The 136,919-nt window shown below is 53.2% G+C and overlaps 9 protein-coding genes and 1 long non-coding RNA gene across 24 annotated transcripts; 2 read left to right on the forward strand and 8 right to left on the reverse strand.

The window, feature by feature from the left end:
• Positions 1–533: 533 nt before the first annotated feature.
• On the reverse strand, positions 534–54,747 carry LOC311633912 (leukocyte immunoglobulin-like receptor subfamily A member 6). Its single transcript, XM_084906918.1, has 14 exons — positions 54,408–54,747; positions 22,043–22,345; positions 21,665–21,715; positions 18,915–19,031; positions 17,261–17,303; positions 17,130–17,182; positions 16,864–16,916; positions 16,456–16,601; positions 5,577–5,671; positions 5,422–5,457; positions 4,975–5,259; positions 4,528–4,830; positions 1,484–1,534; positions 534–1,337 (listed from the first exon to the last, which is right to left on the reverse strand). The coding sequence occupies exons 1-14, from the start codon at positions 54,724–54,726 to the stop codon at positions 1,201–1,203; spliced, it is 1,992 nt and encodes a 663-aa protein (XP_084763044.1). The 5' UTR covers positions 54,727–54,747; the 3' UTR covers positions 534–1,200.
• Positions 32,424–32,908, reverse strand: LOC311633679. Its single transcript, XR_014796996.1, has 3 exons — positions 32,834–32,908; positions 32,680–32,715; positions 32,424–32,495 (listed from the first exon to the last, which is right to left on the reverse strand). It is a non-coding gene; the product is annotated as an uncharacterized lncRNA (long non-coding RNA).
• Positions 41,123–43,424, reverse strand: LOC311633622 (leukocyte immunoglobulin-like receptor subfamily A member 5). The gene is made up of 5 exons (XM_084906565.1): positions 43,297–43,424; positions 43,143–43,178; positions 42,668–42,958; positions 42,219–42,521; positions 41,123–41,601 (listed from the first exon to the last, which is right to left on the reverse strand). The coding sequence occupies exons 1-5, from the start codon at positions 43,328–43,330 to the stop codon at positions 41,285–41,287; spliced, it is 981 nt and encodes a 326-aa protein (XP_084762691.1). The 5' UTR covers positions 43,331–43,424; the 3' UTR covers positions 41,123–41,284.
• Positions 47,292–50,113, reverse strand: LOC311633637 (leukocyte immunoglobulin-like receptor subfamily A member 5). Of its 3 annotated transcripts, XM_084906601.1 has the most exons (6): positions 49,995–50,113; positions 49,841–49,876; positions 49,315–49,656; positions 48,917–49,219; positions 48,202–48,299; positions 47,292–47,396 (listed from the first exon to the last, which is right to left on the reverse strand). In XM_084906601.1, the coding sequence occupies exons 1-5, from the start codon at positions 50,026–50,028 to the stop codon at positions 48,208–48,210; spliced, it is 807 nt and encodes a 268-aa protein (XP_084762727.1). In that variant the 5' UTR covers positions 50,029–50,113; the 3' UTR covers positions 47,292–47,396; positions 48,202–48,207. The 3 variants fall into 3 exon arrangements, with proteins under 3 accessions (XP_084762727.1, XP_084762726.1, XP_084762728.1); XM_084906600.1 differs by lacking the exon at positions 47,292–47,396 and having other exon boundaries at positions 48,164–48,299; positions 49,995–50,099; XM_084906602.1 differs by lacking the exon at positions 47,292–47,396 and having other exon boundaries at positions 48,164–48,299; positions 49,366–49,656; positions 49,995–50,098.
• Positions 54,748–58,376: 3,629 nt separating the features above from the next.
• On the reverse strand, positions 58,377–69,327 carry LOC311633913 (leukocyte immunoglobulin-like receptor subfamily A member 6). Its single transcript, XM_084906919.1, has 10 exons — positions 67,728–69,327; positions 67,573–67,608; positions 67,117–67,404; positions 66,671–66,973; positions 66,035–66,392; positions 65,041–65,146; positions 60,804–61,146; positions 60,356–60,658; positions 59,975–60,025; positions 58,377–59,767 (listed from the first exon to the last, which is right to left on the reverse strand). The coding sequence occupies exons 1-10, from the start codon at positions 67,759–67,761 to the stop codon at positions 59,631–59,633; spliced, it is 1,959 nt and encodes a 652-aa protein (XP_084763045.1). The 5' UTR covers positions 67,762–69,327; the 3' UTR covers positions 58,377–59,630.
• Positions 69,328–70,279: 952 nt separating this feature from the next.
• Positions 70,280–93,652, reverse strand: LOC311633610 (leukocyte-associated immunoglobulin-like receptor 2). 8 transcript variants are annotated; one of them, XM_084906508.1, is made up of 7 exons: positions 93,511–93,643; positions 93,082–93,117; positions 91,420–91,706; positions 75,690–75,723; positions 73,841–74,161; positions 71,961–72,281; positions 70,280–70,929 (listed from the first exon to the last, which is right to left on the reverse strand). In XM_084906508.1, the coding sequence occupies exons 1-7, from the start codon at positions 93,542–93,544 to the stop codon at positions 70,793–70,795; spliced, it is 1,170 nt and encodes a 389-aa protein (XP_084762634.1). In that variant the 5' UTR covers positions 93,545–93,643; the 3' UTR covers positions 70,280–70,792. The 8 variants fall into 8 exon arrangements, with proteins under 8 accessions (XP_084762634.1, XP_084762636.1, XP_084762633.1 ...); XM_084906510.1 differs by lacking the exon at positions 93,082–93,117 and having other exon boundaries at positions 93,511–93,546; XM_084906507.1 differs by lacking the exons at positions 91,420–91,706; positions 93,082–93,117; positions 93,511–93,643 and adding exons at positions 77,354–77,389; positions 77,800–77,930 and having other exon boundaries at positions 75,690–76,010.
• LOC311633822 (leukocyte-associated immunoglobulin-like receptor 2) lies at positions 80,028–86,019 on the reverse strand (the record flags this gene model as incomplete). Its single annotated transcript, XM_084906843.1, has 6 exons — positions 80,028–80,770; positions 82,284–82,361; positions 83,331–83,654; positions 85,072–85,107; positions 85,517–85,605; positions 85,991–86,019. 6 exons carry the CDS (start codon positions 86,017–86,019, stop codon positions 80,634–80,636), a joined length of 693 nt encoding a protein of 230 aa, XP_084762969.1. The 3' UTR covers positions 80,028–80,633.
• Positions 93,653–97,980: 4,328 nt separating the features above from the next.
• LOC311633914 (leukocyte-associated immunoglobulin-like receptor 2) lies at positions 97,981–100,513 on the forward strand (the record flags this gene model as incomplete). The annotated part of the gene is made up of 3 exons (XM_084906920.1): positions 97,981–98,014; positions 98,232–98,555; positions 99,779–100,513. 3 exons carry the CDS (start codon positions 97,981–97,983, stop codon positions 99,913–99,915), a joined length of 495 nt encoding a protein of 164 aa, XP_084763046.1. The 3' UTR covers positions 99,916–100,513.
• A 4,297-nt stretch (positions 100,514–104,810) lies between these two features.
• LOC311633598 (leukocyte immunoglobulin-like receptor subfamily A member 6) lies at positions 104,811–115,153 on the forward strand. Of its 2 annotated transcripts, XR_014796987.1 has the most exons (11): positions 104,811–104,912; positions 105,323–105,358; positions 106,825–107,145; positions 108,668–108,988; positions 110,530–110,850; positions 112,485–112,530; positions 113,472–113,582; positions 113,678–113,720; positions 113,830–113,867; positions 114,061–114,113; positions 114,923–115,153. XR_014796987.1 is itself a non-coding variant. In XM_084906460.1 (10 exons), exons 1-10 carry the CDS (start codon positions 104,879–104,881, stop codon positions 115,067–115,069), a joined length of 1,425 nt encoding a protein of 474 aa, XP_084762586.1. In that variant the 5' UTR covers positions 104,811–104,878; the 3' UTR covers positions 115,070–115,114. The 2 variants fall into 2 exon arrangements, 1 of the variants encoding a protein (XP_084762586.1); XM_084906460.1 differs by lacking the exon at positions 112,485–112,530 and having other exon boundaries at positions 114,923–115,114.
• Positions 115,154–120,159: 5,006 nt separating this feature from the next.
• LOC311633631 (leukocyte-associated immunoglobulin-like receptor 1) lies at positions 120,160–132,852 on the reverse strand. Of its 5 annotated transcripts, XM_084906577.1 has the most exons (10): positions 132,499–132,817; positions 129,409–129,598; positions 128,977–129,012; positions 127,294–127,614; positions 126,479–126,562; positions 123,938–124,048; positions 123,800–123,842; positions 123,654–123,691; positions 123,423–123,475; positions 120,160–122,631 (listed from the first exon to the last, which is right to left on the reverse strand). In XM_084906577.1, the coding sequence occupies exons 2-10, from the start codon at positions 129,440–129,442 to the stop codon at positions 122,485–122,487; spliced, it is 867 nt and encodes a 288-aa protein (XP_084762703.1). In that variant the 5' UTR covers positions 129,443–129,598; positions 132,499–132,817; the 3' UTR covers positions 120,160–122,484. The 5 variants fall into 5 exon arrangements, with proteins under 5 accessions (XP_084762703.1, XP_084762704.1, XP_084762705.1 ...); XM_084906578.1 differs by lacking the exon at positions 128,977–129,012; XM_084906579.1 differs by lacking the exon at positions 126,479–126,562.
• Positions 132,853–136,919: the final 4,067 nt, after the last annotated feature.

A 136,919-nucleotide genomic window follows, 5' to 3' on the forward strand; every position in this document is an offset into this window, starting at 1 on the left:
GAGCATACAATCTTATAGTACTTTTGAGGGGGAGTGGTTAATAAGAATAACTCTTGTCAATGTCCTTGTGCGTGATGCACATGTGCACATTTTCTCCAAGCATGTACTTAAAGACGTAGCTGTGCGTCTCTAACTAGATGAGTGTCATGTAATCTCTGAATTGATGATACAATTGGCACTCCTACAAGTAATTCAGTAGAATTCTATGGACTCACGATTCTCTCCCACAACTGATATTAAAACATTTTTTTGCGCATCTCATCTGGATGGGTGGGGAGTATGGTCTTGTGTTTTCATGGAAACTGTGCCCCAATCTTGAAGTAGAAACCATTGTGACACATCAACTGGAAGGGGCATAGATGCACTGTGGGGCTATCAGTGTGGTATTAACGGTGTCCCACATCAGCTTGTACTCTTTTGTGAAAGTCAGTTTGTGTATTGCTTCCCAAGTCTGCATGAGGATTTTACATTGGCACTTGACCTTGACCATGAAGGGGGCATATACACAGAAAAAAGTAAACTATGCCAAGAATCAGTGTTTTTATATTAAATTTATTGAGGTGTCATCGATGAATGACATGGCATAGGTTTCAAGGGTAACACGCCTTCTGTGTGTTGCACTGCGTTTTGGACGACGGGATTTTCAGAGGCAGCACAGATCAAGCAACCCTTTCAAAGAACTAGGTCTCGATCCCAAAGGGTGAGGTTTCTGCAGAAAGCACACAGGTGGCCTCAGAGGCCAGGTGAGGGGCGAGCGGAGTCCAGAACCGGCGTTAGGACTTCTTGTGGGGTTCTCTCTTACAGGATGGATTGTGTACTCTGTAGATTGATGACAATAGACGGCATGCTCTGGACTCAGGTGATGGGGACTCTGTACAGACATGAAAATCTTTGTAAATAGAAATACAGGAAAACATATTCCATGAAAGCATTGGGATTTGTGGGCCTCTACCCATCCTGTGGGATGAATGCAAATTTCACCAAAATGGGGAAGTCAGCAAGCAGTCACAGGCCTCAGTGGTCAGGAGGGGAAGGACCACAGTTCAAGGGCAGAAGGTCCAGACCTTTTCCCTGCGTATAAGCGATGACTCCTCCACCTGCAAGGAGCAGCAGACATGTCCCTCAGCATATGTCTCACATGATCTTCCAGAACTTTCTCAAGATCCCCCTCTCTGAACCATGCATTGTTCTCCTCCATGTTCACATTCTGGCTGCATCCTGGGTCTGATTCTGGCTGTTTCGAGACCAAAATAGCAGCACCCCGAGTGCCATCAGGACCAATCCAGCCACGCCCATCCGGATGGAATTCTCCACGGTGTAGTCTTGTGAGTGGGAGGCTGTGAATTGTGGGGGAAAAGGTCATAGAGGTCAGGGCAGGACGAGCTCACCCCAGGACCCTGGATGTCCACCCAGGGCACCACCACCCCTTGTCAGGACATGACCCTCTGTGCTGAGCCCATAACCGAGAGTGTCTCCTACTCACCACAAGTGGGGTCTGAGTTATTCTGTGAGGGGCTGATGGTGTCGGCTGCTCCTGAGAACCAGACAGGAGTGGGGCTGTATGAGGAGTTGATGCCACTCAAGCCCAGAATCCACATCATTCTCCCCTTTCTCATGACCTAACTGCTACCAGTCCCTCCATGAACCCTTTCTCTGCTGGAGAAGGGTCCTGTCTGCATTCGTGGATTCTTTCCAGCTCCCTGGAAATTTTGAGTTTAGACTTGGCTTCTGAGTCACTTTGGAGCACCTTGGCTTTACCCAGAGAATTCAGGATGGGAGAAAAATATGCTTTCTTATTAGAGACATTATCTACTGTTTGTTTGTTTGTTTGTTTGTTTTAAATCCTCAATGGAGGATATTTTTTCCATTGATGTTCAGAGAGATTGGGGAGGATAGAGAGAGAGAGAGAGAGAGAGAGAGAGAGAGAGAGAGAGAGAGAGAGAGAGATGTGGGAGAAATGTATCGATTGGTTGCCTCCTGCACAGGCCACGACAGGGGCTGAGGATCAAGGCTGTGACCCTTGACTGGCAATCACACTCATAGCCCCATAATGCCTGGGCTGGTGCTCTAACCACTAGAAGACCACAGCCAGGGCCATAATTAGTTATTCTCATCTCTGCTCATTGTGAAATTCTGTACCAGGGAAGCTAACTCATCTGGGTATAAGAGCTTATATTACGCAACCCAGAATTCATGGGTTGGTTTCAAATATACATGCATGGATGTATGTAGACCTTGAGCAATTCTTGAGCTATGAATGAGAACAATTTTACAAATGAAACTGAAAAATGCATCTGAAGTCAAAAATTAACATTTTGAACCCAGATGGTATAGGTCAGTCTTTGAGCGTCCACCTATGAACTTGGAGGTTATGGTTAGATTCCTGGTCAGGGCACGTGCTGAGGTTGTGGGCTCCATTCCTTGCGTAGGGCATGCAAGAAACAGCAAATCAATGATTCTCTCATCACTCATGTTTTTTGTGTTGTTTTTTTTTTTAATGATTTTTAAAATATATTTTATTGATTTTGTATAGAGAGGAAGGGAGAGAGATAGAGAGTTAGAAACATCGATGAGATAGAGTCATGGATCAGCTGCCTCTTGCACACCCCCTACTGGGGATATGCCCACAACCAAGGTACATGCCCTTGACCGGAATCGAACCCGGGACCTTTCAGTTCCCAAGCCAACGCTCTATCCATTGAGCCAAACCGGTTTTGGCTCATCACTCATGTTTTTATATCTCCCTCCCATCCCATTCCCTTCCTCTCTGAAATCAATAAAAATATATTTTAAAAAATTAATTTTTTGAACCATCTATTATAAGAAACTTCCTGTTGACAAAGTTATTCTTCTCATAAATACAAATATATGTTTTAAATGTATGTTTATTTATTTCGGAGAAGAAGGGAGAGGGAGAGAGAGAGAGAGATAGAATCATAAATGATAAGAGAGACTCATTGATTGATTGCTTCCTGCACACCCCCTACTGGGGATTGAGCCCGCAACCTAGGCATGTGCCCTTGACCGGAATCGAACCCGGGAATCTTTTAGTCCCCTGGCCGATGCTCTATCCACTATATATGTATGCCCTAGCCAAGCCAGCTAGGGCATACATATATATTTTTTTTAATACATAGAAATATAATCCCAATTAAGATAAGAATAAATCCATGTTTTTGAAGTCATAAATGTTTGCAGGTTAAACTTATATATGCAACTGTTGCCTACAAGTTCCCAGCAAAAGAGCATTAACAAAAGAGCATTAACAGAGAGATAGGCACAGAAAACGCAAAGAGCAAATGTGAATTTCACACAGTGTCTAGGCAGGAGCCCCTAGTTCCTCATGAGTCCTCCATGGCTCCCCCTGAATCTCAGGTGAGCACTGAGGGCCTGGAGGCCGCCAGGGGGGCACAGGGTCTTGCAGAGTGGCGCCCACAGGTGGGGACACTTTTCACTGCAGCAGGGTGTCCAGTGGGAATGACACCATCACCCACAGCAGGTCCCACCTTGGCCAGAGCAGCCACCTATCCTGCTCTGAGAAGGCTCAGGAACCCACCTGTGTGGTGAGGTATTCCATCCAAAGGGGCTCTGGAAATGACCAGCAGAGGGAGTGTCCCCTGTCCTCTCTCCATCTCTCCACCTCTCCTGATCTCTCCTCCCCCATTGGCCCAGCCATTGTGCTTATGCTACAAGCCAGGCCTGGGCACCAAATGCTGCCCCCGCTCCATCTCCTAGCCCACAGACTCTCCATTCTGCTTAGAGACTGAACACCAGGCGAACTATGGCTTTTGGTGGAAAACCCCCACAGATTCTGTGTGGAACCAGGAGGAGCTGACATGCTAAGTGGGAGTTTCCAAATCTTTGGTGTCTCCATAACATTGTGTGGCCCCTCTTGCTGAGCTGAGCCTCTGGCCTGGTGGATACTCAGTGCACCTTCCCCTTGTCTCCCTCAGCTTTTCAGTCCCTACAAGGTCGCAGTGACTGGGAGCAGCAGGACAGGCCCAGAGAGGGCTGACCTGGAGTAGGTCTAGGACAAGCCAGGTGTCAGGTGCCCCAGGAAATCAGGAATGAAAGCGCCCCTGCAGGTCATGGCAGGCAGCCCCCCGGTTCCGAGGGAAAAGTTCTCAGACTTCACCTCCCCGGAGAGCTGAGCCCACACACACTCAGCCCCATTTCCCAGGGTCCCGCCTGTGGGATGTCCCTCTGGGAGCAGTGATGCTTTGGTCTGAGGTGGAGCCACCAGAAGTCGGGGGGCGGAGCCTCTGTCTGGTCACTTCAGTCAAATCTCACTTCCTCTTAGCTGAACTGAAGTAGTGCCACCTCCTCCCTTCCTCAGGCCTGGCTGACATTGCAGGGCAAGGCTGTCCCAGCGGAGGGAGGTCCCTGTCAGTGTCCACACTTTCACTGATGGCCCTCCTCTGTGGAACCACGCAGTCCTCCCACTACTGCCATCACATCTCAGACATTGCTGGGGACAGAGACAGAGATGACCTGGGGGCCCAGAAAAGACAGGACAGAGCTGCTCACCTGAGACCTGGAGCTCCAGGGAATCACTGGGGAGTGACCACACCATGGGGCTGTTCCTGTAATAGCCATAGCATCTGAACATCCCCCTGTGGCTGGCGGTCACAGGTCCCACAAGGAACAGGGCCTGGGACTGCCCACTTGGCTGTCGCTGTGAGACCAGGGCCCAGGAGAGCCTTTGATCTCCTTCCTTAGTCAGAAGGAACCTGCCAAATCCCTGCCTTGAGCCACACTGGAGGGTCACGTTCTCTCCTGAGGTCACGACAGGGCTGGGCAGGGCTGAGAGGCTGGGTTTGTTGTAGAATCCTAGGAGAGGAGGAGGCAGCATGTTACGTGAGGCTCACACCTCCCTCATGGCCCCCAGGGCTGGGCGTAAGAGGGAGACACCCTGAGAGCAGACCCCTTCCTGAGGGCAGAGCCTGAGGCTGGGACCCCTGAGTGCCGTCTCACCTGTCACCACCAGCTCCAGGGAGTCACTGGGCTCTGACAAGCCAGTGAGGTTGCGATAGTAACAGCGATATCTCCCTGCATTATACTCTGTCATGTGTGAGATGGAGAAATTGACCCTGTCTCCGGGCTGCTGTGGCTTCTGACTATTCCATGATGGTTGGCTTCCCTCTTTCTCCAGATGGTACTCCTCAGCCCCTGGGGTCCCCTGACACCAGATGGTCAGGGGGCTCTTCCGGGGGACCACAGGGCCTGGCTCAGCCCAGAGGGTGGGCTTGGGGAGGGGCCCTGAAAGGAATCAGAGGCTGGGTCACAGGACATTCCCATGTCTGGTCCCAGGTCTCAGTCCTGGATGCCCCCCATCTGTCAGAGAGATCCTGCTTCTGCTGCCTTGGGAGAGGTCCTTTGTCCCCAGGGAGGAGCGGGACCTGGGACACCTGGGAGACTCACCTGCCTGCACTGGGGTCCTGAGGCCCACACTCAGCCCTGGAAGAGAGTCTCTGTGAGAGATTTGCCCTGAACCCTGAGCAGCACCCTCCTCCCCATGAGCCTCCTGAGTCCTGGGGTCCTGACGGACCAGGACTCCATTCACCCTCCCATCTCACCGAGGCAGAGCAGGGCCCTGAGGGTGTGAGTCATGACGTCTTCTCCCTGTGGCCTTAGCTGAGCAGATGGAGGAGATGGCGGGGCCAGCAGGATGGATAGATGCACGGGTGGTGGTCACTTGGAGGCTGGTCCTGTCTATCACGGGGTTCTCATGTCAGCAGCCTGCAGGCAAGGGCACAGCCTCTCTAGCAGCATGACTCTCATTTTCATGGTGAAGCAGGAAACAGACCTGGACCCTCCTGAGTCGCCCCTTGCAGGTGAGGTGGCCCAGGGCAAGTCCTTCCCTGTCAGAGCCTCCTGGAAGGGGCCTTCTTCCTCCTTAGTTTATCCATCAGCACCTCCCTGGGGTCCTCACCAGGGACAGTGCCACCCGGGCCCTGGAGACTCTTCAGGAAGACCTGGGTCCCTGTGGCCTGCAGAGCTCAGATCAGCAGGGACACACTCACCCTCTCCCTGTGAGCTCAGCGCGATGTCTGTGACAGCGAGCACAGAGGGAAATGAAGCGAAATAAGGGAAGGACACTTCTATGACCTCAGATTGCAGTTCCTTTTTCTAGCACGTTTTTTCATGAATTTTCCTTTTTTTCTCAGAAACAGCCTCCAGCTCCTCCTTCCTGAAAATAAGCCTCAGGGTCCTTTTGCCCCTCAAGGCTCCTAGATCCTCTAGGGCAGAGCTGTCCTCCTGAGACCATGGTTTGCCCTAGACATTAAAGGACTGTAATTTGGGCTAGAACTTTGATTTGACGAAGAAAATTAATCTTTTGTGTTTTTGTTAATCCTCACTTGAAGATATTTTTTCCCATTGCTTTTAGATAGAGTGGAAAGGAAAGAGGGATGGTAAGTGAGATAGATAGAGATAGAGATAGAGATAGAGATAGAGATAGAGATAGAGATAGAGAGCATCTGCCCCCTAGTGATCAGTGCTCATCATAGCAACTGGTTGTCCCTTGTTCAGTAGATTTGCATATTAGCCTTTTATTATATAGGATTTTTATTTATTTCAGAGATGGAAAGGGAGAGAGAGATAGAAACATTAGTGATGAGAGAATCATTGATGGGCTGCCTCCTGCATACCCCCCACTGGGGATGGACCTGCAACCCAGGCATGTGCTTGACTGGGAATGGAACTGTGACTTCCTGGTTCATAGGTCAACACTCAACCACTGAGCCATGCCAGCCAGGCAAACTTCAGTTCTTAATTTGCTGTGAAGGGCTGTTTGAGAAGTGATTTGTTCGAAAACAGGATCTCTCCTCCTCCTCCACCACCACCACCACCATTATAAACAATATAAATTGAATTAATCTGTTCCAAACCCCCAAATGATTCCATTTTAACCTTTCTTAAAAACAGAACATATCTAATGTACTGTTTAATCTATAAACAAACACTTGTCTTCTTAAAGTCATTAAACCACCCCTTACTGGCCTTAAATGAATCACTTTTGATAGATCCTCCCTTCCTCCAATTGATGGATGGATGTAAACTCCACCTGCAGCCAGATATTACTGAGCACTGAACCACCCATTAGCACCTGCCAAATACCCTAAGCCCCCGATTCCTAAGTCCTTAGGTCCCTAATCATGTGCCTTACATGAAACCACCAATCAGCGTGTGCTGAGTGCCCTAAGTCCCATCCCCTCTCTTTCCTCCCCTTAAAAGATGCATGAACCCCAGCCCTTGCTCTCTTTCTCTGGAAGGCAGCTGGCAGTGATACTCTTCTCTTCAATAAAGCCTGTGTCCTGGCACCCTGGCCTCCAGCCCCCCTCTCTGTTTCATCTTTCAACTTTCAGCACACGTTCTAGGGTTGTCTTTTATTTTATTTATTATTTATTTTTTTAAAATATATTTTATTGATTTTTACAGAGAGGAAGGGAGAGAGATAGAGAGCTACAAACGTCAATGAGAGAGAAACATCGACCAGCTGCCTCTTGCACACCCCCTACTGGGGATGTGCCCGCAACCAACGTACACGCCCCTGACCGGAATCGAACCCGGGACCTTTCAGTCCGCAGACAGACGCTCTACCACTGAGCCAAACCGGTTTCGGCTAGGGTTGTCTTTTAGATGTTCACTTATCACTGCCTCCAAAATGCTGTCAGTGGCTAATTGCTTTTCCTTTATCCAAACCAACACCAGTTTTGTTTTGTTTTGTTTTTTTGTTTTTTTTAATCTCTTCCATTGCCTGTGTTCATTATCTGTTTCACCCCATAGCAACATTAGCACTCTTGATGGCCTCTTCAAGTTTTAAAATTGTGCTCATGGCTGATGTTTTCCCCCCAGGAACAAAAACATTCTCTCCTCTGTTTGCTGTCTGAGAGATGTCTTTTGTCATGCTGAGGTATCAGCATGAAAGGGTTGTCAGGTCGAAAACAGAAACTTGGTTCCACAGTTGAGGCATTTTCCCCCTTGAACAACTTGGTGGAGAACTGAATTGTTTGAGATGGCAGATCTTGGAGAACTGAGGTTTGACTATATTGTGAAAAGATTTCATTCAAAAATAGAACTGGAGGGTATGAAATGGAGAGTCTCACATATGGGTTCTGAGGTAAACTCACTTTAAGGACTGAAGGAGTAATTCCCCATAAATATCTGATCCACAGAAAAAGTAATCAAAGCATGAGATTAAGAGATTAAATCATTTTCATCTTTCAAAACTGAAACAAAAGGCTAATAATCACACAGGCCATAAACTAGTTCAAAGAGTACAACTAAATTAATTTCCAAAAAACCTCACTTTCAATTCCCCTAAGTTCTTCCTAAAATGTTGAGCAGTTATTTTTTAAAATTTATATATTTGTAAAGACTTTCTTATTAACATTTAACAAAAACAAATCAAGCATAAAAAGCTGTAATCATTTATGGAAATTCAGAGCTCTCTAAATAAATTTTAGTTTAAGTTGACCTTTTATACTTCCTTTTAAGTACTACACATACAAACATTTACTTATAATCAATGAGGCAAATACAGGTCTAATAGATAGCCAAGAAAGACTTGGTAAATGTTTCTAGATTCCTAAAACATTTTAGAGGCTTTCATATTAATAATTCTACACTTTCCATTCTTAAAATGTTTAACCAAATAAAACAAACTGATACCGTTGGGTAACATTTAAAACGGAAACTTTTTGTATATTAATGTAAATTGATTTGTTTATTTAAATTTTTATTTTAATATTTTTTCTTACAGATTTTACATATTTTGTGTCACAATGTGCAATCTTACATTTTTCAGTGTTTATTTTATGAAAATTATAAGCTATTTTTTTCTAGAATGACTATGTAATATTTGTATTATGTGATCATTTGAAAACAAATAAATATTTTCTCCTTGGGGAAAAAAAAAAGTAAACACTTTCGACCAATGGGCATCCACCACGAGCTTCTCCACATCCTCAACAATGGAGTTTCCCCTTGGACTGTAGTTTCCCACCACCTCCTTGAATTTCTTGCATACAGCCTGCCTCAAATCCTTAGAGAACTCCCCTATAGTGTGTACAGTTTTCATGTTCCGAATTGCAATTCCTCTGCTGTTAACCAAATCACTTCAATGTTTTTGTTACAGAGTTCCCGAACAATCAAACAATGCAGAAGGAGAGTTTGGAGAGACCTAGTTTATTCATCGCGCGATGGGCTTATGATTTCAAATTCTAAGCAAAGCTATAAGCAGAACTTCCCTTTTTATTAAAGAGCCAGCCCTATGTGCATTTAGTGGTTATCTTGATGCTGGCTTTGAAAACAATACAATTCTATCTAATTAAAAAATGCACCTGGCATGGCATTAAGATTATGGGCATATCTAGTCTCTGGCCTACAAAGTCATACAGCTAAATTTATTATCATCATTCTTCAAACAGGCTAAAGCAGACTAGAAAGCAACATTTTATCTAAGAATAACGGCAGAAAATTCCAAACAGCAGTTTGTTACAAATAGGGGTTTCCTTTTCATTTTGGTCATTGGAGATTGTATTTAAGTTGACACTAGAGAAGTCTGTGAGATCTGTAGTGATGTCTCATTTCATTACTTACGCAGGTTCTTGGTGCCATATCTTTGTTTCTTTTTCAGTGCTGCTGGATTTTATACATTTTAAGCATATTCCATAATAAATGTTTTGGGCATTATCAATGCTATGGACTGAATGCTTGTATCCCCTCAAATTCATATGCTGAAGCCCTAACCCCACAGCATAAACAAACAAACTTCTGTTGCTTAAACCTCTCCGTCTATGATATTTTGTTAGAGGAGCCTGAGAAGAATAATATAAAATTTGCTACCAAGACCTGGGAGCAGATTTGGAGCTGGTAATGAGAAGAGGCTGAAGGAGTCTTGAGGTGCGTGTGAGAAAAAGTCTAGGTACTGTGACTGGGCTGCTGGTGGGTATTGTTAGAGTCGCCAAAGGAGGAGCGCACCAGGCCAAAAGGGATAAGGAATTGTGAATTTAGTAGGCCATCTGGAAAACCAAATGGGCTGAGCCCCCAAATGGGCTGAGCACCAGCACCCAGAGACAGAAAGTCAGAGATTTTAAAGGCTCTAGGTGGGCTTTTCCTGGGCAGAGGATTCTCTGGGCAGATCTGGAGGGGGAAAGAGAACGGTCTTAGCACATGGAATGTGGTCTTAGCAAGTGATATGTGGTTTAAGCAAAAGGGAATGCCGATTGTGAAGTGGTCTAAAGGCCAGTTTCTGGGGGAAAGGGGTATGGATTCAATTATTTGATCAGACCTTTACAGATACATGGACCTTCATGGTCATTCCAGTGAAGGCTCAGAGACGTGCAGAGAGAGCCCTGACCTTCTCAGAGGATGCATGATGAATGGTGAACGGAACGTTGGTATGACTATGGATGGTAACACCCATTTCGGCGAGTCCTCAGACGGAAATGGTAAAGACAGTCTTAGACAATGGAGAAGAGTTTCTCGTTGTTATAAAGGGGGAAATAACTTGGGTGAACTGCGTTCTAATGCTTCTAGAAGGTAGAATGTGGGAGCCATAAAACTGTATATTTAGCTGAAGAGATTCCTAAACAAAATGGTGGTGTGTGGCCTGAGTCTTTCCGAATGCTCATGGTCACATTTGAGAGGAGAGAGACACATTGAAGAATGAACTGGGAAGCCAAAGGACCCACAATATAATGACTCAGAAAGTTCTTGGCTGTTCCAATCACAAATGAGAGTGGTTTTGGGGGAGAACCGAACAGGCAGTGATGGACTGTCGGTCGGTAAAGAGATGATGTGATTGTAGGAGCAGAAACACTGTTTAGATACTACAGGCTGAGATGATACAGTTATCTGTCTGCAAACCTGAGCTATGGTGGCAGGATAGTGAGAAGCAAGGGAGATTCCTTGACAAGTGGAATGAGGGAAACTGACACAAAATATTAGACAAGGCCAAAGGATTTGAGCAATTTCCAGCCAGCTAATGAATCACAAGGTTTTATCTTCTCTAACCAAGGACACTTAGGAGAAAATGCTTTACACATTCCAGACCATCCTAGGGCAGAGTGGCCTCAGTCCCTCTCCCCTTTCAATGATGTTCTTGAGGACTGTTAGGTCTGATCAAATAACAGAATCGATACCCCCACCCCTGGGAAATGACCTTTAGACCACTTCACATCCGACATTCTCTTTGACTTACATCACATTCCATTTGCTAAGACCAGTAGTATCCTTTCCCTCTGGACTTGGCTGGGATCCAGACCCGCCCAGAGAATTCCCCACTGAAAAAGCCCACCTAGAGTCCTTTAAAAATCTATGACTCTCGCCGAAACTGGTTTGGCTCAGTGGTAGAGCGTCGGTCTGCAGACTGAAAGGTCCCAGGTTCGATTCCGGTCAAGGTCATGTACATTGGTTGTGGGCACCTCTCCGGTAGGGGGTGTGCAGGAGGCAGCTGGTTGATGTTTCTCTCTCATCGATGTTTCTAGCTCTCTATCCTTCTCTCCTCCTCTCTGTAAAAAATCAATGAAAAATATATTTAAAAAAAAAATCTATGACTCTCTGTCCCTGGGTGCTGGTACCATTTTTGAGGCTCAGCCCATCTGGTTTACAGATGACCTAAACAATTCATAGTTCTTTACCTGTTTTGGCTTCCTGTGTTCCTCCTTCAGCGACCCTAACATTTGGTGCTGAAACCCAGGAGGATTCCACAGGTCATCCCAAGTTTGCTACTCAGAGACCAGTAGCTGGCAGCTTGCCTTGGGCTTACCTCTGAGTCCTATGCTGCTGGAGGGACTCCGCTCACTCCACAGATGCCTTCCAAACAGCAGTGCACCCCGTCTCCAGGTGCGGCTGGCTAAGGAGGGACTGAGAGAGGTTGGCTCCAGGGCATGTCTGGCCTATCTCACCCAGTCCCGCCCCAATGGTCACCTTCTAATTAATTTCCTTTCCATGTGCATGAATCTGTGCACCAGGCCACTAGTTATAAAAAATAAAGTTCTACAGGCCCAGTGATAAGGAGCCATGGGTCATACTGTTGAACCTCAGAGGGAGGGTGGGGATAAAAGGGAGAGATCAACCAAAGGACTTATGTGCACACATATGAGCCTAGCCAGTGGTCAAGGACAATAAGGGGGGTGGGGGCATGAGTGGGGGTGGTGTGGGGAATTGGTATTGGGGGGGTGGTTGAGGACAAATATGTGATACCTTAATCAATAAAGAAATTAATAAAAATAATAATAATGTTCTAGAAATTTCCATCTGTTCTAGGAAGGAACTTGCAAAGATTCAGAGCCCAGTTCAAACAGGAAATTCTCAGGAGTAACAGTGACACTGGGCAAGCCTAGAGTAATTTTCCCTATGGAAGACATCTGGCAGTAGTACTCCAGATGTTTGTGATCCACACATTGGGGTGTTTATGAATTGCTTCCAGTGCTCAATGCACACTTCAACGAGCCATGTGTGATGTTTTTAAAATTGTTTGCTCTTTATTTTTAAAAATTTTAAATGGAATCTAAGACCAAACTAAGCCCAAAATTTATTTAGTTTTCTTAAATAGTTGCCTACAGCCCCCAAAAAACTAATGTCCCTTTCCTTCATCAGACCATTTGTCATAATTATTATTGTTCTAGCTTTGCCTCCAACAATACTAACATTTATAAAACAGATGGTCTCCACCAGATTACAAGTCCTACTTGTCCTAGGAAATATCACCTCTACACACCATCACAACCTCCTTTTGTGCCTGGGACTCATTGTCCCTCTGACAGACAGCAAGGATTTTTGGCTCTGAAGGAAAACATCGCCCCCTTTTAGCAGGAAGCCGTTATGGAAGAGACCCTGTGCACTGCCACCACTCACCCTCGCCCCCCTTTTCCCCTGAGAGAATTCAGTGCCAAAAATCCTTGAGGAAGAAAATGTGAGACAGACCTCCAGAATTTAACCCCTCAGAGCAAGGATGGATGATGGGCCAGGTACAGAAACTCATCGGGGAAGAAAGCTCTGGATGTTTAGCAAGGGGCAAAACTAGGAAAACAAGAAACTTACCTCCAGGGTAACCTACCTTTCCCTTCCATATTACTAATCAGGCAGTTTAGACACCCTGACTAACATCCCTAGATGTTATCTTTTCTTCCCTGAAAATAACAACTAGGCCTCAGTTGTATTTCAGCTCCAGGCCCAGAAAAGCAGCAAAACCAGACAAGTGACACTGTGGCTGCCTCAGGACCACCTTTTACCTCCCAAGTCACTCATCAGGACTGCTTTCCGGTCTTCACCAACCAGTCTCTCAGGAAAACCATGCTGCTTCAACCCCCCACTCGACCCATGATGAATCTATACAGTGTTCTAGCTGACTTAAGTCAAAGGCCATCCCTCTACGATCTTGTTGTCCCCTCAGCAGGAAGTAACTATGAAGGGGATGACCTCCTTCCTTATTCCATAAAACAGAAAGGCTGGAATGTTAGATCTGGTTAAATAATTGAATCAATACCTCCTCCCCTGGGAACTGACCATTAAGACCACACTCCATTTGCAAATAGACCATTATCTTTCCCCTTCAGGCTTTCCCAGAATCGGGACCTGTCCAGAGAATTTCCCACTGAAAAAGGCCACCTAGAGTTCTTTAAAATCTCTGACTCCCCATCCCTGGGTGTTGGTGCCATTTGGGGGGTCAGCCCATCTGGTTTACAGATTACCTAATCTATAATAATAAAAGCATAATATGCAAATTAGACTAGACAGCTGAACGAATGTCCTTCCGGATGACCTTCTGGATGAAGCTGGGCTGTGAGGGCCGTGGCAAGCCACCGAAGCTGTGTTGGACAAGCCCCTTGCACAAAAGTTGTGTATTGGGCCTCTAGTAAATTTCTAACTCTTTACCTCTTTGACCTTGTGCATTCCTCCTTCAGTGACCTTAACAACGATGTTCTTCAAAAATGAAACTAACCTGAAAATAACCCCTGATCCTCCTCTCTATGCACATTTTGCTGAATCAACATATTGAAGGACACACCTGAAAAAAACGAATGAATATTCTGTTGAGACCTTCCCCTGAGACCTCCCCTTGGAGCCCAGCCTGCCAAAGAGAGACAAAAATCCTCAAGGCAAAGGACCCAGCTCACATGCTCTTGTTGATCACACCCACCCCTTGTTATCTCTGCTGTTTTCCTCCTAAATTCTAAGGGACCCCAGAAAACGTGCAACCAGGGGAGCAGTGGGCAGTGGCAGCTCATCCTGGGCTCACCTCCCGAAACTGTCTCCAAGACCCCTTTGTCCTCTAATGTCTTCTCTCCTGTTGCTTCTTCTACCTTAAGTCCTGTCTGTATTTCACTGTGCCCAGCTTTAATAAACTTACTCTCAAAAACACCTAGACCTGCGTTGTGAAATTTTTCCTACACGTAGTCAAGAACCCACACACTACCCGTTGGCCCAAGGTAGCTTGGCTCTGGGACCAGATCCCGTCCTGTAACACTGTCCTATAACTTGTTATTTAAGAAACGGAAAGAATGACCCCAAAGGCAATCCAGAGGTGATTGGGGCTGCCCCATTGATGTCAAAGTTAGAATCACTTTCTTGGTTTCAACAGGGCAGAGGGTTCCCACAGGGAGATGAAGGTACTGTGTTACCCAGCTGAGCCATGGAGGTGACGCTGCCACCCCATGTTCTAGAGGGCAAAACATCTCATCTGACCACTATGCTGAAACTAATACAAAATAATGCTGCATGTGAACTGTAACTGAAAAATAAAATTTGTAAAAATTGAACCCAAAATAGACAAAAATTATATAACGAAGGGTTGCTTTGCTGGCTGTTGAACATGCTTGGAACCCGTCATGCTTGTCTTTCCGATGTTTCCCTTTTGGAATAGAGAACATCTTTCTTACATCTGCGGCAGCGGTGCATTTTTGGAACTTGTTGGTCATAGGTTCGTGCCTGCAGAGAGATTGTTCCTTAAAAGGAGTCCTATCCTGAGTCTCACCTACGCCTGACGTAGACAATAGGTAGATGAGACTTTGATTGTTGATGCTGGAATGAGTGAAGCTTTGGATCACTGTAGAACTGGAATGAATATATTTTGCATGGAAGAAGGATACAAAATTGGGGGGGGGGGGGCGGGGACCTCCGAATGTTGTGGACTGAATGTTGATGTCCTCCCCTCTCAAAATTCATGGGAAAGCCCTTAATCCCCCCTGTGGCTGTATGTGGAGATAAGGCTTATGAGAAAGTAATTAGGGTTCAATGAGATCTTAAGGGTGGGACCCTGATCAGATATGCTAGTGTCTTTAAAAGAAGATACACACCAATGATATTTCAGTTCTTGATTCTTATAAGTATATTTCCAGTAGGACACGGTCTCACTCATCTAGGGGAAATGGTGAACAACATAGACTGATGAACAAGAGATAAGGAGCCATGGGTCAGACTGTTGGACCTCAAAGGGAGGGTGGGGATAAAAGGGAGAGATGAACCAAAAAACTTATGTGCATACATATGAGCCTAACCAGTGGTCAAGAACAATAAGGGAGGGTGGGGGCATGAGTGGGGGTGGCTTGGGGGATTGGAATGGGGGGTTGAGGACAATTATGTGATACCTTAATCAATAAAGAATTAAAGAAGAAGAAGAAGAAGAAGAAGAAGAAGAAGAAGAAGAAGAAGAAGAAGAAGAAGAAGAAGATACACACCAGGGCTTGCTTTTTCTCCCTCTCCCCTTCACACATACACACCAAGGAAAGACCATGTAAGCAGAAGCAAGAAGGCAGCCATTCATACCCAAGGAGAGAAGCCATAAAGGATACCAACCCTCCTTGCACCTTGATCTCAGACTTTCAACCTCCAGAACAATGGGAGAATGGATTTCCATTGTTTTCTGCTCTGCCCAGACTATGGTCCTTTGCTATGGCAGCCCGGGAAAGATGAACACAATTGATTTTTTTTCTTTTTTTTTATATTTTATTTTATTCTTTTCCATATAAATATATGTTCTTATAATTTTTATATCCTTTCATCCACTGTGGTGGGATGCATTTGTTGTTGACTTCTTTAAATGCTCACCCCAGTGGCTAAATGTCAGGCCTTCTTCTCTTTCTAGTAACTCCATTTAGGCACTTCATTTTCCCAGTTGATGTGTAACATGTGCATTACCTTTCAAGGAAGAATATGAGTCACAGTGTCCTTTACATAAAAAAAAAAAGTTTTATCTTCATTTGTTATTTTCTTCTCTCGAACCCTGGTTATGTAGACGTGTATTGCTCTGTTTCTAAAGATATAGATCTCCTCTTTATCTTCTTCTGCAGAATTAGGTGCCTTCGAAGGTCTCATGACATCCTGCTTGCTTATCTAATGTTCTCAGGCTCCATTCAGTAGCTGAGTGTCCATGGGGGCAGCGCCTATGCCTTCTGGGGTCCCTGCATTTCCTCTCTCTGGAGTGTGAGGTCTGAGTCCCTCCTGGGCTAGTGGAAGGACAGAGAAGCATACACACTGGGCTCCACTTGGGGCTGGTCTGACGGGGAGGAAGGGGCTGCTGTTGTCTCTCCTTTGAGGGTCAAGTGACTCAGCTGGGCATAGGTCACATTTTGGGCATCTTCAGACGGAGTATCCTGGAGGGGATAGAATGAGAGGCAGGTGAGTCATTGGGGGTAGGGGGGAGAGAAGCCAGGGCACTGGGAGCAGAAAGGACCCACATGACTGGCCCATCTGCCTATCCTCTCCCATGTGTCTGTCCTCTATGTTCAGCATTTCCTCTGACAAGACAGAAGGCAGAGTGGCCACCCCCTACCTGAGCCTGGAGTGGCTCCCCTGGGGGTATTAACAAGTCTTTGCTGGGTGTCCTGGGTGTCCTGGACAGGCCAGGGATCTTACCTGACTGTTCATCTTTTTGTCCTCCTCAGATTGGGATTCTCTTCGGGAAGCATCTAAAGAATGAAAAGATCCAATCTCATGCAAAATTCCTGAAATTCCCAATCCGCACACACTCCTTGTCAGTTAGGTGGGCAGACTGAGGTTCGTTGAGGGGCAGGGATGTGCCTGGGGTCACACATATTTGGGACTTTCATGCTTCCTCACCCTCTAAGCCCAGAAGCCTTCCCAAGCACTCAGCCTGCCCCTATGTCCCACCAAGACCTCACCTCCTCCACTATTACACCGGTTCTGCTCCTGGTCATCAGCCATGGAGCTGGAGCTGAGGAAGGAGGACAGGTGCATAAGACATGTTGAAGGAGCTACAGGTGGAGGTGGGAGGGGTTGGGGAAGAAATTACCTTTTCTGCAGTGCTCTGGTCTTCGCCTCAAGGGTTAAAGCACCTGTACAGAGTTGGAAATTAGCTTCCAAACTAGCCCAGAACCCGGCCCCCTGGGGCTCCATTAAGATCTCAGAGGCTGTGACCCCCCACCTTGGTCCATTTGGGATTCAAGGTAAACAAAGTTAAAAGTTAGCGCCCCAAACTAGCGTGGTTGATTTAAGTAAATTTCCATGAACCTGAAAGAACATGTTTATAGTCTAAGTCTGTTCTTATTACATCTCCGCTCTCTCATAGAGGATGGTATTTAGAAGCTAAGACCTGGATGATGATAGGTGTGCTTACTCCTAGCCTGCACCCTCTCCAATCTGGGACCTCCCTCTCACAATCCAGGACTGCTGGCTCCCAACCACTCACCTGCCTGTCTGCCTGATTGCCCCTAACTGCTTCTGCCTGCCAGCCTGATCACCCCCTAATCACTCCTCTGCCAGCCTGATCAATGCCTAGCTGCTCCCCTGCCAGCCCAATTTCCCTAAATGCCCTCCCCTTCCAGCCTGGTCACCCTTAACTGACCTCTCCTGTGATCCTGGTCACCCCTAACTGTCCTCCCCTGCTGGCCTGGTCACCTCTAACTGCCCTCCCTTGCCAGCCTGGTTGCCCCTAACTGCCTTCCCCTGCTGGCCATGATGTGGCAGCCACCTTGTGTCCACATGGGGGCAGCCATATTTGAAGACATAGGGGCAGCCATCTTGTGTGTTGGAGTGATGATCAATTTGCATATTACTCTTTTATTAGATAGGATATTAGATAGGACATATAATTTGTAATTAGGTCATACTGCAACAGAATGAAAAGCATATAATCTTTATGCAATATTGTGCTTTCCAGAATCACTGTACTAACCAGTAAACAAACAAGCCTGTTGGAACAGAAACAGGAACAACTTTTTTTCCCCCTAACAACCACTATTTTATCTTCTATATTAGGACATTGCATCAGTTCCAGTTCCTGTTGAGAAAGGAGCAGACCAACGGATACCGAAAGAGTCAGCATGCTGCTTCCAAGATCTTTGTCGGAACTAGCGAGAACATGGCCTACATGTCCCCACTTGTCTTCCCTCTTCTTTAAAAAGTCACCAACTAGACCAGAGTCGTTAAGATGGTTGTTTTTAGGGTAGGAGTCCACCACCTTCTCGGATCCTCTGCACATGAACAAAATATCTAACCTTTTCACCAGCACCTGTCTGCCTGCCTCAGCCTCTGTCACAGCAGGCAACCAAACTTGCATTCGGTAATGATACTGACATTTTTCATTCCAATGGAATGCCTTAGCTTTTGTGTGTTTGTTTGTTTGTTTGTTTGTTTTCTAGCCACCAGTTCTGCACATTTTTAAATTCTTCACAGGCATTTCACCCCATATATTTACGTATTTCCTCAAAGCAATGGAACTCCCAACCACTTCCACTCCATCCCCATTCCTCACCACCACGCCCACGCCCCACTGCTCTCCACGGCAGGCTGGCAACGACACCTTCTCATGGCTCCCCCATCACCAGCACGGTCCCTCAGGTTCTGGGTGCACCCCTGCTACCTCCAAGGCAGGACCCCTCCTGTCACAACTGTACTTACATTGGGAATCCTCTCAGGCAGGCAAAGACTCCCCATCTTCTACTCACCTGACTTTCTGCATTTTTTCCGATGCTTGAGGAGGAAGAAGAGGAAGAGGAGGAGGAAGAGCAGTAGGATGAAGGTCACTGAGACCCCGATCAGAACCTCATGGTAACTTTGAAGACCTTGGGCACAATGACAACGTGAATGAGCCAATGATGCCATGTAATTGAGCACCTACTGTGTGTGAGGCACGTGTAGGGGGTTTGCGAGTGAATCGCTCTGACCCTCATAACAATCAAGCGACAGGTGGATGCCATTCCCACATCCATTCATTTCACAAATGAGGAAACTGAGGCTCAGAGAGATAAATCAGATGCACCAGGATACCCAGCCTGGATAATGGCAGAGCTGGGATTTGAACCCAGGACTGTGGGTTCCCTTTTGTTCTGCTCATGTTACCTCCCCCCCCCCCCCACACACACACACAGACAGACCCCAGCTTTGGGCTCTGGGGGCTGCTTCTCTGATTGGAATGGCCTGCCCCTTGGTCCCCACATGCGCCAGCCCTCTGAGTTGAATGCATCTCCCTATTCATTCCCACTTACTAGCCCATCCGAGGCTATGGGGGACCTATATGGGACTGTGTGGGATGGAGTCTGATCTTCCCAGTCCCCACGTCCAGCTAGGATCTGTCCTTTATCCTGCAGACCCAGCACTCCCACGCAGAACCTGCCCGACCTTTTCCAATCATGGATCTGGGAGGGGACATGAGGATGGATCTGCCTTGTCTTGGGCACTGGGTGGGCTGAGAGCTTCTACTTCTGGGGTCTCACCTAAATGCCAAGAATCAATTCCAGCATAATAATTATAAGAGTTCCGTCAAAAGGTTGATGGGACTTGGGGAGCTCAACAAGGGTGAGCCACATACTTATAGTTTACCTGTTGGAAACCCTGAATAGGATTATTGTTAGCTGCCAGACAGCTCAGGGCATTTTATTGCCCCCTGTTGTCAATGAAGGAGTATCCTGGCCAGCTGTAGGCTGAACAGCTGTAGGCTATCTCCCAAACTGACAATGTTTCTTTGATTCCATACCCTTTGAAGTGCATATTTCCACCTTGCCTTGGGATAAATCATGTTGAATAAAAGTAAGGGTCCTTGGTCAAGGGAGAGTCTGCAGTTCCTTTTAGCTGAAGCTCCACTGACCCCCAATGCCTTTCAAAAATATCTTTCGTCCTTGGACTCTTTAATCATCCATGCCCAGCCCCTTTCTCCAGAATGCTGAACCCTTTGTAAGGCTGGGAAAGGAACCCTGGCATTATGGTGCCCTGACGAGGGACACCAACACCTAAATCTCTTAGCAAACCTGCATGGGAGATGGTAGGAGACACAGCTCCCAGAGAGTGAAACTGGGCCTTGGCTGAGCTCCCCCAGACGGGGAGGAGCAGAGCTGGGATCTACGTTTCATAGAGCACAGTCTCCAAGCCCTGGCCCACGTGTTAAAGAGTTTGATGTCTTTCCTTCAATATCACAGGCTACACACTGCAGGCTGGTAGGAGAGCGCTCAGAATGGCAGCCCTATCATTGCCCTGTTGGTCCCTAACACCCCAAACACCCTACATTGCCCGTCCTGCCCTTCTGCAGACAAAGGCCACGCCTGCAGGTCAGAGCTGAGAGGTCCTTTGAGGTCTGAGCCAGGGTTCTCCTCTGTCTCCTGGGGAGGCACTGAGGCTCAGAGGGAAAGGGACTCTTTGAAAATTGCCATCCTGACCATTTCATCCACAGGCCAATGCTCATTCTACTGAGCTAAACCAGCGAGGGCCATACCCACCTTCCTGTCTGTGTCTTCGCCCAGCCACCCGAGATATTTTCTATAGAGTGTGTGCAACTTGTGCCTGCATGTCTATTAGTGTTTTTTTGTTTCTTTGTTTATTTTAAATTCTCAGCTGAGATATTTTCCCAATGATTTCTAGAGAGAGTGGAAGAGAAAGGGCAAGACAGAAACATCGATGTGTTGATTGATTGCCTATTGCATGTGCCCCTACCAGGGCCCGGGCCAGGTAGGAGCCTGCAACTGAGGTAGAATTGAACTCAAGACCCTTCCGTATGCAGGCTGAGACTCTTATCCACCGAGTCAATCCAACTAAAGGTGAGCATGTCTTTTAAAAAAAGACAGAAAAAGGTTGAAACCTGTTTGGCTCAGTGGATAGAGCGTCGGCCTGCAGACTGAAGGATCCCAGGTTCAATTCCAGTCAAGGGCATGTACCTTGGTTGTGGGCACGTCCCCAGTGGGGGGTGTGCAGGAGGCAGCTGATCAATCTTTCTCTCTCATCGATGTTTCTAGCTCTCTATCTCTCACCCTTTCTCTCTGTAAAAAATCAATAAAATATATTTAAAAATAAATAAATAAATAAATAAATAAATAAATAAATAAATAGAAAAAGGAAAGGTCCTAAAATTAAATAGTGGTGATTATTAGATTGTACAACTCTGAATGCAATAAAAACTATTGAATTTCACATTTTGAAAAATAATATTTTTTTTTAAAAAAAATCATCATCCTAGGGACACTAAGACCCCCACCACCAATAGTGGATGCCACCTATTTGTGCATCATAAGCCTCGTTGAAACCCAGCCCCTGCTCCCCTAATCTGGGCCTCACATTTCCCTCTGCTTTGACTGCCCCACCAGCCTCAGTCCCCAGAAAACAAGCCCATCCCTGAGTATGTGCTGGGCTGCTACATCCTCTGAGAGGCTCTCAGAGCTGCCTGGGCTGGTCTGGGCTCCCCCAGAGCAAAGAGTCCCCAGTGACTCACCATCCATGGAGGTGAGCTCTGGGTGTTGGGTGCTGGGGTCTACAGAGGGGCCTGGGGAAAAAGAGAAGGAGGAAGGGTAGAGTGCCCCCACAACCGGCCACAGATGCTGTATTTGTTAACACTTGTCTCCTCATCTTCCCTGTGGCCCTGGCAATTCATCCCTTCTAGCTCCTGGGGCCCCTGGAGAATCTGGTGATGGGCATGAGGAAGGGGCAGGGGCAGAAGGCCCACTGTGCTCCATCCATCCCTTAGAGGAGTGGATTGCCCTGTGGATGACCCTCCCCTGAAGCCCTCACTATGGTCCTAAATTGGGGACCTCCTGGGAAGGATCCTTAACCAAACATACAAACAAGGAGGGGATAGGACTGGGCTCCTCACCTGAGACCTGGAGCTCCAGGGGGTCACTGGGGTGTGACCACACCTGGGGACTGTTCCTGTAATAGCCATAGCATCTGAACGTCCCCCTGTGGCTGGTGGTCACAGGGCCCACAGGGAACAGGGCCTGGGACTGCCCACTGGGCTGTTGCTGTGAGTCCAGGGTCCTGGAGAAACTATGATCTCCTTCCTTAGTCAGAATGAACCTGCCAAATCCCATCCATGAGCCACACTGGAGGGTCACCTTCCCTCCTGAGGGCACGACAGAGCTGGGCAGGGCTGAGAGGCTGGGTTTGCTGTAGGATCCTAGGAGAGGAGGAGGCAGCATGTTAAATGTGCTCATACCTCCCTCATATCCTCCAGGGCTGGGCTGTGAGAGGGAGACACCCTGAGAGCAGACCCTCTTCCTAAGTGCAGAGCCTGAGGGGGTACCCCTGAGTGTCCTCTCACCTGTGGTCATCACCAGCTCCAAGAGGTCACTGTGCCCTGACCAGCCAGTGGGGCTGTGATAGTAACAGAGATATCTCCCTGCATCATGCTCTGTCATGTATGGGATGGAGAACTTGGCTCTGTCCCCGGATTCCAATGGCTTCTGTATTTTCTTTGATGCTGGGTTTTCCAATTTATCCAGACGGTACTCCTTAGCCCCTAGGGTCCCCTGACACCAGATGGTCACGGGGTTCCCCTCAGGGATCACAGAGCCTGGCTCAGCCCAGAGGGTGGGCTTGGGGAGGGGCTCTGGAAGGAAATCAGGGGCTTGATCAAAAGACATTCCCACCCTCAGTTCCCAGCTCTCAGCCCCGAACATTTGAGATGTCCATCATCCATCAGCCTGGAACTGCTGTTCACCACCCAAATTTCCCAGGGGGTGGCCCTTATCCCCAGAGAGGAGTGGGACTTGGGACACCTGGGGAGACTCACCTGCCTGCACTTGTGTCCTGAGGCCCACACTCAGCCCTGGAAGAGAGTCCCTGTGAGAGATTTGCCCTGAACCCTGAGCAGCTCACTCCTCCCTATGAGTCTCCAGGGTCTTGGGGTCCTGACAGAGCAGGGCTCCCCTCCCCCTCCCATCTCACCTAGGCAGAACAGGGCCCTGAGCATGCGGGTCATGGTGTCTTCCCGATCTGGTCCGAAGTGTGCAGATGGAGCCCATGGCGCTTTCAGTACAGGCACACAGGGTGGGGCCACCGGGAAGCTGCCCCTGCTGGTCTCGTGTTTGTCACAGAGGCCACGTCAACAGCCCCAAAAAGGGAACAAGGTCTTCCTGACAGCCTGGCTGTGGTTTCCATGACCAACCAGGAAGCAGACCAGAAGCCTCCTGAGCCACCCCTTGCAGGCAAGGTGGCCTAGGGCACTTCCTTCCCTCTCAGAGACTCTCTCACTGGGTCTCCTTCCTCCTTAGCTTGTCCATCAGCACCTCCCTGGGGTCCTCACCATGGACAGTGCCACGGAGCCCTGGAGATGCTTCAGGAAGACGTGGGTCCCTGTGGCCTACAGAGCTCAGATCAGCAGGGACCTCCTCACCATCTCCCTGTACTGCTCAGGGTAATGTCCCAGTGACAGAGAGCACATAGAGAAATAAGAAAGGAAATCTGATTCTTCTCCTGAGTCCATTTATCTATTTTGTGGGTGGCCATTGGAATAGCCTTGTTTGTTGGTTTGTTTGGTTGGTTGTTTGCTTGCTTGGTTGGTTATTGTTTTTTTTCTTCAACAGCATCTACCCGCCTTCCTGGGGAACAAGCCTGACTCAGTGGTGCTGCTCCTCATGCCTCGGACAGCATTCTCTTCCTCGTTCTGGGGTCCTGCATGTAACTTTTAGGGGCTTTTTTGATAGGTTAGAGGTGTATTTTTTTAAAGAAATAGATGGCCTTTATGTCTGATGCACGAAGATTTGTGCAAGAATGGGCCCCCTTTGCTGGGGCCAGAGCTGCCTTTCCACCTTCCCACGCTGCCCAGAGGCCCAGAGTGGCTGCGGTGGTTGGGAATGCCTAACCATCACCTTGGCGAGGACACAAGCATCCCGCCCCGCCACTCAGTGCCATCTTTCTTGGCTGGTGGGCATGGCGAAGGTGCGGCCAATTAGCATGATACCTTTTATTAGTGTAGATTCACCTCCGATCCCTTGTCCTGGACAATAGCATCTTATCTTTAGGTGCCCCCTCAAATGTATACACACCCTTATGATAATTATAAAGACCACATTTATTAAAACTCCTGCTTTTGTTTTCAGGATTGAGCCATCTGCTGTTACAGTGTGAGTGCTTTTAAGGGAAACCTGTGTTTATGTCCTAGTTGGGGTCAGAGGGGTGGCAGGTGGCCTGGTTGCTGTTTTATGGGAGGAAACCAGTCCCTGTTCACGTTCAGGCCAGGTGACGATGTGAGAGGGCCGAGGTGTCAAGCCCTGTGGTAAAGACAAATGCTCATTGCAGCCCTGCCAGTGCCATTGTCAGCTTTCACAGACCAATAAATGTTACTGATAAAGTTGTTTTTTTAAAAATATGTTTTTATTGATTTTAAAGAGGAAGGGAGAGGGAGAGAGAAAAACATCCCTGATGAGAGAGAATCATGGATTGGCTGCCTCCTGTTGGCCCCCCACTGGAGCAGAGCCTGCAACCCAGGCATGTGCCCTGACCAGGAATTGAACCTTAGCCTACTGGTTCATAGGTGGACACTCAACCACTGAGCCATGCTGACTGGCCTCTGATAAAATTTCTGAAATGCAGGGTGTCTCTCCAAAATGCATACACACTGTACCAGCTGAAAGCTCCCTTTTGAAAATGAGATGTGTTTTAGCCCTAGCCAGTTTGGCTCAGTGGATAGAGCCTGAGCATTGGCCTGCAGATAGAAGGTTCCCGGGTTTGATTTTGGTCAAGGTTACATGCTCAGGTTGGGGGCATGCAGAAGGCAGCTGGTCAATGATTCTCTGTCATCATGGATGTCTCTCTCTCGCTGTCCCTCTCCCATCCTCTCTGAAATCAATGAAAAGTATTTCTTAAAAATGTATTTTAATGAAACTCTGCCTTGATATGACTCACAGTGTGTGGATACATGACTGGGGCCACCCTACATGTAGACATAGTCCTTGGCAGGAAAAGAGAAATGAACGTTCCCCAAGCAGCATGGAAACCACAAGAAAGAACAGACAGGACAGCAACGCCAAGCAGCACTGGTGCCCGGGATCAGCAGGGGGTTTTGCCAGAGGTTCCCACTCACATAGCCATGGAGAGAAGGCCCTGTTCTCACAGGGAGGGAGGGTTGGGGCTTTGGGACAGGTTGGCAGCTATGGGGCCCCCCACCTTGTGTTTGTGAAAAGGCTTCGGGCTAGCTCTGCTCACTGACACCCCCTCCACGGTCAGCCCTGAGTCACGTGTGTGTGTGTGTGTGTCTGTGTGTGTGTGTAAGAGAGAAACAGACTGATTGCCATTTTCGTGTGACAGGAGTGTGTGTCCCACAGGGGAGCAGGAGGCCAGAGCGCCCCATCCTCGCCTTGCCTGCCCCGAGCAGATGCTAAGTCTGAAAGGGTGGGTACCAAGGAGCCAGGGAGGCCACAATGATCCCCAACCACACTCTGTCAGCCTGACTCCCAAGTGAGTCCCAGAAGGTCTGCGAAGAAAGAGCCTTCCAACAAGAATGGATGGGTAGGGGGAGAGAGATCTGGGAGGGAGTGTGTGTGTGGCGGGGAGCATGAGTAAGAGAGACACATCCATGTGGGAAAGACTCATTGATCAGTTGCCTCCTGCACTTGGTTGTCTCCTGACCGAGCCCTGACTGACCGGGAATGGGGATCAAACTAAAAATCCAGGTTCATGACCTTTCAGGAATCAAAACCGAGGGCCTTCAATCCACAGGCCGATGCTCTACCCACTGAGCAAAATCAGCTAGGGCCGTGGTCGGTAAACTCATTAGTCAACAGAGCCAAATATCCACAGGACAAGGATTGAAATTTCTTTGGAGAGCCAAATTCTTTAAACTTGAACATCTTCTAACACCACTTCTACAACATAGACTTGCCCAGGCCGTGGTATTTTGTGGAAGAGCCGCCCTCACGGGTCCAGAGAGCCACATGTGGCTTGTGAGCCACAGTTTGCAGACCTCCGAGCTAGGGCATCATTGACGTGTCTGACTCCCTCCACCTCCCTTTCTCTTTCTGAAGTCAATATAAACATATAAAAATATTTTTTTAAAAGAGGAAAGATAAAATAACATTATGTGTGTGTTCACTTATTTCCACCTGTTCCTCTTTCAAGGTGAAAACCAGAAACCCACAGAAACAGTCACCTCCGATGTGTGGGGGGACAGGGTGAAGAGGCTAGAAGGGATCATCCAATCTCAACGTGCCATCCTATGCTGCTGTCACTTCTGAAACCTAAAAATAGTTTACATAGCCCAAGACCCAGCCACATCATAGACCCAGCGACATCATGCGAAAAACACACACTGATATGACTATGAACAAGACATGGGGGGAAAAAAAGAAAGATAAAATATTGATAAAAGAAAAGAAAAGAAGAGGCACCTATAGGAATTAGATAGGAGTTGGCTTTTCACAGGAGAAGTGCAGGTATAACATAAATGACCCTGTGATGTCACACCGGGTGGGAACTCCCCGACAATAAGTGGTCCCCATGGAAGGAAAGTCTGGTAGCCCTGGCCTTGCTTCCTAAGTATGATTCCCACTAAAAGGAACCCAAAATGTAGGTGACAAGGTGGCCTCCTGGTCCAGGGCAGGAGGGAGAGAGAGAGAGAGAGAAAGAGAGAGAGAGAGAGAGAGAGAGAGAGAGAGAGAGAGAGAGAGAGAGATTGGTTGCCTCCCACATGCACCCCAAATTGGAGATGGAGCCTGCAACTCAGGAACGTGCCCTGGATGGACTGAGGGTGTGAGGGTAGGTGCAGAGGGAGGGACCCTGATTGAGGGACTTATAACCTGATAGACAGAGCGCCTGGATTCATCTGAAAAAACAATACATTGTTTTCTATCTTAGAGCCCATATACTCATGTGGACAGGGGGTTCCGTTTCTCTTGAGTTTCCTTCCCAAGGCCTGTGCTAAGTGATGCGGGAGGTGACTCAGCGGTGAATCCAGCCAGCAGACCTGATAAGCAGGGTTCCGCCTGCCCACCCTACCAGGAGTCCAAACATCATCTCATCTGCGTTATCTCATCAGCATCCTCTCATCAGCATCATCTCCTCGCCTGGGGACCAAGGACAGTAGCTGAGGTCTGTGTACCCCCAGGGCTGCATGTAGCTAGATTAGGTTCCCAACCCCACCACAGCCCTTTCCCCTCTAGAACCCTCCCCCTGTGCCTGGCTGGAAGGCAGGACTTGAAGCTCTAAGCGCCCAGTCTTCTTGGCTGGCTGGCCTCCTCAGTAAACATCTGTATCAGTCAACCCTGCCTTCGGGATTGGACACAGCTGCAGGCGTCCCGAGCCAAACCGGGGGTTTCCTGGTAACTGGTAACAGCCCTTCAGTGCACAGGCCAGCGCTCTGACCACAGAGCCACAGGGGCCAGGGCCGCCTGGTCTCCCTTTTCCTCTAGAAGCTCCATGAGGCACTGCCAGTCAGTGGGGACATCTCAGCGGGCGCAGCGGGAAGCTGAAAGGACCTCCTGTGGCCAAGCTTGGGGAGCTGTGCACCAGAACTCACAGGGTGTGTGTGTGGGGGGCGCCCCGCCCCCCCTGAGCTCTGGGCAGGATGTGGGCACCGCTCAGGCAGCCGGGTGCTGGAAGCGCCCTCCTCCCAGGACTGACTTGGAGTCTGCAGCAGGGAGGGGGCAGCTCCTGAGATGGAGCAAAAGAGCTTCCCCTCTGTCTCCCTTCTGTGCTGGTGACAGTGCAGGGCCAGGGGAGGGGCCAGAGGAATGGACAGGGGAGGAGCCTGGGATAGGGGAGGGGCCAGATGATAGTGGGTTGTCAGAGAAGGGGCAAGGGGAGGGACAAGGGAGGGCACTGGGAATGGGACAGAGGAGGGACAGGAGAGGAAATAGGGGAGGGGCCATGGGGTGTGGACAGGGGAGGGGAAAAGGGAGGGACAGGGGGGAGGACATAGGGAAGGGGCCATGGGGTGTGGACAGGGGAGGGGAAAGAGGAGGGACATAGGGGAGGGCATAGGGGAGGGGCCATGGGGTGTGGAAAGGGGAGGGGAAAGGGGAGGGACGAAGGGGAAGACATAGGGGAGGGGCCATGGTGTGGGGACAGAGAGTCACCCTGCCCACCCCTGTCCATCTAGGGATGAGGTGAGAGAGGACTACTGGTCAGTCCTCTGTCTGCATCCCAGCCCAGCTTGGTCCCAGCATAGGTACCGCCCATCCACGTGGCTGTGTCCTGCGTCCTGCAGATCCTGGGACCCAGGCCACCGCTGGCCTCTGGCTCTGGAGGTGGGTTGGGGTTTGGAGGAAATGTCAGGGGGGGAGGGAAGGAGGTCAGAGGCCATAAGGAACACGCAGGCAGCCCTGGTTTGCAGAAGCTTGGGAGCGTCCTGAGACCTCCGTGTGTCCGGGGCCAGCCTGGCACCAGCCTGTGGCTCACAGCAACAAGGTTCTGGGGCCCCAAGTTCCCACCTGCCCAGGCTGGTGTGGGTCAGTTCCTAGCATCCTCCTGCAGACTGAAGGGTCCTGGGTTCGATTCTGGTCAAGGGCACATGCCCCAGTTGCAAGCTGGATCCTCAATAGGGGAAATGTAGGAGGCAGCTGATCAGTGATTCTCTCTCATCATTGATGTTTCTATTTCTCTCCCCCTCTCCATTCCTCTCTGAAATAAATATACATATAAAGAAGGAGAAGAAGAAGAAGAAGAAGAAGAAGAAGAAGGAGGAGGGGGAAGAGGAGGAGGAGGAGGAGGAGGAGGAGGAGGAGGAGGAGGAGGAGGAGGAGGAAGAGGAGAAGGAGGAGGAGGAGGAGGAGGAAGAGGAGGAGGAAGGAGGAAGAAGAGGAGGAGGAGGAGGAGAAGGAGGAGGAGGAGGAGGAAGAGGAGAAGGAGGAGGAGAAGGAGGCGGAGGAGAAGTAGGAGCCAGGCCTCCCTGCGCTGACAGCAGGCTGCATGCCTTCCTAAGGCTGCAGGACAGAACCCAATCCGTGTCTGTCCGGCCCCTGGAGACACCGCGCTCTGTGCCTGAGCCTCTTCCTCCATCTGCGAAGCCAGACTCCAGGTGAGCGCTTCTGCCAGCTCCACGGGACTCCACGGGACTCTGTGGGGGCGGCCTCCCTCCTCCACACTGCAGGGGCTTGCACTGACCTGGGCACTGGGATCCCTGCAGGTGGATGAAGGGTCCAGGGAGGAAACCCCGCCCACGCTCCCCTCCCCGCCCCCACGCATGCGCACCCTAGTAGTATGTCAGGTCCAAAGGGTCCTCCCTTAAATTGAAGACCAGCCTTGCACATCCCCACAGCGGCTGCTCCGTTTGGCATCCCTACCCAGGGGCCCAAGGACTCCCAAACCCTCCACATCCTTCTGATTAAAAAAAAAAAATTTTTTTTTTTTTTTTTTTTTTTTTTTTGTTAATTGATTTCAGGGAGAAAAAGGGAGAGGAGAGAAAGAGAGGAAGAAATATCAACGATGACAGGTAAACATTGACTGGCCTGTGCCCTGACCAGGAATCAAACCCTGACCTCCTCCTGGTTCCCATAGGCCAACACTCAACTAATGAACCACACCGGCTGAACATCCATAAAAAAAAAAATATATATATATATATATATATATATATATATATATATATATATATATATATATATATATAGTATTGAGTTTTTACAGAGATAAAAACCAAGTGGGGGAGCAGAGGTTCCAAGGGGAGTTAGAAATATCAATGAGAGAAAAACATCAATTAGCTGACTCCTGCACATCTCCTACTGGGGATGTGCCCACAACCAAGGTGCATGCCCTTGACCGGAATCAAACCTGGGACCCTTCAGTCCGCAGGCCGACACTCTATCCGCTGAGTCTAACCGGTTTTGGCAGATTTCCCTATTTTTTATTGTTTTAAAATATATGTTTTTTAGTTTTTACAGAGAGGAAGACACAGGGATAGAGTTAAAAACATCAATGAGAGAGAATCATCCTTTTTTTTTTTTTAAGGTTTATTTAAAATTTATTTCTTTTCCATGACCACTGCCGCACAATATATTGAGTCAAGTGGGTGGCATAGGGATTAGACATGGCTATGCGTTAAGGAGTGATTCCCCGACTCCTTTAGACCAGCTCTATGTAAAAAAACAACAACAACAACAACAACAACAAAACTCTTTTAACTGCCCTGATGGGTGTGTGGTGGCATCCCCCGAGGTATGGGGTTGCATGAGCTTCCCTGGACTTGGGGTGCAGTCAGCTGGGCCCCAGGAGGCAGACCCGGGAGGCAGGGCAGTGGGGTGGGCCAGGCCCAGAGCAGGTGACAGGGGCGTCTGAGATCCTTCCCTCGGGATCCCAGAAAGCAGCTGGGAAGGTGGGGTCCAGGGGGCAAAATGGGGAGGGGGTAGGGGACCCCAGTATGTGTGCGTGGGGGTGGGAGGCGGCATCAGACCTGAGAATAAACCTGGATGCAGAGAACACCAGAGGGAGGGGCGTGAACTCTGGGAAAATGGCCTGAGCTGAGCACCTGCAGCCTCTGTGAAGGGGTGTGGGAGGAGGGCTGTGGAGAACCTGCAGAGAAGGGAGAGCAGGGAAGGAGTGGGGCGGGGCCCGGAGCCAGGGGAGGGTCAGACCTGGAGCCAACCCCTGTGACCTGAGACAGAGATAAGAGGAGAGGCCCCTCACCACTGAGAGACCCATCACCACTGAGAATCCTGCGATTTCAGGGGGAAGAGGGAGAACAGCCCTGAAGGACTATCTCAGGGGGGCGGGGAGGGAGAAGGGGGACAGGGCTGGTGCAGGGGGGGGAACTGGTGTCCTGGGCTCCAGCTTGAGCCTCCAGGTACTCAGGGAGCTCCCTGCTTGCTCCCTGGGGTGCCCTCTCTCCAGGGGGATCACTTGTGTCTATTCCTGTGGTCCCCGTGAAGCCCTGCTGGCTGACCCAGGCTTCAACCAGAATCACCACCAGGATCAGCAGGACCACGCACGCCAGGCCCAGGCAGATGCTGTTCTCCACACTGTAGTCCTGGGAGGCGGGGCCTGGAAGCAGAGGGCAGGGGTCACTGACAGGTGGACTCCCTCAGGCCAGGCCAGGCCCTAGGAGGCAGGAGCCCATGCCCAGCAGAGCCCTGAAGAGGGGACGCCCCAGGCTGAGGTCCCCCATCCCCAGCCCAGCCTCCAAGTGGGGGAGCAGAGGTTCCAAGGGGCTCTGTGAAGGGGGCGGAGCAAGCACTGAGCACTGGGTTGGTCTGCTCTCCCCCAAACAAAGAGGCCCCAGTGACTCACCCGCCCTGGAGGTGAGCTCCAGGGGGATGTGCTGGGGTGCAGAGAGGGGACTGGGAAAAAGGCAAGAGAAGGGGGAAGCGCAGAGTGCCCCCATTCTGCAGCCAGAGATGTTGTATTTGTTAACACTTGTCTCCTGATCTTCCCTGTGTCCCTGGCAAGGTGCTCCCTGCCAGCCCCTGGGGTCCCCTGGAGAATCTGGTGATGGGCATGAGGAAGGGGCAGGGGCAGAAGGCCCGCTGTGCTCCATCCATCCCTTTGAGGGTGATGACTCTCCCTGAATCCTTGATTGTGGTCCTGCATTGGGGTCATCATGGGAAGGATCCTTAACTAAACACAGGGACAAGGAGGGGACAGGACTGGGCTCCTCACCTGAGATCTGGAGATCCAGGGCGTTACTGGGGTATGACCACACCTGGGGTCTGTCCCTGTAATAGCCATAGCATCTGAATTTCCCCTTGTGGCTGGCAGTCACGGGGCCTACATCAAACAGGGCCAGGAACTTCCCATTGGGCTGTCCCTGTGATTCCACGGTCCAGGAGATCCTGTGATCTTCTTCCTTAGTCAGAATGAACTTGTCAAACCCCTCCACTGAATCACACTGAAATCTCACACTCCCTCCTGAGGTCACGACAGGGCCGGGCAGGGCTGAGAGGCTGGGTTTCCTGTAGGATCCTAGGAGAGGAGGAGGCAGTGTGTAAAATGGGGCTCACAACACCCTCATGGCCCCCAGGGCTGGACTGTGTGAGGGAGACTCCCTGAGAGCAGACCCCATTCCTGAGGGCAGAGCCTGAGGCTAGGACCCCTGAGTGCCCCCTCACCTTTCGTCACCACCAGCTTCAGGGCTCCACTGCGCACTGACCAGCCAACAGGAGTAACAGTATAGTAACAGCGATATATCCCTGCATGGTCCGGTTGTATGTGTTCGATGGAGAAATTGGCCTCGTTCCCGGGCTTCAGTGGAATCTGTCTGTCCCAAGGCACTGGACTTCCCTCTTTATCCAGACGGTACTCCTCAGCCCCTGGAGTCCCCTGGCACCAGAAGGTCACGGGGCTCCCCCAGGGGACCACAGGGCCTGGGTCAGCCCAGAGTGTGGGTTTGGGGAGGGTCGCTGGAAGGAAATCAGAGGCTGGGTCACAAGACATTCCTATCGCCCCGCTTCCAGCTCTCAGCCACGAGCATTTCAGATGTCCTTAATTCATCAGCCCAGAACTGCTGTTCACCACCCCAACTTCCCAGGGGGTGGCCCTTGTCCCCAGGGAGGAGTGATACCCGGAACACCTGGGGAGACTCACCTGCCTGCACTGGGGTCCAGATTCCCACACTCAGCCCTGGAAGAGAGTCCCTGTGAGAGATTTGCCCTGAACCCAAGCAGCGCCCTCCTCCCCATGAGCCTCCTGAGTCCTGGGGTCCTGACAGAGCAGGGCTCCCCTCCCACCCCCATCTCACCGAGGCAGAGCAGGGCCCTGAGGGTGCGGGTCATGGTGTCTTCTCCATCTGGTCCTGAGTGTGCAGATGGAGCCCATGGCGCTATCAGTACAAACGCACAGGATGTGGCCACTGGGAGGCTGGCCCTACTGGTCTCGTGTTTGTCACCCTGGCCATGTCAGCAGCCCCAAGAAAGGGGAACAAGGTTTCCCTAATGGTGAGGCTGTGGTTTGCGTGACCAATCAAAAAGCAGACTCACAACCTGGTAAGCCGCCCCTTGTAGGCAAGGTGGTCCAGGGCACATCCTTCCCTGTCAGAGCCTCCCCGACGGAGTCTCCTTTCTCCTCAGCCCGTCCATCAGCACCGCCCTGGGGTCCTCACCATGGACAGTGCCACCTGGGCCCTGGAGACGCTTCAGGAAGACCTGGGCCCCTGTGGCCTGCAGAGCTCAGATCAGCAGGGACACACTCACCCTCTCCCTGTGCAGCTCAGGGCGATGTCCCTGTGACAGTGAGCACAGAGGGGAATAAGAAAGGAAATCTGATTCTTCTCCTGAGTCCACTTATCTATTTTGTGGGTGGGCATTGGAATAGCCTGGTTTGTTTTTGTTTGTTTTTGCAACAGCATCTACCCGCCTTCCTGGGGAACAAGCCCCACTCAGTGCTGCTCCTCATGCCTCGGACAGCATTCTCTTCCTCATTCTGGGGTCCTGCATGTAACTTTTAGGGTATTTTTTTTTTTATAGGTTAGATTTGTATTTTTTTAAATATATTTTATTGATTTTCTTACAGAGAGGAAGGGAGAGAGATAGAGAGCTAGAAACATCGATGAGAGAGAAACATCGACCAGCCGCCTCCTGTACATCCCCTACAAGGGATGTGCCCACAACCAATGTACATGCCCTTGACAGGAATCGAACCCGGGATCTTTTAGACTGCAGACCAACGCTCTACCACTGAGCCAAACTGGTTTCGGCTTGAGGTGTATTTTTTAAAGAAATAGATGGCCTTTATGTCTGATGCACGAAGATTTGTGCAAGAATGGGCCCCCTTTGCTCTGGCCAGAGCTGCCTTTCCACCTTCCCAGGCTGCCCAGAGGCCCAGAGTGGCTGGGGTGGTTGAGAATGACTAACCATCACCTTGGCAAGGACACAAGCATCCCGCCTCTCCACTCAGTGCCATCTTTCTTGGCTGGTGGGCATGGCAAAGGTACAGCCAATTAGCATGTTACCCTTTTATTAGTGTAGAGTCGCCTCTGATCCCTTGTCCTGGACAATAGCATCTTATCTATAGGTGCCCCTCCCCCTAAATGTATACATACACTTAGGATAATTATAAAGGCCACGTTTATTAAAATTCCTGCTTTCGTTTTCACCATTGAGCCATCCGCTGTAACAGTGTGAATGCATTTAAGGGAGACCTTGTTTGTGTCCTTGCTGGGGTCAGAGGGGTTACAGGTGGCCTGGTTCCTGTTCCTGGTTTGTGGGAGAAAACTAGTTGCTGTTCACCTTCAGCCAGGTGACGATGTGAGAGGGCCGCCCTGTCAGGCCCTGTGGTAAAGACAAATGCTCATCCCAGCCATGCCAGCACCCTTGTCTGCTTTGCAGACCAATCAATACCACTGACAATGTTGATGTTTTTAAATATGTTTTTATTGATTTCAGAGAGGGAGAGAGCAAGTGAGAGAGAAACATCAATGAGAGAGAATCATGGATTGGCTGCCTCCTGCAGGCCCCACACTGGGGAACAGCCCAAAACCCAGGCATGTGTCTGACCAGGAATTAAACCACGACCTCCTGGCTGATAGGTCAATGCTCAACCACTCAGCTATGCTGGCTGGCCACTGATAATATTTCTGAAATGCAGGGTGTCTCCACAAAATGCATACACACTGTACCAGCTGAGAGCTCCCTTTTGAAAATGAGTTGTGTTTTAGCCCTAGCCAGTTTGGCTCTGTGGATAGAGCGTGAGCATTGGCCTGCAGATGGAAGGGCCCCGTGTTCCATTTTGGTCAAGGGCACATGCCCGTGTTGCGGGCATCAAGAAGGCAGCTGATCAATGATTCTCTATCATCATGGATGTTTCTCTCTCGCTGTCCCTCCCCTTCCTCTCTGAAATCAGTAAAAAGAAATATTTTTTAAAAATGTATTTTAATGAACTCTGCCTTGATATGACTCACAGTGTGTGGATACATGGCTGGGGTCATCCTCCACGTAGACATAGTCCTTTGCAGGAAAACACAAATGAAAGTTCCCCAAGCAGACTGGAAACCACAAGAAAGAACAGACAGGACAGCAACGCCAAGCAGCACTGGTGCCCGGGGTCAGCAGGGGTGTTGCTGGAGGTTCCCACTCACATAGCCATGGTGAGGGGCCCCCGGTTCTCACAGGGAGGGAGGGTTGGGGCTTTGGTGCAGATTGGCAGCTATGGGGTCCCCCACCTTGTGTTTGTGAAAAGTCTTTGGGCTAGCTCTGCTCACTGACACCCCCTCCACGGTCAGCCCTGAGTCACGTGTGTGTGTGTGTGTGTGTGTGTGTCTCTGTGTGTGTGTGTGTGTGTGTGTGTGTGTGTAAGAGAGAAACAGACTGATTGCCATTTTCGTGTGACAGGAGTGTGTGTCCTACAGGGGAGCAGGAGGCCAAAGCGCCCCATCCTCGCCTTGCCCTGCCCCGAGCAGATGCTAGGTCTGAAAGGTTGGGTACCAAGAAGCCAGGGAGGCCACAAGTATCCCCAACCACACACTGTCAGCCTGACTCCCAAGTGAGTCCCAGAAGGTCTGCGAAGGAAGAGTCTTCCAACAAGAATGGATGCCCTGCCCTAACAGGTTTGGCTGAGTGAATAGAGCGTCAGCCTCTGGACTGAAGGATCCCAGGTTCCCCTCCAATCAAGGGCATGTACCTTGGTTGCAGGCACATCTCCAGTAAGGAGTGTGCAGGAGGCAACTGATCAATGTTTCTCTCTCATTGATGTTTCTAAGTCCCTCTCCCTCTCCCTTCCTCTCTGTAAAAAAATCAATAAAATATATTAAAATTTTTTTCAAAAGAATGGATGCCACATGAAGTAAGCCAGTCATAGGAAGACAAGTGTCACGTGATCTCCAGGGATCTCTTGAGCAAAATAAACAGACAGACAAACTAGGTCCAGAGACATGGAAGCACGGGACAGGGTCACAGATCTAGGGGGGAAGAGATTAACCCAGGAGCTTACATGCACATATGCATAACCCATGAACACAGACAACTGCAGTGAAGGCCTAGGCTGGGGGTTGGTGGTGGAGACATGTGTTGGGTGGAGAGGGTCAATGGGGAGGAAAGAAACACATCTATAATACTTTCAACAGTAAAGCAAAATTTAAAAAAAATTAATTCTCACCTGAGGATATTTTTTCCATTGATCTCTAGAGTGGAAGGGAGGGAGGGTCGGTAGAGAGATCTGAGAGGGAGTGTGTGGGTGGCGGGGAGCATGAGTAAGAGAGAAAAGTCGAAGTGGGAAAGACACATTGATCAGTTGCCTCCCGCACTTGGTTGTCTCCTGACTGAGCCCTGACCGACCCGGGCTGGGGATCAAACTAACAACCCAGATTCATGCCCTTGATCAGGAATCAAAACCGAAGGCCTTTAGTCCACAGGCTGATGCTCTACCTACTGAACAACATCAGCTAGGGCTGTGGTCGGCAAACTCATTAGTCAACAGAGCCAAATATCCACAGGACAACGATTGAAATTTCTTTGGAGAGCCAAATTCTTTAAACTTGAACATCTTCTAACACCACTTCTACAACATAGACTTGCCCAGGCCGTGGTATTTTGTGGAAGAGCCGCCCTCAAGGGGTAAAAGAGCCGCATGTGTCTTGTGAGCCTCAGTTTGCAGACCGCCGAGCTAGGGCATTATTGACGTGTCTATTTCTCTCCGCCTCCCTTTCTCTTTCTGAAGCCAATATAAACATATAAAATTTTTTTTTAAAGAGGAAAGATAAAATAACATTATGTGTGTGTTCACTTATTTCCACCTGTTCCTCTTTCACGGTGAAAACCAGAAACCCACAGAAACAGTCACCTCCGATGTGTGGGGGGACAGGGTGAAGAGGACAGAAGGGATCATCCAATCTCAACGTGCCATCCCATGCTGCTGTCACTTCTGAAACCTAAAAATAGTTTACATAGCCCAAGACCCAGCCACATCATAGACCCAGCGACATCCTGGGAAAATCACACACTGACATGACTATGAACAAGACATGGAGCGGGGTGGGGGGGGGGGAAGAGAGAGAAAATAAAAGAGAAGTAAAGAAGAGGGACCTATAGGAATTAGTTAGGAGTTAGCTTTTCACAGGAGAAGTGCAGGTATAACATAAATGACCCTGTGATGTCACAACTGGTGGGAACTCCCTGATACCAAGTGGTCCCCATGGAAGGAAAGCCCTGTAGCCCTGGCCTTGCTTCCTAAGTATGATTCCCACTAAAAGGAACCCAAAATGTAGGGGACAAGATGGCCCCTGGTCCAGGGCAAGAGGAGAGAGAGAGAGAGAGAGAGAGAGAGAGAGAGAGAGAGAGAGAGAGAGAGAGAGAGAGAGAGAGAAACAGAGAGATTGGTTGCCTCCCACATTCACCCCAAATTGGAGATGGAGCCTGCAACTCAGGAACGTGCCCTGTATGGACTGAGGGTGTGAGGGTATGTGCAGAGGGACCTTGATTGGGGACTTATAACCTAATAGACAGAGAGCCTGGGTTCATCTGTAAAGTAATCCCGGTGTTTAAAATCTTAGAACACATATACTCATGTGGACAGGAGGTTCCGTTTCTCTTGAGTTTCCTTCCCAAGGCCTGTGCTAAGTGATGCGGGAGGTGACTCAGCGGTGAATCCAGCCAGCAGACCTGATAAGCAGGGTTCCGCCAGCCCACCCCACCAGGAGTCCAAACATCATCTCATCCTTGTTATCTCATCCTCATTATCTCATCAGCATCCTCTCATCAGCATCATCTCCTCGCCTGGGGACCAAGGACAGTAGCTGAGGTCTGCGGACCCCCAGCCTGCATGTAGCTAGATTAGGTTCCCAGCCCCACCACAGCCCTGTCCCCTCTAGAACCCTCCCCCTGTGCCTGGCTGGAAGGCAGGACTTGAAGCTGTAAGCGCCCAGTCTTCTTGGCTGGCTGGCCTCCTCAGTAAACATCTGTATCAGTCAACCCTGCCTTCGGGATTGGACACAGCTGCAGGCGGCCCGAGCCAAACCCGGGGTTTCCTGGTAACAGGTAACAGCCCTTCAGTGCACAGGCCTGCGCTCTGACCACAGAGCCACAGGGGCCAGGGCCGCCTGGTCTCCCTTCTCCTCTAGAAGCTCCATGAGGCACTGCCAGTCAGTGGGGACATCTCAGCGGGCGCAGCGGGAAGCTGAAAGGACCTCCTGTGGCCAAGCTTGGGGAGCTGTGCACCAGAACTCACAGGGTGTGTGTGTGGGGTGGGGGGGAGCCCGCCCCCCCTGAGCTCTGGGCAGGATGTGGGCACCGCTCAGGCAGCCGGGTGCTGGAAGCGCCCTCCTCCCAGGACTGACTTGGAGTCTGCAGCAGGGAGGGGGCAGCTCCTGAGATGGAGCAAAAGAGCTTCCCCTCTGTCTCCCTTCTGTGCTGGTGACAGTGCAGGGCCAGGGGAGGGGCCAGAGGAATGGACAGGGGAGGAGCCTGGGATAGGGGAGGGGCCAGAAGATAGTGGGTTGTCAGAGGAGGGGCAAGGGGAGGGACAAGGGAGGGCACTGGGAATGGGACAGAGGAGGGACAGGAGAGGAAATAGGGGAGGGGCCATGGGGTGTGGACAGGGGAGGGGAAAAGGGAGGGACAGGGGGGAGGACATAGGGAAGGGGCCATGGGGTGTGGACAGGGGAGGGGAAAGAGGAGGGACATAGGGGAGGGCATAGGGGAGGGGCCATGGGGTGTGGAAAGGGGAGGGGAAAGGGGAGGGACGAAGGGGAAGACATAGGGGAGGGGCCATGGTGTGGGGACAGAGAGTCACCCTGCCCACCCCTGTCCATCTAGGGATGAGGTGAGAGAGGACTACTGGTCAGTCCTCTGTCTGCATCCCAGCCCAGCTTGGTCCCAGCGTAGGTACCGCCCATCCACGTGGCTGTGTCCTGCGTCCTGCAGATCCTGGGACCCAGGCCACCGCTGGCCTCTGGCTCTGGAGGTGGGTTGGGGTTTGGAGGAAATGTCAGGGGGGGAGGGAAGGAGGTCAGAGGCCATAAGGAACACGCAGGCAGCCCTGGTTTGCAGAAGCTTGGGAGCGTCCTGAGACCTCCGTGTGTCCGGGGCCAGCCTGGCACCAGCCTGTGGCTCACAGCAACAAGGTTCTGGGGCCCCAAGTTCCCACCTGCCCAGGCTGGTGTGGGTCAGTTCCTAGCATCCTCCTGCGGAGTGAAGGGTCCCGGGTTGGATTCTGGGCAAGGGCACATGCCCCAGTTGCAAGCTGGATCCTCAGTGGGGGAAATGTAGGAGGCAGCTGATCAATGATTCTCTCTCATTGATGTTTCTATTTCTCTCCCCCTCTCCATTCCTCTCTGAAATAAATATACATATGAAGAAGAAGAAGAAGAAGAAGAAGAAGAAGAAGAAGAAGAAGAAGAAGAAGAAGAAGGAGGAGGAGGAGGAGGAGGAGGAGGAGGAAGAGGAGGAGGAGGAGGAGGAGGAGGAGGAGGAGGAGGAGGAGGAGGAGAAGGAGGAGAAGGAGGAGGAGGAGGAGGAGAAGGAGGAGGAGTAGGAGGGGGAGGAGGAGAAGGAGGCGGAGGAGAAGTCGGAGCCAGGCCTCCCTGCGCTGAGAGCAGGCTGCATGCCTACGGAAGATCCAAGACAGACCCCAATCCGTGTCTGTCCGGCCCCTGGAGATCCCGCGCTCTGTGCCTGAGCCTCTTCCTCCATCTGCGAAGCCAGCATCCAGGTGAGCTCTTCTGCCAGCTCCGTGGGACCCTGGGGCGCTGCCTCCCTCCTCCACGCAGGAAGGGCTCGCGCTGACCTGGGCACTGGGAGCCCTGCAGGTGGATGAAGGGTCCAGGGAGGAAGCCCCTCCCACGCTCCCCTCCCCGCCCCCACGCATGCGCACCCTAGTAGTATGTCAGGACCAATGGGTCCTCCCTTAACTTTGAAGACCAGCCTTGCACATCCCCACAGCCGGTGCTAGGTTTGGCATCCCTACCCAGGGGCTTAAGGACTCCCCAACCCTCCACATCCTTCTGATTAAAAAAAAAAAAAATTGTTAATTGATTTCAGAAAGAAGAAGGGAGAGGAGAGAGAGAAAGAGAAGAAGAAATGTCAATGATGACAGGTAAACATTGACTGGCCTGTGCCCTGATCAGGAATCAAACCCTGACCTCCTCCTGGTTCCCATAGGCCAACACGCAACTACTGAACCACACCGGCTAGACTTCCTTTAAAAATATATATATATTTTATTGCGTTTTTACAGAGATAAAAAGAGAGGGATAGAGAGTTTGAAATATCGATGAGAGAAAGACATCAATCAGCTGCCTCCTGCACATCTCCCACTGGGGATGGGCCCGCAACCAAGGTAGGTGCATGCCCTTGACCGGAATTGAACCTGGGACCCTTCAGTCCGCTGGCCGACGCTCTATCCGCTGAGCCTAAACGGTTTTGGCAGATTTCCCTTTTTTATTGTTTTAAAATATATGTTTTTTAGTTTTTACAGAGAGGAAGACACAGGGATAGAGTTATAAACATTGATGAGAGAGAATCATCCTTTTTTTTTTAAGGTTTATTTAAAATTTATTTCTTTTCCATGACCACTGCCGCACAATATATTGAGTCAAGTGGGTGGCATAGGGATTAGACATGGCTGTGCATTAAGAAGTGATTCCCCGACTGCTTTAGACCAGCTCTACGAAAAAAGCAAACAAACAAACAACAACAACAACAACAACAACAAAACTCTTTTAACTGCCCTGATGGGTGTGTGGTGGCATCCCCCGAGGTATGGGGTTGCATGAGCTTCCCTGGACTTGGGGTGCAGTCAGCTGGGCCCCAGGAGGCAGACCCGGGAGGCAGGGCAGTGGGGTGGGCCAGGCCCAGAGCAGGTGACAGGGGCGTCTGAGATCCTTCCCTCGGGATCCCAGAAAGCAGCTGGGAAGGTGGGGTCCAGGGGGCAAAATGGGGAGGGGGTAGGGGACCCCAGTATGTGTGCGTGGGGGTGGGAGGCGGCATCAGACCTGAGAATAAACCTGGATGCAGAGAACACCAGAGGGAGGGGCGTGAACTCTGGGAAAATGGCCTGAGCTGAGCACCTGCAGCCTCTGTGAAGGGGTGTGGGAGGAGGGCTGTGGAGAACCTGCAGAGAAGGGAGAGCAGGGAAGGAGTGGGGCGGGGCCTGGAGCCAGGGGAGGGTCAGACCTGGAGCCAACCCCTGTGACCTGAGACAGAGATAAGAGGAGAGGCCCCTCACCACTGACAGACCCATCACCACTGAGAATCGAGAGATTTCAGGGAGAAGAGGGAGAACAGCCCTGAAGGACAATCTCAGGGGGGCGGGGAGGGAGAAGGGGGACAGGGCTGGTGCAGGGGGGGGAACTGGTGTCCTGGGCTCCAGCTTGAGCCTCCAGGTACTCAGGGAGCTCCCTGCTTGCTCCCTGGGGTGCCCTCTCTCCAGGGGGATCACTTGTGTCTATTCCTGTGGTCCCCGTGAAGCCCTGCTGGCTGACCCAGGCTTCAACCAGAATCACCACCAGGATCAGCAGGACGACGCACGCCAGGCCCAGGCAGATGCTGTTCTCCACACTGTAGTCCTGGGAAGCGGGGCCTGGAAGCAGAGGGCAGGGGTCACTGACAGGTGGATTCCCTCAGGCCAGGCCAGACCCTAGGAGGCAGGAGCCCATGCCCAGCAGAGCCCTGAGGAGGGGACGCCCCAGGCTGAGGTCCCCCATCCCCAGCCCAGCCTCCAAGGGGGGGAGCAGAGGTCTCCAGGGGGCTCTGTGAAGGGGGCGGAGCAAGCCCTGAGCACTGGGTTGGTCTGCTCTCCCCCAAAGCAGAGAGGCCCCAGTGACTCACCTGTCCTGGAGGTGAGCTCCAGGGGGAGGGTGCTGGGGTGCATAGAGGGGACTGGGGAAAAGGCAAGAGAAGGGGGAAGCGCAGAGTGCCCCCATCCTGCAGCCAGAGATGTTGTATTTGTTAACACTTGTCTCCTGATCTTCCCTGTGTCCCTGGCAAGGTGCTCCCTGCCAGCCCCTGGGGTCCCCTGGAGAATCTGGTGATGGGCATGAGGAAGGGGCAGGGCAGAAGGCCCGCTGTGCTCCATCCATCCCTTTGAGGGTGATGACCCTCCCTGAATCCCTGATTGTGGTCCTGCATTGGGGTCATCATGGGAAGGATCCTTAACTAAACACAGGGACAAGGAGGGGACAGGACTGGGCTCCTCACCTGAGATCTGGAGCTCCAGGGCATTACTGGGGTGTGACCACACCAATGGGCTGTCCTTGTAATAGCCATAGCATCTGAATTTCCCCTTGTGGCTGGCAGTCACGGGGCCTACATCAAACAGGGCCAGGAACTTCCCATTGGGCTGTCCCTGTGATTCCATGGTCCAGGAGATCCTGTGATCTTCTTCCTTAGTCAGAATGAACCTGTCAAACCCCTCCACTGAATCACACTGAAATATCACACTCCCTCCTGAGGTCACGACAGGGCCGGGCAGGGCTGAGAGGCTGGGTTTCCTGTAGGATCCTAGGAGAGGAGGAGGCAGTGTGTAAAATGGGGCTCACAACACCCTCATGGCCCCCAGGGCTGGACTGTGTGAGGGAGACTCCCTGAGAGCAGACCCCATTCCTGAGGGCAGAGCCTGAGGCTAGGACCCCTGAGTTTCCTCTCACCTTTCGTCACCACCAGCTTCAGATGTCCACTGCGCACTGACCAGCCATCAGGAGTAACAGTATGGTAACAGCGATATATCCCTGCATGATCCAGTTGTATGTGTTTGATGGAGAAATTGGCCTCGTTCCCGGGCTCCAGTGGAATCTGTCTGGCCCAAGGCACTGGACTTCCCTCTTTATCCAGACGGTACTCCTCAGCCCCTGGAGTCCCCTGGCACCAGAAGGTCACGGGGCTCCCCCAGGGGACCACAGGGCCTGGGTCAGCCCAGAGTGTGGGTTTGGGGAGGGTCGCTGGAAGGAAATCAGAGGCTGGGTCACAAGACATTCCTATCACCCCGCTTCCAGCTCTCAGCCACGAGCATTTCAGATGTCCTTAATTCATCAGCCCAGAACTGCTGTTCACCACCCCAACTTCCCAGGGGGTGGCCCTTGTCCCCAGGGAGGAGTGATACCCGGAACACCTGGGGAGACTCACCTGCCTGCACTGGGGTCCAGAGGCCCACACTCAGCCCTGGAAGAGAGTCCCTGTGAGAGATTTGCCCTGAACCCAAGCAACACCCTCCTCCCCATGAGCCTCCTGAGTCCTGGGGTCCTGACAGACCAGGGCTCCCCTCCCCCTCCCATCTCACCGAGGCAGAGCAGGGCCCTGAGGGTGCGGGTCATGGTGTCTTCTCCATCTGGTCCTGAGTGTGCAGATGGAGCCCATGGCGCTATCAGTACAAACGCACAGGATGTGGCCACTGGGAGGCTGGCCCTACTGGTCTCGTGTTTGTCACCCTGGCCATGTCAGCAGCCCCAAGAAAGGGGAACAAGGTTTTCCTAATGGTTAGGCTGTGGTTTCCGTGACCAATCAAAAAGCAGACTCACAACCTGGTGAGCCGCCCCTTGTAGGCGAGGTGGTCCAGGGCACATCCTTCCCTGTCAGAGCCTCCCCGACGGAGTCTCCTTTCTCCTCAGCCCGTCCATCAGCACCGCCCTGGGGTCCTCACCATGGACAGTGCCACCCGGGCCCTGGAGACGCTTCAGGAAGACCTGGGTCCCTGTGGCCTGCAGAACTCAGATCAGCAGGGACACGCTCACCCTCTCCCTGTGCAGCTCAGGGCATTGTCCCTATGACAGTGAGCACAGAGGGGAATAAGAAAGGAAATCTGATTCTTCTCCTGAGTCCACTTATCAATTTTGTGGGTGAGCATTGGAATAGCCTGGTTTGTTTTTGTTTGTTTTTGCAACAGCATCTACCCGCCTTCCTGGGGAACAAGCCCCACTCAGTGCTGCTCTTCATGCCTCGGACAGCATTCTCTTCCTCATTCTGGGGTCCTGCATGTAACTTTTAGGGTATTTTTTTTTTTTTGATAGGTTAGATTTGTATTTTTTTAAATATATTTTATTGATTTTCTTACAGAGAGGAAGGGAGAGAGATAGAGAGCTAGAAACATCGATGAGAGAGAAACATCGACCAGCTGCCTCCTGTACATCCCCTACAAGGGATGTGCCCACAACCAATGTACATGCCCTTGACAGGAATCGAACCCAGGATCTTTTAGACTGCAGACCAACGCTCTACCACTGAGCCAAACTGGTTTCGGCTTGAGGTGTATTTTTTAAAGAAATAGATGGCCTTTATGTCTGATGCACGAAGATTTGTGCAAGAATGGGCCCCCTTTGCTCTGGCCAGAGCTGCCTTTCCACCTTCCCACGCTGCCCAGAGGCCCAGAGTGGCTGGGGTGGTTGGGAATGACTAACCATCACCTTGGCGAGGACACAAGCATCCCGCCTCTCCACTCAGTGCCATCTTTCTTGGCTGGTGGGCATGGCAAAGGTACAGCCAATTAGCATGTTACCCTTTTATTAGTGTAGAGTCGCCTCTGATCCCTTGTCCTGGACAATAGCATCTTATCTATAGGTGCCCCTCCCCCTAAATGTATACATACACTTAGGATAATTATAAAGGCCACGTTTATTAAAATTCCTGCTTTCGTTTTCACCATTGAGCCATCCGCTGTAACAGTGTGAATGCATTTAAGGGAGACCTTGTTTGTGTTCTTGCTGGGGTCAGAGGGGTTACAGGTGGCCTGGTTCCTGTTCCTGGTTTGTGGGAGAAAACTAGTTGCTGTTCACCTTCAGCCAGGTGACGATGTGAGAGGGCCGCCCTGTCAGGCCCTGTGGTAAAGACAAATGCTCATTGCAGCCATGACAGTGCCCTTGTCTGCTTAGCAGACCAATAAATGCTACTGATAAAGTTGTTTTTTTTAAATATGTTTTTATTCATTTTAAAGAGGAAGGGAGAGGGGGAGAGAAAAACATTCATGATGAGAGAGAATCATGGATTGGCTGCCTCCTGCAGGCCCCACACCAGGGAACAGCCCAAAACCCAGGCATGTGTCTGACCAGGAATTAAACCACGACCTCCTGGCTGATAGGTCAATGCTCAACCACTCAGCTACGCTGGCTGGCCACTGATAATATTTCTGAAATGTAGGGTGTCTCCACAAAATGCATACACACTGTACCAGCTGAGAGCTCCCTTTTGAAAATGAGTTGTGTTTTAGCCCTAGCCAGTTTGGCTCTGTGGATAGAGCGTGAGCATTGGCCTGCAGATGGAAGGGACCCGTGTTCCATTTTGGTCAAGGGCACATGCCCGTGTTGGGGGCATCAAGAAGGCAGCTGATCAATGATTCTCTGTCATCGTGTATGTTTCTCTCTCTCTGTCCCTCTCCCTTCCTCTCTGAAATCAGTGAAAAGAAATATTTTTTAAAAATTTATTTTAATGAACTCTGCCTTGATATGACTCACAGTGTCCGGCCCCCCTGAGCTCAGCGCAGGATGCTGGCACAGTGCAGGCAGCCGGGTGCTGGAAGCGCCCTCCTCCCAGGACTGACTTGGAGTCTGGAGCAGGGAGGGGTCAGCGCCTGAGATGGAGCAAAAGGAGCTTCCCCTCTGTCTCCCTTCTCAGCTGATCACAGGGCAGGGCCAGGGGAGGGGCCAGAGGAATGGACAGGGGAGGAGCCTGGGATAGGGGAGGGGCCAGATGATAGTGGGTTGTCAGAGGAGGGGCAAGGGGAGGGACAAGGAAGGGCACTGGGAATGGGACAGAGGAGGGACAGGAGAGGAAATAGGGGAAGGGCCATGGGGTGTGGATAGGGAGGGAACAGGGGAGGGACATAGGAGAAGGCATAGGGGAGGGGCCATGGGATGGGGACAGAGAGTCGACCTGCCCACCCCTGTCCAGCTGGAAGTGAGGTGAGAGAGGTCTAGTCAGTCCTCTGTCTGCATCCCAGCCCAGCTGGGTCCCTGTGCGAGTACTGCCCAGGCGCGCGGCTGGGTCCTGCAGATCCTGGGACCCATGCCCTGCCAGCTGGCCCCTGGCTCTGGAGGTGGGTTGGGGTTTGGAGGAAATGTCAGGGGGTGGGGGGAAGGAGGTCAGAGGCGATAAGGAACATGCAGGCGGCCCTGGTTTGGAGAAGCTTGGGGGCATCCGGAGACCTCCGGAGACCTCCATGTGTCCGGGGCCAGGCTGGCACCAGCCTGTGGCTCACAGCAACAAGGTTCTGGGGCCCCAAGTCCCCACCGACCCAGGCTGGTGTGGGTCAGTGCATAGAGCATCCTCCTGCGGACTGAAGGGTCCCGGGTTCGATTCTGGTCAAGGGCACATGCCCCAGTTGCAAGCTGGATCCTCAGTGGGGGAAATGTAGGAGGCAGCTGATCAGTGATTCTTTCTCATCATTGATGTTTGTATTTCTCTCCCCCTCTCCATTCCTCTCTGAAATAAATATACATATGAAGAAGAAGAAGAAGAAGAAGAAGGAGGAGGAGGAGGAGGAGGAGGAGGAGGAGGAGGAGGAGGAGGACCAAAGGGTCTGCCCTTAACTTTGTTGTTAATTGATTTCAGAAAGAAGAAGGGAGAGGAGAGAGAGAAAGAGAGGAAGAAATATCAATGATGACAGGTAAACATTGACTGGCCTGTGCCCTGACCAGGAATCAAACCCTGACCTCCTCTTGGTTCCCATAGGCCAACACTCAACTACTGAACCACACCAGCTGGACTTCCTTTTATATTTTATTGATTTTACACAGAGAGGAATTGAGAGGGACAGAGAGTTAGAAACGTCGATGAGAGAGAAACATCGACCAGCTGCCTCTTGCACATCCCCCACTGGGGATGTGCCCGCAACCAAGGTACATGCCCTTGACCGGAATCGAACCGGGGACCTTTCAGTCCGCAGGCCGACACTCTATCCACTGAGCCAAACCGGTCCCGGCTGGACTTCCTTTTAAAAAAAATATATTTTATTGAGTTTTTACAGAGATAAAAAGAGAGGGATAGAGAGTTAGAAATATCGATGAGAGAAAGACATCAATCAGCTGCCTCCTGCACATCTCCCACTGGGGATGTGCCCACAACCAAGGTGCATGCCCTTGACCGGAATTGAACCTGGGACCCTTCAGTCCGCAGACCGACGCTCTATTCGCTGAGCCTAAGCGGTTTGGGCAGATTTCCCTTTTTTTATTGTTTTAAAATATATGTTTTTTAGTTTTTACAGAGAGGAAGACACAGGGGTAGAGTTATAAACATCGATGAGAGAGAATCATCCTTTTTTTTTAAGGTTTATTTAAAATTTATTTCTTTTCCATGACCATTGCCGCACAATATATTGAGTCAAGTGGGTGGCATAGGGATTAGACATGGCTGTGCGTTAAGGAGTGATTCCCCGACTCCTTTAGACCAGCTCTACGAAAAAAAACAAACAAACAAACAACAACAACAAAACTCTTTTAACTGCCCTGATGGGTGTGTGGTGGCATCCCCCGAGGTATGGGGTTGCATGAGCTTCCCTGGACTTGGGGTGCAGTCAGCTGGGCCCCAGGAGGCAGACCCGGGAGGCAGGGCAGTGGGGTGGGCCAGGCCCAGAGCAGGTGACTGGGGCCTCTGAGATCCTTCCTGCAGGATCCCAGAAATCAGCTGGGAAGGTGGGGTCCAGGGGGCAAAATGGGGAGGGGGGAGGGGACCCCAGTATGTGTGCGTGGGGGTGGGAGGCGGCATCAGACCTGAGAATAAACCTGGATGCAGAGAACACCAGAGGGAGGGGCGTGAACTCTGGGAAAATGGCCTGAGCTGAGCACCTGCAGCCTCTGTGAAGGGGTGTGGGAGGAGGGCTGTGGAGAACCTGCTGAGAAGGGAGAGCAGGGAAGGAGTGGGCGGGGCCTGGAGCCAGGGGAGGGTCAGACCTGGAGCCAACCCCTGTGACCTGAGACAGAGATAAGAGGAGAGGCCCCTCACCACTGACAGACCCATCACCACTGAGAATCGCGAGATTTCAGGGGGAAGAGGGAGAACAGCCCTGAAGGACAATCTCAGGGGGGCGGGGAGGGAGAAGGGGGACAGGGCTGGTGCAGGGGGGGGAACTGGTGTCCTGGGCTCCAGCTTGAGCCTCCAGGCACTCAGGGAGCTCCCTGCTTGCTCCCTGGGGTGCCCTCTCTCCGGGGGGATCCCTTGTCTCTATTCCTGTGGTCCCTGTGAAGCCCTGCTGACTGACCCGAGCTTACACCAGAATTGCCACCAGGATCTGCAGGACCATGCCCGCCAGGCACAGGCTGATGCTGCTCTCCACCTTGTAGTCTCGGGAGGCAGGGCCTGGAAGCAGAGGGCAGAGGTCACTGACAGGAGACACCAACCTGCCAGGCCAGGCCCTAGGAGGCAGGAGCCCATGCCCAGCAGAGCCCTGAGGAGGGGATGCCCCAGTCTGAGGTCCCCCCTCCCCAGCCCAGCCTCCAAGTGGGGGAGCAGAGGTCTCCAGGGGGCTCCTGTGAAGGGGGCGGAGCAAGCACTGAGCACTGGGTTGGTCTGCTCTCCCCCAAACAAAGAGGCCCCAGTGACTCACCTGTCCTGGAGGTGAGCTCCAGGGGGAGGGTGCTGGGGTGCACAGAGGGGACTGGGAAAAAGGCAAGAGAATGGGGAAGCGCAGAGTGCCCCCATCCTGCAGCCAGAGATGTTGTATTTGTTAACACTTGTCTCCTGATCTTCCTTGTGTCCCTGGCAAGGTGCTCCCTGCCAGCCCCTGGGGTCCCCTGGAGAATCTGGTGATGGGCATGAGGAAGGGGCAGGGGCAGAAGGCCCGCTGTGCTCCATCCATCCCTTTGAGGGTGATGACCCTCCCTGAATCCCTCATTGTGGTCCTGCATTAGGGTCATCATGGGAAGGATCCTTAACCAAACACAGGGACAAGGAGGGGACAGGACTGGGCTCCTCACCTGAGATCTGGAGCTCCAGGGCATTACTCGGGTATGACCACACCTGGGGTCTGTCCCTGTAATAGCCATAGCATCTGAATGTCCCTCTGTGGCTGGCAGTCACGGGGCCTACATCAAACAGGGCCAGGAACTGCCCCCTGGGCTGTTCTTGTGAGTCCAGGGTCCAGGAGAAATTATAAGCTCCTTCCTTAGTCAGAATGAACCTGTCAAACTTCTCCACTGAATCACACTGAAATCTCACACTCCCTCCTGAGGTCACGACAGGGCCGGGCAGGGCTGAGAGGCTGGGTTTCCTGTAGGATCCTAGGAGAGGAGGAGGCAGTGTGTAAAATGGGGTTCACAACACCCTCATGGCCCCCAGGGCTGGACTGTGTGAGGGAGACTCCCTGAGAGCAGACCCCATTCCTGAGGGCAGAGCCTGAGGCTAGGACCCCTGAGTTTCCTCTCACCTTTCGTCACCACCAGCTTCAGAGGTCCACTGCGCAATGACCAGCCATCAGGAGTAACAGTATAGTAACAGCGATATATCCCTGCATGGTCCAGTTGTATGTGTTTGATGGAGAAATTGGCCTCGTTCCCGGGCTCCAGTGGAATCTGTCTGTCCCAAGGCACTGGACTTCCCTCTTTATCCAGACGGTACTCCTCAGCCCCTGGAGTCCCCTGGCACCAGAAGGTCACGGGGCTCCCCCAGGGGACCACAGGGCCTGGGTCAGCCCAGAGTGTGGGTTTGGGGAGGGTCGCTGGAAGGAAATCAGAGGCTGGGTCACAAGACATTCCTATCACCCCGCTTCCAGCTCTCAGCCACGAGCATTTCAGATGTCCTGAATTCATCAGCCCAGAACTGCTGTTCACCACCCCAACTTCCCAGGGGGTGGCCCTTGTCCCCAGGGAGGAGTGATACCCGGAACACCTGGGGAGACTCACCTGCCTGCACTGGGGTCCAGAGGCCCACACTCAGCCCTGGAAGAGAGTCCCTGTGAGAGATTTGCCCTGAACCCAAGCAGCACCCTCCTCCCCATGAGCCTCCTGAGTCCTGGGGTCCTGACAGAGCAGGGCTCCCCTCCCCATCCCATCTCACCGAGGCAGAGCAGGGCCCTGAGGGTGCGGGTCATGGTGTCTTCTCCATCTGGTCCTGAGTGTGCAGATGGAGCCCATGGCGCTATCAGTACAAACGCACAGGATGTGGCCACTGGGAGGCTGGCCCTACTGGTCTCGTGTTTGTCACCCTGGCCATGTCAGCAGCCCCAAGAAAGGGGAACAAGGTTTTCCTAATGGTTAGGCTGTGGTTTCCGTGACCAATCAAAAAGCAGACTCACAACCTGGTGAGCCGCCCCTTGTAGGCAAGGTGGTCCAGGGCACATCCTTCCCTGTCAGAGCCTCCCCGACGGAGTCTCCTTTCTCCTCAGCCCGTCCATCAGCACTGCCCTGGGGTCCTCACCATGGACAGTGCCACCTGGGCCCTGGAGACGCTTCAGGAAGACCTGGGTCCCTGTGGCCTGCAGAGCTCAGATCAGCAGGGACACGCTTACCCTCTCCCTGTGCAGCTCAGGGCATTGTCCCTGTGACAGTGAGCACAGAGGGGAATAAGAAAGGAAATCTGATTCTTCTCCTAAGTCCACTTATCTATTTTGTGGGTGGGCAATGGAATAGCCGTTTTTTGTTTTTTTTCTTCAACAGCATCTACCCGCCTTCCTGGGGAACAAGCCCCACTCAGTGCTGCTCCTCATGCCTGGGACAGCATTCTCTTCCTCGTTCTGGGGTCCTGCATGTAACTTTTAGGGGCTTTTTTGATAGGTTAGAGGTGTATTTTTTAAAGAAATAGATGGCCTTTATGTCTGGTGCACGAAGATTTGTGCAAGAATGGGCCACCTTTGCTCTGGCTAGAGCTGCCATTCCACCTTCCCATGCTGCCTGCAGGCCCAGTGTGGCTGGGATGGTTTGGAACACCTACATCGTCACCATGGTGAGGACACAAGCATCCCACCCACCCCCAGCCACTGCATAGTCACCCACCATCTTTGTTGTGTTAATTTGCATACTCACTCCTGATTGGCTGGTGGTCGTCATGGATGTATAGGTCAATTAGCATGTCACTCTTTTATTAGTGTAGGCAGTGAGTGCTTTTCGGGGGAGACCTGTGTTTGTGTCCTTGTTGGGGTCAGAGGGGTTGCAGGTGGCCTGGTTCCTGGTTGGTGGGAGAAAACCAGTCACTGTTCACAGTCAGGCCAGTTGATGTGAGGGGGCCACAGTGTCAGGCCCTGCACTGAAGACAAATGCTCGTCACAGCCATGCCAGCGCCCTTGTCTGCTTAGCAGACCAATAAATACTACAGATAAAGTTGTTTCTTAAAAATATGTTTTTATTGGTTTTAAAGAGGAAAAGCATCCATGAGGAGAAAGAATCATGGATTGGCTGCCTCCTGCAGGCCCCACACTGGGGCACAGCCCACAACCCAGGCATGTGCCCTGACCAGGAATTGAACCTTAGCCTATTGGTTCATAGGTCAACACTCAACCACTGAGCCACATTGGTTGGCCACTGATAATATTTCTGAAATGCAGGGTGTCTCCCCAAAATGCATACACACTGTACCAGCTGAGAGCTCCCTTTTGAAAATGAAATGTATTTTAGCCCTAGCCAGTTTGGCTCAGTGGATAGAGCATGAGCATTGGCCTGCAGATGGAAGGGCCTTGGGTTCGATTTTGGTCAAGGGCATATGCTCCGGTTGGGAATGTGCAGAAGGCAGCTGATCAATGATTCTCTGTCATCATGGATGTTTTTCTCTCTGTATCCCTCTCCCTTCCTCTCTGAAATCAATGAAAGAAATATTTTTAAAAAAATGTATTTTAATGAACTCTGCCTTGATATAACTCACAGTGTGTGGATACATGTCTGGGGCCACCCTCCACGTAGACATAGTCCTTTGCAGGAAAAGAGAAATGAAAGTTCCCCAAACAGACAGGAAAACACAAGAAAGAACAGACAGGACAGCAACACCAAGCAGCACTGGTGCCCGGGATCAGCAGGGGTGCTGCCGGAGGTTCCCACTCCCGTAGCCACGGAGAGGGGCCCCCAGTTCTCACAGGGAGGGAGGGTCAGGGCCTCGTGGTAGGTTGGAAGCTGTTTTGCCCCCAAACTTGCCGGTGCCGCTTCTCCTTCTCCTTGATGAGGAGTCCCCACAGCTGATGCAGGTTGGCCAGCCTCTGTGCAATGGTCTCAGTATTCAGGTTTCTGCTGTCAGTGACGTTGCTCTGACTCATCTCAGAGTTTTGAAGATGTTGTCCATGCAAGGCTGGTGCTGTTGGATTTCCTTCTGGAGGGTCTGATTTTTCTTTATACTCCCAAGCTTTGGAAGGTCTTAAATTCCCATGTTTTACTCCAAGCTGCTACTACACTTTGCTCTTTCCTTAATTTTTGCTTTCTGCATGTGCTTCACTGGAGCATCTTTTTACCTTGCAATTGTAGTTACCCGAACTCAGGCCCTGCATTGGGTGCCACATGTGCCACCTCAGTACAGCAAGGGTGAACCTGAGGAGGGACGGTGAAGGACTGAAGAAAAGACAGACAAGAAAATGCAGTGGGGATCCGTGGATCTCCCCTGCCTGGATGAGGACACAAAAGACCCGTGTGTGTGTGTGTGTGTGTGTGTGTGAAAGAGAGAGAGAGAGAGAGAGAGAGAGAGAGAGAGAGAGAGAGAGAGAGAGAGAGAGGGAGAGAGAGAGAGAGAGAGAGAGGGAGGGAGGGAGGGAGGGAGGGAGGGAGGGAGGGAGGGAGGGAGAGAGAGAGAGAGAGAGAGAGAGAGGGAGGGAGGGAGAGAGAGAGAGCATGAGGCCAACGAGCCCCATGTCTGCCTCCCCCAGCCCAGAGCAGATGCTAGGTCTGAAAGGAGCCAGGGAGGCCACAATGATATTTATTGATCAGCCGATCAATATTTCATAGTCTGGTTAAAACAAGGGTAGATTAAGATGTATACAATTGTTCTTGTTTTGGCAACACTTGCTGAACCTCCCACAGTCAATTAATAACTTAGAGAGGAATTAGGGAGGACTATCTGGTCAGGCTTAATTATGCTGGGAGAGCTCTGTCCTCCAGGCTGGGACTTATTTATGACCCTTCCATAGGTCAGTCCACGGTTTAACCATAGAGACACTCCCTACACCAAGCATCCTATGCACATGGATTCTCTTGTCCTTGAATCACAGTATGGGAGCGTCTGTCTTTCCTGGGCTACAGTGTGAGCCTGCTGGCCTTCTGGCAACCCCCTGCTGGCGCCCTGGGGTGCCCTCTCTCTGGGGTGTGGGGGGGGGCTCCCTTGTGTCTATTCCTGTGGTCCCTGTGGGGCCCTGCACTGGCTGAGCCCAGATTCCACCAGAATCGCCACCAGGATCAGCAGGACCACGCCTGCCAGGCCCAGGCGGATGCTGTTCTCCATCTTGTAGTCCCTGGAGACCGGGCCTGGAAGCAGAGGGCAGGGGTTACTGACAGGGAAACACGACCCAGCCAGGCCAGGCCCTAGGAGGCAGGAGCCCATGGCCAGCAGAGGTCATAGCTCCAAGTGGGGGGGCAGAGATCTCCAAGGGGCTTTTGTGAAGGGGGCGGAGCAAGCTCTGAGCACTGCGTTGGTCTGGGCTCCCCCAAAGCAAAGAGGCCCCAGTGACTCACCAGACGTGGAGGTGAGCTCCAGGGGTAGGGTGCTGCGGTCCACAGTGGGGCCTGAAAAAAAGGCAAGAGAAAGATGAATGGCAGAGTGCCCACATCTCCCAGCTAGAGATACTGTATTTGTTAACACTTGTCTCCTGATCTTCTCAATGACCCAGGAAAGGGGCTCCCTGCCAGTCCCTGGGGCCCCTGGAGAATCTGTTGATGGGCATGAGGAAGGGGCAGGGGCAGAAGGCCCGCTTGCTTCAACCATCCCTTTGAGGGGTGTATTGCCCTGTGGATGACCCTCCCTGAAGCCCTCATTGCAGTCCTACATTGGGGACCTCCTGGGAAGGATCCTTAACCAAACTCTGGGACAAGGAGGGACAGGACTGGGCTCCTCACCTGAGACCTGGAGCTCCAGGGCGTCACTGGGGTGTGAGCACACCTCGGGTCTGTCCCTGTAGCAGCCATAGCATCTGAACGTCCACCTGTGGCTGGGGGTCACAGGTCCCACAAGGAACAGGGCCTGGGACTGCCCACTCGGCTGTTGCTGTGAGTCCAGGGCCCAGGAAAGCCTTTGATCTCCTTCCTTAGTCAGAAGGAACCTGTGAAATCTTTGCCCTGAGCCACACCGGAGGGTCACGTTCCCTCCTGAGGTCAGAATAGGACTGGGCAAGGCTGAGAGGCTGGGTTTGGTGGAGACTCCTAGGAGAGGAGGAGGCAGCATGTTAAATGGGCTCACACCTCCTTCATGTCCCCCAGGGCTGGGCTGTGAGAGGGAGAGTCCCTGAGAGCAGACCCCCTTCTTGAGGGCAAAGCCTGAGGCTGGGACCCCTAAGTGTCCTCTCACCTGTCACCACCAGCTCCAGGGGGTCACTGTGATCTGACCAGTCAGTGTGGCTGTGATAGTAGCAGTGATATCTCCCCGCATCACGCTCTGTCATGTTTGTGATGTAGAACGTTGCTTTGTTCCCAGGCTCCAGTGGCTTCTGTCTTTCCCATGGTAATGGGATTCCCTCTTTATACAGAAGGTACTCCTCAGCCCCTTTGGTTGCCTGACACCAGATGGTCACGGGGTTCCCCAAGGGGATCACAGATCCTGGCTCGGCCCAGAGGGTAGGCTTGGGGAAAGGCCCTGGAAGAAAATTAGAGGCTGGGTCACAAAACATTCCCACCCCCCAGTTCCCAGCTGTCTGCCCCGAGCATCTGCGATGTCCATCATCCATCGGCCCGGAAGCTGTTCACCACCCCAATTGTGGCCCTTGTCCCTAGTGCGGAAGGGGACCTGGAACACCTGGGGAGACTCACCCGCCAGCACTGGGGTCCTCAGGCCCACACTCAGCCCTGGAAGAGAGTCCCTGTGAGAGATTTGCCCTGAACCCTGAGCAGCACCCTCCTCCCCATGAGTTTCCTGAGTCCTGGGGTCCTGACAGAGCAGGGCTCCCCTCCCCCTCCCATCTCACCGAGGCAGAGCAGGGCCCTGAGGGTGCGGGTCATGGCACCTTCCGGATCTGGTCCCGAGTGTGCAGATGGAGCCCATGGCGCTGTCAGTAAAGACACACAGGGTGGGGCCACCGGGAGGCTGGCCCTGCCAATCTCTTGGTTTTCATGGTAGCCACATTAGCAGCCCCAAGTAAGGGGAACAAAGTTTTCCCAGCAGTCTGGCTGTGGTTTCCATGACCAATCAGGAAGCAGACACGCAACCTGCTGAGTTGCCCCTTTAAGCTGTGGTGGTCCAGGGCACTTCCTTTCCTGTCAGAGCCTCTCCCACAGGGTCTCCTTCCTCCTCAGCCCATCCATCAGCACCTCCCTGTGGTGCCCTCCATGGACAGTGCCACCAGGGCCTGGAGATCCTTCAGGAAGACATGGGTCCCTGTGGCCTGCAAAGCTCAGATCAGCAGGGACACGCTCACCCTCTCCCTGTGCAGCTCAGGGCAATGTCCCTGTGACAGTGAGCACAGAGGGGAATAAGAAAGGAAATATGATTCTTCTCATGAGTCCACTTATCTTTCTTGAAATAGCCTTTTGTTTGTTTGTTTGGTTGGTTGGATGGTTGGTTGGTTGGTTGGTTTGTTGGTTGGTTTGTTTTTTGCAACAGCATTTACCCGCCTTCCTTGGGAGCAAGACTGACTCATTGCTACTCCTCATGCCTCAAACAGCATTCTCTTCCTTGTTCTGGGGTCCTGTATATAACTTTTAGGGGATTTTTTTTACAGAAGTATATTTTTTAAAGAAAAAGATGACCTTTATGTTAATACTAGAGGCCTGATGCAAGAAGATTTGTGCAAGAATTGGCCACCTTGGCTGGGGCCAGAGCTGCCTTTCCACCTTCCCATGCTGCCCAGGGGCCCAGAGTGGCTGGGGTGGTTGGGAATGACTAAATTGTCACCATGGTGAAGACATAAGCATCTCGCCCCACCCCAGCTCATTTGGTGCCATCTTTGTTGGGTTAATTTGCATACTCACTCCTGATTGGCTGGTCGGCATGGCGAAGGTATGACCAATTAGCATGTTACTCTTTGAGAGAGAGATGTTTTGAGAGAGAGATGCATGTTACTCTTTTATTAGTGTAGATTGACCTCCGAATCCCTGCCCTGGACAATAGCATCTTATCTATAGGTGCCCTCCCCCCCCCTCAAATGTATGCACACTCTTAGGATAATTATAAAGGCCACATTTAATAAAATGCGTGCTTTCGTTTTCAGGATTAAGCCATCCGCTGTTACAGTGTGAGTGCTTTTAAGGGAGACCTGCGTTTGTTTCCTTGTTGGGGTCAGAGGGGTGGCAGGTGGTCTGGTTCCTGGTTCGTGGGAGAAAACTAGTTGCTGTTCACGTGCAGGCAAGGTGACGATGTGAGAGGGCCACAGTGTCAGGCCCTGTGGTGAAGACAAATGCTCGTCACAGCCATGCTAGCGCCCTTGTCTGCTTTGCAGACCAATCAATACCACTGATAATGTTGATGTTTTTAAATATGTTTTTATTGATTTCAGAGAGGGAGAGAGCGAGAGAGATAGAAACATCAATGAGAGAATCATGGATTGGCTGCCTCCTGCAGGCCCCACACTGGGGCACAGCCCACAACCCAGGCATGTGCCCTGACTAGGAATTGAACCTTAGCCTACTGGTTCATAGATCATCACTCAACCACTGAGCCACGCTGGCCAGCCACTGATAATATTTCTGAAATGAAGTGTGTCTCCCCAAAATGCATACACACTGTACCAGCTGAGAACTCCCTTTGGAAAATGAAATGTATTTTAGCCCTAACCAGTTTGGCTCAGTGGATAGAGTGTGAGTATTAGCCTGCAGATGGAAGGGTCCGGCGTTTGATTCCGGTCAAGGTTACCTGCCCAGGTTGGGGGCATGCAGAAAGCAGCTGATCAATGATTCTCTGTCATCATGGATGTTTCTCTCTCTCTGGCCCTCTCCCTTCCTCTCTGAAATCAATGAAAAAAATATTTTTTAGAAATGTATTTTAATGAACTCTGCCTTGATATGACTCACAGTGTGTGGATACATGTCTGGGGCCACCCTCCATGTAGATATAGCCCTTTGCAGGAAAAGAGAAATGAAAGTTCCCCAAACAGACAGGAAAACACAAGAAAGAACAGACAGGACAGCAACACCCAAGAGCACTGGTGCCCAGGACCAGCAGGGGGTGTTGCCGGAGGTTCCCACTCACGTGGCCACAGAAAGGGACCCCTTGTTCTCACAGGGAATGAGTGTCAGGGCTTCCGGGCAGGTTGGAAGCTGTGGTGTCCCCCACCTTTTGTTTGTCGGGGAGGTGCGCTGGGTGAGCTCTGCTCACTGACACCCCCTCCATGGTCAGTCCTGAGTCACATGTGGTGTCTGTGTGTGTGTGTTTGTGTGTGTGTGTGTGTGTGTGTGTGTGTGTGAGAGAGAGAGAGAGAGAGAGAGAGAGAGAGAGAGAGAGAGAGAGAAACAGATTGATTGCCATTTTCGTGTGGCACAAGTGTGTGTCCCACAGGGGAGCAGGAGGACAGTGCACCCCATCCCCACCTCACCCAGCCCAGAGCAGATGCTAGTTCTGAAAGGATGAGTACCAAGGATCCAAAGAAGCCACAATGATCCCCAACCACACGCTGTCAGCCTGACCCCCAAGTGAGTCCCAGAAGGTGTGTGAAGAAAGAGACTTTCAACAAGAATGGATGCCCTGCCCTAACCAGTTTGGCTCAGTAAATAGAGCATCAGCCTCTGGTTTGAAGGGTTTCAGGTTTGATTTCAGTCACGGGCATGTTCCTTGGTTGCAGGCACATCCCCTGTGGGAGGTCTGCAGGAGGCGGCTGATGGATGTTTCTAAGTCCCTATCTCTCTCCCTTCCTCTGTAAAAAATCAAATATATATATATATATATATATATATATATATATATATATATTTGATTTTTTATATTTATTTTTATATTTTAAATATATTTATATATATTTATATATTATATATATTTGATTTTTTATATATATTTGATTATATATATATATATATATATATATATATATATATATATATATATATTTAAAAGAATGGATGCCACATAAAGTAAGACACTCAGAGGAAGACAAATATCATGTGATTTCACTTCCATGTGGGATCTCATGAACAAAATAAACAGACAGATAAATAGGTCCAGAGACATGAAATCACAGGACAGACTGACAGATCTCGGGGGTAAGGGGCGGGCTTCTTCTATAGCCTGATTAAAACAAGGATAGATTAACATGTGTACAAATGCTCTTGTTTTGGCAACACTGGCTGCACCTCACACAGCCCATTAGCTACTTAGGAAGGAATTAGGGAGGGCTACAAGGTCAGGCTTTTTTATTTTTAAGCTACTACTACAAAAAAAAAATGTAACTCTGGCAACTAAAAAAATAAGAAAACAATGCCAATGCAACACAGCAATGAGAGAGAAATCAAACTACAGACATGTTAACATTTTCAGCTACAAAATGAAAGTTATCTACTCAGAGTCCTCAGAGTTGGCCATGCAAGACTTTACAGAAAACTGGCAGCTCACCAATTCTAGTCAGCACTTTGGTCCCTTGTACAGCCTTCGTTTTCTTCTTCCATATCTCTATCATCAGGGCAATGCTCAGTCTTATGAACAAAGGGACAAGGAGCTTCTCTGGGCCCTCTGTACCTCCTCCAGCTGCCAGTGCCGCTTCTCCTTCTCCTTGATGAGGAGTCCCCACAGCTGATGCAGGTTGGCCAGCCTCTGTGCATCGGTCTTGGCATTCAGGTTTCTGCTGTCAGTGACGATGCTTTGACTCATCTCAAAGTTTCAAAGATGTTGTCCATGCAAGGCTGGTGCTGTCGGATTTCCTTCTGGAGGCTCTGATTTTTCTTTGTATTCCCAAGCTTTGGAAGGTCTTAAATTCCCATGTTTTACGCCAAGCTGCTACTACACTTTGCTCTTTCCTTAATTTTTGCTTTCTGCATGTGCTTCACTGGAGTGTCCTTTTAACTTGCAATTGTAGTTACCGAAACTCAGGCCCCACGTTGAGTGCCAATTGTCCTGCCCCAGTACTGCCAAGGGTTAACCTGAGCAGGGATGGTGAAGGACTGAAGAAAAGACAGACAAGAGAATGCATCTGGGGATCTGTGGATCTCCCCTGCCTGGATAGGACAGAAAAGACCCAGCTTGCCAGCCAATGCTTTATTTCATAGTCTGGTTAAAACAGGGTAGATTAACATGTATACAAATGTTCTTGTTTTGGCAACACTTGCTGAACCTCCCACAGTCAATTAATAACTTAGGGAGGAATTAGGGAGGACTATGTGGTCAGGCTTAATTATGCTGGGAGAGCTCTGTCCTCCAGGCTGGGACTTATTTATGACTCTTTCATGGGTCAGTCCACGGTTTAACCATAGAGACACTCCCTACACCAAGCATCCTATGCCTGTGGATTCTCTTGTCCTTGAATGACAGTGGGGAGCGTCTGTGTTTCCTGGGCTACGGAGTAAGCGTCCCAGCCATCTGACAAGTCGCTGCTGGCGCCCTGGGGTGCCCTCTATCCGGGGGGAGGGGGGAAAGGTGGGGGACACTCCCTTGTGTCTATTCCTGTGGTCCCTGTGGGGCCCTGCGCTGGCTGAGCCCAGCTTCCACCAGAATCGCCACCAGGATCAGCAGGACCAGGGCCGCCAGGCCCAGGCTTATGCTGTTCTCCACCTTGTAGTCCCAGGAGGCAGGGCCTGGAAGCAGAGGGCAGGGGTCACTGACAGGGAGACAACATCCGGCCAGGCCAGGCCCTAGGAGGCAGGAGCCCATGGCCAGCAGAGGTCAAAGCTCCAAGTGGGGGAGCAGAGGTCTCCAAGGGGCTTTTGTGAAGGGGGCGGAGCAAGCTCTGAGCACTGCGTTGGTCTGGGCTCCCCCAAAGCAAAGAGGCCCCAGTGACTCACCAGACGTGGAGGTGAGCTCCAGGGGTAGGGTGCTGCGGTCCACAGTGGGGCCTGAAAAAAAGGCAAGAGAAAGATGAATGGCAGAGTGCCCACATCTCCCAGCTAGAGATACTGTATTTGTTAACACTTGTCTCCTGATCTTCTCAATGACCTAGGAAAGGGGCTCCTTGCCAGCCCCTGGGGCCCCTGGAGAATCTGTTGATGGGCATGAGGAAGGGGCAGGGGCAGAAGGCCCGCTTGCTTCAACCATCCCTTTGAGGGGTGTATTGCCCTGTGGATGACCCTCCCTGAAGCCCTCATTGCAGTCCTACATTGGGGACCTCCTGGGAAGGATCCTTAACCAAACTCTGGGACAAGGAGGGACAGGACTGGGCTCCTCACCTGAGACCTGGAGCTCCAGGGCGTCACTGGGGTGTGAGCACACCTCGGGTCTGTCCCTGTAGCAGCCATAGCATCTGAACGTCCACCTGTGGCTGGGGGTCACAGGTCCCACAAGGAACAGGGCCTGGGACTGCCCACTCGGCTGTTGCTGTGAGTCCAGGGCCCAGGAAAGCCTTTGATCTCCTTCCTTAGTCAGAAGGAACCTGTGAAATCTTTGCCCTGAGCCACACCGGAGGGTCACGTTCCCTCCTGAGGTCAGAATAGGACTGGGCAAGGCTGAGAGGCTGGGTTTGGTGGAGACTCCTAGGAGAGGAGGAGGCAGCATGTTAAATGGGCTCACACCTCCTTCATGTCCCCCAGGGCTGGGCTGTGAGAGGGAGAGTCCCTGAGAGCAGACCCCCTTCTTGAGGGCAAAGCCTGAGGCTGGGACCCCTAAGTGTCCTCTCACCTGTCACCACCAGCTCCAGGGGGTCACTGTGATCTGACCAGTCAGTGTGGCTGTGATAGTAGCAGTGATATCTCCCCGCATCACGCTCTGTCATGTTTGTGATGTAGAACGTTGCTTTGTTCCCAGGCTCCAGTGGCTTCTGTCTTTCCCATGGTAATGGGATTCCCTCTTTATACAGAAGGTACTCCTCAGCCCCTTTGGTTGCCTGACACCAGATGGTCACGGGGTTCCCCAAGGGGATCACAGATCCTGGCTCGGCCCAGAGGGTAGGCTTGGGGAAAGGCCCTGGAAGAAAATTAGAGGCTGGGTCACAAAACATTCCCACCCCCCAGTTCCCAGCTGTCTGCCCCGAGCATCTGCGATGTCCATCATCCATCGGCCCGGAAGCTGTTCACCACCCCAATTGTGGCCCTTGTCCCTAGTGCGGAAGGGGACCTGGAACACCTGGGGAGACTCACCCGCCAGCACTGGGGTCCTCAGGCCCACACTCAGCCCTGGAAGAGAGTCCCTGTGAGAGATTTGCCCTGAACCCTGAGCAGCACCCTCCTCCCCATGAGTTTCCTGAGTCCTGGGGTCCTGACAGAGCAGGGCTCCCCTCCCCCTCCCATCTCACCGAGGCAGAGCAGGGCCCTGAGGGTGCGGGTCATGGCACCTTCCGGATCTGGTCCCGAGTGTGCAGATGGAGCCCATGGCGCTGTCAGTAAAGACACACAGGGTGGGGCCACCGGGAGGCTGGCCCTGCCAATCTCTTGGTTGTCATGGTAGCCACATTAGCAGCCCCAAGTAAGGGGAACAAAGTTTTCCCAGCAGTCTGGCTGTGGTTTCCATGACCAATCAGGAAGCAGACACGCAACCTGCTGAGTTGCCCCTTTAAGCTGTGGTGGTCCAGGGCACTACCTTTCCTGTCAGAGCCTCTCCCACAGGGTCTCCTTCCTCCTCAGCCCATCCATCAGCACCTCCCTGTGGTGCCCTCCATGGACAGTGCCACCAGGGCCTGGAGATCCTTCAGGAAGACATGGGTCCCTGTGGCCTGCAAAGCTCAGATCAGCAGGGACACGCTCACCCTCTCCCTGTGCAGCTCAGGGCAATGTCCCTGTGACAGTGAGCACAGAGGGGAATAAGAAAGGAAATCTGATTCTTCTCATGAGTCCACTTATCTTTCTTGAAATAGCCTTTTGTTTGTTTGTTTGTTTGTTTGATTGGATGGTTGGTTGGTTGGTTGGTTGGTTTGTTGGGTTTTTTTTTTTTTGCAACAGCATCTACCCGCCTTCCTGGGGAGCAAGACTGACTCATTGCTGCTCCTCATGCCTCAAACAGAATTCTCTTCCTTGTTTTGGGGTCCTGCATGTAACTTTTAGGGGATTTTTTTTACAGAAGTATATTTTTTAAAGAAAAAGATGACCTTTATGTTAATACTAGATGCCTGATGCAAGAAGATTTGTGCAAGAATTGGCCACCTTGGCTGGGGCCAGAGCTGCCTTTCCACCTTCCCATGCTGCCCAGAGGCCCAGAGTTGCTGGGGTGGTTGGGAATGACTAAATTGTCACCATGGTGAAGACATAAGCATCTGGCCCCACCCCAGCTCATTTGGTGCCATCTTTGTTGGGTTAATTTGCATACTCACTCCTGATTGGCTGGTCAGCATGGCGAAGGTACGACTAATTAGCATGTTACTCTTTTATTAGTGTAGATTCACCTCCGAATCCCTGCCCTGGACAATAGCATCTTATCTATAGGTGCCCCCCCCCCCTCAAATATATACACACCCTTAGGATAATTATAAAGGCCACATTTAATAAAATGCGTGCTTTCGTTTTCAGGATTAAGCCATCCGCTGTTACAGTGTGAGTGCTTTTAAGGGAGACCTGCGTTTGTTTCCTTGTTGGGGTCAGAGGGGTGGCAGGTGGTCTGGTTCCTGGTTCGTGGGAGAAAACTAGTTGCTGTTCACGTGCAGGCCAGGTGACGATGTGAGAGGGCCACAGTGTCAGGCCTTGTGGTGAAGACAAATGCTCGTCACAGCCATGCTAGCGCCCTTGTCTGCTTTGCAGACCAATCAATACCACGGATAATGTTGATGTTTTTATATATGTTTTTATTGATTTGAGAGAAGCAGAGAGTGAGAGAGAGAGAAACATCAATGAGAGAATCATGGATTGGCTGCCTCCTGCAGGCCCCACACTGGGGCACAGCCCACAACCCAGGCATGTGCCCTGACCAGGAATTGAACCTCAGCCTACTGGTTCATAGATCAACACTCAACCACTGAGCCACGCTGGCCGGCCACTGATAATATTTCTGAAATGCAGTGTGTCTCCCCAAAATGCATACACACTGTACCAGCTGAGAACTCCCTTTGGAAAATGAAATGTATTTTAGCCCTAACCAGTTTGGCTCAGTAGATAGAGTGTGAGTATTAGCCTGCAGATGGAAGGGTCCGGCGTTTGATTCCGGTCAAGGTTACCTGCCCAGGTTGGGGGCATGCAGAAGGCAGCTGATCAATGATTCTCTGTCATCATGGATGTTTCTCTCTCTCTGGCCCTCTCCCTTCCTCTCTGAAATCAATGAAAAGTATTTCTTAAAAAATGTATTTTAATGAACTCTGCCTTGATGTGACTCACAGTGTGCGGATACATGTCTGGGGCCACCCTCCACGTAGATATAGTCCTTTGCAGGAAAAGAGAAATGAAAGTTCCCCAAACAGACAGGAAAACACAAGAAAGAACAGACAGGACAGCAACACCAAAGTGCACTGGTGCAAAGGACCAGCAGGGGGTGTTGCTGGAGGTTTCCACTCACGTGGCCAGAGAAAGGGACCCCTTGTTCTCACAGGGAATGAGTGTCAGGGCTTCCGGGCAGGTTGGAAGCTGTGGTGTCCCCCACCTTTTGTTTGTCGGGGAGGTGCGCTGGGTAAGCTCTGCTCACTGACACCCCCTCCATGGTCAGTCCTGAGTCACGTGTGGGGTGTGTGTGTGTGTGTGTGTTTGTGTGTATGAGAGAGAGAGAGAGAGAGAGAGAGAGAGAGAGAGAGAGAGAGAGAGAGAGAGAGAGAGATTGATTGCCGTTTTCGTGTGACACAAGTTTGTGTCCCACAGGGGAGCAGGAGGACAGTGCACCCCATCCCCACCTCACCCAGCCCAGAGCAGATGCTAGTTCTGAAAGGATGAGTACCAAGGATCCAAAGAAGCCACAATGATCCCCAACCACATGCTGTCAGCCCGACCCCCAAGTGAGTCCCCGAAGGTGTGTGAAGAAAGAGACTTTCAACAAGAATGGATGCCCTGCCCTAACCAGTTTGGCTCAGTAAATAGAGCATCGGCCTCTGGTTTGAAGGGTTTCAGATTTGATTTCAGTCACGGGCATGTTCCTTGGTTGCAGGCACATCCCCTGTGGGAGGTCTGCAGGAGGCGGCTGATGGATGTTTCTAAGTCCCTATCTCTCTCCCTTCCTCTCTGTAAAAAATCAAATATATATATATATATATATATATATATATTTGATTTATTATATTTATTTTTATATTTTAAATATATTTATATATATTTATATATATTATATATATATTTGATTATATATATAATATATATATATATATATATATATATATATATATATATATTTAAAAGAATGGATGCCACATAAAGTAAGACACTCAGAGGAAGACAAGTATCATGTGATTTCACTTCCATGTGGGATCTCATGAACAAAATAAACAGACAGATAAATAGGTCCAGAGACATGAAACCACAGGACAGACTGACAGATCTCGGGGGTAATGGGTGGGCTTCTTTTATAGCCTGATTAAAACAAGGATAGATTAACATGTGTACAAATGCTCTTGTTTTGGCAACACTGGCTGCACCTCACACAGCCCATTAGCTACTTAGGAAGGAATTAGGGAGGACTACAAGGTCAGGCTTTTTTATTTTTAAGCTACTACAAAAAAAAATGTAACTCTGGCAATTAAAAAAATAAGAAAACAATGGCAATACAACACAGCAATGAGAGAGAAAGCAAACTACAGACATGTTAACATTTTCAGCTACAAAATGAAAGTTATCTACTCAGAGTCCTCAGAGTTGGCCATGCAAGACTTTACAGAAAACTGGCAGCTCACCAATTCTAGTCAGCACTTTGGTCCCTTGTACAGCCTTCGTTTTCTTCTTCCATATCTCTATTATCAGGGCAATGCTCAGTCTTATGAACAAAGGGTCAAGGAGCTTCTCTGGGCCCTCTGTACCTCCTCCAGCTGCCAGTGCCGCTTCTCCATCTCCTTGATGAGGAGTCCCCACAGCTGATGCAGGTTGGCCAGCCTCTGTGCATCGGTCTTGGCATTCAGGTTTCTGCTGTCAGTGACGATGCTTTGACTCATCTCAAAGTTTCAAAGATGTTGTCCATGCAAGGCTGGTGCTGTCGGATTTCCTTCTGGAGGGTCTGAATTTTCTTTGTACTCCCAAGCATTGGAAGGTCTTAAATTCCCATGTTTTACTCCAAGCTGCTACTACACTTTGCTCTTTCCTTAATTTTTGCTTTCTGCATGTGCTTCACTGGAGTGTCCTTTTAACTTGCAATTGTAGTTACCGAAACTCAGGCCCCACGTTGAGTGCCAATTGTCCTGCCCCAGTACAGCAAGGGTGAACCTGAGCAGGGACGGTGAAGGATTGAAGAAAAGACAGACAAGAGAATGCATCTGGGGATCCGTGGATCTCCCCTGCCTGGATGAAGACACAAAAGACCTAGCCTGCCAGCCAATGCTTTATTCCATAGTCTGGTTAAAACAGGGTAGATTAACATGTATACAAATGTTCTTGTTTTGGCAACACTTGCTGAACCTCCCACAGACAATTAATAACTTAGGTAGGAATTAGGGAGGACTATGTGGTCAGGCTTAATTATTCTGGGAGAGCTCTGTCCTCCAGGCTGGGACTTATTTATGACTCTTTCATGGGTCAGTCCACGGTTTAACCATAGAGACACTCCCTACACCAAGCATCCTATGCCTGTGGATTCTCTTGTCCTTGAATGACAGTGGGGGAGCGTCTGTGTTTCCTGGGCTACAGCGTAAGCGTCCCAGCCATCTGACAAGTCCCTGCTGGCTCCCTGGGGTGCCCTCTCTCCGGGGGGAGGGGGGAAAGGCAGGGGACACTCCCTTGTGTCTATTCCTGTGGTCCCTGTGGGGCCCTGCGCTGGCTGAGCCCAGCTTCCACCAGAATCGCCACCAGGATCAGCAGGACCAGGGCGCCAGGACCAGGCTTATGCTGTTCTCCACCTTGTAGTCCCGGGAGGCGGGGCCTGGAAGCAGAGGGCAGGGGTCACTGACAGGGAGACAACATCCGGCCAGGCCAGGCCCTAGGAGGCAGGAGCCCATGCGCAGCAGAGCCCTGAGGAGGGGATGCCCCAGGCTGAGGTCCCCCCTCCACAGCCCAGCCTCCAAGTGAGGGAGCAGAGGTCTCCAAGGGGCTCCTGTGAAGGGGGCGGAGCAAGCACTGAGCACTGGGTTGGTCTGCTCTCCCCCAGAGCAAAGAGGCCCCAGTGACTCACCAGACGTGGAGGTGAGCTCCATGGGGAGGGTGCTGGGGTCCACAGAGGGGCCTGTGAAAAAGGCAAGATGAGGGTGAAGGGCAGAGTGCCCCCATTCCTGACCAGAGATGTTGTATTTGTTAACACTTGTCTCCTGATCTTCCCTGTGGCCCTGACAAGGTGCTCCCGGCCAGCCCCTGGGGTCCCCTGGAGAATCTGGTGATGGGCATGAGGAAGGGGCAGGGGCTGAAGGCTCCACCCAACTCATTGCGGTCCTACATTGGGGATCTCCTGGGAAGGATCCTTAACCAAACACAGGGACAAGGAGGGAACAGGACTGGGCTCCTCACCTGAAAACTGGAGCTCCAGGGCATCACTGGGTGGTGACCACACATGGAGCTTGTTCCTGTAGCAGCCATAGCATCTGAACGTCCCCCTGTGACTGGGGGTCATGGGACCCACAGGGAACAGGGCCTGCAACTGCTCATTGGGCTGTCGTTGTGAGTCCAGGGTCCAGAAGAGCCTGTGATCTCCTTCCTTAGTCAGAATGAACCTGCTAAACCCCTGCCCTGAGCCACACTGAAGGGTCACGTTCTCTCCTGAGGGCACGACAGGGCTGGGCAGGGCTGAGAGGCAGGGTTTGCTGTAGGATCCTAGGAGAGAAGGAGGCAGTGTATTAAATGGGCTCACACCTCCCACATGTCCCCCAGGGCTGGGTTCTGAGAAGGGGACACCCTGAGAGCAGACCCCCATTCTAAGGCCAGAGCATGAGGCTGGGACCCCTGAGTGTCCTCACCTGTGGTCACCACCAGCTCCAGGCGTTCACTGGGCTCTGACCAGACAGTGAGGCTGAGATAGGAGCAGCGATATCTCCCTGCATCATGTTCTGTCATGTTGGTGATGGAGAACTTGGCCTTGTCCCCAGGTTCCAGTGGCTTGTCTCTTTCCCATGGTGGTGGGCTTCTGTGTTTATTCAGATGGTACTTCTCAGCCCCTGGAATTCCCTGACACCAGATGGTCACGGGGTTCCCCCAGGGGATCACAGGGCCTGGTTCAGCCCAGAGGATGGGCTTGGGGAGGGGCCCTGGAAGGAAATCAGGGGCTGAATCACAAGATATTCCAACCCCCACTTCCCAGCTCTCATCCCCAAGCATTCCATCAGCCCTGAACTGCTGTTCACCACCCCAACTTCCCAGAGGGTGGCCCTTGTCTCCAGAGAGGAGTGGGACCTGGGACACTTGGGAAGACTCACCTGCCTGCACTGGGGTCCGGAGGCCCACACTCAGCCCTGGAAGAGAAACCCTGTGAGATATTTGCCCTAAACCCTAAGCAGCTCACTCCTCCCCATGAGCCTCCTGAGTCCTGGGGTCCTGACAGAGCAGGGCTCCCCTCCCCCTCCCACCTCACCGAGGCAGAGCAGGGCCCTGAGGGTGCGGGTCATGGCACCTTCCCGATCTGGTCCCGAGTGTGCAGATGGAGCCCATGATGCCGATAGTACAGACACACAGGGTGCAGCTACCGGGAGGCTGGCCCTGCTGGTCTCATGTTTGTCACGGTGGTCACGTCAGCAGCCCCAAGGAAGGGGAAGAAGGTCTTCCTGGAAGCCTGGCTGTGGTTTCCATGGCGAAACAGGAAACTGACCAACGCCTCCTTAGCCACCCCTTACAGGCAAGATGGCTCAGGGCACTTCCTGTCAGAGCCTCTCCCACAGAGCTTCTTTCCTCCTCTGCCCATCCATCAGCACCTCACTGTGGTCCTCACCATGGACAGTGCCACCTCGGCCTGGAGACCTTCAGGAAGACGTGGTTGCCTGTGGCCTGCAGAGCTCAGATCAGCAGGGACATGCTCACCTGGAGGTTCCCACTCCCATGGTCACAGAGAGGGGCCCCCAGTTGTCACAGGGAGTGAGGGTTGGGGCCTCGTGGTAGGTTGAAAGCTGTGTTGCCCCCAAACTTGTGTGTGGAGGGTGCACTGGGCAAGCTCTACTCACTGACACCCCCTCCATGGTCAGTCCTGAGTCACATGTGTGTGTATGTGTGTGTGTGTGTGTGTGTGTGTGTGTGTGTGTGAGAGAGAGAGAGAGAGAGAGAGAGAGAGAGAGAGAGAGAGAGACAGAGAGAGAGAGACAGAGAGAGAGAGAGAGACAGAGAGACAGAGAGAGAGAGACACAGAGAGAGACACACAGAGAGAAACAGACTGATTGCCATTTTCGTATGACACGAGTGTGTGTCCCACAGGGGAGCATGAGGCCAGTGAGCCCCATGTCTGCCTCACCCAGCTCCTGAAGCTAGGTCTGAAAGGATGGGTACCAAGGAGCCAGGGAGGCCGCAATGATCCCCAACCCCATGCTGTCAGCCTGACTCCCAGGTGAGTCCCAGAAGTTCTGTGAGGCAAGAGCCTTCCAACAAGAATTGATGCCCTGCCCTAACTGGTTTGGCTGAGTGAATAGAGCATTGGCCTCTGGATTGAAGGATCCCAGGTTTGATTCCGGTCAAGGGCATGTACCTTGATTGCAGGCACATCCCCAGTGGGAGGTGTGCAGGAGGCAGCTGATGGATGTTTCTAAGTCCCTATCTCTCTCCCTTCCTCTCTTTAAAAAAATAAAAAATATATATATTTTGTAAGGAAAAGAATGGACTTATCCAGTCAGAGTAAGATAAGTATTACATGATCTCACTTCCACTTGGGATCTCATGAACAAAATGAAGAGGCAGATAAATAGTTTCAGAGACATGGAATCATGGGACAAACTGACAGATCTCTGGGGAAGGGGAGGGCTTCTTTTATAGTCTGATTAAAACAAGGATAGATTAACATGTCTACAAATGTTCTTGTTTTGGCAACACTTGTGCAACTCACACTGCCCATTACTACTTAGGAAGGAATTAGGGAGGACTACAAGGTCATGCTTAATTATGCTATGAGAGCTTTGCCCTCCAGGCTGGGACTTGTTTGTGGCCCTGCTACAGGTCAGCCCAAGGCTTGACCCTAGATTCACTCCCTACATCTCCCCCTTTTTTATTTTTAAGCTACTATTAAAAAATAAATAAATAAATAAATAAATAAATAAATAAATAAATAAATAAATAAAAAAGTAAGCTTGAACATAATTCTGGCAATTAAAAACCATAAAAAAAACAATGCCAATGCAACACAGCAATAAGAGAGAAATAAAACTACAGACATGTTAACATTTTCAGCTACAAAATGAAAGTTATCTACTCAGCCTCCTCAGATTTGGCCATGCAACACTTTACAGAAAACTGGCAGCTCACCAATGCTAGTCAGCACCTTGGTCCCTTGTGAGGCCTTCATTTTCTTCTTCCACATCTCTATATCTTGGCAATGCTCAGTCTTTTGAAGGAAGGGATTAGGAGCTTCTCTGGGCCCTCTGTACCTCCTCCAGCTGCCAGTGCCGCTTCTCCATCTCCTTGATGAGGAGTCCCCACAGCTGATGCAGGTTGGCAAGCCTCTGTGCAATGGTCTTAGTATTCAGGTTTCTGTTGTCAGTGACGTTGCTCTGACTCATCTCAGAGTTTTGAAGATGTTGTCAATGCGATGCTGGTGCTGTCAGATTTCCTTCTGGATGGTCTGAATTTTCTTTGTACTCCCAAGCTTTGGAAGGTCTTAAATTCCCATGTTTTACTCCAAGCTGCTACTACACTTTGCTCTTTCCTTAATTTTTGCTTTCTGCATGTGCTTCACTGGAGCATCTTTTTACCTTACAATTGTAGTTACCCAAACTCAGGCCCTGAATTGGGTGCCACATGTGCCACCTCAGTACAGCAAGGGTGAACCTGAGGAGGGACGGTGAAGGATTAAAGAAAAGATAGACAAGAAAATGCAGCTGGGGATCCGTGGATCTCCCCTGCCTGGATGAGGACACAAAATACCCGTGTGTGTGTGTGTGTGTGTGTGTGTGTGTGTGTGTGTGTGTGTGTGTGTGAAAGAGAGAGAGAGAGAGAGAGAGAGAGAGAGAGAGAGAGAGAGAGAGAGCATGAGGCCAACGAGCCCCATGTCTGCCTCCCCCAGCCCAGAGCAGATGCTAGGTCTGAAAGGAGCCAGGGAGGCCACAATGATATTTATTGATCAGCCGATCAATATTTCATAGTCTGGTTAAAACAAGGGTAGATTAAGATGTATACAATTGTTCTTATTTTGGCAACACTTGCTGAACCTCCCACAGTCAATTAATAACTTAGGGAGGAATTTGGGAGGACTATCTGGTCAGGCTTAATTATGCTGGGAGAGCTCTGTCCTCCAGGCTGGGACTTATTTATGACCCTTCCATAGGTTAGTCCAAGGTTTAACCAAAGAGACACTCCCTACACAAAGCATCCTATGCACATGGATTCTCTTGTCCTTGAAAGACAGTCTCTGTGTTTCCTGGGCTACGGCATGAGCCTCCCAGCCATCTGGCAGGTCCCTGCTAGTGCCCTGGGGCGTCCTCTCTCTGGGGGGTTCCCTTGTGGTTACTCCGGTGGTCGCTGTGGGACCCTGCGCTGGCTGAGCCCAGCTTCTACCAGAATCGCCACCAGGATCAGCAGGACCACGCCTGCCAGGCCCAGGCGGATGCTGTTCTCCATCTTGTAGTCCCGGGAGGCGGGGCCTGGAAGCAGAGGGCAGGGGGTCACTGACAGGGGAACACCACCCGGCCAGGCCAGGCCCTATGAATAGGATCCCACTGTACCACAGAGCCCCAAGGAAGGGACACCCCAGGCTGAGGGGTGGGGGACACCTGGCTGGGGAAGTGTAGGTCTCCAGGGGCTCCTGTAAAGGTGGCGGATCAAGCACTGTCCCCAAGTTCCTCTCCATTTGCCCAACTTGCCTGGCCCTTCCCCGCCCATAGCAGCCACAATGGCCTCTTTCTCTGGCCCTCCCAGTAGAGAGGACGGCCCAACACACCCCAAAAGGGCTCAGGGAGACCAGGGCACCAGGATGGCACCCTCTGTGCTTCCGATTGTCTGAGCGGCTGGCCACCCCTCAGAACAACATCCCATTAGCACAGGCAGCTGGTCCTGGCCCCTGGACACATGGGGTGGGAGCCCCCTGACCCGGCCACAGGGTCAGAGGACCTGGACGCTGAGCTCACCTCACCTGGCCACTGTGCCACCTACAGTCCCCCATGGCAGGAAGGTCACAGGGTCAGGATCAACTGGGTGGGCACCCCCAGGCCTAATGGGTGGGGTCCATGCCTGGGCATGTGCTCTGCACCCCGCCCCCCCCCCCCCCATGGGATGTGTGAGTCACAGCAGGATGAGGAGAGAGAACAGAGAAGACACATGGATTTAAAGAAGAATTTTCTTCCCTCTCACCCTCCCTCCCTCTCCATATCCCTGCTGGATCCTATCTCCAGTTCATCTCAAGGTCTGTGCCCACCAAGTGGCTGGAAGCTCAGGCCCCACCCAGCCCAGCAGGAACAGCTCTGTGTCCCCTCTGAGGCAGGGCTCAGGGTCCAGGACACCGTGGTGTCCAGATGGGACCGGACTCCAGGGCACTCCGTGGTGTCCAGATGGGACCGGACTCCAGGGAAGAAGGCTGAGGGTGTTGTATGCAGAGGGAGAGAAGCCCCAGGTCTGGTGGGCAGGGAGGCTGAGGACAGAGACATGCTGGGACAGGGTCCGGGGCCCTGGGACCCACCTGAGGGCTGAGTGGAGACGTCCTCCTCTGTCATCTGCAGCTGCAGGGGCTCACTGCACTCAGACCAGCGGGACCCTTGGTTGTAGAGGCAGCTATAACGCCCGGCAGTGTCATAACTCACCGCGCTGATGAGAAATCTGGCCTCTGTGCCCTGAGAACCATCTTGAGGCACACTTTTCTGATCAGAGACTGTTTGTCTTTTATCCTTCTCCAGACGGAATAACTCAGCCTCAGCTGGGCCCCGGCACAAGAAGGTCACAGGCTGTCCCCTGTGGATTACAGGGCCTGGCTCGGCCCTGAGGGAGGGCTTGGGCAGGGCCCCTGGGAGGAAGCAGAGCAGGATCTCAGGCTCCATCATCAGGAAATCTCCAACCTCACACCCCCCTTGTCTTAAGCGTGCACCTCCATGGTTTATAACAAACTGGCAGAGCTATGCATCCCTCACCACAGCCCAGGTCTAGACCATTTGCACCATCTATTCCCCAAGAGACCACCCCTTTCCTCTCCAGAGACTCAGTTCTCATCCCTCCAGTGACTTCTCCACGTGATACAAGAACCCGAGTCCTGGTGGCCTTGTGGGCTTTCCTTAAAGGAGCAGTCGGAGCAGCCTGGAGACCCGGGCACGTCCCCCTCCCTATGGCCACTCTTCAGGGGGACAGACAGGCGGGGAGGGGGACAGAGGGTGAGGATGAGCAGGTCACTCGTGGGGACAGGGACGCTGGAGTCTGAGATGGTAGGAATGACCTGGCCAGGTCTGAGGGCAGCTGGGGAGATTGTGGGGGCCAATGGGGGCTGCATTGTCCCACAGGAAGTCTAGAAGAGAATGGGGTGGGTTAGAGCTCCAGCCTAGACCTATTCACAGGACCCCAGTTGTGTGGACACCCCCCACCTGTGACTGCAGGGCACATCATCTGAGCAGCACTCACTGAGGTTCCCTCTGCATTCCCCACCTCCCTCTCAGCCCATTTCCACGTCCTTGTGATGGAGGCTCCTGAAACCCTAAGTGTCTAAACTGGGCTGGGAGGGAAAGAGAGGGCTCTGGCCCTGAAACAGGAAGATGGCATCTCAGTTATCCAATCCTTGAGAGACAGAGCTGGCCACCCCTACCATTCATTCTCTTGGTCACTCATTCCCTCATTTCTTCAGCCACAGCTTAGCTCCCATCTCTCCCCTTTACATCACCTCCATATGCCATTACTCCAGTCCTCAATTTGGGGGCTACATCGGGTCTTGTGAAACCACCCAGGGGATGTCTGAGTCCCCCCATGGTAAAGACAGAGGAGAGAGAAGATGCTCAGTGTTAAAGGAAGAATTTCCCTCCATCCCTCCTTGCCTCTCTCTTTCCCTCCCTCCCTTCCTACCTCCCTCCTTCTCTCTCCATGTCCTTGCTGGACTCTCAGTTCATCTCAGGGTCTGACCACACCAGGCCAGGGGCAAGTCATATCCAAAAAAATACCCCAAAGCACCGTGCCTCTCTGGTGAGGGACCCCATGGACCACGGGACTTACCCATGAAGGGCGGACCCCAGGGGACACATTGCCTGGGCCCCTCAGCCTGGCCAGGGGAAAGGGCAGGGCACCCCCACACTGAGGGGAAGGACTCATGGCCCCTTGAAGGGGTCTGTGCCTACCTGGGGGCTGGAAGCTCAGGCCCCACCCAGCCCAGCAGGGACAGCTCTGTGTCCCCTCAGAGGCGGGGCTCAGGGTCCAGGCCACAGTGGTGTCCAGATGGGACCAGACTCCAGGGCACTGAGTTAGGAATGAAGGCCAAGGGTCCTGGGTGCAGAGGAAGGGGAGCCCCAGGTTTTGGGGTAAGCAGAAGGGCAGGGAGGCTAAGGACAGAGATGTGGCTGGGACAGGGTGCAGGGCCCTGGGACCCACCTGAGGGCGGAGTGGAGACGTCCTCCTCTGTTACTTGCAGCTGCACGGGCTCACTGCGCTCAGACCAGTGGGACCCTTGGAGATAGAGGCAGCTATAACGCCCGGCAGTGTCATCATTCACCGCAGAGATTTGGAATCTGGCCTCTGTCCCCTGCCGACCATCTTGAGACACACTTCTCTGATAAGGGGGTACACGTCTTTCATCCTTGTCCAGGCGAAATAACCTAGCCCCAGCTGGGCCCCGGCACACGAAGGTCACAGGCTGTCCCCTGTGGATTACAGGGCCTGGCTCGGCCCTGAGGGACGGTTTGGGCAGGGCCCCTGGGAGAAAGCAGAGCAGGATCTCAGGCTTCATCATCAGGAAATCTCCAACCTCACACCCCCCTTGTCTTAAGCGTGCACCTCCATGGTTTATAACAAACTGGCAGAGCTATGCATCCCTCACCACAGCCCAGGTCTAGACCATTTGCACCATCTCTTCCCCAAGAGACCACCCCTTTTCTCTCCAGAGACTCGGTTCTCATCCCTCCAGTGACTTCTCCACGTGACACAAGAACCCGAGTCCTGGTGGCCTCGTGGGCTTTCCTTAAGGGACCAGGGAGCAGTCAGAGCAGCCTGGGGACCCGGTCACGTCCCCCTCCCTACAGCTACCTCTGGGGGGACAGACGGCTGGGAGGGGGGCAGAGGGTGAGGATGAGCGGGTCACTCGTGGGGACAGGGACGCTGGAGTCTGAGATGCTAGGAATGACCTGGCCGGGTCTGAGGGCAGCTGGGGAGATTGTGGGGACCAATGGGGGCTGCATTGCCCCTTGGGAAGTTTAGAGGAGAAGGGGGTTGGGAGTAGAGCTCCAGCCTAGACCTGCTCACAGGATCCCAGTTGTGTGGACACCCCCTACCCGTGACTGCAGGGCATGTCCTCTGAGCAGCACTAACTGAGGTTCCCTCTGCATTCCCCAACCTCTTAGCCCATTTCCCCTTCCTTGTGATGGAGGCTCCTGAAACCCCAAGTGTGTAAGCTGGGCAGGGAGGGAAAGAGAGGGCTCTGGCCCTGAAACAGGAAGAAGGCATCCCAGTTACCCAATCCTTGAGAGACAGAGCTGGCCACCCCTACCATTCATTCTCTTGGTCACTCATTCCCTCATTCCTTCAGGCACAGCTTAGCTCCCATCTCTCCCCTTTACAGACGCCTCCTTATGCCATCACCCCCAGGCCTCGGACCTCGGAGCTTGTGGAACCACCCAGGGGATGTCTGAGTCCCCCCAGGATAAAGAGAGAGGAGAGAGAAGACACTCAGTGTTAAAGGAAGAATTTCCCTTCCTCCTGCCCTCCTTCTCTCTCCATGTCCCTGCTGAACCCTCAGGTCATCTCAGGGTCTGACCACACCAGGCCAGGGGTAAGCTACATCCAAAAAAAAAAAAAAATACCCCAAAGCACCGTCCCACTCTGGTGAGGGGCCCCGTGGACCACGGGACTTGCCAGTGGAGGGCGGACCCCAGGGGACACATTGCCTGGGCCCCTCAGAGCCTGGCCAGGGGAAAGGGCAGGGCACCCCCACACTGAGGGGAAGGACTCAGGGCCCCTTGAAGGGGTCTGTGCCCACCTGGTGTCTGGAAGCTCAGGCCCCACCCAGCCCAGCAGGGACAGCTCTGTGTCCCCTCTGAGGTGGGGCTCAGGGTCCAGGCCACCATGGTGTCCAGATGGGACCAGACTCCAGGGCCCTGAGCCAGGGGTGAAGGCCGAGGGTCCTGTGTGCAGAGAGAGGGGAGCCTCAGGGCTGGGTGTGAGCAGGAGGGCAGGAGCCCTAGGACAGAGACGCAGCTGGGACAGGGTGCGGGGCCCTGGGACCCACCTGAGGGCTGAGTGGAGACGTCCTCCTCTGTCACCTGCAGCTGCAGGGGCTCACTGCGCTCAGACCAGTGGGACCCTTGCTTGTAGAGGCAGCGGTAACTTCCAGCATCGTGTTCATTCACAGCGCGCATGAGGAATCTGGTCTCTGTCCCCTGAGAATCATCTTGAGACACGCTTTTCTGATAAGAGGATACAAGTCTTCCATCCTTCAACAGGCGGAATAACCTAGCCCCAGCTGGGCCCCGGCACACGAAGGTCACAGGTTGTCCCCGGGGGATCACAGGGCCTGGCTCGGCCCTGATGGAGGGCTTGGGCTGAACTCCTGGGAGGAAGCAGAGCAGGATCTCAGGCTCCATCATCAGGAAATCTCCAACCTCACACCGCCCGTATTTCAAACGAGCACCTCCATGGTTTATAACAAACTTGTAGAGCTGTGCAGCCCTCACCACAGCCCAGGACTAGACCATTTGCAGGATTCCTCCCCCAAGAGACCATGCCTTCTACCCCTCAGGGACTCATCACTCCAGTGACTTCTTCACATGACACAAGTTCTGGTGTCATCATGGGCTTTTCTCAGGGGGACATGGGAAGAGTCGGAGCAGCCTGAGGCCCCACCCATGTCTCCCTTCCCACGGCCACTCTCCATGGGGACAGGCGGGGCTGGGAGGGGGGCAGAGGGTGAGGATGAGCGGGTCACTCGTAGGGACAGGGACGCTGTAGTCAGAGATGGTGGGAGTGACCTGGCCGGGTCTGAGGGCAGCTGGAGAGATTGTGGGGACCAATGGGGGATGAAGGGCCCCATGGTGGTTCTAGTGGGGATGAAAGTGGACACCAGCCCAGACCTGCTCACAGGACCCTAGTAGGTATGGATTCTCCCCTGACTGTGGGCACCACCTCTGAGCAGCACTCACTGAGGTTCCCTCTGCATTTCCCACCTCCTTCTCAGCCCACATGCACTTCCTTGCAATTGAGGTTCCTGCAACCCCAGGTTTCTAAACTGAGCTGGGCAGGGGAGGAGAGGACTTTGGCCCTGAAACAGGAAGGAAGCATCCAAGTTACCCAATCCCTGAGAGACAGAGCTGGCCAGCCCCACCACTCATTCTCTTGTTCCTTCAGCCACAGCTCAGCTCCTGTCTCACCTTTACCGACGCCTCCTTGTGCCTTTGGCCCCACAAACAGGAGAAACACAGGAGGACCCCTGCCTTCTTGGGCGGAAGGGGAGAGGGGGCACAGGGCTGAGGAGGGGTTGTGCAACCCACAGCCATGAGCTGTAACACTGGCCCAGAGCTGAGTGTGGGGGCTCAGGGTGAGTGTGGGAGGCTCAGGGTGAGGGGGGCAGAGCTGACCTCTCCTTAGAGGCAGAGAAGAGAGGCCCTGAGCTGAGACCAAAGGCCAAATATGAATGAGCTAAGATGAGCTACATGAGCCCTCAGCCTGGGAGGGGGTCATGGTGGAGACCGAACATGGAGTTTGTGGAAGTGACAGGAAGGCTGGGTTTCTGAAGCTTACTTAGCCAGAGGGCGTGAGGACACACAGACGCAGACAGGGAGAGACGCTCAGGCTCATACCAGCTGAAGATACCCCAGGAGAGGACTCTAAGGAAAATCAATATTTTGCCTGAACATGAAACATGTGTGAAAAACTTCATTTAAAAAGGGGACTCACCCTCCTGCGTGTGGATCATCTGGCCCATGCAGAGCACTGCAAGGGAAGGGCTGGTGAGGACAACGCCCAGGACCCGAGTCCTCCCCGGGCTGCAATCAGGGGGCCTTCCAGGAAGCAGTGAGCCCGGCAAGGAGAATTTCCCAGGCTCCCTCCTCAGCATCCCCTCTGAGCACAATCCTGCTTCCTGCTCTGGGTTTCCAGATTAACCCCCACCCCCTCCTCCAATCAGGCCCTCAGTCAGAACCCTGTCCCCATGCCCAGGCCCCTGCCTCTAGGACTGACCCTCCCGGGGTTACACTTAGGTCAGGGCCAGCGCTGTGGGTCCAGGCCCCCAGGAGGGACCAGGAGTCTCCTGGGCCAGGGTCAGACTGAGCAGGGATGGAGATGCCTCCCCCTGCCATCACCCCCTGGGCTCCTGGGATGTGGTCCCTCCGTCTAGGACTCACCTAGGCCCAGGACAGTGGAGGGCCAGGGGCTCATGGCCAGTCTCTCCCCGTCTTCTCTGTCCTTGTCCACACGAAGGAGATGTGTCTGCCTGGAGGAGAGAGGACAGGGCCCTGCAGGTCAGTGAATGTGCAGGGTAGCCTTAAAGGGGCCAGGTCATGTGCCTCGTTTCCGTGGTTTCTCATGAAGGGAGGCGGGGTGCTCCCAGCCCCAAACCTAGTTTCCCCTTTGTGGGTCCAGAGAGGCCTGGGTGAAAATACATGAAAAACTAAATTTCTAGTTTTTTTCATGAGGCCGTGTCTAGTGAGATATGTCCTAATCAGGCTAGCCCCAAAACCAGATGCAACCCATGTGGCATTAATTTGTTAGAGAGTGGGGATTTTTGAGCATGCTTCCCCCTAGTCAACGTGGCCATAAACCTCAGCTGCAACTAACAAAATAGCCTTACAGGACAGTTCACTGCCAACTTTCCTGATAACGGGATGCGGTTACTTACTCCACCAGGCGCCAGGACCCCATATACATGACATGTTGGCATTACCTAAACAAAAACTACTTGGCTTTAAGCTGTTTTAAAATGTTTTCTCTGCAAAAACAGAATGAGGTGAATGGGTTTAAATACGGTTGGACACAAAGAGTTTGGGGCTGCTGCCTGGGTCCCAGCCCAGGGATGGCTGTGAGACCGCAGCCCCAGGCAGGCCCCAGAAGGGAAAAGGTGGTCTGGGACAACTTCAAGCGAACCAACATCAGAATTATGGGGGGATCTCAGAAGATGACAGAGAGCAAGATACTGAAAACATATTGAAAGAAATAGTGACAGAAAACTTCCCCCCACCTGGGGAAAGAAATAGACTTACAAGTCCAGGAAGCGCACAGAACCCCAAACAAAAGGAATCCAAAGAGGAACACACCAAGGCACATCATAATTAAAATCCCAAGAGCAAAAGACAAAGAGAGAATATTAAAAGAAGCAAGAGAAAAGCAGGTAGTTACCTATAAAGGAGCACCCATACGATTGTCAGCTGATTTCTCAATAGAAACCATGCAGGCCAGACGGCAATGGCAAGAAATATTCAAGGTGATGAATAGCAAGAACCTTCAGCCAAGAATACTCTACCCAGCAAAGCTATCACTCAGAATCGAGGGCCAGATAAAGAGCTTCACAAATAAAAATAAATAAATAAATAAAGCTAAAGGAGTTCATTGCCTCCAAACCAGAATTATATGAATTGCTGAAAGGGGTTCTTTAGGAAGAGGAAGAAGATAAAGATAAAAATTATGAACAACAAATACATAACTATCAACAAGTGAATCTAAAAGCCAAGAGAATTAAAAAACCTGATGAACAATATTAACTGGTGAATAAAATAGAATCAGAGGTATGGAAGGGGAATGAACTGACAATTCTCAAGGGGAAAAGGGAGTGGGGGGGAGGGGGGAAGATACTGAACATAAACTGTGCACCTATGGATGAGGACAATGGGGGGTGGGGAAAGGGCAGAGGGTGGGGTGGGAACCTGGTGGAGAGGAGCGATGGAGGGGGGAAAAATGAGGAACATTTGTAATAATCTGAACAATAAAGATTTATTTAAAAAAAAAATAAATAAATAAATAAATAAATAAATAAATGGAGGGCAAAGGTGGGAAAAAGGAGGATGGGGAACTTCTGTAATAGAGTCAACAATACAGACAAGATCAGCAAAAGGGGCAAACGTGTACTATCTTGTGGCATTTCATACATTCACCATCTTGTGCAACCATTGTCTCTACCTCGTTTCAAATTGTTGTCATCACAACCCTAGCCCTCTAAAAGAAATGCTGAGCCCATCCTACTGGTGTGGGTCTGTCCCAGGCACAGGACCTACATGACATGTATATACAGAGAGATGCCTGTGGCAGGATAGGCTCACACAATTCAGGAGTCTGGCAAGGCCAAAACGTGCAGGGAGGCTGATGGCAGGAGACCAGGAGAGCTGCTGTTGCCGTTCAAGCCCCAGGGAGTCAGCCGGTGGTGTCCAGCGGTCAGTCCTGTTCTCTTCAGCCAATGTGAGAAGGCCCGCCCACATGGTGGAGGGCAGTTTGCGTTCCTCCCATGACTTAGCGGCCCTGGGGGGCTGGGTTGGGGATCGTGGTGATACCCACAACAGCGAGCTGAGGTTTCATCCCCCCTCCACAGCCCATATGGCATCTCACACATGCAGAGAATGAAGAAATCTCACACCAGAGGGTTGAAGCCAAAGTGTGGAAACTTTATTGCAAGCACATTGAGACTCCCACATGGGGAGAGGCTCAGTCATGGTTGCCCCTGAAGGCTGGGGTCTAGGGGTACCTATAGATTTGCTACAAACCTGCTCTCTATCGCCCCCTGTGGCCACCTCACGGATTCTCTCCATTGTTGTTGCCCAGAAGTAGACCTGAACCTTCTAGGTCCCTCTGCCTCAGCTCACCTGATTGTGGCAGCCCCTCCCTGGTTTCCCTGCTTCCCCTCTGAGTCTAAAATCATCCTGTTATTTCTGTGAGGCTGGCTTCCCCAGTCAGGCTGGCTCACTCACGTGGCTAGGTCTGCCCTGCCTACACTCCACCGGTCTTTGTTTCCCCTGGACCCGGTCTTGTCTGCCTGCTGGTCAATCAGGCTGACTCCTCTCTATGGTCCTGGGAAGAGGAGGGGTTGAGGCCAAGCATCCTAACCCACGTGGGCCTGGGTGTTCTTGTCCTTGAAAAACAGTGGGAGCAGATCTGGGTGTCCTGGGCTCCAGTGTGAGCCTTGGGGCACTCAGGGAGCTCCCTGCTGGCGCCCCGGGGTCCCCTCTCTCTGGGGGGAGGGGCTCCCTTGTGGTTACTCCTGTGGTCCCTGCGGGGCCCTGCGCTGGCTGAGCCCAGCTTCCACCAGAATCGCCACCAGGATCAGCAGGACCACACCCGCCAGGCCAAGGCGGATGCTGTTCTCCACACTGTAGTTCCGGGAGGCGGGGCCTAGAAGCAGAAAACAGGGTCACTGACAGGTAGACACCACCCTGTCAGTGACCCTAGGAGACAGGAGCCCATGCCCAGCAGAACCCTGAGGTCCCCCCGCCACCAGCCTGGGATCCAAGTGGGGGAGCAGAGGTCTCCAGGGGCTCCTGTAAAGAGGCGGGGCAAGCACTGAGCCCAAGGTCCTCTCTCTCTGTCCCACTCCCCTGGACCTTCCCCACCCACAGCGCCCACACCTGTCCACTTGCTCTGCCCCTCCCAGTAGAGAGGACCACCCAACACGCCCCAGAAGGGCTCAGGGAGACGAGGGCACCGAATGGCACCCTCTCTGCTTCCGCTTGTCTGAGTGGCTGGCCACCCCTCAGGACAACATCCCATTAGCACAGGTAGCTGGTCCTGGCCCCTGGACACATGGGGTGGGAGCCCCCTGACCCGGCCACAGGTCACAGGGCCTGGACACTGAGCTCACCTCACCCGGCCACTGTGCCACCCACAGTCCCCCAGGGCAGGGAGGTCACAGGATCAGGATCAACTGGGTGGACACCCCTGGCCTGGCAGATGGGGTTCACAACTGGGCATGTGCTCTCCACCATGGGAAGTCTGAGTCACAGCAGGATGAGGAGAGAGGAGAGAGGAGACACTTGGACTTGAAGAATTTCCCCTTTCTCCCTCCCTCACCGTTTCTCCCTCCTTCTCTCCCTACATCCCTGTCCATGTCCTTGCTGGACTCTGACTCCAGTTCATCTCAGGGTGTGACCACAGCAGGCCGAGGGTAAGCCACATTCAAAAACATATCCCAAAGCACCGTCCCGCTCTGGTCAGGGACCCCATGGACCACGGGATTTACCCATGGAGGGCGGACCCCAGGGGACACATTGCCTGGGCCCCTCAGAGTCTGGCCAAGAGAAAGGGCAGGGCACCCACATTTTGAAAAGAAGGACTCTGGCCGGAACCGGTTTGGCTCAGTGAATTAGAGTGTCAGCCTGCAGTCCAAAGAGTCTGGAGTTCGATTCCGGTCAAGAGCATGTACATTAGTTGAGGGCACATCCTCCGTGGTGGGTGTGCAGGAGGCAGCTGATTGATGATTCTCTCTCATCGATGTTTCTAGCTCTCAATCCCTCTCTCTTCCTCTCTCTCTGTAAAAAATCTATTATATATATATATATATATATATATATATATATATATATATATATATTAATTATTTTTAAAAAAGGAGAGAGAAGAAAAGAAGGACTCTGGGCCCTTTAAAGGGGTCTGTGCCCACCTGGGGGCTGGAAGCTCAGGCCCCACCCAGCCCAGCAGGGACAGCTCTGTGTCCCCTCTGAGGCGGGGCTCAGGGTCCAGGCCACCGTGGTGTCCAGATGGGACCAGACTCCAGGGCCCTGAGCCAGGGGTGAAGGCCGAGGGTCCTGGGTGCAGAGGGAGGGGAGCCCCAGGGCTGGGGGTGAGCAGGAGGCCAGGAGCCAGAGGACAGAGATGTGGCTGGGACAGGGTGGGGGGCTCTGGGACCCACCTGGGGGCTGAGTGGAGACATCCTCCTCTGTCACCTGCAGGTCCAGGGGCTCACTGCGCTCAGACCAGATATTAGACCCTTGGTTGTAGAGGCAGCGGTAATTCCCCACAGTGTGTTGGAATGGGGGGTTTGGGACAAATATGTGATATGTTAATCATTAAAGAGATTAATTTTAAAAAATTAAAAAGAAAAAGAAAAGGAAAAAAAATAAAATAAAATAATAGACAGCACTGCCCCCTGCCCCCTGCCCCCCAGCAGCCCCGTGCAGCCTGGGCCCATGTCTGTGAAGATGGGGGGGTGGAGGAGAGAGGAACCCTGAGGCTGGGATTCCCAGGAAGGCGGCCCAAAGGGAGGTGGCGACATCCACGGCCCCTCTCCCTCGTCTGCCCGCCTTTGGGGTCTGTCCAGGCCTTGGGCACTGCCATGGGCGGAGCCCGGGCAGCCTTCCTCCAACCGGAGGTCCCGTTAGAGCCGGCAGCAGAGCTCTCAAGCTGGGGAGCCCAATGAGGGAGCTGCCTCCCAGGGTCCCTCTGGGGCGGCCGCGCTGTCTCTGACCAAACCCCCCAGGGACGGCCTCTCGGGGAGGGAGACCCATCAGCGGCTGAGATGCTGTGTATCCTGTGCAGAGATGTAGGGTGGCCGCTTGGTGGGGGGGGGGGGGGGAGAGGAGGGAGGAGACACCAGACAGGGATGGGAGGGGCGCCCACAGGTGTGAGGGGAGCACAGGATGGGGAGCCCCGGGCTGCTCTGAGCTGAGATGTGAGGGACAGGCAGGAAGCAGCAGATAGCTGAGCGGTCAGGGGAGGTGGGGAGGGAGGGGGATGCCAGGGGCCACGCATTGGGGTGGGAGAAGGTCATGAGCTGGGCTCAGGGTCCAGGCTACCGTGGTGTCCAAATGGGACCAGACTCCAGGGCCCTGAGCCAGGGGTGAAGGCCGAGGGTCCTGTGTGCAGAGGGAGGGGAGCCCCAGGAATGGGGGTGAGCAGGAGGGCAGGAGCCAGAGGACAGAGACGCGGCTGGGACAGGTTGAGGGGCCCTGGGACCCACCTGGGGGCCGAGTGGAGACATCCTCCTCTGTCACCTGCAGGTCCAGGGGCTCACTGAGCTCAGACCAGATATTAGGCCCTTGTCGATAGATACAGCGGTAACTCCCCGCAGTGTCATCATTCACCACGGGGATGTGGAATCTGGCCTCTGTGCCCTGAGAACCATCTTGAGGCACACTTTTCTGATCAGAGACTGTTTGTCTTTTATCATTCTCCAGACGGAATAACTCAGCCCCAGCTGGGCCTCGGCACAGGAAGATCACAGTCTGTCCCCTGGGGATCACAAGGCCTGGCTCGGCCCTGAGGGAGGGTTTGGGCAGGGCCCCTGGGAGGAAGCAGAGCAGGATCTCAGGCTTCATTGTGAGGAAATCTCCAACCTCACACCACCCGTGTTTCAAGAGTGCACATTAATGTTCTTAGCAAACTTGCAGAACTGTGCAACTGTGTCTGCAATTTAATTTTAAGCCACTTCACCACCCCTTTCCCAAGAGACCACGCTCTCTGCCCCTCCAGAGGACTGAGTTCTCATCATCCAGTGACTTCCCCACCTGACACTAACCAAGATGTGGTGGCCTCATGGGCTTTCCTCAAGGGACCGGGAGCTGTTTGAGCAGCTGTCCCCACGGCCACTCTCCAGGGGGACAGACAGGGCTGGGAGGGGGCAGAGGGTGAGGATGAGAGGGTCACTTGTGGGCACAGGGACACTGGATTCTGACATGGTGGGAGAGACCTGGACGGGTCTGAGGGCAGCTGGAGAGATTGTGGGGACCAATGGGGGCTGCATTGCCCCTTGGGAAGTCTAGAGGAGAAGGGGGTTGGGAGTAGAGCTCCAGCCCAGATCTGCTCACAGGATCCCAGTTGTGTGGACACCCCCTACCCGTGACTGCAGGGCATGTCCTCTGAGCAGCACTCACTGAGGTTCCCTCTGCATTTCCCACCTCCCTCTCAGCCCATTTCCACTTCCTTGTGACAGAGGCTCCTGAAACCCCACGTTTATAAACTGGGCTGGGAGGGGAAGAGAGGGCTCTGGCCCTGAAACAGGAAGGAAGCGTCCAAGTTACCCAAACCCTGAGAGACAGAGCTGGCCCAGACCCACCACTCATTCCCTCCGTCCCTCCTTCCCTCATTCCTTCAGCCACAGCTCAGCTCCTGTCTCCCCTTCACAGACACCTCCTTGTGCCTTTGTCCCCACAAACAGGAGAAACACAGGAGGACCCCTGCCTTCTAGGGAGGAATGTGGGGAGAGGGGGCACAGGGCTGAGGAGGGGTTGTGCAACCCACAGCCATACGCTATAACACTGGCCCAGAGCTGCGTGTGGGGGCTCAGGCTGAGTGTGGGGGCTCAGGGTGAGTGTGGGGGCTCCGGGTGAGTGTGGGGCTCAGGGTGAGTATGGGAGGCTCAGGGTGAGGGGGGCAGAGCTGACCTCTCCTCAGAGGCAGAGAAGAGAGGCCCTGAGCTGAGACCAAAGGCCAAATATGAATGAGCTAAGATGAGCTACATGAGCCCTCAGCCTGGGAGGGGGTCATGGTAGAGACAGAACATGGAGTTTGTGGAAGTGACAGGAAGGCTGGGTTTCTGAAGCTAACTTAGCCAGAGGGCGTGAGGACACACAGACGCAGACAAGGAGGGACGCTCAGGCTCATTCCAGCTGAAGACACACCAGAGAGGACTCTAAGGAAAATCAATATTTTGCCTGAACATGAAACATGTGTGAAAAACTTCATTTAAAAAGGGGACTCACCCTCCTGCGTGTGGATCATCTGGCCCATGCAGAGCACTGCAAGGGAAGGGCTGGTGAGGACAACAGCCAGGACCCGGGTCCTCCCTGGGCTGCAATCAGGGGGCCTTCCAGGAAGCAGTGAGCCCGGCAAGGAGAATTTCCCAGGCTCCCTCCTCAGCATCCCCTCTGAGCACAATCCTGCTTCCTGCTCTGGGTTTCCAGATTAACCCCCACCCCCTCCTCCAATCAGGCCCTCAGTCAGAACCCTGTCCCCACGCCCAGGCCCCTGCCTCTAGGACTGACCCTCCCGGGGTCACACGTAGCTCAGGGCCAGTGCTGAGGGTCCAGGCCCCCAGGAGGGACCAGGAGTCTCCTGGGCCGGGGTCAGACTGAGCAGGGATGAAGACGCCTCCCCCAGCCACCACCCCTCGGCCCTTGGGATGCGGTCCCTCTGTCTAGGACTCACCTAGGCCCAGGAGGGTGGAGGGCCGGGGCCCCATGGACAGCCTCTCTCCGTCTTCTCTGTCTTTGTTCACACGGAGGAGAAGCATCTGCCTGGGGGAGGGAGGACAGGGCCCTGCAGGTCAGTGAAAGTGCAGGGCGGCCGGGTCATGTGACTTTGGTTTCTCATGAAGGGAGGCGGGGTGCTCCCAGCCCCAAACCTAGTTTCCCCTTTGTGGGTCCAGAGAGGCCTGGGTGAAAATACATGAAAACTAAATTTCTAGTTTTTTCATGAAGCCGTGTCTAGTGAGATATGTCCTAATCAGGCTAGCCCCAAAACCAGATGCAACCCACGTGGCATTAATTTGTTAGAGAGTGGGGATTTTTGAGCATGCTTCCCCCTAGTCAACGTGGCCATAAACCTCAGCTGCAACTAACAAAATAGCCTTACAGGACAGTTCACTGCCAACTTTCCTGATAATGGGATGCGGTTACTTACTCCACCAGGCGCCACGACCCCATATACATGACATGTTGGCATTACCTAAACAAAAACTACTTGGCTTTAAGCTGTTTTAAAATGTTTGCTCTGCAAAAACAGAATGAGGTGAATGGGTTTAAATTGGGTTGGACACAAAGAGTTTGGGGCTGCTGCCTGGGTCCCAGCCCAGGGATGGCTGTGAGACCGCAACCCCAGGCAGGCCCCAGAAGGAAAAAGGTGGTCTGGGACAACTTCAAGCGAACCAACATCAGAATTATGGGGTTCCCAGATGAGCAAGATACCGAAAACATTGAAAGAAATAGTGACAGAAAACTTCCCCCACCTGGTAAAAGAATTAGACTTACAAGTCCAGGAAGCGCACAGAACCCCAAACAAAAGGAATCCAAAGAGGACCACACCAAGGCACATCATAATTAAAATTCCAAGAGCAAAAGACAAAGACAGAATATTAAAAGAAGCAAGAGCAAAGCAGGTAGTTACCTATAAAGGAGCACCCATATGATTGTCAGCTGATTTCTCAACAGAAACCATGCAGGCCAGACGGGAATGGCAAGAAATATTCAAGGTGATGAATAGCAAGAACCTTCAGCCAAGAATACTCTACCCAGCAAAGCTATCACTCAGAATCGAAGGCCAGGTAAAGAGCTTCACAAATAAAAATAAAAAAATAAAAAAATAAAGCTAAAGGAGTTCATTGCCGCCAAACCAGAATTATATGAATTGCTGAAAGGGGTTCTTTAGGAAGAGGAAGAAAATAAAGACAAAAATTATGAACAACAAATACGTAACTATTTATCAACAAGTGAATCTAAAAGCCAGGGGAATTAAAAAACCTGATGAACAATATTAACTGGTGAATAAAATAGAATCAGAGGTATGGAAGGGGAATGAACTGACAATTCTCAGGGGGAAAAGGGAGTGGGGGGGGGGTGTGCGGGAAGATACTGAACATAAACTGTGCACCTATGGATGAGGACAATGGGGGGTGGGGAAAGGGCAGAGGGTGGGATGGGAACCTGGTGGAGAGGAGCGATGGAGGGGGGAAAAATGAGGAACATTTGTAATAATCTGAACAATAAAGATTTATTTAAAATAAATAAATAAATAAATAAATAAATAAATAAATAAATAAATAAATAAAAGGAGGGCAAAGGTGGGAAAAAGGAGGGTGGGGAACTTCTGTAATAGAGTCAACAATACAGACAAGATCAGCAAAAGGGGCAAACGTGTACTATCTGGTGGCATTTCATACATTCACCATCTTGTGCAACCATTGCCTCTACCTCCTTTCAAATTATTGTCATCACACCCCTAGCCCCCCAAAAGAAATGCTGAGCCCATCCTACCGGTGTGGGTCTGTCCCAGGCACAGGACCTTCAGGACATGTATATACAGAGAGATGCCTGTGGCAGGATTGGCTCACACAGTTCAGGAGTCTGGCAAGGCCAAAACGTGCAGGGAGGCTGATGGCAGGAGACCAGGAGACCTGCTGTTGCCATTCAAGCCCCAGGGAGTCGGCCGGCCGGCGGCTTCCAGGGGTCCATCCTGTTCTCTTCAGCCGATGCAAGGAGGCCCACCCACATGGTGGAGGGCAGTTTGCATTCCTCCCATGACTTAGCGGCCCTGGAGGGCTGGGTTGGGGATCCTGGTGATACCCACAGCAGCGAGATGAGGATTCATCCCTCCTCCCCAGCCCATATGGCATCTCACACACGCAGAGAATGAAGAAATCTCACACCAGAAGGTTGAAGCCAAAGTGTGGAAACTTTATTGCAAGCACATTGAGACTCCCACATGGGGAGAGGCTCAGTCATGGTTGCCCCTGAAGGCTGAGGTCTAGGGGTACCTATAGATTTGCTACAAACCTGCTCTCTATCGCCCCCTGTGGCCACCTCATGGATCCTCTCCACTGTTGTTGCCCAGAAGCAGACCTGAACCTTCTAGGTCCCTCTGCCTCAGCTCACCTGATTGTGGCAGCCCCTCCCTGGTTCCCCTGCTTCCCCTCTGAGTCTAAAATCATCCTGTTATTTCTGTGAGGCTGGCTTCCGCAGTCAGGCTGGCTCATGTGGCTAGGTCTGCCCTGCCTACACTCCACCGGCCTTTGTTTCCCCTGGAGCCGGCCTTGTCTGCCTGCTGGTCAATCAGGCTGACTCCTCTCTATGGTCCTGGGGAGAGGAGGGGTTGAAGCCAAGCATCCTAACCCATGTGGGCCCTGGTATTCTTGTCCTTGAAAAACAGTGGGGGCAGATCTGGGTGTCCTAGGCTCCAGCGTGAGCCTTGGGGCACTCAGGGAGCTCCCTGCTGGCGCCCTGGGGTCCCCTCTCTCTGGGGGGAGGGGCTCCCTTGTGGTTACTCCTGTGGTCCCTGCGGGGCCCAACTGGCTGAGCCCAGCTTCCACCAGAATCGCCACCAGGATCATCACGACCATGCCCGCCAGAATCAGGCTGATGCTGTTTTCCACTTCGTAGTTCCGGGAGGCAGGGTCTGGAAGCATAGGACAGGGTCACTGACAGGTGGATACCACCAGGCCAGTCCAGGCCCTAGGAGACAGGAGCCCATGCCCAGCAGAACCCTGAGGTCCCCCAGCCCCCAGCCTGGGATCCAAGTGGGGGAGCAGAGGTCTCCAGGGGCTCCTGTAAAGGGGACAGAGCAAGCACTTAGCCCAAGGTCCTCTCCCTCTGTCCCACTCCCCTGGTCCTTCCCCGCCCACAGCGCCCACACCTGGCCACTTGCTCTGCCCCTCCCAGTAGAGAGGACCACCTGACAAGCCCCAGAAGGGCTCAGGGAGACGAGGGCACCCGGATGGCACCCTCTCTGCTTCCGCTTGTCTGAGCGGTTGGCCACCCCTCAGGACAACGTCCCATTAGCACAGGCAGCTGGTCCTGGCCCCTGGACACACAGGGTGGGAGCCCCCTGACCCGGCCACAGGGTCAATGGGCCTGGACACTGAGCTCACATCACCCGGCTACTGTGCCACCCACAGTCCCCCAGGGCAGGGAGGTCACAGCATCAGGATCAACTGGGTGGACACCCCAAGGCCTGGCGGATGGGATTCACCCTGGTCATGTCCTCCCCCCCATGAGAAGTCTGAGTCACAGCAGGATGAGGAGAGAGGAGAGAGGAGACAATTGGACTTGAAGAATTTCCCCTTTCTTCCTCCCTCATTTCTCCCTCCTTCTGTTCCTCCATCCTTCTCAATGTCCTTGCTAGACTCTGACTCCAGTTCATCTCAGGGTCTAACCACACCAGGCCAGGGGCCAGCCACATCCAAAAATATACCCCAAAGCACCGTCCCGCTCTGGTCAGGGACCCCCGTGGACCACAGGACTTGCCCATGGAGGGAGGACCTCAGGGGACACATTGCCTGGGCCCCTCAGAGCCTGGCCAGGGGAAAGGGCAGGGCACCCCCACCCTGAGGGGAAGGACTCAGGGCCCCGTGAAGGGACTGTGCCCACCTGGTGTCTGGGAGCTCAGGCCCCACCCAGCCCAGCAAGGACAGCTCTGTGCCCCTCTGAGGCGGGGCTCAGGGTCCAGGCCACCGTGGTGTCCAGATGGGACCAGACTCCAGGGCCCTGAGCCAGGGGTGAAGGCCGAGGGTCCTGTGTGCAGAGGGAGGGGAGCCCCGGGGCTGGGGGTGAGCAGGAGGGCAGGAGCCAGAGGACAGAGATGTGGCTGGGACAGGGGTTGGGGCCCTGGGACCCACCTGAGGGCTGAGTGGAGACATCCTCCTCTGTCACCTGCAGGTCCAGGGGCTCACTGCACTCAGACCAGATATTAGACCCTTGGTTGTAGAGGCAGCGGTAACTCCCGGCAGTGTCGTGACTCACCGCGGGGATGTGGAATCTGCCCTCTGAGCCCTGAGAACCACCTTGAGACACACTTTTCCGAACATCGTACAGAGTTCTTAGGTCTTGCTCCAGGCGGAATAACCTAGCCCCTGCTGGGCCCCGGCACACGAGGGTCACAGCCGTCCCTCGGGGGAGCACAGGGCCTGGCTCGGCCACGAGGGAGGGCCTGGGCATGGGCCCTGGAAGGAAGCAGAGAGGAGGGACTCAGGGACCATGGTGAATCAGGGAATGGTCCTTCTCTGGGAGCGGCCGAGGACACAGAGACCCTGGCCTGGCCTCTGGGCATCCGGACGCCACAGGCTCCTTGGAGTCTGAGCAGCACTCGCTAGCCAGGCTCAGTGCCTCGTAACAGACAGCGCCGTAACGATGATGGCTTGTCTCATTTTCGATTCTTACAAGTATATTTCCGGTAGGACATGATCTCACTCATCTGGGGGAAATGGTGAACAACATGGACGGATGAACAAGAACAGACCCAGAGACAAGGAGCCATGGGTCAGACAGCTGGACCTCAGAGGGAGGGTGGGGATAAGAGGGAGAGATCCACCAAAGGACTTGTGTGCACACCTAGGAGCCTAACCAGTGGTCGAGTACAATAGGTGGGTGGGGGCATGAGTGGGGAGGAGTGGGGGATTGGAATGTGGGGTTTGGGACAAATATGTGATACCTTAATCATTAAAGAGATTAATTTTAAAAAATTAAAAAGAAAAAAAAAAGAAAGGGAAAAAAATAAAAAATAAAATATCAGACAGCACTGCCCCTGCCCCCCAGTAGCCCTGTGCATCCTGAGCCCATGTCTGTGAAGATGTGGGGTGGGGGGTGGGGTGGAGAGAGGAACCCCGAGGCTGAGATTCCCAGGAAGGCGGCCCAGAGGGTGGCAGAGACACCCACGGCCCCTCTCCCTCGTCTGCCCGCCTTTGGGGTCCGTCCAGGCCGCGGGCACTGCCATGGGCGGAGCCCGGGCAGCCTTCCTGCACCCGGAGGTCCCTTAGAGCTGGAGGCCGAGCTCTCAAGCTGGGGAGCTGCCTCCCGGGGTCCCTCTGGGGCGGCCGTGCTGTCTCTGACCAAACCCCCCAGGGACAGCCTCTCGGGGAGGGAGACCCCTCAGCGGCCAAGATGCTGTGTATCCTGTGCAGAGATGTAGGGTGGCCGCTGGGGGGGCGGGGGGCAGAGGAGACACCAGACAGCGATGGGAGGGGCGCCCACAGGTGTGAGGGGAGCACAGGATGGGGAGCCCCAGGCTGCTCTGAGCTGAGATGTGAGGGACCGGCAGGAAGCAGCAGATAGCTGAGCGGTCCCTGAGGTGGGGAGGAAGAGGGATGCCAGGGGCCACGCATTGGGGTGGGAGAAGGTCATAAGCTGGGCTTAGGGTCCAGGCCACCATGGTGTCCAGATGGGACCAGACTCCAGGGCCCTGAGCCAGGGGTGAAGGCCGAGGGTCCTGTGTGCAGAGGGAGGGGAGCCCCGGAATGGGGGTGAGCAGGAGGGCAGGAGCCCGAGGACAGAGATGTGGCTGGGACAGGGTGTGGGGCCCTGGGACCCACCTGGGGGCTGAGTGGAGACATCCTCCTCTGTCACCTGCAGGTCCAGGGGCTCACTGCGCTCAGACCAGCGGGACCCTTGGTTGTAGAGGCAGCGGTAACTCCCCGCAGAGTGTTCATTCACCGCGGGGATGAGGAATCTGGCCTGTGTCCCCTGCCGACCATCTTGAGGCACAATTTTCTGATCAAAGACTTCTTGGCTTCCATCCTTATCCAGACGGAATAACTCAGCCCCAGCTGGGCTCTGGCACATGAAGGTCACAGTCCGTCCCCGGGGGATCACAGGGCCTGGCTCGGCCCTGAGGGAGGGTTTGGGCAGGGCCCCTGGGAGGAAGCAGAGCAGGATCTCAGGCTCCATCGTCAGGAAATCTGCAAACTCACACCGCCCCTGTCTTAAGCGTGCACCTCCATGGTTCTTAGCAAACCTGTAGAGCTATGCAGCCCTCACCACAGCCCAGGTCTAGACCATTTGCACCCTCCCTTCCCAAAGAGATCACCCCTTTCCCCTCCATGGGACTTAGTTCTCATCCCTCCAGTGACTTCTCCACGTGACACAAGAACCAGAGTCCTGGTGGCCTCGTGGGCTTTCCTTAAGGGACCAGGGAGCAGTCAGAGCAGCCTGGAGACCCGGGCACGTCCCCCTCCCTGTGGCCACTCTCCAGGGGGACAGACAGGCTGGGAGGAGGCAGAGGGTGAGGATGAGCGGGTCACTCGTGGGCACAGGGACGCTGGAGTCGGAGATGGTGGGAATGACCTGGCCGGGTCTGAGGGCAGCTGGGGAGATTGTGGGGACCAATGGGGGCTGCATTGCCCCTTGGGAAGTTTAGAGGAGAAGGGGCTTGGGAGTAGAGCTCCAGCTCAGATCTGCTCACAGGATCCCAGTTGTGTGGACACCCCCTACCCGTGACTGCAGGGCATGTCCTCTGAGCAGCACTCAATGAGGTTCCCTCTGCATTTCCCACCTCCCTCTCAGCCCATTTCCACTTCCTTGTAAAGGAGGCTCCTGCAATCACCAAGTGTGTAAACTGGGCTGGGAGGGAAGGAGAGGGCTGTGGCCTTAAAACAGGAAGAAGGCATCCCAGTTACCCAACCCCTGAGAGACAGAGCTGGCCCAGCCCCACCACTCATTCCCTTATACCTACAACTACAGCTCAGCTCCTGTCTCCCCTTTACCAACGCCTCCTTGTGCCTTTGGCTCCACAAATAAAGAAACACAGGAGGATACCAACCTTCTTGGGTGGAAGGGCAGAGGGGGCACAGGGTGAGTGTGGAGGGTCAGGGTGAGTGTGGGAGGCTCAGGGTGAGTGTGGGGGCTCAGGGTGAGTGTGGGGGCTCAGGGTGAGTGTGGAGACTCAAGACGAGGGGCCAGTGCTGACCTCTCAGAGGCAGTGATGGGAAGCCCTGAGTTGAGACCAGAGGGTCAGGGGGCAATGAGCCAAGCGCAGCACAGAGCGAGAAGGCCGAGGTCAGGAGTGTTTCACAAACATGGAGTTTGTGAAAGTGACAGGAAGGCTGGGTTTCTGAAGGTAACATAGCCAGAGGGGACAGACAGGGCTGGGAGACAGACAGACCCAGACAAGGAGACAGGCTGGGGCTCATTCCAGCTGAAGACACACCAGGAGAGGACTCTAAGGAAAATCAATGTTTTGCCTGAACATGAAACATGTCTGAAAAACTCCATTTAGAAAGGGGGACTCACCCTCCTGCGTGTGGATCATCTGGCCCAGACAGAGCACTGCAAAGGAAGGGCTGGTGAGGACAACGCCCAGCACCCGAATCCTCCCCAGGCTGCAATCAGCGGGCCTTCCTGGAGAATTTCCCAGGCTCCCTCCTCAGCATTCCCTCTGAGTACAATCCTGCTTCCTGCTCTGGGTTTCCAGACCAACCCCCATCACTCCCCTCTTCCAATCAGACCCTCAGTCAGAATTCTGTCCTCATGCCCCGGCCCCTGCTTCTAGGACTGACCCTCCCAGAGTCACACTTATGCCAGGACCACAGCTGAGGGGCCAGGAGCCCAGGAGGGACCAGGAGTCTCCTGGGCTGGGGTCAGACCTAGCAGGGATGGAGATGCCTACCCCAGCCATCACCACCTCTGCCCCTGGGAGCGGTCCCTCTGTTCAGGACTCACCGAGGCCCAGGAGGGTGGAGGGCTGGGGGCCCATGACCAGCCTCTCCCGGTCTTTTCTGTCCTTGTCCACACGGAGGAGATGTGTCTGCCTGGAGGAGGGAGGACAGGACCCTGCCGGTCAGTGAATGTGCAGGGCGGCCTTAAAGGGGCCGGGTCATGTGACCTTGTTTCCGTGGTTTCTCATGGAGGGAGGCGGGGAGCTCTCAGCCCCAAACCCAGTTTCCCCTTTATGGGTCCAGAGAGGCCTGGGTGATACTCATATGAAAAACAACATTTCTCATATGTCCACACAGCAGTTTGTAGCGACATCTGTCCCAACCAGGCTCAACCCATGACATCAATCCCACATGGTATTAATTCACCGGTGATAGACAGACATAGATGATGATGATAGATAGATGGATGGATGGATAGATAGATAGATAGATAGATAGATAGATAGATAGATAGATAGAATGATAGATGATAGATGGTCCCTAGCTGGATCCTACATAGCTGGATCCTCAGATACCTAGAGGTATAGGTTGTTACACAGATACACAAATTGATAGTTACACAGATAGATGCATAGATGCAAATATGGATATAGAGATCGTTACAAAGATACTTCATTACATAAACACATACTGGGGTGTATATATATAGCTATGTAGATGGTCAGATAAAAAATTATATAAATACAGACAGTTGAATAGATATTTAGATAGATACAGAGATAGTTATGTAAATACATAGATACTTAGACACATAGTTACACAGATAGATAGATATATAGATATATAAATTATTAGATAGATACATAGTTACATAAATAATTAGATAGACGCATAGTTACATAGATAGCTATACAGATACAATGATAGATACCTATATACATAGATATTTAGATAAATTTTGAGATATATAGATAGATACATAAATGATCAGATAGATACAAGGATACAATGATAAATACTGAGATACATAGAATCATAGTGGACAGTACGTGCTGGGAAACTTCTTGTCTTGCCCGCTGGCCCTCACAGGCTGCCTGTCCCCAAACCACACATTTCCTGATGCAAAGGCTTCAGCTTCTCAGTGCACACAGGAAACCATAGACCTCTCCTGACACCTCCACGCGGTTTCTGGGGCAGCATAGAGCTGAGGGGGAGGCTGGAAGGACTCAGCCTGCTCTCCCCGCCCTCCCCACCCTCCATGCACCCAGGGCAGCCGGCCCCCAGCTCAGGCCTTGAGTCCTTGTCTCTGTGGCCCTTTGTGCCCGGTGAGACCCTGGGCTGCCAGCTGCCTCTGGTTATGTCACACCGGACGCCCCCATGTCCACAGGAGCGAATGCACTGAAGACACTGTCATGTAGGCAGGACTTCTCGGAAGGTTGAGTGTGCACAGAGCCACAGGGGCCTGAGAGAGTGGCCAGATTCTGGTCTGGATGTTGGTGTGTGTCCATGGGTCCATTGAGGGCCCAGAACACAGACACTGTGCCTAGGGAAGGTGGTTCCATAGCCTCTTCCCCCTTCACAACCCTGAGGCCCATCCTTGTGACCTCCCAGGGGAGGGGCCTCCCACCCCCAAGAGGAGCAAACAGAGGAGAGTCAGGACCTGGAGGGAAAGGCTGAGACTCTCAGGTCCCAGCCCAGGGAAAGCTGTGAGGCCACAGCCCCAGGCAGGGCCCAGGCAGAGCTGGGCCACCTGGAGGGCAAAGGTGGGCAAGGGGAGGAAGGGGGACTTCTGTAATAGTGTCAACAAGACAGACAAGATCCTCAGAAGGGGGTAGGCGCACTGTTCTGCTGGGGTCTTTTCTGCACCAAGTGTTCAGGAATCTGGAGAAGGGCTGTGCATAATTGGACTAAAGAGACCAAAGAAGAAATAGGAATTTGGAAGGCATTTTGGAGAGCCAGACAGAAACTTGGCTGTAGTGACTTAAGTTGCCTGAATCTCCAGACCCCCTGGGTTTTTATTCCCACATTTTGCCCTATAGCAAAGCAGATATACCTATCAAAGGTAAGGTTTGGTAAAGAGTATATCTATTAGAGGCCCCTGTGCAGGAATTTGTGCATGAGAAGGGTCCCTTGGGCTGGCCAGCAATTGGGGCCTTTTGGGAGGGAAGGGCCAGCTGGCTAGGGGTAGGGACCGTGGGAGTTTGGCCAGTGGCTGCGAGGGGCTGCAGGAGGTTGGCCAGCCATGGAAGGTTAGCTGTGAAAGTGCCCTGACCAGCGGGGGGCAGTTCCAGTGTCATGAATCTTTCCCCTGGTGGTCAGTGTTCATCATAGCAACCAGTCAACTTGTCCTGTGGTCATTTAGGCTTTTATAGATATACAGATGTACGTTGGTTTCTGTCTATGTGTCCGTGTCTCTCAGTGTCTATGTGACTATCTCGACATCCATCGAGGCACCTATGCATCCACCCATGTCACTACCCCTTTGTGTATGTGTGTTACTGTAGGTCTGTGTGGCTGAGTCTCTATGGGTCATCCACCCATCCATCCTTCTGTCCTGTGTGTCTGTGTCTGATGAGTTACTTCTCTGTGGCCTTCCCCTGGGCATGGGCTCGGCCTGGTGAGGAAACATCTCTCTCGAAACGCCTCCTGGAAACCCTGGCCGCTCAGGTTCTCCAAATGGGGGCATGTGGGTCCAGGAGTGGCCACACTCCCTTCCTGAGAGGCCACAGAAAAGAGCCCGTGACCAGGACCCCTGCACACTTCCTCACCGGCCAGGCCCTGCCCGCCTCACCCGGACAAGGGCAGAGAAGCCATTGCGGGGCTGCTCATGTACCCCCATCCCTCCACCCTCCTGGGCCTGGGTGAGTCCGATTGCTGGGCGGGGAGGACCTCAGGGCAGAGAGGCGGGACTCTGAGGGGCACCCAGACCCCACCTGCCCCCAATCCCCGGGATCCCTCTCAGCCTCAGGCTCTGCTTCCTCTGTGTCACCTGGGCCCCAGCTCCAGGGGAGGGACCCGGGCTGTTCCAGACCCCGGGAGGGGGACAGGTCAGACACACACACACAGGGCCAGAGGGGGCGTGGTGGGAGGCCTCCTGGGAACCCATGTGGACCTTGCTGCAGGGGGCGGGGGGAGCTACCCCGTGGGAGCCAGGCTGACCAGGGGGGTGGGAGGTGGAGGGAGAGGGTGTCCTTCCTGTAGCTCAGGGGCCTGGACCCCGTTTGAGGCACCAGGTGGGTGGTGGGCGGCCATCTCACCGGGGCTTCCCTTGCAGTGCTCTGTCTGGGCCGGGTGATCTACACGCAGGAAGGTGAGTCACTCCTGCCCAGCTCCTCCCCCCGCCCACCACAAGGGCATCCTGTGGGTTAAAGGGAGGGAGGATGGGGGGGGGGGACTCACACCCCAAGTGGCACCAGCAAATGTGCCTCTTAACACACCTAACTGATGCTCCCCACCCCACTGGGCATCCGCCCTGATTCCCCGACACCTGAGGCCCAGGAAATGCAAAGCTGGATGCTGATTACTGCCCCTGTCACCTGCCTCCTCTTCCTCACCTGCCTACTGTGTCCTCAGGGTCGGGCCTCAGTCCAGGACCATATGCCACAGTCACCTGTCCGCCCCCCCCCCCACTCTTCCCCTCCCTCTGTCACCCCATCCCACACCCCGGGGTGTCACCAGCGCCCTCACATGTCCTCACAAGAGCCCACACATCCCAGCCCAGCCGAGCTCTCAGCTCCACAGCAGGTCCCCTGGCCACCAGTGGCTTCCCCTTCACCCCCCTCCCCCCTGCCTGCTCCGCTCCAACTTCTCCCTCCTGGGGTCGGATTTGGAAACATCAAATCTGAGGACGTCACTTCCCACCCAGAACCCTTCCCTGGCCAAATGGAGGTCTTGTCAGATCCCTCCTCCCTGAGTGTCCCGAGGCCAAGTCTCCCTCAGCCACAGCCCTGGCTTCCTTTCCGCATCTCACACACCAAGCTCACCCCACGCTCATGACCTTCTCCCACCCCAATGCGCGCCCCCTGGCACCCACCCCCCCCTTCCCCGCCTCCCCTGACCACTCAGCTATCTGCTGCTTCCTGCCCATCCCTCACATCTCACCTCAGAGCGGCCCGGGGCCATCTTCACAGACATGGGCCCAGGCTGCACGGTGCTGCTGGGGGCAGGGGGCAGTGCTGTCTTTTATTTTATTTTATTTCATTTTATTTTATTTTCCTTTTCTTTTTTTCTTTTTATTTTTAATTTTAAAAATTAATCTCTTTATTGATTAACTTTTCACATATTTGTCCTCAATCCAGTATTCCAATCCTCCCCCCCACGCATGCCACACACACACACACACACACACACACACACACACCCCTCCTATTGTCCTTGACCCCTGGTTAGGCTCCTAGGTGTGCACACAAGTCCTTTGGTGGATCTCTCCCTCTTATCCCCACCCTCCCTCTGAGGTCCAACTGTCTGACCCATGGCTCCTTGTCTCCGGGTCTGTTCTTGTTCATCCGTCCATGTTGTTCACCATTTCCCCCAGATGAGTGAGATCATGTCCTACCGGAAATATACTTGTAAGAATCGAAAATGAGACAAGCCATCATCGTTACGGCGCTGTCTGTTACGAGGCACTGAGCCTGGCTAGCGAGTGCTGCTCGGACTCCAAGGAGCCTGTGGCGTCCGGATGCCCAGAGGCCAGGCCAGGGTCTCTGTGTCCTCGGCCGCTCCCAGAGAAGGATCATTCCCTGATTCACCATGGTCCCTGAGTCCCTCCTCTCTGCTTCCTTCCAGGGCCCATGCCCAGGCCCTCCCTCGTGGCCGAGCCAGGCCCTGTGCTCCCCCGAGGGACAGCTGTGACCCTCGTGTGCCGGGGCCCAGCAGGGGATAGGTTATTCCGCCTGGAGCAAGACCGAAGAACTCTGTACGATGTTCGGAAAAGTGTGTCTCAAGATGGTTCTCAGGGCTCAGAGGGCAGATTCCACATCCCCGCGGTGAGTCACGACACTGCCGGGAGTTACCGCTGCCTCTACAACCAAGGGTCTAATATCTGGTCTGAGCGCAGTGAGCCCCTGGACCTGCAGGTGACAGAGGAGGATGTCTCCACTCAGCCCTCAGGTGGGTCCCAGGGCCCCAACCCCTGTCCCAGCCGCATCTCTGTCCTCTGGCTCCTGTCCTCCTGCTCACCCCCAGCCCTGGGGCTCCCCTCCCTCTGCACACAGGACCCTCGGCTGTCACCCCTGGCTCAGGGCCCTGGAGTCTGGTCCCATCTGGACACCACGGTGGCCTGGACCCTGAGCCCCGCCTCAGAGGGGACACAGAGCTGTCCTTGCTGGGCTGGGTGGGGCCTGAGCTCCCAGCCCCCAGGTGGGCACAGACCCCTTCAAGGGGCCCTGAGTCCTTCCCCTCAGTGTGGGGGTGCCCTGCCCTTTCCCCTGGCCAGGCTCTGAGGGGCCCAGGCAATGTGACCCCTGGGATCCGCCCTCCATGGGCAAATCCCGTGGTCAACGGGGTCCCTGACCAGAGCGGGACGGTGCTTTGGGGAATATTTTTGGATGTGGCTTACCCCTGGCCTAGTGTGGTCAGACCCTGAGATGAACTGGAGTCAGAGTCCAGCAAGGACATGGAGAGGGATTGAGGGAGAGAAGGAGGGAGAAACGATGAGGGAGGGAGAAAGGGGAAATTCTTCAAGTCCAAGTGTCTCCTCTCTCCTCTCTCCTCATCCTGCTGTGACTCAGACTTCCCATGGGGGGGAGGACATGACCATGGTGAATCCCATCCGCCAGGCCTTGGGGTGTCCACCCAGTTGATCCTGATGCTGTGACCTCCCTGCCCTGGGGGACTGTGGGTGGCACAGTAGCCGGGTGATGTGAGCTCAGTGTCCAGGCCCAGTGACCCTGTGGCCAGGTCAGGGGGCTCCCACCCCATGTGTCCAGGGGCCAGGACCAGCTGCCTGTGCTAATGGGACGTTGTCCTGAGGGGTGGCCAGCCGCTCAGACAAGCGGAAGCAGAGAGGGTGCCATCCGGGTGGCCTAGTCTCCCTGAGCCCTTCTGGGGCTTGTCAGGTGGTCCTCTCTACTGGGAGGGGCAGAGCAAGTGGACAGGTGTGGGCGCTGTGGGCGGGGAAGGACCAGGTGAGTGAGGCAGAGGGAGAGGACCTTGGGCTCAGTGCTTGCCCCGCCCCTTTACAGGAGCCCCTGGAGACCTCTGCTCCCCCACTTGGATCCCAGGCTGGTGGCGGGGGGACCTCAGGGTTCTGCTGGGCATGGGCTCCTGTCTCCTAGGGCCTGGACTGGCCTGGTGGTGTTGCCCTGTCAGTGACCTCTGCCCTCTGCTTCTAGGCCCCGCCTCCCGGAACTACAGTGTGGAGAACAGCATCCGCCTTGGCCTGGCGGGCGTGGTCGTGATGATCCTGGTGGCGATTCTGGTGGAAGCTGGGCTCAGCCAGCGCAGGGCCCCACAGCGACCACAGGAGTAACCACAAGGGAGTCCCCCCAGAGAGAGGGGACCCCAGGGCGCCAGCAGGGAGCTCCCTGAGTGCCCCAAGGCTCACGCTGGAACACAGGACACCCAGATCTGCTCCCGCTGTTTTTCAAGGACAAGAACACCCAGGCCCACGTGGGTTAGGATGCTTGGCTTCAACCCCTCCTCTTCCCAGGACCATAGAGAGGAGTCAGCCTGATTGACCAGCAGGCAGACAAGGCCGGCTCCAGGGGAGACACAGGCCGATGGAATGTAGGCAGGGCAGACCTAGCCACCTGAGCCTGCCTAACTGCGGAAGCCAGCCTCACAGAAATAACAGGATGATTTTAGACTCAGAGGGGAGGCACAGGAACTAGGGAGGGGCTGCCACAATCAGGTGAGCTGAGGCAGAGGAATCCAGAAGGTTCAGGTCTGTTTCTGGGCAACAACAATGGAGAGAATCCATGAGGTGGCCACAGGGGGCGATAGAGAACAGGTTTGTAGCAAATATATATAGGTACCCCTAGACCCCAGCCTTCAGGGGCAACCATGACTGAGCCTATCCCCATGTGGGATTCTCAATGTGCTTGCAATAAAGTTTCCACTTTGGCTTCAATCTTCTGGTGTGAGATTTCTTCATTCTCTGCATGTGTGAGATGCCATATGGGCTGGGGAGGGGGGATGAAACCTCATCTCACTGTTGTGGGTATCACCAGGATACCCAACCCAGCCCCCAGAGCCACTAAGTCATGGGAGGAACGCAAACTGCCCTCCACCATGTGGGTGGGCCTCCTCGCATTGGCTGAAGAGAGCAGGACTGACCCCTGGACTCTGCCAGCCAACTCCCTGGGGCTTGAACTGCAACAGCAGCTCTCCTGGTCTCCTGCCATCAGCCCTCCCTGCACATTTTGGCCTTGCCAGACTCCTGAACTGTGTGAGCCAACCCTGCCACATGCATCTCTCTGTATATATAATTCCTGTTGGTCCTGTGCCTGGGAGAGACCTGCACGAAAACAGTGCACACACAGTATCTTTTGGGGTGGAGTGATGATAATAATTTAGAATGAAGTAGAGGCAATGGTTGCACAAGATGATGAATGTAAAAAATGCCATTGAATACTGCTAAAACCAAATTCCAGTAGTTAGCATAATAACTGTGAGAAGTTCATCAGAAGGCTGATGGATAGCTACACCAGGGCTGAAGATTTGCTTTATTATTGCTGCTGCCAGATAGCTGAGGGCCGTTCCCCCAACCTGATCATCCTTTACTGTTTACCAAACCTTACCTTTGATATGTATATGTGCTTTGCTATAGGGCAAAATCCTGCCTAATAAAGAGAAAATATGCTAATTGACCCTCACGCCTTTGCAAAGAATGGCAGAGCCCACAACCAATAAGGAGGGAATATGCTAACTGAGTGCCCTGCCCTCAAGATGGCGGTGCCCAAAGCCACAAGATGGCTGCACCCAGTCCCCTCAGTCCTGCTGGGCTGGTCCACGTGCCTGCCTCCAGAGTCCCCCAATTCCCTCAGCACCCAGCAGCCCAGGGCCAGCCTGAGGTGCAGGCAAGCCTTGGATAATGGCTTCCCAGCCACCCAGGGCTGCCCAAGGCTCAAGTAACCAGGGCTGGCTGGGGCTTGCGCTGCAGGCAGTGGCAGCAGCAGAGGTGTCATGGGGTGTCGCCTTTCCTTGATTGCCGAGTTGCCTCCTGCAACTGAGGGCTCCTGGAATGTCAGAGGGGGCAGTAACAATTGATATAATCAATCAGGTGGCCACAGGGGGTGATAGAGAGCAGTTTTGTAGCAAATATATACCCCTACACCACAGCTCACCAGTACATGAATTTTCATGCACTGGGCCGCTAGCGTGGGAATAAAAAGCTGGGGTTCTGGAGATTCGGGGAGATAGGACTTTGATATTATTTAAACAGAGAAAGGGGGGATAGTGGAGTAAGCAAGTTACATCAAGCCTTAATTACTTTCAATTATTTTACTTTGAAATGTTTCACTTGTAATGCTAATGGCAAACCTCCCGTGGAATTACACATGCTATCAGAATAAGCCAAAGGAAAAATGGTTTGGAAACACGAAAAGATCCTGAGTCTAGTTTATAGAAAGGATTCCTTTATTAACCTTTGGTCAAGAATATGCTTATCTATTTCCAGAAAACTCCCTCAAGCCCATGTGGATTCCTGCCACAATGGATCCAAGAGAGGAACTGACCAGACGACTCCAGGCACAGATGGCGGTGGCCCCAAGCAACAGGCTGAGGAGACAGAGGAGAAACAGTCCGGAGATGGAGGATGGTGAGGATGCCTTGCTGTGCCAGCGGTCAGCAGCTGTGCCTCGGTGCAGGCTGCCCAGGAACAAGCCAAACAAGGTCGGACCTGCATTGCCATTGATCACTGTTTGTCCACCATCCAGAACTGGAATATCGTTGCTGTCATATCACAGGGGACAGTGACTGAGAGCGGAACCCATGAAAATGTGTTGGACAGTGATTGGGAAGGGGAATCAAAGAACCGTTGGCCCAGAAAGGAGCTTAAGGCAGAAAGATTCCCTTGATACCAGGAAGCAATTTTAAGGGACACGAATGTGATTGATTTCTAAAATTATTAAAAACAAAAAGGGGGATATGCTGTTTGCAAATTCTAGAAGTTAGCACAATAAACAGGAGAAGTTCATCAGAAGGCTGATGGACAGCTGCAGCAGGGCTGAAGTTTTGCCTTATTATTGCTGCTGCCAGACAGCTGAGGGCAGTTCCCCCAACCTGATAATCCTTTACTGCTTACCAAACCTTACCTTTGATGTGTATATCTGCTTTGCTATAGGGAAAAATGTGGGAATAAAAACCCAGGGGGTCTGGAGACTTAGGGAGCTTAGTCACTAGAACCAAGTTTCTGTCTGGCCTTTCAAAATGCCTTCCAAATTCCTATTTCTTCTCTGGTCTCTTTAGTCCAATTATGCACAGCCCTTCTCCAGATTCCTGAACCCTTGTTGGTACAGAAAAGACCCCAGCAGAACAGTACACCTACCCCCTTCTGAGGATCTTGTCTGTCTTGTTGACACTATTACAGAAGTTCCCCTTCCTCCCCTTGCCCACCTTTGCCCTCCTGGTGGCCCAGCTCTGCCTGGGCCCTGCCTGGGGCTGCGGCCTCACAGCCATCCCTGGGCTGGGACCTGAGAGTCTCAGCCTTTCCCTCCAGGTCCTGACTCTCCTCTGTTTGCTCCTCCTGGGGGTGGGAGGCCCCTCCCCTGGGAGGTCACAAGGATGTGCCTCAGTGTTGTGAGGGGGGAAGAGGCTATGGAACCACCTCCCCTAGGCACAGTGTCTGTGTTCTGGGCCCTCAATGGACCCATGGACACACACCAACATCCAGACCAGAATCTGGCCACCCACCCAGGCCCCTGTGGTTCTGTGCAAACTCAACCTTCCCGGAAATCCTGCCCACATGACAGTGTCTTCAGTGCATTCGCTCCTGTGGACATGGGGGCCTTCAGTGTGACATAACCAGAGGCAGCTGGCAGCCCAGGGTCTCACCAGGCACAGAGGGCCACAGAAACGGGGGCTCAGAGCCTGAGCTGGGGGCCGGCTGCCCTGGGTACATAGGGGGGGGGAGGCGGGGAGAGCAGGCTGAGTCCCTCCAGCCTCCCCCTCAGCTCTATGCTGCCTCATGAACCGCGTGGAGGTGTCAGGAGAGGTCTATGGTTTCCTGTGTGCACTGAGAAGCTGACGCCTTTGCATCAGGAAATGTGTGGTTTGGGGACAGTCAGCCTGTGAGGGCCAGAGGGCAAGACAGGAAGTTTCCTAGCACGTACTGTCTACTACGATTCTATGTATCTCAGTATCTATCATTGTATCTGTATATCTACCTATGTATCTATGTATCTATCTAATCATTTATGTGTCTATCTATATATGTAACAATTTATCTAAATATCTATGTATATAAGTATCTATCTTTGTATCTGTATACGTATCTATGTAACTATTCATCTATCTAATTATTTATGTAACTATGTATCTATCTAGTCATTTATGTATCTATCTATATATATAACAATTTATATATATATATATATTATTAAATTATTATCTGTGTATATATTTTAACATTGCTCCCCCTCCCATACATACCCTTCCTCCCCAGAGTTTTGTGTCCATTGGTTGTACTTATATGCATGTATACAAGTCCTTCGGTTGATATATGTAACAATTTATCTTAGTTTCTATGTATATAACTATCTATCATTGTGTCAGTATATCTATCTATGTAACTATGCGTCTATCTAATTTTCTATGTATCTATCAATCTGTGTAACTATGTATCTAAGTATCCATGTATTTACATAACTATCTCTGTATCTATCTAAATATCTATTCAACTCTGTGTATTTCTATAATTATGTGTCTTACAATCTGCATAGCTATGTACGTATCCCAGTATGTGTTTATGTAATTAAGTATCTTTGTAACGATCTCTATATCCATGTTTGTATCTATGCATTTATCTATGTAACTATCAATTTGTGTATCTGTGTAACAACTTATACTTCTATGTATCTGAGGATCCAATTATGTAGGATCCATCTAGGGACTATCTATCTATCCATCCATCTATCTATCATTATCATCTATGCCTATCTATCGCTGGTGAATTAATACCATGTGGGTTTGATGTCATGGGTTGAGCCTGGTTGGGACAGATGTCGCTACAAACTGCTGTGTGGACATATGAGAAATGTTGTTTTTCATATGAGTATCACCCAGGCCTCTCTGGACTCACAAAGGGGAAACTGGGTTTTGGGCTGGGAGCACCCCGCCTCCCTCCATGAGAAACCACGGAAACGAGTCACATGACCCTGCCCCTTTAAGGCCGCCCTGCACATTTACTGACCTGCAGGGCCCTGTCCTCCCTCCCCCAGGCAAACGCATCTCTTCCGTGTGACAAGGACAGAGAAGACGTGGAGAGGCTGCTCATGGGGCCCCGGCCCTCCACCCTCCTGGGCCTCGGTGAGTCCTGGACAGAGGGATCGCTCCCAGGAGCCCAGGGGATGGTGGCTGGGGGAGGCGTCTCCAGCCCTGTTCAATCTGACCCTGGCCCAGGAGACTCCTGGTCCCTCCTGGGGGCCTGGCCCCTCAGCTCTGGCCCTGACCTAAGTGTGACCCCGGGAGGGTCAGTCCTAGAGGCAGGGGCCTGGGCGTGGGGACAGGGTTCTGACTGAGGACCCGATTGGAAGATGGGGGAGGGGGTTGGTCTGGAAACACAGAGCAGGAAGCAGGATTGTGCTCAGAGGGAATGCTGAGGAGGGAGCCTGGGAAGTTCTCCTGGCCGGGCCCGCTGCCTCCAGGAAGGCCCCCTGATTGCAGCCCAGGGAGGACCTTGGTGCTGGGCGTTGTCCTCACCAGCCCTTCCCTTGCAGTGCTCTGTCTGGGCCAGATGATCCACATGCAGGAGGGTGAGTCCCCCTTTTTAAATGGAGTTTTTCATACATGTTTCATGTTCAGGCAAAATGTTAATTTTCCTTAGAGTCCTCTCCTGGTATGTCTTCAGCTGGAATGAGCCTGAGCTTCTCTCCCTGTCTGCGTCTGTGTGTCCTCACACCCTCTGGCTAAGTTACCTTCAGAAACCCAGTCTTCTTGTCACTTTCACAAACTCCATGTTCTGTCTCTACCATGAGCCCCTCCCAGGCTGAGGGCTCCTGTGCTGGGCTTGGCTCATTCCCCCCTGACCCTCTGGTATCAGCTCAGGGCCTCCCCGCTCTTCCTCTGAGAGGTCAGCTCTGCTTGTCTGCTCCATAGCCTCCCACACTCAGCTCTGGGCCAGTGTCACTGCTTGTGGCTGCGGGTTGCACACTCCCCCCTCAGCCCTGTGCCCCCTCTCCCCTTCCGCCCTAGAAGGCAGGGGTCCTCCTGTGTTTCTCCTGTTTGTAGGCCAAAGGCACTAGGAGGCATCTGTGAAGGGGAGACAGGAGATGAGCTGTGGCTGAAGGAACGAGGGAATGAGTGGTGGGGCTGGGCCAAGGCTCTCTCTCAAAGATTGGATAACTGAGATGCCTTCTTCCTGTTTCAGAGTCAGAGCCCTCTCTTCCCCTCCCAGCCCAGTTTATACACGTGGGGTTTTAGGAGCCTCTATCACAAGGAAGTGGAAATGGGCTGAGAGGGAGGTGGGGAATGCAGAGGGAACCTCAGTGAGTGCTGCTCAGAGGACATGCCCTGCAGTCACGGGTGGGGGGTGTCTACACAACTGGGATCCTGTGAGCAGGTCTGGGCTGGAGCTCTACCCCCAAACCCACCAGACTTCCCATGGGGTCCTGCATTGGTCCCCACAATCTCCCCAGCTGCCTGCAGACCCGGCCTCAGCCCCCTAGGAGGAGTGAAGTGGGCTAATTTGGGTGACATTGAGAGAGGGCTTTGCATTGGAGTCTCCTGGAATCACCAAGAAGCAGACTCTGGGGCATTGTGGGATCAGACTCTGTCCTTGGACCCCATTGCAGACGCTCCCATTTGGCTGAGCCAAGCTGGGGACACTCACAAACACCCTGTCAGACTCCCACCTCCCCTCCCAGCCCTGCCTCCCTCCCAGCCCTGTCTGTCCCCCTGGAGAGTGGCTGTGGGGAGGGGCATGTGACCAGGGCCTCAGGCTGCTCTGACTCCTCCCGTGTCCCCCTGAGAAAAGCCCAGGATGTCACCAGACTCGGGTCCTCGTTTCACATCGGGCAGTCACTGGAGGGATGATAACTGAGTCCCCTGGTGGGGGGAGGGCAGGTCCCTTGGAAGGGAGGGTGCAAATGAGCTGTGGTGAGGACTGCACAGCTCTGCCAGTTTAGTATAAACCATGAAGGTGCTCGCTTAAGACACGGGTGGTGTGAGGTTGGAGATTTTCTCATGATGGAGCCTGAGATCCTGCTCTGCTTCCTCCCAGGGGCCCTGCCCAAGCCCTCCCTCAGGGCCGAGCCAGGCCCTGTGATGCCGCGGGGACGGCCTGTGACCTTTGTGTGCCGGGGTCCAGCTGGGGCTGAGTTATTCCGCCTGGAGAAGGATGGAAGACATGTACTCCCTTATCAGAGAAGTGTGTCTCGAGATGGTCGGCAGGGGACAAAGACCAGATTCCTCATCCCCGCGGTGAATGAACACGATGCTGGGAGTTACCACTGCCTCTACAAGCAAGGATCCCGCTGGTCTGAGCGCAGTGAGCCCCTGCAGCTGCAGGTGACAGAGGAGGACATCTCCACTCCGCCCTCAGGTGGGTCCCAGGGCCCCGCACCCTGTCCCAGCCACATCTCTGTCCTCGGGCTCCTGCCCTCCTGCTCACACCCAGCCCCGGGGCTCCCCTCCCTCTGCACACAGGACCCTCGGCCTTCACCCCTGGCTCAGGGACCTGGGGTCTGGTCCCATCTGAACACCACGGTGACCTGGACCCTGAGCCCCACCTCAGAGGGGACACAGAGCTGTCCCTGCTGGGCTGGGTGGGGCCTGAGCTTCCAGCCACCAGGTGGGCACAGACCCCTACAAGGGGCCCTGAGTCCTTCCCCTCAGGGTGGGGGTGCCCTGCCCTTTCCCCTGGCCAGGCTGAGGGGCCCAGGCAATGTGTCCCCTGGGGTCCGCCCTCCACGGGCAAGTCCCGTGGTCCATGGGGTCCCTGACCAGAGCGAGACTGTGCTTTGGGGTATTTTTTTTTGGATGTGACTTGCCCCTGAAATGAACTGAGAGTCCAGCAAGGACATGGGGAGGGAAGGAGGGAGAAAGAGAAGGAAATTCTTCCTTTAACACTGAGTGTCTTCTCTCTCTCTCTCTCTCTCTCTCTCTCTCTCTCACTCTCTCTCTCTCTCTTTCTCTCTATCCTGGGGGGACTCAGACATCCCCTAGGTGGTTCCACAAGCCCCAAGGTAGCTCCCAAATTGAGGCCTGGAGTAATGGCATAAGGGAGGCATCTGTAATTGGGAGAGATGGGAGCTAAGCTGTGGCTGAAGGAACGAGGGAATGATTGACCAAGAGAATGAGTGCTAGAGGTGGCCAGCTCTGTCTCAGACATTGGGTGACTGGGATGCCTTCTTCCTGTTTCAGAGCCAGAGCCCTCTCTTCCCCTGCCCTCTCAATTTAGACACTTGGGGTTGCAGGATCCTCCATCACAAGGAAGTGGAAATGGGCTGAGAGGGAGGTGGGAAATGCAGAGGGAACCTCAGTAAATGTTGCTCAGAGGACATGCCCACAGTCAGAGGGGAGTCCACACACACTGGGTCCTGTGAGCAGGTCTGGTGTCCACTTCCACCCCCACTAGACCCACCATGGGGCAATGCAGCCCCCATTGGTCCCCACAATCTCCCCAGCTGCCCTCAGACCCAGCCAGGTCACTCCTACCATCTCCGACTACAGCGTCCCTGTCCCCACGAGTGACCCGCTCATCCTCACCCTCTGCCCCCTCCCAGCCCTGTCTGTCTCCCTGGAGAGTGGCTTTGGGGAGGGAGACATGGCTGGGGCCTCAGGCTGCTCTGACTCCTCCCATGTCCCCCTGAGAAAAGCCCATGATGACACCAGAACTTGTGTCCTGTGAGGAAGTCACTGGAGTGATGAGTCCCTGAGGGGGTAGAGGGCGTGTTCTCTTGGAGGAGGGATGGTTCAAATGGTCTAGGCCTGGGCTGTGGTGAGGGCTGCACAGCTTTGCCAGTTTGGTATAAACCATGGAGGTGCACGCTTATGACATGGGCGGTGTGAGGTTGGAGATTTCCTCATGATGGAGCCTGAGATCCTGCTCTGCTTCCTCCCAGGGGCCCTGCCCAAGCCCTCCCTCAGGGCCGAGCAAGGCCCTGTGATCCCCCGGGGATGGCCTGTGACCTTCGTGTGCCAGAGCCCAGCTGAGGCTGAGTTATTTCGCCTGGAGAAGGATAAAAGACAAGTAGTCTCTGATCAGAAAAGTGGGCCTCAAGATGGTTCCCAGGGGACACAGGCCAGATTCCTCATCCTCGCGGTGAATGAACACGCTGCGGGGAGTTACCGCTGCCTCTACAACCAAGGGTACTCCTGGTCTGAGCGCAGTGAGCCCCTGCAGCTGCAGGTGACAGAGGAGGACATCTCCACTCCGCCCTCAGGTGGGTCCCAGGGCCCAGCACCCTGTCCCAGCCACATCTCTGTCCTCGGGCTCCTGCCCTCCTGCTTACCCCCAACCCTGGGGCTCCCCTCCCTCTGCACCCAGGACCCTCGGCCTTCACCCCTGGCTCAGGGCCCTGGAGTCTGGTCCCATCTGGACACCACGGTGGCCTGGACCCTGAGCCCCGCCTCAGAGGGGACACAGAGCTGTCCCTGCTGGGCTGGGTGGGGCCTGAGCTTCCAGCCACCAGGTGGGCACAGTCCCTTCAAGGGGCCCTGAGTCCTTCCCCTCAGGGTGGGGGTGCCCTGCCCTTTCCCCTGGCCAGGCTCTGAGGGGCCCAGGCAATGTCCCCTGGGGTCCGCCCTCCACGGGCAAGTCCCGTGGTCCAAGGGGCTCCCTGACCAGAGTGAGACTGTGCTTTGGGGTATTTTTTTTTTTTTTTTGGATGTGACTTGCCCCTGAAATGAGCTGAGAGTCCAGCAAGGACATGGGGAGGGAAGGAGGGAGAAAGAGAAGGAAATTCTTCCTTTAACACTGAGTGTCTTCTCTCTCTCTCTCTCTCTCTCTCTCTCTCTCTCTCTCTCTCTCTCACTCTCTCTCTCTCTCTTTCTCTCTATCCTGGGGGGACTCAGACATCCCCTAGGTGGTTCCACAAGCCCCAAGGTAGCTCCCAAATTGAGGCCTGGAGTAATGGCATAAGGGAGGCATCTGTAATTGGGAGAGATGGGAGCTAAGCTGTGGCTGAAGGAACGAGGGAATGATTGACCAAGAGAATGAGTGCTAGAGGTGGCCAGCTCTGTCTCAGACATTGGGTGACTGGGATGCCTTCTTCCTGTTTCAGAGCCAGAGCCCTCTCTTCCCCTGCCCTCTCAATTTAGACACTTGGGGTTGCAGGATCCTCCATCACAAGGAAGTGGAAATGGGCTGAGAGGGAGGTGGGAAATGCAGAGGGAACCTCAGTAAATGTTGCTCAGAGGACATGCCCACAGTCAGAGGGGAGTCCACACACACTGGGTCCTGTGAGCAGGTCTGGTGTCCACTTCCACCCCCACTAGACCCACCATGGGGCAATGCAGCCCCCATTGGTCCCCACAATCTCCCCAGCTGCCCTCAGACCCAGCCAGGTCACTCCTACCATCTCCGACTACAGCGTCCCTGTCCCCACGAGTGACCCGCTCATCCTCACCCTCTGCCCCCTCCCAGCCCTGTCTGTCTCCCTGGAGAGTGGCTTTGGGGAGGGAGACATGGCTGGGGCCTCAGGCTGCTCTGACTCCTCCCATGTCCCCCTGAGAAAAGCCCATGATGACACCAGAACTTGTGTCCTGTGAGGAAGTCACTGGAGTGATGAGTCCCTGAGGGGGTAGAGGGCGTGTTCTCTTGGAGGAGGGATGGTTCAAATGGTCTAGGCCTGGGCTGTGGTGAGGGCTGCACAGCTTTGCCAGTTTGGTATAAACCATGGAGGTGCACGCTTATGACATGGGCGGTGTGAGGTTGGAGATTTCCTCATGATGGAGCCTGAGATCCTGCTCTGCTTCCTCCCAGGGGCCCTGCCCAAGCCCTCCCTCAGGGCCGAGCAAGGCCCTGTGATCCCCCGGGGATGGCCTGTGACCTTCGTGTGCCAGAGCCCAGCTGAGGCTGAGTTATTTCGCCTGGAGAAGGATAAAAGACAAGTAGTCTCTGATCAGAAAAGTGGGCCTCAAGATGGTTCCCAGGGGACACAGGCCAGATTCCTCATCCTCGCGGTGAATGAACACGCTGCGGGGAGTTACCGCTGCCTCTACAACCAAGGGTACTCCTGGTCTGAGCGCAGTGAGCCCCTGCAGCTGCAGGTGACAGAGGAGGACATCTCCACTCCGCCCTCAGGTGGGTCCCAGGGCCCAGCACCCTGTCCCAGCCACATCTCTGTCCTCGGGCTCCTGCCCTCCTGCTTACCCCCAACCCTGGGGCTCCCCTCCCTCTGCACCCAGGACCCTCGGCCTTCACCCCTGGCTCAGGGCCCTGGAGTCTGGTCCCATCTGGACACCACGGTGGCCTGGACCCTGAGCCCCGCCTCAGAGGGGACACAGAGCTGTCCCTGCTGGGCTGGGTGGGGCCTGAGCTTCCAGACACCAGGTGGGCATAGACCCCTTCAAGGGGCCCTGAGTCCTTCCCCTCAGGGTGGGGGTGCCCTGCCCTTTCCCCTGGCCAGGTTCTGAGGGGCCCAGGCAATGTGTCTCCTGGGGTCCGCCCTCCATGGGCAGGTGGCATGGTCCTGGGGCATGGCAGGGCGGGGCGGTGCCTTGAGGGATTTGGGGGATGAAGCTGACCTTCCCTGTGTGTGGTCAGTTTCCAATACCTCCTGGACTCAGGGCCCATCAGGGACCCTCCCCCCCCCCATGTCCTGGTCCTCATGGGAGCTGCTCCCTGAGGTTTTGTGAGGCCAAGAGCTGCTGGCTGCCCTCCTCTCCTGCACCCCCCACAGCTCAGGTGCCATCTGGGAGTGAGTGAGGGACAGACATGGCTGTGGGTGGTGGACACTCAGGGTGGAGAGGGGCCAGGCTGAGTGTTAGGAACCCAGGCAGCCCCCACAGAACATCAGCCCTTTCCCTGCCCTGTTCACAGGAGCTCCCCAAGTTCTCAGCTACACCCCCAGCTACACTCCCAACACACACACAGAGACCCACTCCTCAGGTGGTGAGTAGAGACCTCAGCTTGGAGGGGTTTCGGAGGGAGGCTCAGTGCTGGGGCTCAGGCTCCATCCTCCCAACTCTAGTGGGGAGAATTAATTAGAATAAACAATAAGAAATGCACATGTTACATAATAAAAGGCTAATATCCAAATCGACGAACAGTGGGACGACCAGTCGCTATGATGGGCACTGACCACCAGGGGGTAGATGCTCAACACAGGAGCTGCCCCCACTGGGTCAGTGTGCTCCCACAGGGGAGTGCTGCTCAGCCAGAAGCCAGGCTTATGGCTGGCGAGGACAGTGGTGCTGGCGGGAACCTCTCCCTCCTCCGTGGAAATGTGGCTAGTGCAGCTGAGGCTCTGGCTTTTTTCTAAAAAATATATCTTTGTTGAGTTCAGAGAGGAAGCAAGAGGGAGAGAGAATGAAACATTCATGATGAGAGCATCATTGATAGACTGCATCCTGCACGCCCCATACTGGGAATGGAGCCCACAACCTGGGCATGTGCCCTGACTGAGATTTGAACCTGTGACGTCTTGGTTCATAGATCGACAACCACTGAGCCATGCCGGCCTGGGTTGAGAATCTGGATTTTAAATTTATTTCAGTTAAATGCCAGTGGATACAGTGACCCTCGGGTACTAATTTGGACAGGACAAATGCAGGGCATTTCCATCCCCTCAGAAAGTCCCATAGGCAGAACAGTCCTGGAGGGAGCAGCTGAGGGTCCCAGAGTGGGGAGACCTCCCCAGGGGGGCTTAGAGACTCAGAGCCTCATCTGTCCAGCTCGGGACTTAGACACATGTCCTCCTGGTTCCTCACTCCTAGGAGACATACGGACCCAGTCACAGGACAATAGGAGACAGAGAACCTCGTGGGGAAGGGAAAGAATATGTTTGGGCGTTGGTCATACCTCAGCTCTATTGACATCCTGGGGACAGAGGGTGTCCCACTCAGGACCCTGGTTTAGTAAAATGAGGATGATGGGTCCCTGCTGGAGTTCTTGTTCCAGCATTAAGAAGCGTTCAGCATTCTGGAGAATGGCTGTGTGTAGATTAAGTAGAAGTCCAGAGATGAAAGATAATTTTGAAAAGCATTGGGGGTCAGAGGAACCTGGCTGAAGAAAGGAGATTCTCCTTGACTCAGGACCCCTTGCTTTTTATTAACATAAATTGTCCTAAGGCAGTGGTCGGAAAACTCATAAGTCAACAGAGCCAAATATCAACAGTACAACCATTGAAATTTCGTTGGAGAGCCAAATTTTTAAACTTAAACTTCTGCTAACACCACTTCTTCAAAATCGACTTGCCCAGGCCATGGTATTTTGTGGAAGAGCCACACTCAAGGGGCCAAAGAGCCGCATGTGGCTCGTGAGCCGCAGTTTGCCTACCATGGTCCTAAGGCAAGGTGGAGATATTGTCAGATTGGGGAATAGCGCACAGCTGTTCAGGTGTATGGCCAATAGGAGGCAATAACATGTAGATTGAGAAGCCCTGAGCTGTCTGGCAGCAAACACTCATCCTATTCAGGTATGGGGGAAGTGCCTTTAGCCATTCCCAACAAGTGATAACATATGTGACTCAGCCCTTGTTGAGTCTCCAAGTTCCATCAACCTTTTGATTAAACACTTGCAGTTATGACATGCTGGAATTGGCTTCTGGCAGATCCCATGCCACAGGATCCCATACCAGGCATGTGGGAGATTAGATACATCAGTGTGAACATGATAGACACCCAGAGTATGCATGGTATGCAGTTGGTGCTCCATACATGCATCCTGTGGATACTGTGGTTTGATCTTCACTGCCTTTCTAGGCCTGTTGAGAGAAAATGTTTACATCCTTGTTCGGACCTCCGTGGCCATTCTCCTTTGTGTCCTCCTGCTGGTCCTCTTCTTAGTCCACCGTCAGCATCAGAGAAAACACAGTAGGTCTCAGGGTCAGGGTGGGGTGACCTGGGAAGGCTGTGTGAAGTGCTGGGAAGATGGCCTCCCTCCTAATTCATACCCTGATTGTCCTCAGAGTCCATCCACAGCAAAGGCAAGGAGCAGAGGCCCCAGGAAAGGTGAGGACCCCAAGAATTACCCACGGACCCCTCACCCAGGTCTCTGCCTCCAGAGCACCCCACCCTCACCTCCACCCCCACCCTGTACTCTCTTGTTCTTTCTCCTCAGGCTTATCCAGGCTGATGACATCACAGAGAGCACACCAGGTAAGGGACAAGGAGAGGGAACTGCTTGAGGAAAGGGGAGTGGCATTGAGCTCATTGAGGAAGCAATGGGGAGGCAGCAAGATGACTGGATGTTGCGGCTGGAGGTTGAGACCTAAACCCGTGAGGTTTCAGGCAAATTTGCCTCCATAGGTTCATACCAATGACTGAATGTTGTTCTTTCCCTCCACCCCAGATGAGGCCACAGTCTATGCACTTCCTGAGAAAAAGAGGGAGCTGCAGAGCCCAGTAAGTCCTTGGATTAATCACCTATTTCTGTGTAACCATGCCATACCCCAACGTTTTTGTTTGTGTTTTTAATGCTCATCTGAGGGTATTTTTTTTCATTGATTTTTCAAGAAGAGTGGAAGGGGGAAAGGGAGAGGGAGAAACAGAGAAACATCGATGTGACAGAGACATATCGACTGGTTATCTCCCACACGGGCTTCGACCAGGGCCAGGGATTGAACATGTGACCCTTCGTTCTATAACCAATGCTCTAATCACTGAGCAATACGAGCCAGGGACAAAGTGCCCGGGCTTGAACAGCTTCACACAAGGATCTCAGTAGTTTCTTGGGTCAAAATTGGAAGCAAATTGAATCTGCCGGGTGGTTCCAGCTCACGGACTCTCACGAGGCTGCTGTCATGGTGATGGGCTGCATTCATCGGAAGGCTGGACTGGGGCTGCAGGTCCACGTGCAAGATGGCACCCTCCTAGGCTATGGTGGGAGGCCTCCGTTCCTCTACATGTGGGCTTCTCCATGGCAGCTGCCTCCCTCAGAGGGTGGGGCCCCAGGGAGGGAGAAAGGGCAGAAATCCTATGTGTCTTGAGGCCTCTCCATGGAGGTGGCCTCTCCTTCTGTCGTATTCTATGGTCACACAGCCAAACTCTGATTCTGGGGGGAAGGGAACGCCCCAATGGAGATTCCGGAGGAGGGACCACAGGGGCCATGTGGAAGCTGGCTGCCATAGTCTGTCCTTCCCACAGCCTCCTCTCCTCTGCCCCTCCCCCCCCCCCCCCCCCCCCCTGCTAACCCACCTGGCTCTCTCCCTCAGAGCCCTGCTGCGGGAGACGCCCAGGAGGTGACATACGCCCAGCTGGACCAGGGGGCCCTCACCCTCAGAGCAGCCCAGGCTGTGTCCCCACCGCCCGCGGAGCCCACAGCTGCTGCCAGCACATACGCAGAACTCCCCAGACGCTGACCCGACCCCTGGCCTCTGCTCCGACAGACACACATCACCCTTTTTAAAAAATAAATAAATAAATAAATTCTTTATTGTTTAAAGTATTACATAAGTCTCCTTTTCCCCCCACCATTGACCTCTCCCCGGCAGCCCCCACCCCTAACACAAGTCCCTCTTGCAAAGGCCTGAAGCACCATTAGGGGGGCTTCCCTGTGGATTCACCCCATTATTGTTGCCATCTATTCATTTCTCCTGGAGGGGAGAGCTGGAGTCTGGGGTCCCCTATTCAACACGTAGGAGGTTCATTAACCAGGTGGCCCCTCCTACAGTCCAGAAGCTCCTTAGAGCACCCATATAATACTTATTTCCAGAGACCCACCTACTGTTGTCCAGCAGTTTCTAGCAACCCAGCTACAGTTGTCCAGCAGTTTCCATAGACCAAACCACTGTTGCTCAGCAGTTTCCAGAGACCCCACTGCAGTTGGTGGGCTGTTTCCAGAGACCCAGCTACAGTCCTACAGTCGCCCATTGGTTCCACCCATGTCCTGTGAATCCCCCCCACCCCCCAGAGACTGTTGGAACCACCTTCTTAAGTGACTTTAACGACTTCCCACTTGTTGACCTTGGACCTGGGCCATACCGATACAGACTATGGCAGCTGGCTTCCAGGTGGCCTCATTGTCTCTGAATCCTGCTTCACCTTAGTCATCAATAAATGTTCTCACACACCAGCTATGGCAGCCCTGCACGAGGCGCTGGGGCACACGGTACCTGGTCCCCAGTGTCTGCTTCCACAGATGCTCAAAACTTAGTAAGAGAATAAATACGGGGGGAAAAAATGGCATCGATGATTTCTGAAATGAGTGTGGTTCTTAGTCATGAGTGAGCAGGCATCTAAGGGGACGTTTGGCTGGGTGAGGGTGCAGAGCCTACACCCCACCCACACCACATGCACACACATGCCCACGAGTGCACAAATGCACATACACGCACACATATGCACACACAGGTACAGACGCATATACGTGCATACACCCACATCATGGTCACGTGTGGGCTGGGCACAGGCTTGGCGAGACCATGATGGCACGGGAGGGTCTCTCGGGCTGTTAGTCCACTCTAAGGGACATGGCGCATACCCACTTCCCATGCCCACTCCAGGTTCCTCCCCACTGGACACCTTCTGCACGCCCCCCACTGGGGATCCAGCCCACAACCCTGGCCTGTGCCCTGACCAGGAATCGAACCCTGACCTCCTGGTTCCTAGGTCGATGCTCACCCACTGGGCCAGGCCCCGGGCTTGGTTTACTTGTCACTCCCCCAAAGGGTGTCTCTCCCCACGGGGCTGCACTGCGTGGACCCAAGGGGCAGCCCTGGGCCTGGTGAGCTGCCTGCACTCAGGGGGAGGGCGGGGTCATTGGAGGGGAGGAGCTGTCAATCAGCGGGCTGTGGGACCCGCCCTCCGAGTGTGGGCGGCACCACCCACTCTCAGACCCAAAAGAGGAAGGAGGGGCTCAGTCTCCCTGAGCTGGGGCGCCTGTCCTTCTCTCCTGCCCTCTGTCCTGCCCTCTCCCCTGCCCCTCTCCCCTGCCCTCTCTCCTGCCCGGGGATGGACATCGGAGCTCCTGGTTCTTTCCCTCCGGTTCCGGTTCCGGGCCTTGGACTCGGGCTGAGCTGCATCACTGGCGCCTTGGGTCTCCGTGCAGAAGGCGGCGGGGACTCCAGCTTCCACAGCCGGTGAGCTGATCCTGTGCTCAGTCCCCTCCTTACTCTGTGCCCCAAGCTCAGAACCTGTGGGTTCTGTCCCCCTGGAGGGCCCAGACCTAGGAACTCATAGGTGAAAAGTAACGGGTGAGGGAGCGGGAGGGAGGGGAGAGGGAGAGGGGGGGAGAGAGAGGGAGGAAGAGGAGAGGGAGGAGGGGTAGGGGAGGAGAGGGGAGAGAGAGGGAGGGAAGGGGATAAGGAGGAGGAGAGAGGGGGAGTGGGAGGGCAGGAAAGAGAGAGAGAGAGAGAGAGAGAGAGAGAGAGAGAGAGAGAGATTGATTCAGAAATTCAATACAGGATGTAACCCCAAGAAAACAAAGATGAAAACTGTAGGGTGAAGCCCTAATGGGTTTGGCTCAGTGGATAGAGCGTCAGCCTGCTGACCGAAGAGTCCCGGGTTTGACAAGGTATATGCCAGGGTTGGGGGCTCAATCCCTGGTTTTGGGCATGCAGGAGGCTTGCATCATTGATGTTTCTCTCTCATCATTGATGTATCTATCTCTCTGTCCATCTCCCTTCCTTTCTGAAATTGTTACAAATTATATATATATATATATATATATATATATATATATATATATATATATATATATATATATATATATATAAAATAAAATAAAATGGAGCTGGAAGGCTGGGGACCCACCTCGTTGAGGCGCATGGTCTGTGACTCAGAGCAGGGACTGGGCCCCCCCCACACACAAGGGTCTGCACCCCTCACCCCTGAGCTCGCTGACCTTTGGCCGCTCAGGGAATACCTGCTCCCTGGTTTTTGCAAGAAAAAACGGAGGAAGGACTGGAACAGGCCTCAGAGGGTTTGGCCCAGGATTCAATATGCAACTCTTTTATTCTGACAGAATAAAAGAGTTGCACCATTGTAACAGCTGGCTGAGTCTTGGTTGAACTTTAAAAAATATATATTTTAATGTAGAATAACATGTCTAATGCCTGCAACAGCCATGCAGGCCTCTCCTTACCTTTTCTATCCAACCAGCAACAGCAAAAACCCGCACAATTAATCCGCACGAGACGCGCGCGCGCCCCCTAGCGGTCCTCAGGGTAACATCTCCTTGTAACCTGATGGGGCAGCTGGTTGGACCCCATAAGAGGCAGGAATGTGGGCACCGCCTTGGGGGCTGTGTCTCCCAGCTCTCCTGGCCACGGGTCCCGCTCTGGGGTGGGGGTGCTCAGACCCCAAATGATTCTTTGTGGAGACAGCGCTGGGCAGCAGCATCCTTTGCAAGCCCTGGGGCCTCCAGCAACCTTGCTAAGCACCTGAGTGGGGTGTGCCTGAAGAGACTTTGGAATAACAGAGGAGCCTGGCTCAGTGGTTAGAGCACAGCCCGAGCACCAAAGGCTCTCAGCTTCGACTCAAGGGCACGTGCCTGGGTTGCAGGTTCGATCCCCAACCCGGTCAGAGTATGTTTGTGAGAGAGGCAAGCCATCCATGTGTCTCTCTCACATCCATGTCTCTCTCTCTCTCTCTCTCTCTCTCTCTCTCTCTCTCTCTCTCTCTCTCTCTCTCTCTCTCTCTCTCTCTCTCTCTCTCCTTCCCTTTACTCTCTCTAAAAATCAATGGAAAAGTTACCCTGGGGTGATGATGGAAATAATGAAGGGGGAAGAGATCGATGGGGGAAAGGAGACATATGTAAAACTTTAAACAATAAAGAATTTTAAAAAGAAAAGAAAGAAAGAACGCGGGGACCCAGGGAAGCGGGGGGGATGTGTTCACATACCTGATTCCTGAGATCTGCCCCCGAGGTCAGTGACCCCAGCTGGAGGTCAGGGAGTGTGGGGGTACCTGTGGCATTGGAGAGCACAGGGGACTGGACCCCATGGGGGGAGGGACCAAAGAGGAAGAGCAGATTCAAAAAAAGAGGGTACACAGCACAGGTGAGGGGGGTGCCTCTGGGGTAACAGCCACCACGGGGGCCACAGCCCTGCCCTGGGCGGAGACCAGCTGCCAGAGTGTGTCTGATCAGGGAGTGTGACCCTTACAGCCAGCAGGCCCCAAGGGGCGAGGACTTACCTGGATGGAAGGCAATTTCCCGCCCAGGAAATAGGTGAGGGTCCCTGCAGCTCCCCAGGGGGAGGGGCCTAAACCCTGTGACCAATAGGAAGTGTGAAGGGAAGCCAGGCCCGAAGGCAAGGAGATCCTGGGCCACTGGAGACAGCTGTCACTCACGATGCCCAGGGGAGGGCACCCAGGGAGGTGCACCCGGGGGAGGGGCACAGGGGAAGCCCCCGCTGGTCAGAGGAGAGGGGTTAGGGGGTGGGGATTACAGGCAGGGGCCTTTGATGTGGATTCCAGGAGGAGGAATTGGGGAGACAGGGTGAGCAGGCTTAGCAATGGCTGCTTTAATTCTTGCAGTGGGCTCTGGGGTGGAGGGGGTGGTGCTAGCTGCCTGACCCCTGGTCTGGGGGTCATTAGGGCAGGGGGGTCGTGGCCCAGAGTGTGAAAGCCCCACAAAAGGGGAGGCGGGGTGAAGGCTCAGGATTGGGGGGTTGTATGTGAAGGGGGACCCAGGAAGAGGATTCCTATATATGAACTCTGAAAGCATAATAATCTGGCCACTCCATATATAAATTGGAGTCCCCTCATTCTTTTTTTTTTTTTAATTATTTATAGTTTAACGTTTTACATATGTCTCCTTTTTTTCTCCCATAGACCTCTCCCTCTCCCCTCCTCATTATTTCCATCCTCACCCCAGGATAACTTTTCCATTGATTTTGAGGGAGGAGAGAGAGAGAGAGAGAGAGAGAGAGAGAGAGAGAGAGAGAGAGAGAGAGAGAGAGATGTGAGACACATGCATTAGTGGCCTCACACAGACACACCCCAAATGGGTTGGTGATAAAACCTGCATGGCTCAGTGCATGAATTCATGCATGGTGGGGTCTGACCTGCCTGGCCAGGGGGAGGGAACATGGGTGGTTGGCTTGCCTGCCTGTTGGTCTAAATCCTGTTTGAGGGGACAATTTGCATATTAGCCTTTTATTATACAGGATTATATAGGATATACACACTGTATGGCCAGATTATTATGCATTCAGAGATCAAAACAATCTGGCCACTCAGTGTATATATATTTTTATTCCTCACCCAAGGATATTTTTCCATTAATTTTTTTTTTTTAATACATTTTATTGGTTCTGCACAGAGAGGAAGGGAGAGAGACAGAGAGCTAGAAACATCGATGAGAGAGAGCCATCGATCAGCTGCCTCCTGCACACCCCCTACTGGGGATATGCCCGCAACCAAGGTACATGCCCCCGACCGGAATCGAACCCGGGACCCTTCAGTCCCCAAGCCGACGCTCCATCCATTGAGCCAAACCGGTCCCGGCTCCATTAATTTTTTAGAATGAGTGGGAGAGAGAAGGAAAGGCAGAGAGAAACATCGATGTGGGAGAAACACGTTGGTTGGTTGTCTCCTACTTGAGCCGTGACCAGGGACCAGGCTGGAAAGAAGCCTGAAATCAAGGTGCATGTCCTTGACCAGAATTAAACCTGGGACCCTTTGGTCTCCAGGCCGATGCTCTATCCACTGAGCAACACCATCCAGGCAGAAAGAAGACTCCTGCTCAGGGATTGGGGCAGCAGTGAGGGAGGCAGGAGGCCAGTGCCAGGTGACGCAGGCATTGTATAGGGTCACCTAGGACACGGTGTGCCTGACGGACACCTGTGAGAGGGATGCTAAAGCGTCAGGTTGACAGACGCCTGACATGTGGCCCAACAAGGAGGCACCGCAGACACTGCTCCAGGCAGTCCTCCTGGGCACCACGGGCCAGCTTCACGGGGTGGCTCCCAGGGTCACCCAGGACATCGAGGTCCAGCAGCAGAGGGGAGAGCCCACCATGGGCCCTGAGGAAGCCCAGGAACAGACATGGTGCTGAGGACAGAATGGCAGCCCCAACGATGTCCACGTCCCACTCCCTGGAGCCATCTGGTATCTGCAGATTGGAAGGTGAGCCACGGGTCCAGGACCCCACAAGGGTCCTTCTCAGAGGGAGGCAGGAGGCTCAGAGATGGAGGGACGAAGACGTCCCCGGTCAGAGAACGGGATTGGAAGAAGCTGCAGCACTCCTTGGTGATGGAGGAAGGGGCCGCAAGCCAAGGAGAGCGAGCAACCCCTCGGAGCTGCCGAAGGTAACCAGACGGATTCTCCCTTACTGCCCCCGAGGGAGGGCCAACCCGCCAGCACCCTGGCCTTCGCCAACGAAACTCACTTCAGGCGCCTGGCGTCCTGACCTGGGAGATAATACACTGTGTTGTCTGGAGCCAGGGAGTGTGGGGTGATTTGTTACAGCAGCAACAGAATGCGAATACTCTCACTTTAGGGGAAGAGTCGAGGCAAACGTACTGGGCAAAGCAGCATCCAATCCCGGTCTGGAAGGGCATTAGGTAGGGGAAGGGAGGGAGGTCAGACCAAGGACAAGGCTGGAGAGCTGGGTAGGTGCAATTTGCGTGGAGAATGCCTGGTGTCCAGTGGGAGGAACCTGGGGGGGACAAGAAGTGGGAACAGGCCATGTCCCTCAGAGTGGACTAACAGCCCGAGGGGCCCTCCCATGCCATCATGGCCTCCCCAAGCCTGTGCCCAGCCCACACGTGACCATGACGTGGGTGCATGCATGTATATGCGCTTGTATCGTGTGTGAGTGTGTGTGTGTATGTGCATTTGTGCCCTCACGGGCATGTGTGTGCATGTGGTGTGGGTGGGGTTTAGGCTCTGCACCCTCACCCAGCCAAACGTCTCCTTAGATGCCTGCTCAGTTGTGACTAAGAACCACACTCAGATCAGAAATCATCGATGCCATTTTTTTCTGTCTTTATTTTCTTACTGTTTTGAGCATCTGTGGAGGCAGACACTGGGGACCAGGTACCGTGTGCCCCAGTGCCTCGTGCAGGGCTGCCATAGCTGGGGTGTGAGAACATTTTTACTGATGAGCAAGGTGAAGCAGGATTCAGAGACAACGAGGCATCTGAGATTCGCTGCATCGATATGGCCCAGGTTCAAGGTGAACAAGGGGAAAGTGGTTAGAGTCAGCTAAGAAGGTGGTTCCAACAGTCTCTGGGGGGTGGGGGGAATTCACAGGACATGGGTGGAACCAGATGGGTGACTGTAGGACTGTAGCTGGGTCTCTGGAAACAGCCCACCAACTGTAGTGGGGTCTCTGGAAACTGCTGAGCAATAGTGGTTGGGTCTCTGGAAACTGTGGGCACCAGTAGTTGCATCTTCAGAAACTGCTGGACATCAGTAGCTGGGTCTCTGGAAACTGTTGGACAACTGTAGCTGGGTTGCTAGAAACTGCTGGGCAACAGTAGGTGGGTCTCTGGAAACAAGTATTATATGGGTGCTCCAAGGAGCTGGTGGACTGTAGGAGGGGTCACCTGGTTCATGAACCTCCTAGGTGTTGAATGGGATCCCCAGACTCCAGCTCTCCCCTCCAGGAGAAATGAATAGATGGCAACAATAGTGGGGTGATTCCACAGGGAAGCCTTCCTGGTGGTGCTTCAGGCTTTTGCAAGAGGGACTTGTGGGGAATGGTGGCCTCTGGGGAGAGGTCAATGGGGAGGAAAGGAGACTTATGTAATACTTTGAACAATAAAGAAGTTAATTAAAAATAAAAAAGAGTGGCGTGTGTCTGTAGGTGCAGAGGCTGGGGGTCGGGTCAGCGTCTGGGGAGTTCTGCATATGTGCTGGCAGCAGCTGTGGGCTCCGCGGGCGGTGGGGACACAGCCTGGGCTGCTCTGAGGGTGAGGGCCCGCTGGTCCAGCTGGGCGTATGTCACCTCCTGGGTGTCTCCCGCAGCAGGGCTCTGAGGGAGAGAGCCAGGTGGGTTAGTGTGGGGGGGGGGGCAAAGAGGGGGGGGGGCTGTGGGAAGGACAGACTAGGGTGGCCGGCTTCCAGGTGGCCCCGGTGGTTCCACCTCCCGAATCTCCATTGTGGAGTTCTCTTCCCCATAGAATCTGAGTTCTGCGATATGACAGAGGGAGAGCATGCTACCTCCATGGAGTGGCCTCCAGACACATTGGGCTTCTGTCTTCCCTCCCTGGGGCCCCGCCCTCTGAGGGAGGCGGCTGCCAAGGAGAACCCCACGTGTGGAGGAACAGAGGCCTCCCGCCCACAGCCTAAGAGGGTGCCATCTTGCACGTGGGCCTGCAGCCCCAGTCCAGCCTTCAGATGAATGCAGCCCGTCATCATGACAGCAGCCTCGTGAGAGTCCGTGAGCCAGAACCACCCAGCAGATTCAATCTGCTTCCAAATTCCAGCCCAAGAAACTGAGATACTTGTGTGAAACTGTTCAAGTCGAGGAACTTTGGCCCTGGCTGGTGTTTCCCGTTGTTAGAGTGTTGGTTATAGAACGAAGGGTCACAGGTTCAATCCCGGCCCTGGTCGAAGCCCGTGTGGGAGATAACCAGTCGATGTGTCTCTGTCACATCCATGTTTCTCTCTTTCTCCCTCTCCCTTTCTCCCTTCCACTCTTCTTGAAAAATCAATGAAGATATATCCTCAGGAGAGCATTAAAAAAACAAACAAACAACAAACAAAAAAACGATGGGATATGATGTGGTTACACAGAAATAGGTGACTAATCCAAGGACTTACTGGGCTCTGCAGCTCCCTCTTCTTCTCAGGAAGTGCATAGACTGTGACCTCATCTGAGGGAGAAGAGAACAACAGTCAGATCTTTGGGGTGAAATTTGCCTGAAACCTCACGGGTTTAGGTCCCAACTTACAGCTGCAACATCCAGTCATCTTGCCCCCTCCTCATTGCTTCCTCAATGGGCTCAATGCCACTCCCCTTTCCCCAAGCAGTTAACTCTCTTTGTCCCTTACCTGGTGTGCTCTCTGTGATGTCAGCAGCTGGATTGAGCCTGAGGAGAAAAACAAGAGAGTATGGGGTGGGGGCTGGATTGGGGTGCTCTGGAGGCAGAGACCCCAGTGGGGGGAAGGGTCCATGGGTCATTCTCGGGGGTCCTCACCTCTCCTGGGGCCTCTGCTCCTCGCCTTTGCTGTGGAGGGACTCTGAGGACAATCAGGGTGTGAATTAGGAGGGAGTCCATCTCCCCAGCACCCCACGCAGCCTTCCCAGGTCACCCCACCCTAACCCTGAGACCTACTGTGTTTTCTCTGATGCTGACGGTGGACTAAGAAGAGGACCAGCAGGACGAGACAAAGGAGAAAGGCCACGGAGGTCCCAACAAGGATGTAAATGTATGTGCTTGACAGGCCTGGAAGGGTAGTGAAGATAGAACCACAGTATCTGCAGGATGCATGTATGGAGCACCAACTGCACACCATGCATATGCTGGGTGCCTGTCATGTTCACACTGATGTATCTAATCTCCCACATGCCTGGTAGTCCTGTGGCATGGGATCTGCCAGAAGCCAATTCCAGCATGTCATAACTGCAAGAGTTTCATCAAAAGGTTGATGAAGCTTGGGGACTCAACAAGGGCTGAGCCACATATGTAATCACCTGAGGGAATGGCGAAAGGCACTTCCCCCAAGCCTGAATAGGATGAGTGTTTGCTGCCAGATAGCTCAGGGCTTCTCAGTCTACATGTTATTGCTTCCTACTGGCCAAACACCTGAACAGCTGTGGGCTATTCCCCAGTCTGACAATGCTTCTGTAAACCCTACCCTCTGAAGTGTATTATCTCCACCTTGCCTTAGGACAAATTTGTGTTAATAAAAAGCAAGGGGTCCTGAGACCACGAGAACCTGGTTTCTTCAGCCAGGCTCCTCTGACCCCCCAATGCCTTTCAAAATTATCTTTCATCTCTGGACTCCTTCTTAATCTACGCACAGCCTTTCTCTAGATTGCTGAACCCTTCTTAATGCTGGAACAAGAATCCCGGCAGGGACCCATCATCCTCATTTTACTAAACCAGGGTCCTGAGTGTGGACGCCCTCTGTCCACAGGATGTCGACAGAGCTAAGGTGTGGCCAACACCCAAGCCCATTCTTTTCCTTCCCCATGAGGCACACTACGGGTCCTGCTCCTCTGGCCCTGGTCTGGGCTTGGCGCATGCACTGTGTGTCCATCCCACCTTTTACCAGGCACCTGCTCTGCGCATGCACACAGCGCCGCCCATTTCACAGGTGATCAGACTGAGGTCCCAGGGCTGGTTCATGCACAGGGTGTGAGTCCCCTGTTTCCTCTTCTGGAGCAGCACCCCCGTGTCCTCACATCCCGTAAGAAAGCAGGAGACTTCCCCTGCCTGGTCCTCCCTCCTGGACACCTGAGACAGCCCAGGACCCAGGACCCAGGACCCAGGACCCAGGAGCCAGGACCCACCTCTGTTCCACACACCACCACCTGTCCTTCCCTTTAAGGCATTTAGCACAATTTACACTTAGATGTATACGCCATATGTGCATCATGTATGTACTATGTGTAGCGTGACCTATTTATAACAAAATTAAGTAATTATAATCCATAGTGGGTGTACGTGTATACTTAAAGTTATGCGATTTCATTTATGCCTGTATAATTTGAACTACATAAATATTTAAAAACATAAATTTAAAAGAACTTATACTATGTAAGATATCACATATCAATTACACATGTTATTATATAACATATGGTGCGTATTTATGTTCACATTTGCATATATTGATTGTAGTAATACATGATATAATTTAACATAATATTCATTTGTAAGGTGCTTATTATATCAATCATAGTATTGATATAGTTAATGTATAATCAACTATATACACTAACATAAATTATAGAACTGAAACTTTACCTTGTAAGTTGCATATTTGTTAGTGGCCTTGGGAATGAAATTTGTGCATGGGGGGGGGGGTCCTTCAGCTTGGCCTGCACTGTCTTCAATCTGGGACCCCTTGGGGGATGTCAAACTGCCAGATTAGGCCCAATCCCACATTGGGCCTAATCTGCCAGTCTGACATCTCTCTCACAATCCTAGACTGCTGGCTCCTAACGCTTGCCTGCCTGCCTTCCTGATTGCCCCTACCCACTTCTACCTGCCATCCTAATCACCCCCTAACCACTCCCCTGCCAGCCAGATTGATGCCTAACTGCTCCCCTGCCGGACCCATTGCCCCCTACTTCTCTTCTCCCCGCCCCCCTCAGCCTGGTTTCCTCAAAGTGCCCCCCTCCACACCAGTCTGGTGGCTCCATGCAGCCTGCTCTTTATTTGTTACTGTTACTGTAACGGCATCACAGACGATTTGCATATTCCTCTATTATTAGTATAGATATTTTCCCATATAGACATACTAGAGGCCTGGTGCATGAAATTTGTGCACTCAGTGGGGGTTTCCCTCAGCCAGCCTGCCCCCTCTTGCAGTCGGGAAGCCCTCAGGGGATGTCAGACTGCCACCACCACTGTGCTTGCCAGCCATGAGCCTGGCTTCTGGCTGAGTGGCACTCCCCTGTGGGAGTGCACTGACCACATGGGGGCAGCTCCTGTGTTGAGCGTCTGCCCCCTGGTGGTCAGTGCCCATCATAGCAACTGGTTGTTCTACCGTTCGGTCGATTTGCATGTTAGCCTTTTATTATATAGGATGTGGATTTCTTGTTGTTCATTCTAATTAATTCTCCCCATTAGAGTTGGGAGGATGGAGCCTGAGCCCCAGCACTGAGCCCCCCTCTGAAACCCCTCCAAGCTGAGGTCTCTACTCACCAGCTGAGGAGTGGGTCTCTGTGTGTGTGTTGGGGGTGGAGCTGGGGGTGGAGCTGGGGGTGGAGCTGAGAACCGGGGTGGGTCCTGTGAACAGGACAGGGGGAAGGGCTGACGTTCTGTGGGGCTGCCTGGGTTCCTCCAACACATACTGGCCCCCCTCCACCCTGAGTGTCCACCACCCACAGGCCATGTCTGTCCCTCACTCAATTCCAGAAGGCACCTGAGCTGTGGAGAGTGCAGGAGAGGAGGGGAGCCAGCAGCTCTTGGCCTCACAGAACCTCAGGGAGCAGCTCCCATGAGGCCCAGGACATGGGGGGGGGGAGGGTCCCTGATGGGCCCTGAGTCCAGGAGGTCTCAGGACTGACCACACACAGGGAAGGTCAGCTTCATCCCCCAAAACCCTCAGGGCACCGCCCTGCCCTGGGATGCCCCCCGGACCATGCCACCTGCCCATGGAGGGTGGACCCCAGGGGCCACATTGCCTGGGCCCCTCAGAGCCTGGCCAGGGGAAAGGGCAGGGCACTCCCACACTGAGGGGAAGGACTCAGGGCCCCTTGAAGGGGTCTGTGCCCACCTGGTGTCTGGGAGCTCAGGCCCCACCCAGCCCAGCAGGAACAGCTCTGTGTCCCTCTGAGGCGGGGCTCAGGGTCCAGGCCACCGTGGTGTCCAGATGGGACCAGACTCCAGGGCCCTGAGCCAGGGGTGAAGGCCGAGGGTCCTGGGTGCAGAGGGAGGGGAGCCCCAGGGTGAGCAGGAGGGCAGGAGCCCGAGGACAGAGATGTGGCTGGGACAGGGTGTGGGGCCCTGGGACCCACCTGAGGGCGGAGTGGAGATGTCCTCCTCTGTCACCTGCAGCTGCAGGGGCTCACTGCGCTCAGACCAGTGGGACCCTTGGTTGTAGAGGCAGCTATACTGCCTGGCAGTGTCATCATTCACCGCAGAGATTTGGAATCTGGCCTCTGTCCCCCGCCGACCATCTTGAGGCACAATTTTCTGATCAGAGACTACTTGTCTTTTATCCTTCTCCAGGCGGAATAACTCAGCCCCAGCTGGGCCCCGGCACACGAAGGTCACAGGCCGTCCTCGGGGGATCACTGGCCCTGGCTCGGCCCTGAGGGAGGGTTTGGGCAGGGCCCCTGGGAGGAAGCAGAGCAGGATCTCAGGATTTCATCGTGAGGAAATCTCCAACCTCACACGGCCCGTGTTTCCAGAGTGCAGGTTAATGTTCTTAGCAAACTTGCAGAGCTGTGCAACTATGTCTGCAATCTAATTTTAAGCCATTTCACACACACCCCGCCCCTTTCCCAAGAGACCACGCTCCCGGCCCCCCCCCCCCCCCCCCCCCCGCCAGAGGACTGAGTTCTCATCCCTCCAGTGACTTCCCCACATGACACAAGAACCTGAGTCCTAGTGGCCTCGTGAGCTTTTTCTAAGGAACCGGGGACCTGTCAGAGCAGCTGTCCCCATGGCCACTCTCCAGGGGGACACACAGGGCTGGGAGGGGGCAGAGGGTGAGGATGAGCGGGTCACTCTTGGGCACAGGGACGCTGGAGTCTGAGATGGTGGGAATGGCCTGGCCGGGTCTGCAGGCAGATGGGGGAGATTGTGGGGACCAATCGGGGATGCAGGGCCCCATGGGAAGTCTAGTGGGTTTGGGGGTGCAGCTGCAGCCCAGACCTCTGCACAGAACCCGAGTGGGTGAGAACCCCTAACCCCTGGGCTCCTCCTCTGAGCAGCACTCCCTGAGGTTCCCTCTGCATCCCCCACCTCCCTCTCAGCCCGTTTTCCCTTCCTTGTGATGGAGGCTCCTGCAACCCCACATGTCTAAACTGGGCTGGGAGGGGAAGAGAGGGTTCTGGCCCTGAAACAGGAAGAAGGCATCCCAGTCACCCAATCCCTGAGAGACAGAGCTGGCCACCCCTAACATTCATTCCCTCCGTCCCTCCTTCCCTCATTCCTTCAGCCACAGCTCAGCTCCTGTCTCCCCTTTACTGACACCTCCTTGTCCCTTTGGCCCCACAAACAGGAGAAACACAGGAGGACCCCGGCCTTCTTGGGCAGGAGGGGAGAGGGGGCACAGGGTGAGTGTGGGGGCTCAGGGTGAGTATGGGGGTGTCAGGGTGAGTAGGGGGGTGTCAGGCTGAGTGTGTAGGCTCATAGTGAGGGGGGCAGAGCTGACCTCTCCTCAGAGGCAGAGAAGAGAGGCCCTGAGCTGAGACCAAAGGCCAAATATGAATGAGCCAAGCTGAGCTACATGAGCCCTCAGCCTGGGAGAGGGTCATGGTGGAGACAGAACCTGGAGTTTGTGGAAGTGACAGGAAGGCTGGGTTTCTGAAGGTCACTTAGCCAGAGGGCGTGAGGACAGACAGACGCAGACAAGGAGATACGCTCAGGCTCATTCCAGCTGAAGACACACCAGAGAGGACTCTAAGGAAAATCAATCGTTTGCCGGAACATAAAAATTGTATAAAAAACTCCGTTTAAAAAGGGGGACTCACCCTCCTGCATGTGGATCATCTGGCCCAGACAGAGCACTGCAAGGGAAGGGCTGGTGAGGACAACGCCCAGGACCCGAGTCCTCCCCGGGCTGCAATCAGGGGGCCTTCCTGGAAGCAGCAGGCCCGGCCTGGAGAATCTCCCAGGCTCCCTCCTCAGCATCCCCTCTGAGCACAATCCTGCTTCCTGCTCTGGGTTTCCAGATTAAACCCCACCCCCTCCTCCAATCAGGCCCTCAGTCAGACCCTGTCCCCATGCCCAGGCCCCTGCCTCCCGGGGTCACACGTAGCTCAGGGCCAGTGCTGAGGGGCCAGGCCGCCAGGAGGGACCAGGAGTCTCCTGGGCTGGGGTCAGACTTGAGCAGGGACGGAGACACCTCCCCCAGCCACCACCCCCTCGGCCCCTGGGATGCGGTCCCTCTGTCCAGGACTCACCGAGGCCCAGGAGGGTGGAGGGCCGGGGGCCCATGGCCAGCCCGCAGCCTGCGCAGCCCCGGAGTCAGGAGTGGGAGGGCAGAGCCCGCAGCTGGCACAGGGCACAGGATGTGTGGGTCAGGCGCTCCCGTCGTCGTTGCTACATCAACGTCTCTGTCCAAAGGGGAAGAAGACCTCCCTCCAGGCCTTCCTGCTAGAGAAGGGGAGGGCTGTAGCTTCCCCAGCCGTCTCTCCCTCCCTCCTAATTCTCACCACCCCCCCCACCCCCCCCCACCCCGCCCGCCACAGCCTCCCACCTGCGATGGGGACACTGAGCTCACTTGGGGATGAGCCCTGAGCGTGGACCTCCCTCGGACCTGCGGGATAAGGCCCTGCCTGGGTTTGTGCAGCCAGCTGACCTCAGACCAACCCCCGGCTGCGGGTTCCAGCGTCACTAACGGACCCCCTGGGCTTGTGCAAGGCGCTAGTTACTCCACCTCATGCGGACACGTCCTCATATGGGAAATGGAGAGCCTGCCGAAACCGGTTTTGGCTCAGTGGATAGAGGGTCGGCCTGCGGACTGAAGGTCCCAGGTTCAATTCCGGTCAAGGGCATGTACCTTGGTTGCGGGCACATCCCCACTTGGGGGTGTGCAGGAGGCAGCTGATCCATGTTTCTCTCTCATCGATGTTTCTAACTCTATCCTTCTCTCTTCCTCTCTGTAAAAAATTAATAATAATAATATATATTTTTTTATTTTATTTATTTTTTTTTTTTTAAGAAAGAAAATGGGGAGCCTGCCCTCTCCCTCCATGCGTGTGAGGACAGGCTACACTCCCAGCCCAGCCGGAGCGGGGCTCGGTGGGTGGGCATCCACCTGGGAACCAGGAGGTCAGGGTTCGATTCCCGGTCAAGGGCACAGGCCCCGGTTGGGGACTCCATCCCCAGCGTGGGGTGTGCAGGAGGCTGCTGGTTCCATCCCCAGCCCAGGTTGGGGTGCATGTGGAAGGCAACCCATCCTTGTGTCCCTTTCACATCGATGTTTCTCTCTCTCCCTCCCCTACCCCCTCACTTTCCCTCTCTCTAACAACATTCATGGAAAAAATATCCTCGGGTGAGGATTAGCAACAAAAAAAAAAAATTAAAAAATATAAACAAACATGTATCCTACTGCCCTAGCCCTACGCAGTTTGACTCAGTGGATAGAGCATCGGCCTGCAGACTGAAGGGCCGCAAGTTCAATTCTGGCCAAGGGCACATGCCTGGATTACAGGCTCGATCCTCCCAGCCCCCAGCGGGGAGGGGGGGGGCTGGAGGATGGGGGGGAGCGTGCAGGAGGCAGCCAATCCATGATTCTTATCATCAATGTTTCTATTTCTCACCCTTCCTCTCTGAAATCTTACCTAATAAGAGAAACATGCAAATTAGCCATCACTCCACTACGCCCACACCCAATCAGAGTGAGTATGCAGATTAACCCAACAAAGATGGAGGTTAGTTTGCATATGCAGAGCATGCGAAGCTTGCTGTGAGGGGAAGCGGGGACAGAGGAGTGGTGCTCCAGACAGAAGGAAGGACTTGCCAGCTCCCAGGTGGCTGGGAGTGAAGCCAGGGGCCTATTATTGCACGAATATCATGCAACGGGCCTCTAGTCAATAATAATTTAAAAAAAAAATACATATCCTGCTAACAAGAGTTCTCTTCCCACTCCTCCAGTGGCAACGGAAACAGGAGAGGGTAGGGTGACCTGATGGGATGGAAGGGTCAGGAGAGAGACTGAGGGAGCTGGGCCTGGGGGTGGCACAGCCTTGGCCCCCCGTGGCCGCTGGGAGAATGGGCAGGGCAGGGTTGGGGGAGGGATCCGTGCCCTGCAATGGCAACTCTATTGCAATCGAAGCGCATCAGACACCGTTCAGTTTAAAATTTCACAATGTCCTATATGCCAATCGCAACTCAACTCTAAGGAGAGAGAGGTGTTTGCATCAGAAGGCTTGGCATATGGAGACACCCTGGCCTGGGCCCTAGGCTGAGTGGCCCTCCTCGGGGGGACTGCGATGGGGTCATGACCCCCCCTCCATGGACAGACCGGCGGCGGGCACTGCCCATGGGTTGACCCAGGGCCCGTCTGCATGCTGCTGACCTGGGTCTGGCCCTCCGGCACAGAGCAGCTCCTCAGAGACCTACTTCCCTTTTGTAAAAATAGACTTTTATTGATGTCAGAGAGGAAGTGAGAGAGAAGAGAGAGGGGAGAGGGGACAGGGGAGAGAGGGAGAGAGGGAGAGAGGGAGATGAGAAAGGGAGGAGAGGGAGAGGGGAGAGAGGGAGAGAGGGACAGGGAGAGAGGGAGATGAGAGAGAGAGGAGAGGGAGAGGGGAGAGAGGGAGAGGGAGAGAGAGGAGGGGAGAGAGGGAGACAGGGAGAAAGGGGAGAGGAGAGAGAGGGAGAGAAGAGAGAGGGGGAGAGAGGGAGAGGGAGAGAGGGAGATGAGAGAGGGAGGAGAGGAGAGGGGAGAGAGGGAGAGGGAGAAAGGGAGAGAGAGAAAAGGGGGGGCAGAGAGAGAGAGAGGAGAGAGGAGAGGGGAGAGAGGGAGAGGGAGAAGGGGGGGCAGAGAGAGAGAGAGGAGAGAGGAGAGAGGAGAAAGAGAGAGGAGAGAGGAGAGAGAGAGATAGGAGAGAGAGAGAGAAAGAGAGAGAGAGAGAAACACCCATGATGAGAGGGAATCTCGGATCGGCTGTCTCCTGCATGCCTCATGCTGGGGATGGAGCCTGCAACCCGGGCAGATGCCCTTAACCGGGAAACCCAACTGTGACCTCCTGGTTCCTGGGGTGGACGCCCCACCACGGAGCAAAGACCTCCTGTTCCTGAGCGTTCCCAAATGGGGGCATCCGCAGTGGGCTCTCCAGGACAGGGTCTGGTCCCACCAGGCCCAGGGGGGTCTCTGTGTCCTGGCGATTACAGGAGACGCACAGGCAACCCCCACTGTCTCCCCCCCTCTCACCCCCAGTCATCCGGATGAGCCCCTCCTCCCCAGGTCCCCAAACCTGTGCGCCCAGCCCGGAAAGCAACCTCGGGGTGGAGGGGTGGGATTAGGGGGTCAGAGGTGGACTCACCCACTTGTGTTGGGGTCCCCCGGCCTCGATGGAACCAGGAAGGAAGACCTCACCACGGCGCACCCACCTGGGTCTGAGGCCAGGCTCCGGGGATCGGGCACCCGGCCCAGCACGGCTTGCACAGGACGGTAAGCGCAGGCGGGCTCAGCTCCCCATGGGTTCCCACGCAGCCCCGTGGGGTGCAGGGCCACGTGCTCAGGGCAGGGTTTTTTTCCAGCAGCACCCTCTCCTCCCTGCGTCCCCCGGACTCCCGGAGACACGTAGGAGGCCACGGGCGGGCGTGGCGGGTGCAACGCGCCTGGGCTGCTCCGAACCAGCCCACGAGGCGGCCCCGCGGTCAAGCGCGCAGGATGTGGTGTGCCCGCGGCCTCGGCAGAAATCGGACCCAGGAAGCGGCTTCCCACCCCATCCTGGGCAAGTCCCCAGCCTCCCCGGGTGGGGCCCAGCAACGGGCCCCGCTTCCTGGACAGGAGCCCCGGGTCCGGCCGTGCCAGGCACCCCCTCTTCCAATCAGGCCCTCACTGGGGTGCAGCCCATCTCCCACCTGGGCACGGTGTGGTTTTATCTCGTGCTGAACTCCTAGCGACACTTAATTTTTTTAAATATATTTTATTGATTTTTCACAGAGAGGAAGGGAGATGGATAGAGAGGTAGAAACATCGGTGAGAGAGAAACATCCATCAGCTGCCTCCTGCACACCCCCCACTGGGGATGTGCCCACAACCAAGGTACATGCCCTTGACCGGCATCGAACCTGGGACCCTTGAGTCTGCAGGCCGTCACTCTATCCACTGAGCCACACCAGTGAGGGCAGCACTTAATTTTTTTTTTTTTTTTAAATAAGTGGTAACTGCTTTTAAGTTTACAGAATGCAATCCTTCCTCTCTGGTTACAAAGTCTTGGTTATTTCACTCACTACATGCTTTTGATTATTTTTTAAAAATATTTTTTATTGATTTTTTTTTTTTTACAGAGAGGAAGGGAGAGGGAGAGAGAGTTAGAAACATCGATGAGAGAGAAACATGGATCAGCTGCCTCCTGCACACCCCTCGCTGGGGATGTGCCCCCAAGCAAGGTACATGCCCTTGACCGGAATTGAACCTGGGACCCTTAAGGGACATTGGGCGGTTGGCTGGCCTGCCTGCTGGTCGAACTCCTGGTCGAGGGGACAATTTGCCTATTAGCCTTTTATTCTATAGGCTATACACGGAGTGGCCAGATTATTATGAGTTCAGAGATCATCATCATCTGGCCACTCCGTGTAAGTCTGGGCGTGTAATTGTTTTGCTGATACTGTGCAATTTTTCAACTCTTGTGGGAAACGCCAAACGTTTTTCAAAAGGATCACATGCCTCTGGCTGGTAAGGCTCAGTGGGTCGGGCGGCGTCTTGTGCATCAAAAGGTCACCAGTTCAGTTCCCAGTCAGGGCATGTGCCCGGGTTGCTGGCTGGAACCCCGGTCAGGGGCGTGCAGGAGGCAGCCCATGGATGTTCAGTTCTCACATTGATGTTTCTCTCTCCCTACTCCCTCCCTCTCTCTAAAAATCAATTTTTTAAAATCTTAAAACAAACAATCAAGCAAGCAGAGTGACGGTATCAGTTCATACCAGTGAATTTCAGTGTCCAGGTCATCTTCTCAGCCACCTCGTCAAGTCCCCACCCCTTGGTTTTAGCTGCCCTGCGGGGGGGCAGAGGAACCTCCTGGGTTTAGCTCGCTTGTCTCTGATGACTAACGCCCCTGGGGACATTTCCGTGGGGTTTGGGTAGATTGGAGGCCCCTTTTATTTCTGTAAGCTGTTGATTTGGGTGTTTGTTGTTTTGTGTTTTTTTTCTCATTTCCTCATTTAAATGTTTTTGGTTTTTTTCTGTGTGGGTTGTTTTTTTTTTGGTTTTTTTTTTTTTTTTTTTTTTTTTTTTTTACAGAGCTTTCAATTTCCCTATTTTGCCTATGAGTTCCTTTTCAGAGACACTCACTGCTAGTACCCTGTTTCCCCAAAAATAAGACTGTCTTATAAGGTCTTATTTTCGGAGGATGTCTTATTTTCGGGGAAACATGGTGTCTACTCATCTAGCTGAGGTTACACTGTCTGGCTGGTGCATTTTGAAGAACAGGATTTCCAAATCTCATTATAATCCAGTTGATCTATATTTTTTCATTTATATTAGAGAGGGAGGGGGCGAGAGAGAGAGAGAGAGAGAGAGAGAGAGAGAGAGAGAGAGATGTGAGAGACATGAGTCGGTTGCCTTCCATACCCGCCCTGACTGGGGATAGGACCCAAAACCTGGGCATGTGCCTGACTGGGGATTGAACCCATGACACTGGAGGTCACCTTTCGATTCCCAGGCAAGGGCGCATGCCTGAGTTGTGGGCTCCATCCCCAGTAGAGAGTGTGCAGGAGGCAGCCAACTGGTGATTCTGTCTCATCGTTGGTGTTTCTGTCTCTCTCTCCCTCTCCCTTCCTCTCCGAAATCAAGAAATGATCTCACTCATCTAGGGGAAATGGTGAACAACATAGACAGATGAACAAGAACAGACCCAGTGATAAGGAGCCAGACGGTTGGACCTCAGTGGGAGGGTGGGGATAAAAGGGAGAGATCAACCAAAGGACTTAAGTGCATACATATGAGCCAAACCAGCGGTCAAGGACAATAGGGGGGTGGGGGCAGCAGTGGGGGGTGGGGATTGGAATGGGGGGTTGAGGACAAATATGTGATACCTTGATCAATAAAGAAATTAATTTAAAAAAAGAAACATATATTTTTTAAAAGAATAGAATAAGCCCTAGCTGGCTTGACTCAGTGGATAGAGCGTAGGGGGCATGGAGGAGGTAGCGGATCAATGAGTCTCTCTCATCACTGATGTTTCTATCTCTCCTTCTCCCTTCCTCTCTGAAATCAATAAAAATATATTTTAAAATGAAAAATTTTTTAAAAAGCCGAAGCCTGTTTGGCTCAGTGGATAGAGTGTCGGCCTGCAGACTGAAGGGTCCCAGGTTCGATTCCAGTCAAGGCCATGTACCTTGGTTGTGGGCACATCCCCAATGGGGGGTGTGCAGGAGGCAGCTGATGGGTGTTTCTCTCTCATCGATGTTTCTAGCTCTCTATCCCTCTCTCTTCCTCTCTGTAAAAAAAAAATCAATAAAATATATATATTTTTTTTAAATGTCAGTGAAGGTTTGGTTCCCATGTCTGACGAGAAGTTTTTAGACCAAACTTCCCACTGGGGAGGGGAGAGAACAGCCACCCAAACTAGAACATCTGTTTCCAGGCCTTGAGAGCTGCCAAGGCAGAGAGAGCGTTCGGCTCTGAGGTAGAAAAGGGAAGGAAGCGGAGAAAGAGGAATTCATAGTTCGGGGTTAGTTTCACACGGACAGTGCGCCGATTCTGAAAGTGAACGGAGCGGGTGGCAGACCACAAAGCTGAGGGGAGCGTTAGGCAAACATGTCAAGTGGGGAGCATCCGCCAGAAGGGTTCCCCCGTGCATGGGGCGCCCCAGAAACACCCGCGGGATTCGGGCTGGACCCCCGAAGGGCCGCCCACGGGAATAACAGTTACCTGGGCATCAGCAAGAGCTGAGAGAGCCCTGGCCGGTGTGGCTAAGTGGATAGAGCATCGGCCTGTGAACTGAAAAGTCCCAGGTTTGATTCTGGTTAAGGGCACATACCCGGGTTGTGGGTTCGATCCCCACTGAGGGACTTACAGGAGGCAGCCAATCCACCATGATTCTCTCTCATCAATGATGTTTCTATCTCTCTCTCCCTCTTCCTTCCTCTCTGAGGTCAATAAGAATATATTAAAAAGAAGGAGGAAGAGGAGGAGGAGGAGGAGGAGGAGGAGGAGGAGGAGGAGGGGGACCTGAGAGGGGCAGGGACTTGGGGTTTTGTTCTCACTTTGAATTTTTTTTTTTTTTAATCATCACCTGAGGATATTTTCCATTGATTTTTTTAGGGAGAATGGAAGAGAGAGGGAGAGACAGAGAGAAACATCAATGTGAGAGAAACATAGATTGGTGGCCTCCTGCAGGCCCCCTGACCAGGGTCTGGGCTGGGGAGGAGACTGCAACCCCAGGCATGTGCCCTTGACTGGAATCGAACCCAGGACCCTTCAGTCTGCAGGTTGATGCTCTATCCAGTGAGCCAAAGTGGTTAGGGCCTGATTTTGAATTTTTTAATGAATTAATTAGTTAATTAATTAATTTGAAATATATTTCTTTACTAGAGGCACATGCACATCCACTCTGGGGGCTGGAAAGAAAGGAAGAGAGAAAGAAAGAAAGACAGAAAGACAGAAAGAAAGAAAGAAAGAAAGAAAGAAAGAAAGAAAGAAAGAAAGAAAGAAACAAAGAAACAAAGAAACAAAGAAACAAAGAAACAAAGAAACAAAGAAAGAAACAAAGAGTGAGAGAGAGGGAAAGAAAGAAAG

Source organism: Pipistrellus hanaki (assembly GCF_964339955.1).
Source record: "Pipistrellus hanaki genome assembly, chromosome: 15".
Classification (NCBI taxonomy): Eukaryota; Metazoa; Chordata; class Mammalia; order Chiroptera; family Vespertilionidae; genus Pipistrellus; species Pipistrellus hanaki.

Excerpts from the sequence above, each read along its gene's own strand:
- LOC311633622 (XM_084906565.1), bottom strand. The coding sequence starts at position 43,330 with ATGACCCGCACCCTCAGGGCCCTGCTCTGCCTCG. Across the intron at positions 42,959-43,142 it reads CTGGACCCCAGTGCAGGCAG|CGACCCTCCCCAAACCCACA; the intron begins GTGAGTCTCCCC and ends ATTTCCTTCCAG. Across the intron at positions 42,522-42,667 it reads GAAGCTGGTGGTGACGAAAG|GATCCTACAGGAAACCCAGC; the intron begins GTGAGAGGAAAC and ends CTCCTCTCCTAG.
- LOC311633637 (XM_084906601.1), bottom strand. The coding sequence starts at position 50,028 with ATGACCCGCACCCTCAGGGCCCTGCTCTGCCTCG. Across the intron at positions 49,220-49,314 it reads GCTCTGCCCTCAGGAATGGG|GATCCTACAGGAAACCCAGC; the intron begins GTCTGCTCTCAG and ends CTCCTCTCCTAG. Across the intron at positions 48,300-48,916 it reads CCTGGAGCTCCAGATCTCAG|GCCCTGCCTCCCGAGACTAC; the intron begins GTGAGGAGCCCA and ends CTCTGCTTCCAG.
- LOC311633912 (XM_084906918.1), bottom strand. The coding sequence starts at position 54,726 with ATGTTTTGTGACCCAGCCTCTAATTTTCTTCCAGGGCCTTTCCCCAAG. Across the intron at positions 17,304-18,914 it reads GAAAAAATGCAGAAAGTCAG|GTGCTTTAACCCTTGAGGCG; the intron begins GTGAGTAGAAGA and ends AACTCTGTACAG. Across the intron at positions 1,535-4,527 it reads CCTGGAGCTCCAGGTCTCAG|GAGCAGCCGACACCATCAGC; the intron begins GTGAGCAGCTCT and ends TCTGGTTCTCAG.
- LOC311633913 (XM_084906919.1), bottom strand. The coding sequence starts at position 67,761 with ATGACCCGCACCCTCAGGGCCCTGCTCTGCCTCG. Across the intron at positions 66,393-66,670 it reads CCTGGAGCTCCAGTTTTCAG|GCCCCTCTGTGGACCCCAGC; the intron begins GTGAGGAGCCCA and ends CCTTTTTCACAG. Across the intron at positions 65,147-66,034 it reads AGCCTGGTCCTGGCGCCCTG|CAGAAACCTGAATGCCAAGA; the intron begins GTCCTGCTGATC and ends CGTCACTGACAG.
- LOC311633610 (XM_084906508.1), bottom strand. The coding sequence starts at position 93,544 with ATGGGCCCCCAGCCCTCCACCCTCCTGGGCCTCG. Across the intron at positions 93,118-93,510 it reads CTCCACCCTCCTGGGCCTCG|TGCTCTGTCTGGGCCAGATG; the intron begins GTGAGTCCTGAA and ends CTTCCTTTGCAG. Across the intron at positions 72,282-73,840 it reads CGTCTCCACTCCGCCCTCAG|GGGCCCTGCCCAAGCCCTCC; the intron begins GTGGGTCCCAGG and ends GCTTCCTCCCAG.
- LOC311633598 (XM_084906460.1), top strand. The coding sequence starts at position 104,879 with ATGGGGCCCCGGCCCTCCACCCTCCTGGGCCTCG. Across the intron at positions 105,359-106,824 it reads GATGATCCACATGCAGGAGG|GGGCCCTGCCCAAGCCCTCC; the intron begins GTGAGTCCCCCT and ends GCTTCCTCCCAG. Across the intron at positions 113,721-113,829 it reads GAGCAGAGGCCCCAGGAAAG|GCTTATCCAGGCTGATGACA; the intron begins GTGAGGACCCCA and ends CTTTCTCCTCAG.
- LOC311633631 (XM_084906577.1), bottom strand. The coding sequence starts at position 129,442 with ATGGGCCCCCGGCCCTCCACCCTCCTGGGCCTCG. Across the intron at positions 126,563-127,293 it reads CATCTCCACTCCGCCCTCAG|GACCCACCCCGGTTCTCAGC; the intron begins GTGGGTCCCAGG and ends TCCTGTTCACAG. Across the intron at positions 123,843-123,937 it reads TCAGCATCAGAGAAAACACA|AGTCCCTCCACAGCAAAGGC; the intron begins GTAGGTCTCAGG and ends GATTGTCCTCAG.